Raw genomic sequence first — 143,370 nt, forward strand, 5'->3', positions numbered from 1 at the left:
GCATGCTGTTGTTAAATGAACCCTGAAGCAATCACTAGGGGTAAGATGAGAATCATTAATTGCTCAATTCCTACGCCCTGTGCCAGCTGCTGTTGAGCGCAGGACGTGGCACCAGGAGCAGCTCATGGCCTGCCCGCCTAGGCTCCACAGGCGCGGGAAGAGGTGCATACGGCAAGGCCGCGAACGGGACGGAAACGCGCGAGCAACTGGCCCCGCTCCGACCGCCGCGGTACATACGGTGCGCGGATAGCAGGGAGCGATCGGGCCAACGGGGGCCCCATAACGAGTCAGCCCACGGGGACGCTGCCCAGACCGGCCGCCCGGAGCTGCAGAACCGACTGGGAACCGACAGGGCACCGCGCAGAGTCCCCGGCTCCGCTAGGAACGGCTCTGCGCACGCGCACCGCCGTCCCGTAGCGGCCGTAAATCGGGGCGTGCGCGCCGCGCAGGGCCCGCGGTGATCGGTGTCGTCCGGCCGCGCGATGCATTGTGGGCGCGGCTGAGGAAGTAAAATGGCGGACCTGGCGAACGAAGGTAGGCGGGAGTTGCAGGCGTTGCTACTCTGGCCCACAGCGGCTTTGCGCCGCCGTGAGCCTAGTCTAGCCCGGCTCGGCCTGGCCCTGCGATCCGCGTTCAGGGGCCAGTCCGGGAGCGCTACCTCCCCGCGGCCGTCCCGGTCCTAGTGGGGCTAGCGGCCGGACAAAGGGAGCGCCTTGGTCGGGCCACCGCGCCGTCCGCGAGGCGCGGGCGGACGAAGCCAGGCTGGGGCCTTCGTCCTTAGGTGCCTTCCGCGGGTTGGTGGCTCCGGGTTCGCGATGCGGCGATTCCCGAGGCCGGTGGCCCGGGGCCGGTGCTCCCTGGACGCGGACAGCGGGCCCGGCGTTGGGCACGGCCCCTGGAGCGCGGTTGCGAGCGCTGTGTCTTGGCCCCGGCTCTAAGCCGCTTTGTGCCCCGCCTTGTCCAGTTGCTTTTTGAAGTTATTGTCCACTGCTTTCGTATTACTGTAAATCTTTCCTTTGCTTACGCTCATGTTAATACTTTGTTTAGTTCAAGGATTGATTGAAGGCCTATGTAAAACAAGGCAGGGTACCATAGTAGATGCATTGTATTTTTTGGATCAAGAGGTGGGCTAGTAAAGTGGCTTCCATTTTTTCTGAAGAGCTTTAGAAGACCCTGGGCTGCAATACTGCAGTATTTGGGTATTCTGCCCCAAGGTGTGTACAGTGGTGTTTTAAGTGGCAGTGGGTATCTATATTTTGCCTTTGGGAATGACATATGTCTCTCAGTGTTTTGGCAAAAGCCAATTTGCCCAGCTGTCTCTGTTGTGTCTCATCATTCCTCTCAGCTAGTGGAAGAGGAAAAGAAATGCCCAGCAGGAGGTGAATGAAAGTTTATGTGAGGCCCCTTCTTTCAGGACTGTTTCTTACTTTGGAACTCAGTGGCAATTATTGTTCTGATATTAGCGTTAAACAACAGGAAGCAAATAAATGTTGTAGGTGCAGCCTTTGAAGATGAAGCCTACAAACAGCTAAAAATAAAATTACACTTAAGTTAACAAATCCTGTGATGTGGTATGGCTTGGGCTGTTGGCTTCCAGACTCAAGGTGAGTTGTCAGCACCTGAGGAGGCATGATAAGTGGTCTCAAGAATAGTAGTAGCCAGATCTGTAATGACTTTTGTGAGAAACTTAGCATCAGTACTTAATTTGTATACTGCCGTTATAATGACCTTATAGTAAATTTTAATGGGTTCTTTTGTTCTCTTAAAATCAGAAGCTTGGCAGTAGCTATCTTAAGTCATGCAAGCCCCTCACTTTACCACCCCTTTCTGCTGGGGAGCATTAAGCTCAACAGTTTACCAATATTTATTACATCTTTTGATGATGACTTGTCGTGTGTTTCTGTCTCTACTTCTCTTTTTCTGCAGGGTCTTGTAGACTGTCTAGGATGGCAAGGGGGAGTATGATCTCATCCTTGTGCTCCTTTCCTGCCTCCAGAGACTTACCTTACCTGTAAACCTCTTTAGTTTATACTCGCCTGTCTTTCCAGAGTTGTTGCCTGTTGCTGTTCTATTTCTTCTTGCAATAAGAATGTGATACAATCTTTCCTTAGATGAAGTAAGATAAGCTTGCTTTGGAACGGTTGTCTCCTCATTCTAATATTATTGACTGTTGCTAGTTTTGTTCCTTTCAGTGTCATTTTTGAGGTGTATGTACTTGGTATAACAGTGGAAATACATGCACTTCCCGGAATTCGCATCTTTCTGCTGAAACTCGGAGAATTCTGTAGTCTTTCTACTTGGCTTATTTGCAGTCTCTGTCATGGCAAGGATCTTCTCAGGTGACTGTTTTATCCTCATTCTTCAACACATCAGTTAGTTTTATTTTTCCATTGTTTAGGTGAATGCTTTACTTCCTTGTGCTCAGGTATTTTAATCTAAATATGTGAAGTAACTATTTTGGTACTGATAATTCTTTGACCTTCTGCTTCATATTGGTCTTACACTGTTTATAGCATTTGATAGCTCAGTGTTCACGTTCACAAAAAAGTGTGATTACAGCAAAGTTCTTAACGTTCCTGAATCTTGATTGATCTGTACAACAGTGCTGGCTCAATCATACTTTGTTCTTAGGTGTGAAACTAATTTTTCTTTGACACATAGTCAACACAAGTACCTAGAATGAGGTTTCAGTCATTCTTGCAGGCTGTTTTTGTTTGGTGTGTTTAAATAGTCCAGTGGACAGACAGCTTTTACTGTCTGTTCATGCAGGTGAAACTCAAGATTTTTACCTGTTTGGTTACTACAACAAACCTTTCTCTGGCCTTGAAAAGTGCTGAGATTTGTGTGGCTTGTGTCCTCTCATCTTACTAATATAAAGCTCTTTTAACCTGTAACTTTTGCCATGACACCCATCTTTAAATTCATTGATTGATGTTTCTGATTCCAACAGTATATTAGGTACCTTTACCTTCTAGGTTCTGATATCTCTCTTAAACTATTGAATGTCTTAAATCACTGCTGAGCTGTCAGTACTGCCTCCAAGTAACCATTCTACCAATGTCCTTTGATACTTTGAACTATTTTAATGAATGATCTTTCTGAGGCATTTCTTCAAAGCTACAAGCATTCTCTCTAATAATTACTTCATTTTTTGTCATTCTTATTGTTCCTCAAATCGTTTCATCCACTTGTCTTTGCTTTGTTTCTAGTGAGTTTGTGAAACTGCTCCCCTGCCTCTTTATATTGGAGTGATGACCAACTGTATTTTGACAAGAGAAGGTTGTTGGTTTAAGGGGGTCCTCTACTGCACAGAAGGGGGCTAAAAGATGACCTAGTCCTAGTGACACTTTCTGAAGAAGTTTGTACTGTGAAGTTTCCTAGGAACAGATCCTGGTCTTGGCATTGCCTGTCATGGTGGGAGATGAGTTGATAAATGTGGAGCTAATGAAGAGGAGGAGAGAGTAGCTTCTCTCTAGCTGTGTGAAGTTTGATCGACTTTGCTGCAAAGATTTAGTGACATGATAATAAAAGTTTTGGGGACTGTCATTGTGAGGGTGATTATTGAAAAGCAGGAGTTTAGTCTGGTAAGCACAATTGTTATTGGTACTAATGTATTAAGTAGTTACTGAATGTTCTTAGAAACTTTCTTTGGAGTCTTTGGTACTTCACTGCCACATGTGTGAAGTGTCAGTTTTAAGACAATCCAGCTAGAATACCAAATAGAACTACCACCTTCCTGTTGGTCCTATATATTTATGGGAACTGGAATGCTTTTCTCATTAACTTGTGGCTAATACACAACTAGTAATTTGCTTGTCTATAACCTACTGCTGAAGCTGCATTTTTAAGACAACAGACTCCCCTTGTGTGGGGAATGAACTGCTTAATCTTCTCAATGGCTGAAAGGTGATACAAATTTTTCTCGGGGCTAAAATTTGATGGATGTGTTAACATTTTCCTTTCAGGAGGTGTCTGCAACTTACTTGGCTTTATGAAATTGCTGAGTATACAGTTCACAATCATAACACATTTACTGTATGTAACTGCCTTTAATTAATTAGAGGCTAGAGAGTGGTGGTGCAGGAAGGGGCCTGGGGGTTCTGGCTGATGGCAAGTTGGATCTGAGTCAGCAGTGCCCTGGAGCCTGGATGGCCAACCGTGTCCGTAGGGGCATCAGGCCAGCTGAGTGAGGGAGGGGATTGTGTCTCTCTGCCCTGCACTGGAGCAGCGTCACCTTGAGTTCTGGGGGCAGTTTTGGGCACCACAGTATAAAAAAAACATTAAGCTAGTAGAGGGGTGTCCAAAGAAGGGCCACAAGGATGGGGAATGGTCTAGAGGGGAAGGTGTATGAGGAGCTGCTGAGGGCACTTGGTTTGTTCAGCCTGGAGGAGACTGAGGGGAGACCTCAATGCAGTCTTCAGCCTCCTCATGAGAGGCAGGTACCAGCCTGTACACTCTCATGACCAATGAGAGAGCTTGAGAAAACAGCATGGAGCTGAGTCAGGGGAGGTTTAGCTTGGATACCAGGAAAAGGTTTTCCACCCAGAGGGAGGTTGAGCTTATAAGGCTTCTCAGGGCAGTGGTCACAGCAGCAAGCCTGAGTTCAAGAAGTGTTTGGACAATGCTCTGTCATATGGTGGCCTTTTTGGGGTGCCCTGTTGTCCCAGTTTAGGACAAATTTGGGAGAAAACGGCCAAAGGGGTTCCTCTCGAAAGCAGATTCAAGTGGCCCCTCCCCCAACTGGTTTATGTAAATATTTCCTTGGAGGAAAGTAGAAAAAACCCTGTTTATTTAACAGGCAAAGCATTCACCAGCACAAAAAACGAGCAATATTAAACAATAAAACCTCTTGCTGCTCTGAAGAGATGACAAACTCTGAAAGTCCCCTTTGTGGGCTGTAGCCTGGCTCACTCAGTCTCCTATCATCCCTCCAGTGATGGAAATGCTGCGGCCCAGGCCCGGCCTGGTGGGCCACAGGTGTGAGCTGCTGGTGCTCTTCTGGGTGTTCAGTCCAGAGCAGGTTTAAACAGTTCCAGGAAAAAGAAAAACCACAGTCCAGTGAATTTGTCTGCCTCAGCGAGCTAAAAACTAACTAAAAGCAAAGGAAAGCTCTGTCCATGCTGCAGACAACACAGTCCAGGAGAAGGATGTAGTGGAGCAAGTGCAATTTCTGATAACAAACTCTGTGTTTCTTCTCTCCCCTGCTTTGCTCTTGGAACCAGTCTTAATGGTGCAGAATTTATTTCTGGGCTAAACAGACTAATAGGGATACAAGCATCATAAAGTCACCTCAGGACATTTCACCCCTTATCCCTATATCGTCAGTTTACTACCAAAGCTAATACATATTCTAACTCAACACATACATTTATATACACAGTATACAGCTATATACAATGACAGTGACATTCAGCAGACAATGATATTTACACCTAGTTCTCACCCAACAGTCAGATCTCCCTGAGGTACGTGTCGTGTTGTTCCATCTCTCTACATCATCTACCACGTGTAACCTGGTCCCTGAGCAAAGAATCCCACAATGGGTTTCTCTGTACTCAAGGCAGAATTGATCCAAACTAATAAACCTCTGACATGTGCCACTGGGACTTTGTGTACTGTATGCAGGGGAAGAGATTCAGATTGGGCAGGGCCTGCTTGGTTAATCAAGCCTCTGGTGTTAACTCACCAGGTGGCTTTTGCTAGATGCTGCTCCCAGTTTTTGAAATATCCCACACCCAATGCTTTCAAGGTGGTTTTTAAAAGTCCATTGTACTTCTCCACTTTGCCTGCAGCTGGTGCATGGTAGGGAATATGGTACACCCACTCGATACCATATTCCCTAGCCCAGGTGTTGATAAGGCTGTTCTTGAAATGAGTCCCGTTGTCTGACTCATTCCTCTCAGGGGTACCATGCCCCCACAGGACTTGCCTTTCAAGGCCCAGGATGGTGTTCCGAGCAGTAGCATGAGACACAGGGTGGGTTTCCAACCAGCCTGTGGTGGCTTCTACCATTGTGAGCACGTAGTGCTTGCCTTGGGGCAGTGTGATGGAGTCAATCTGCCAGGCCTCCCCATACTTGTACTTGGACCACCGCCCACCATACCATAGGGGCTTCACTCCCTTGGCCTGCTTGATGGCAGCACACATCTGGCAGTCATGGATAACCTGAGAAATACTAACCAAGGGGTTAGATCCACCCCTTGTTCTCATGCCCACTTATAGGTGGCATCTCTGCCCTGATGACTTGAAGCATCGTGAGCCCATTGAGCTAGGAACAACTCCCCCTTGTGCTGCCAATCTAAGTCTGTCTTTAACACCTCTATCTTTGCAGCCCGGTCTATGTGCTGATTGTTTTGGTGCTCCTCATTAGCTCGACTCTTGGGGATAATGGGATATGACCGATTTTCACAGTTAGTTTCTCTGTCCTGGTAACGATGTCTTTCCACTTTTCACCCACCCAAATTGGTTTTTGCTTATGCTGCCAATTAGCCTTTTTCCACCTTTCCAGCCAACCCCACAGAGCAGTGGTTGCCATCCAGTGTAGAGGTAGAGCTTTGGCCACTTCTCAGCTTTCAGCAACGTCCAGGGCCAGTTGAACGGCTTTGAGTTCAGCAAGTTGACTTGATCCGCTTCTCCTTCAGTAGCTTCTGCAGCCTGTTGTGTTGGGCTCCATCCGCTGCTTTCCCCTTTTGTTTTATTCCCTACGATGCAACAAGAACCGTCAGTAAAAAGAATGTAACGTGTTCCTTCTGCTGGCAATTGGTTGTATGGTGGAGCTTCTTCAGCACGTGAAACTTGCTCTTGTTCTTTGTCAGTGACACCAAAGTTTTCACCTTCAGGCCAATTTGTAATTATCTCCAAAATCACAGGGCTATTCAGTTTTCCGTATGGGTGTGCTGTGTGATGAGAGCAATTCACTTGCTCTGTGTGGCATGGTGGGTCGAGGGAACCTTTGCTGTGAACATCCAACCCAACACCAGTAGTCAGGATGCCAGGAGGAGTTGTGCTTCAGTGCCAGTCATCTCTGAGGCAGCTTGGACTCCTTCATAGGCTGCTAAAATTTTTCTCTGTTGGCTTCAGACCCTCTGTAGCTTCCACTCCAAAATCCTAGTGGTTGACCTTGAGTCTCACCAGGCATCTTCTGCCAAAGGCTCCAGGACAGACCATGGCCCCTGGCTGCAGAGTAGAGCATGTTCTTCACCTCTGGTCCTGTCCTGACTGGGCCAAGGGCCACGGCATGAGCAATCTCCTGTTTAATCTGGGCAAAGGCTTGTTGCTGCTCAGGGCCCCACTGGAATCTGTTTTTCTTGTGGTTGACCAGGTAGAGAGGGTCACAATGTGGCTGTACTCAGGAATGTGCATTCTCCAAAAACCTATGGCACCTGGGAAAGCTTATGTTTCCTTCTTGCTGCTTGTTGGAGACATCGCAGTGATCTTGTTGATAATCTCAGTGGGAATCTGACACCGTCCATCTTGCCGCTTTACCCCCAGGAACTGGATCTCTTGAGCAGGTCCCTTGACTTTGCTCTTCTTGATGGTAAAACCAGCTTTCAGGAGGATCTGGATGATTTTCTCTCCTTTCTCAAGCATTTCTGCTGCTGTGTTCACTCACACAATGATGTCATTGATGTACTGCAGCAGTTCTGGAGCCTCACCCTTTTTCCAGTGTTCAGTCACCTCAGGACACCTGTGCAGGGCCAGGAGTTGGACTCAGTGTTCCTAATGGGTCCCTTGCAACTCAGCATATTTTATGATTTTATGAAAACACTGAAGGTGAGCAAACTGAAGTAGTTCCTTTTAGACTAATCAGTATAATTTCTTTACCAGACTTGTAGGATGCTGACATTGCTTCTGTGCTGTTTTGGTGGTGGGGGCGAGGGGTTGGGGGTTGCCCTGATTGTTTATGCTACTTTGTCTCATGGTAGCTTTTGGACAGAGGAAGATCTGCTGTTACTTTGAGAGAAAATGTGTCATTCACCACTGACTGTCTGCAGACTCTAGAAACAAGATTTTTTTCCCCTATGGTGACTTCAGATGGATTAGTGGGTGCTAAGTTAGGCTGAGTGACAATAATTCACCTCCAGACACCATAAAGAGCTATTTAATTGACAAGACAGGGCTATCTAAATGCTTTAATACTTCTTGTGAACACTTTTTTGAATTCTTTATATATATTTTATCTACATTACCAAATAGTTGCCCTCCCTTATGGCTTTTCCCTCTGATTTGAAAATAAGCTACTTTTTTTCTTTTCTGACATGTAACATTTGCAAAAGTATCTCTTTTCACCGTGTCAATTCTATTCATCATGACATCTCTTGTGAAGATTGGCCACAAATTATCCAGTTGTGTTTCTTGTTTCTGTCATGAGGTATGGCTGGATTTTGCTTGTGGAGGTCTTTCTGCAGATAAACTCTTAGTGGCATCTTGCTCTTTGCTTTGAGTCTGTTGTTGGCTATTGGAAGAGAATCTTGTGTTATCACCACCTTTTGAAGTTTTTTAACGCTGCGAGTCATCTATATCTCTTCATATGTTACATTTAGCATGATTATTCTGCTCTTTGTAATGTAAATGGTGAAAAAAAATCCCAAGAATATTTTTTTGTGGCCTGCAATGTTCCAATAAGCATAATTAAACCTAACTTTGAACTTTTATTTTCTTGACTTTTAGATAAGTGTTTCACAAGTGACAAATTACCACTATGAGTATTTTAAGTCAGGTAACAGTCTAATTGCTGTTCTTTTTAATGCTTGTTCGTGATTCACAGGTACACTTTTTCTCTCAGGTGATGTATTACAAAGAGTTACAGTTGGAGTAGCTGTTCCCAACTTGTATGCTTCTGGTGTCTAAGAGTGCTTCTTGAAATTGAAGCAAGGGCTTGCTTGCCAAGAATTTGCTCTGTAGATTTTTTTTCCCCTGCCTCATGTAGTTTTCCATGTCATCAGGCACTATTCCATTTCTAAATGTAATTTGGAGTAAATTTAAAAAGAAAAAGCGTTTGAAACATTGTAATTCTTAGCTTTAAAAATAAATTCTTTCTTAATAACATGGCTACAGCAGATCTGGTGAGGTCTGGAAAGTTGTTTTCATGCCATAGTTCCTTCTAAAATTTAAAGATATACCTGAATTGTCAAGACATTTGGTGATCTGAGTTGCATATCTTGTGAGGAGACTGAGTGTGTTCAGCCTAGAGGAAAGAAGTCTTCAGAGAGGCATATCTGGAGCTTATCCGGGTCTGTGAGGAAGTTGTTAAAGAGACAGACCCAGGCTCATCAGAGTGGTGTATGTTGAAAGGACAAAGACAAAAGGTGAGAGGTGGAATAAGATGTTCAGACTGGAAATAGGGGAAAGGTTGGGTTTTTGTGGTGGTGGTAGGTTTTTTTCACCATAGGTACAGTCAAGCAGTAGAGAAGAGATTACACTGGGAGGCTGCTCAGCCTCTGTCCTTGGATGTTAAGACCAGACTGAATAACCTGATTAACCTGGCCTGACATCATAATTGACCTAATTGAAGCAGGAGATTGGACTAGAGACCTCCAACCTTATTTATGCTGTATCCTTATGGTAGAGGCAAAATAGGCTCAGCAGTGAAGAAAGTGACTGCTTTTTTGGCCCTTGTCACTGCTGTGCCATGAGATATACTCTGTGAGCCTGAGAACTCTAGAGATACACACTCCTGCAGGTGTTTATTTCTATTTTCATAAGAATCCATAGTTTGGGTTGGAAGAGACCTTTGAAGCCATCTACCCCTTCCCCCCCATCCCTATTGTTCAGGGACACCTTTCACTACACCAGATTGCTCCAGACCTCATCCAGTCTGGCCTTGAATGTTGCCAGGGATGCCATCCACAGGTCCATGAAGCAACCTGTGCCAGGGCCTCACCACCATTGCAGGGAAAAATTTTTTCCTTATATCTCATCTAAATTTACCTTCTGTCAGTTTGAAGCCATTCCTCCTTATCCAAAGTCCCTCTACTGTGGAGCCGCTTTAGGTACTGGACCAGGCTCGAAGGTCTCTCTAGAACAGGCTAAACACCCCCAGCTCTCCCTGCCTGTCCCCAGAGCAGAGGGGCTCCAGCCCTTGGAGCATCTTTGTGGCCTCCTCTGGACTTGCTTCAGCAGCTCCACATCCTCCTGTTGTTGTTCCCCAGGGCTGGAAGCAGCTCTGCAGGTGGGATCTCACCTGAGTGGGGTAGAGGGCAGAATCCCCTCCTGCCCATGCTGGGCAATGAGCCCAGCACAGGGTGGGTTTCTGTGTGCCAATGCCTGTGGCTGGGGCATGTTGAGCTTCTTATCCACCTGCACCCACAAGTCCTTCTCCCCAGGCCTTTTCTCAATCCTTTCTCCCCTCAGCCTGTGTTTGTTCTTGGGATTGCCCTGACACGTGCAGGAGTTGCACTTGGCCTTGTAGAAGTTCATAAGTTCCACCTCTCCAGCCTGTCCAGATGGCATTCCTTCTTCCCTCCAGCATACGAGCTGCACCACACAACTTGGTGTCATTGGCAGACTTCCTGGGTGCCCTCAATCTCTGACTGTTCATGTCACCAAAATAGATATTAAGCAGTGCTGGTCCCAGACTTGGTTTCCACTTGGACATCGAGCTGTTGGACTGCAACCCTGAGTGCAGCCACCAGCAAATTCCTTTTCCAAGGAGAGGTCCACCTGTCCAATTTAGAGACAAGGGATCTCCTTCAGGACAGTGTCAAACGTTTTGCACAAGTCTAGGCAGACTGTCAGTTGTTCTTCCCTTGTCCACCAACACTGCAAGACAATCATAGAACCAAATTTGTCTGGTGTGGTTTGCTTTACGTGAAGCCATGTTGACTCTCTACAATCACTGCCTTATTTTCCATGTGTCTTAGCAGAGTTCCCAGGTGGAGGGTCATGGAGAGTCTGCTCCATGATCTTGGCCAGGTGCACAAGTTAGGCTTGCCAGCCTGTAGTGCCCCAAGCCTGCCTTTTCTTCCTTTTTGTAAATGGGGGTTATGTTTCCCCTTTTCCAGTCACTGGGAACTTCCTCAGATGGCCACAACTTCTCAATGAATGGAGAGTGGCTTAGCCACTTCCTCCGACAGTTCCCTTAGGACTCATGGATGCATTTCATCAGTTCCCATGGACTTGTGCACCTTCACCTTCCTTAGATGGTCTGAAGCCTGTTTTCCTATAGCACGTGGTCCCTTCATTCTGCCAGTCCCTGCTGCTTTCCCCTTTTATAACTTGGTTTGGAGCGCTTGTTGGTGAAGACAGAGTCAGAAACATCATTGAGTACCTCAGCTCTCCATATCCATGGAAACCAGGTCTCCTGTTTCTTGCTGGAGAGGGCCCACATTTTCCCCAGCCTTTCTCTTATCACCCATGTACCTACAGAAGCTTTTCTTGTTGCCCTGGACCCCTTGGATTTTTTTTTCAATGAGTCATTTCATGCTGCAATAAAGGTCTGACACTTTGTGGCTGCTAGAGGTGCATCATGTGAGTGAATGTTTTGTTTAGCTGTGGGAAATATGGTTGACAAGGGAGAGTTTGCTACAGCTACTAGTGATCATGTATCTAGGTTAAAAATCTCATAGTAAATAGTATATATGACTTGAAGATGATATCTCTGCATGAACTATGGAGTATTTTCTGTTTCTGCATTTTGATTTCCACAGCTTGTGAAGGAAGCTCAGCAGATTTAATAGTACATGTTTTTCTCACAGCACATAGGGCATTTATCAATAGTTAATGACTGGATGGTAACATATGTTAAAAGAAACTTAGCCTGTGAAATCCAGCTCTTGAGGTTTTTGTAGTTATTCATGCAGGTTGAAATATCTGCAGAGTGAATAAACTGCAGGAAGGAGTTCTGTGGATTCAGTTGGTTTTCAGTTGTGGATTCAATTTGATTTGACAGCCTAAAACCATTCATGGTTCCAGATCTTGAGATTGGAGAGGTACTATCTCTGATGCTAATTACCGAAGTTTTGCTTTCCTTCTTACATGCTTGGACTTCATCTGAATACCTTTATCAAGACTGGCTTGGTTAGAAAATTGACGTTTCTCCAGATCTTTGTTTTGCCATGTTTCTGTCTGCTTTTCTGAAGAAAAAAACCCCAAGTCTAATCCTCAGTTTTTAAGAACTGTGTGTTCTGGCTGCTCATCTCTTGGTGAAAGAGATCTCATGTTCTCTTACATGCATTCTACCTGAAGTTTAAAGGTAGAGGGTTTTTCCTTCATATATATTTCCTTCCTTTCCTTCATTTTCTTTTTAAGTTGCTGACAGTTTAGTGGACCTGGCAGATCTATTTTATCATAGGTCATCCTTCAGACACCCTGGTATAACAAAATCTTGAGAACATGACCGTCTGGCCCAAATGTTGGCTAGTACAAATAACAGTGGAATTCTTGTTTTGAATCAGTGCTTGACTGGATAAACCAAAGAACTACCTAACATCTGCATTTCCGATCTGCAAAAATAAAACCTGGTATGGGGGTTCTTCAGTTGATGGAAACATGGTATGTGTAAGTGCTTTTGTACGAAAAACATTAAATGCTAGAGAGCTGGAGCTGGGCATTTGAATGGGAAATTTGATACTAGAATTTTTTAACAGAAAAAAATTGATGCAGAAGTGGATGATTGAGGGCAGTATTTCTTTGCTTTTGATGCCTTCAATGAAAATGTTTACCCAAAATTTAAATAAGGCTTAACAAAATAGACTGTATTTAATGAAGGTGGTCAGATGAGGCAATCTAGTGATCCCTTCTTGCCTTAGGCTAGAATTAGGAAGGTGTTTTCAGCACTGTGGTATTGTTGCAGACTTCAGAAAGGACACAAATGGACAGGTGTTCCCTGTGTCTGTTCCTGAGTATGCACTGGTACAGTTGTTAGCTGTGAGTGCCTGTTGTCTCATCATCGCTCCTGACCCTGTCAATTGGTCTCGCAGTCAGCAAGAGCAGTAGTGAGATTCTTGGACCTTGAATACTGGATGACTGTGTTCCTTCAGTGGACAAAGACTATCAGATGTTGCACCAGTGTTCCCTTTGTCAGGTTGACTGACAGGCCTGGCCAAGGTTTGCTTTATTAGATCCTTTTGCCATTCTCATTTGTCATAGCTGGACACAATCTCGGACAGTTGGAGGTTTTTCACTCGCTTTTGTTCTTTGTTCTTTCATCAAGTTATTTTTTTCCTGTGAGCCTTCTGCTGTTTCTGACATCTGTCTTCTTTTTTCCTGAGTGCTTAGTTTTCAATCACTGGACTCCATTTTGTATTTTGTGTTACTTTGCATCAATTTCTCTGGCTGCTCATTCCATCTTTTGCCAGCTGTCCCAGAGTGCTTTTCTCTGCACTCTGCATTGTTGTTGAATCTGTTTATCTTTGCTCTCTCTCATTACTTGAGTCCTTTGTTATGCGCTAGAGAGACAAGTAGATTTTGTTCAGTTCTCCTTGGTATTTGTGGAATTTGGTGTAGGAGTCTCTTGTAAGGTGTGCATGACGATCAAGTCCCACAGTCTGGTAGATGTCCCTACTCATTGGTTTGGCAGAGGGCATGCTGCTGTAGCAGTAGCACTAATGAGCACTGAAGTATTGTCTTGGTCTGAAAAGACAGGTGTCTGCTAAGGAAGGCAGGAGCCTCCCCTGAAATGGAAACTGTAAACCCCCTCCCTCCACATTGTTATAATTTTGAAATTAAGGAACTCTCAGACAAAGATATGGGAGCAGGAATAACAGTTCTTTTTTTAGGAAAGAAAATTTAAAAAAATAAAAGAAAAGGAACAATGCAGTAATACAAAACAACACTGACAGAGTCAGGATACAACCTGAAACCCTGTGCGTCAGGGTGTTGGTCGCAGTCCCATTAAATGGTGGCTGCAGTCGTCCTGCAGTGACAGGTGTGATTCTGTTGGAGCTGTGATCCAGTGTTTTCCTCTGAAGATCCAGTGGTGGTGTAGATGGGCCTGGTCTTCCTCTGGGAATCTGGTGGAAAAGGCTGACTATGGTCTTCCAAATTTCTGATTATATCCAGATAGGAATGCTTGGCTCCTCCCTCTGGGTGGCACACCTCACAATGGGATGATGTAATTTTTATCAGTCATGCAGTGAGACTCAATGGCCCATTAACAGAAGATATCTCCCCGAGGGAGGATTAGTTGTGGAAAAGATAAAGAAAACTCCCCAATTAACAAAAGATAACTGCACCACTTCTAACAGATAGGAATAGAATACACACCCACATTTCCATCCTAAGACAAGTATACCACATGGTATTAAGAAATAACTGTCACTTCGAAGTCAGGGTTTAAAGGCTTGGCTATTGTCTCAGTGAAGCCCCCCCCCAGGCAGTTTATACTGAGAGGCAGGAAATGAAAATGGATCCCTGTCTTGTTTCAACACACTCTGAGTTTTGGGACAGGTATTACATATAAGGGTTTATATTGTTTTCACTTCTGAAATGGATTGTCTGCACATTGCTCTTATTAATAAACATTTTTAAGATTCAGCAGTATTTGCTGGATAGATGAACTTAAAAAATAAAGGGAAAAAGATATCAGGCAAAATGATGTCATAAGTAGCTTAGTTTCTTGATTAGTTTTACCTTTTGTAGAACAAATTATGCCAGTCTTGCTAGATCAGTCTTGCAGTGATCCATCTAAAATAGAGAAAGATCCATCCAAAAAATAGAGGCTCTTCTGCTCTCTCAATTAAATGCACAGTTCTGGTAATAATTTTCATAATTTTGTGTACGTCAACTAAAGTTTCACTTTTTCAGCCAAACTGATCTAATATAGTAGTTCCCAAATTGACAGTTTAATCCTTTTTTCCTTATATGGTGATCCAAGTACTTTAAGCAAGATTTTGTGATACTGTTCTTTTTTTTGGTGCGAGGTAGCTCGTTATAGCTTTATATTGCCTTTTTCTTTTATGCTAGCCTTTCAAGCTCTGAAAGTTTTAAAATTTTTAGTTTTCTTAGGTGTCTAGACTTGTTTATAAGACTGGATAATTGCAAAGGTGGAACTTATTTATTTAATTTCTTTGCAAATCTAGCTCTCTGTAAATTCCATTTCCAGGCTGAAAGACAGGCTGAAATATTGTACTCATCTTTATATACAAACATACAGGAGGGCTGCTGACTGCCTAGTGTGTGTGCAGCTTCTCTTAAAATATAACTCACAGATAAGATGCATCCTTTTGTTGAATGCTCAGGAATTCTCACCTCTGCTTTATCACACACACTCCCCCTTTTTACTTTTGAAGATCAAGTCCTTATAAACATCTGTTACCAGGAACTGGTAGAAACAATATGTGTAACGGCTTAGGGATTCATTGTTGCTAAAAGCATCATAGAACATAACATTTTCATAATAGTCAATATGAATGTGCTTGGAAAAAACTCCAATGATTTCTTTTTTTACAGAAAAACCTGCCATTGCCCCACCTGTCTTTGTATTTCAAAAGGATAAAGCACAGAAGGTAAGGAGATATTGGTACCTTTTTTTGGTTTTGTTCTTAGCCCTGACTCCTTCCTTCCGTGGTGATCAGCCCTTTGTATTGTTGTGAAGCTGAAGGTGGCTAATAGAGCATTAACATCATTAATGGGCATAGGGCAAGCAGGTACTGAAGGGCTAAAAGTGGGAAGATGTATGGTGGTTTCACAATTACGGGTAGCTCTTCAGACAGAAGATGGACCAATGTGGAAGAAAAAGTATGGTGAAGGTGTATCTTGAACATGAGTCAGAGGAGTGCTGATGCACTCAGCATGACAAAGCTACAGAATTTGTTTTTCTGATAATAGGGTTAAGATAAAGCAAAGAAAACTGGTCCAGATTATTGCTTTTCACCTCAGGGTACTTAAATGTCTCTCATAACTTTGGTTTGTATGCTGTGAAGTGTCTAGTTACCTTGGGAAATGGTAATTCTGTTCCCACATCTCAATATGGAATTTAATTCTGTCTGGTTAATAGTAAAAGCAAGTAAGATTTATGTGGGAAAAAAATCAAGGTTATCCATGTTTCTGTTGAAGATGATGGGAACCAAGAGAAGTATGTGATACACTTTCTGTCGGATCATGGGATTGGTTTGTTGTTTGTGGAGTCAGAAATGTTTGAATTGAAGTACTAAATCATTTTTCAGTTGATAGCTTTTCTTTAGTTTAGAACAAGTACCAGACTCAAGCTTTCTCACAGATTCAATAGGCATATTCCTCAGCAGAAGCTTGAAATAGTTTCTCAGCTTGGAAAGGATTTAAGTCTGCTGTCCTCCTAATATTAGCTAATCAAATTAAATCTGCTAGAGAGTAAGTACTTTCAAGACATTCTTTTAATCACATTTTTTACAGTGACTGTTTACATATACTGTGGAATGAAGGAGTGGTAGTGTTTGCACTATCAATTTTGATCATGTTTCCTTTTAGGAAACAGCTCCCAGTCACCCACTGTTGCCTTAGACTGTTCTGAAGTCCCTTATGAGTTGCATCATGGTGAGTGTTCTCTGCAGGTGTCCTTTACCATGGTGGTGATCATAGCAGTGTGCAATCCAGGCAGAGTGACATGGTCCTGTGTCCTTTTTTACCTGGCCTGGTCTTTATATGCAAAGATAGCAGTTCTGGTACTTTCAAGTTCCTTCATGATGCACCTTTGCTTCTGCACCCCTTCAGCAGCCTTCACACTGCATGCCTTCATCATTAAGCTGTGCAAACTCCTGCACTGGGCTGTGAGACAGTTCTGTTGTGCTCTGATGGGTGTCAATAAAATATTTGTAAAAATATATTAATTAAAGGGATAATGTGTTTTGGGGCTAGCAGAGATGATCCAGGGAGAGACATCTGTGATTTTAATCTGCCCAGCTACCTCTGAGGATGCTGAGGTGATGCTGAACAGGTATGCTGAACAGGTAGCTGTATTCAGGACCACCTCTGCCTCAGCACAGACAGAAAGTCTGGCTTTGTTTGGTAGAGAGTCTGTGGGTTTCTCAGCATCTTGCAGGCACAGGAGTTAGAGATAAGTTATACATTTATTTAAATGCCAGGTGGTGGTGGTGCTGTCATTGGGGCTAGCCACTGTTGCTTTGGGCATGGAGTAAGTCTGGCTTGGGTGGGGAATAGGGCCTGTTCCTTGAAACAGATCAGAGAGTCTAGTGGCAGCACCTGTAAATTGCCAATTTTCAGAGTAGTAACAGACATAAATGCTTATGCTAAACTGTGTGTTGTGTGGAGATGTAGGATTTTTAAAGGGGAAGGGGGAGTGGTTAATAATTTTAGTAGCTTTTATTGGGGTTTAGTTGACACTGCAGAGAAGGACTTGTAGAAGTATCAGTGCTGTGCTTCTTGCAGTTTGATTGGATTAAGAGCTTATTTCTTGTGCCAGTAGTTGTTTTTTGTAGTATAGATATAGTAGTAGTATAGTGTGAGCCCAAAGTAACAGCATATATACTATGCTGTATATATCAGAACCTAGCATTTAATCAACTTAATTAAGGAAAAGTGCATCAGGTTACATACTGGTTGAGATCTATCACTGTGTTTTCAGAAAGACTTAATAGCTAGGTGTTCCCAAGAAGGGTAAACTCCGTTACTGTTTCTGTAAAAGGTGCTTGGTTAAGTGCATTGCCTACCACTAAAGACTATCCTCCTTAAAGTTATCAGGGAAATCCTGTAAACAGAGGAGTTTTTCCTTGAACAATGTTTTGAAGAAAATGCAAAAGTAACTTCAAAATAGTTGTCAAACAACACACTACTTGAATATGTAATTTCTCAATGTAAACTATAATTTTAATTTAGCAAAATGTCTGTCTAGTCAAGTCACTTTTTTCTGTGAGCAAAAGTGTTAGTGGAGGCTTTTTAGTGCTGACACAGCAGTCTGACAATAAGCTGAGGGAAGAAAAAGCACTGCATTGTGTATTCGGTTAACTGTCTGTGATGGTTATATATGTTTGTCTACTATTTTTCCACGTGAACCTGGATGTCCTAAGCAGAATTATTTAATTGCAGCATCTACAGATCCTCTCAGTAGTACAGCTGGGTTGATATAATTCAGTGCTCTTACTGATTTTTCTGGAACTAACAGTAATGTCAACTATTAAGTTACACAATGTTCTTTTTCTAGAAATCCTGACATATGTTTGTGCTTGGTAGGTGTCTGACATTTGGGTCATACCAACACCATGGAACATTGAAGGCTTGGAGCAGAGTGGCTGGAAAGCTGCTTGGTAGAGAAGGACCTGGTGGTCCAGGTCAACAGGGGCTGAACGTGAGCCCGTGTGCCCAGGTGGCCAAGAGGGCCAGTGGCACCTGGCCTGTACCAGCCACAGTGTGGCCAGCAGGACTGGGCACTGCTGAGGCATTTCAAATCCTGGGTTCAGTTTTAGGCCCCTCATGACAAGAAAATCACTGAAGGGCTGGAGCATGTTCAGCGAAGGGAACAGAGCTGGGGAAAGGTCTGGAGCACAAGGCTGATAGGAGCAGCTGCAGGGGCTCAGCCAGGAGAAAGGGAGGCTCAGAGGAGACCTTCTCACTCTCTCCAACTCCTGGACAGGAGGATGGAGCCAGGTGGGGGTCAGGCTCTGCTAGCAGGGAACATGGGACAGGATGAGAGGAAATGACCTCAAGTTGCACTGGGGTGTTTTAGGTTGGATATTGGGAATTTCTTCACTGAAAGGGCTGTCCAGCCCTGTCACAGCTAGCCAGGACAGTGGTGGAGTCCCCATCCCTACAGGGAATTAAAAGCTCTGTGGATGTGGCACTTGGGGATGTGGGCTACTGGTAGACTTGGTAGTGATGAGGGAATGGCTCCACTCTGATCTTGGAGAAGTTTTCCAACCTGAACAATTCTATGGTTTTATGATCTTTTTCTCCACTAGAAATTGGAAAATATTCAGGATGTTCTAGGACAAAATTCATACCAGTCTGGAAACTAATTTTTTAACTGCATCTTCCAGCTAGGGATGTATACACTTGAATAAAACATCAGACCTTGCAGTTTGACATGTTTATTTAGAGGGGACAAAAAATGCATAGTGTTCATAATGCTGCCCCTTAATGTTACTTTACATAAGGAGATTTGAATTCTGTTTTGCAGTTAAAGACACTTGAGCACGTCCAGAGAAGGGCAGCAAGGCTGGTGAGGGGCTTGGAACACAAGTCCTGTGAGGAACAACTGAGGGAGCTGGGGTTGTTTAGCCTGGAGAAAAGGAGACTCAGAGGTGACCTTATCACTCTCTACAACTTCCTGAAAGGTGGTTATAGTCAGGTGGGGGTTGGTCTCTTTCACCAGGATGGAACCAGAGGACACAGTCTGAAGCTGCATCAAGGGAATTTTAGGTTGGATATTAGGAAAAAGCTCTTTACAGAAAGAGTGATAAAGTTCTGGAATGGTCTGCCCGGGAGGTGGTGGAGTGGCCATCCCTGGATGTGTTTATAAAAAGACTGGATGTGGCACTCAGTTCAATGGTTTAGTTGAGGTGTTGGGGCTGGGTTGGACTTGATGATCTTGAAGAGTCTCTTCCAACCTCATAATTCTGTGAATACTGTGAAAAGATAGGATTAGTCTGTCCTGGTTTTCAATTTAGATGTCAATTAATGGTGGATGTCAAGTTTGTAGTTACTAAATATGAGTGAGTCTGCATTTTAATGATTTTTATATCTCCTTAACTATTTGAGAACTATTTTTACAAAGTGTGAAATATACTCTTGCAAATATCTGAATAGTTGCACTGCTATCCGTGTTTCTGACAAGCAGAGTTCCTAAGGCTGACACGAGTTGGAAAATTGCATCAGCTTAAGGCTCAAACTACTGAGATCTGAAAGCATTACAAAGTCTGAACCTCACTATGTTAGGCATGGAGTATTTCTGTTACTCCAAATAACTTCTTTATGAGCTAAACTGTGTTTTTCATAGCACTTTTTGAATTAAATATTTAAATTGATGGATACAACTTATATCTGTGTTTAATATTAGACACTTTGGTGTTTCTGATCTGAAACTGATTTTGGCTTCTGCCATAAAACCATTTCATGACAATGGTTTTTCTGGCCATAGATTACTTTAAGTGATTTTCTGATGTTAGCTTTTAACATGCATTTCTGAGGTGAAAGTATTCTGTCATTTTTGGATTGACACATTTTCAAGCAAGTATATTAGCTCAAACAAATAAAATCAGTAATAGCGTAAAGAAATACTTTGTCCAAAAATGTTTTTAAAGAGTGTCATTTGTTCTGCTAGTATGAACTGTTGGTAAACTGGTCGTTACTCGTTGTCATCACATAGGATCATTATGACCTCCCTAGTCACAAGTATAGGAAAAGGTAGATTCTCCACTCAGATTTAAAAAAATTTTTGCACTTGAAAACACCATTGTTTATGACGTAGCTTGCACCTTGTCCTCCTCCCTCCACCAGCCTGTGTTGGGGTATTGGTAGAATATAGAAATGGTTTGTTGTATAACTAGTTTTGATCAGTATACTGCTTTCCATATGTGAGTTGATAATGGTGGCCTTTTAAGATTGACTCTGAAAGAAGGTAAGTTATGTGATACTTGGGTCATGTTCCATACCAAAGTGGTACAAAGATTTCAACAGGTAACAGGGGGTCCTAAATGCAAAGCTTCTGGAGTCAGTAAGGGCTTATGTTGTTAAATTGTTCAAGCTGTCATCATGGTCTTAACTATGGAGTTTTAAAACTAGGTATAGAGTTGTAAAAGTGATGGATGTGATTGGAAGATGGCATTTCCAGGTAGCCTGGAGAGCAAAATCATGAGGTTTTTTTTTTTTTTTTTTTAAGATATGTAAAGTAGGGGTTAGTGGAAGTCCTGCTTTGATGCAGTGTTATTTGGAAATGCTTGGGTTTTGGTGGTTTGGGGAGGCAAATGACTAGAAAAGATTCTTCGTGCTGTGGCCATGACTTACAGGTTTAGGATAGTGACAGAGAGAGAACTGTGAAGTAATTTGTGTACAGAGAGGCAGAGCATTCCCTTTCCCAGTCTGTTTCATCACTGTTAGCATGGATACCCAGTGGAACTGTATTATAAGTCCATAGTATACTTAAGGAGTTAAAATTTGCGCTTAAGAGGTCATAATTTTGAATATGTTGCTGTACTTAAAAGAGCAGTCATGAGAAGGTATTGGGAGAGACAGTTGCGTAGAAAAAGCTTGGAGGAATATAGAGAGGTTGATAAAGGCTGTTAGGCATATAGGCAAGAATTGTCCTTGGCTCTAAGCAGGTAAAAAATGTGAAAAGATATGCTGAGAGTAGTCTTTTTAGGCCATTGGATAGAGGTGCTAGAGTGACGAAAATGAGGAAAGGGTTGCAAATAACTCAACTCAGAACTGGGAGGAAAAGCTGGTCCAAGAGCGCCTGTTCCAGTCTTTATTGAAAAATAATATGATTTCCTTGCCTATATTTGGTGACTATGGTATCATGTGAGTCTTAGCTTTTAATTATTCCTTCATGTCTCTCCTTATTTTCTGCAATACAGAGGAAGCCAAATCTCCAAATAAATGTATTTAGTCTGGGTGTGTTATTTTTAGTTTTAAAAAAATAGAAGTTGTTTGATCTGGTTGAGCAAGGTGAATTTGTGTAGGTGGCTTCCTAATATTATTCAACTCTCCCTTTATCTTTGCCATAGTATTTGAGAGGCAGGAACAGGTTTCTGTCAAGTTCTCACTAGAACTGTATTTTATAAGGAATGCTTTCTCTAGAGAGAGGAGGCTCAAGGAGTGATACATTTCTCAGGCAAAATACTCCAGCAAAAATGAAGAGAGTGAGCTGTTCACCAGCTCCAAAGAACTTCCAGAAAGAGCTTAGATCAGAATTAATGAAGCTAAGAGAATAGGAAACACTTTCAATAGTATGCATGACCAAGGATTAAAATTAATTTTAAGAGTTCACAGTTTCCTTTGGATATGCTTTTTTGAGAGCAAAAAACAGGCTGTACAAATATCTGCCTGGAGCAGTTCTGGTTTGATAGATAAATCCTTTAGTCCTTTGTTGGTCTTGTCTTCCCTGACTTAAACCATTTACTATTCACAGAATTCTGAAACTTACAGTAGTTTTTGATTAATATACTTTTCCTAATATAATTTAATTTTAAAAAATATATTTATATATTGGCCATGAAATTCTTATATTGGATTCAGATTTTTCTTCATAGAAGTGGTGATTTGCAATAGTTATTTTTCTTTGTTTTGTGGGTCTTGAAGTAGATATTCCAGTCTTGCTTAGGATAGAAGTCAGATTTATACTTATTTCCACTTTTAAAAATGCTTGACAGCAAGTACTTCAAGTATTACAGGAGTTATTAAAATCTGTTGGATGTTTACTTAGCCTACTTTAGGATATTCTAAACTGTGGCAATATCAATTACTTGCAAAATATTTTGTCATTTCCAATTTTAAGTGCTTAGCACAAGTGTGCATTGCATGTTCTTGCCTCTTCTTCCTTGCGAGCAATTTTCTAAACTGTACCTAGAAGTCAGTCTAAATTTCTGGTAAGGCTCGTTTTTTACAAATATTTTAAGTGCTATGCCCAGTTCCTGGTAGCCATTCCTCCTGTTCTCCCCAGATGAAAAGGTAAGGATAGGTGGCTAGACTGCTAGATTTTATTAAATGTTTGGTGAAAAAATGTTTCTTTAACTCTTCTCATTCTGTGGAGTTTTAAGTTAGTGTTTGGGTCTGTTATTAACAACTAAATATCAAAATGTTAGTTAACTTTGACAGTACAAAAACCCAGCACCCTGAACTTTTACCTGATATCCATAGTAATATCCCCATAAATATATTTTTACTATTTTGAGCCTTAATTATAGTAATTTCTTGCATAATAAAATTTCATGTATCACTGGCTTTTGTTACCATGACAGGGCAAGTGTTACTTGAAGAACTTGGCTCTTAAGTGCTGCTGTTTATTTTTCAGGCTTTTGCTTACTTTCTTGCACAGACCTGGGCAATGATGAGCATTTTTAGTTTCTTCATTCTACCAAGTGTTTTCTGTGAGCAAACCAAGGTTGTGTCCTTTTGAGTGCCATCTTTTCCTTACTGCATAATTCTTCAGATACTTCACCATAAGATGCTGGGAAGCACAGGCCACAGATTGCAAGTGCACATCCTTGGCCTGCATGTTATCCATGGACTATAATTCAGTCCTTAATCACAATACAGTTGTTTGTGCTCAAAGCCTTTTTATGATTTGTTTGTTCTTCAAATGTGTACAGAATATGATAATGCTAACTTTTGTTGCACAGGCAGGGATGTGCAACATTAAATGATGTGAAGGAATGAAAAGTCTGTGGCAGAAGTTCAGCAAATACCAAATCCCATTAGGGTGCACTAGTTATCCAGTCACCTCCCTCCTTGAAATAGATTGAAACTTGCTAATTTATGAAAAAACCATTGGTTGCTTTTCAGATAATTCGCCGTCATGTAAATGTGAAAGGATCCTGTGTCTTGTGTGAATGTTAAAATAATTAATTTCTGTGAGAATTTTATAACCAACCTCACCTCCCTCAAAAGTGGGCTGAAGAGGCAGTGGAGGACACTTATTTAGAGTAATTGTCTAATTTTTATATCTGACTCTGAAGGTGAAAGCTATCAACTGTCCTTTAGTCCTTGAGAGAGGTGGGGGGTTAAACCCCAACAAGCCTGGTGCTGGCAAAATCCTCTTTGCTGGGGACATAGATGATTTTGGTAGCTTTCAAAAGAGTGCATTTGCTCCAACTAAGGCTTTTCTCAAGGATGGGAACTAATTCTGTCAGCACATTCTGTTACAGAGTTTCTATGTATGTTAATTGGTGTCTCAGGAACAAGCAGCTCCTTCTGCCCTACTGTGAAAACAGTGAAAATTAAACAAATGGATCCTCTCGCTAGGACGACCAATCTCATGTTGCAGCCTTGCATTGAAGGGACGTTGTCTTTTCTGCTCACAGTCCCCTGCAGAGCAAAAAGCTTTGTCGGATTCAGGCGAGGACCCCCAGGGAGAGGTTGAGCCCCCCTACCATGGTCTGGGTCACACAGAACCAGCTGGTGAGTGCGACTCTGAGCACCCTGCTCCTGCTGTGGCCTCAGTCAGTGCTACCCTGAGTCCTGCTTCTGAAGCCCAGCTTGCTCCTATTCAACAAGAACTGGCAGGGGTAAGTGTCAATCTACCAAGTACTTCTGCTGCTGAGGGGATTAGAGGAAAAAGTCCCTTCCGTTAGGTGGAATCCGTTACTGTTCAGTGTAGGTAGTGCAAATCACAGTCTGTCTGGTTCTTTGATTTCAAGTGTTAGTCTTCTCTAAACCCTTGTTCCACTTAGAAGTAATGAAATTTGTGAGTCTCCCTAGTAGCGTAACTGTAGAAGACACCTAAAGTATTTTAAAATTTAAAGTGTTAACTGTGTGTTTGCTAAGGGAAAGAGCACTTCTAAATAAATGAGAAAGTGGGTCTAAATTTGATGGATTTGCTTCAAGCAGTTAGAGGAGGACTCTTTGTTCCCTCTATGGGCCATAATACGCTGCAGCTTGACCGAGTGAGCAGGTAATACAGCTTCCACTGGATATGTCATGCCAACCCATAAGGTATTTAACAGACTAAAAGCACCAAGCATCATAGCAGAGTTTTGGATTCAGGTGTTTGGCTTTGGGACGAAATCAGTATCTTATGGAAAAGCTGTCAGTGCTCATAATTTGATTTTTCTTCTGGTGATGTGGCAAAATCTTTTCTGAAAGATTGGATGACTAAATGACTCACTCCTACCATACAGTCTTTCAGAGCAACTTTAAGTGTTCCTAATCTTTCTGGTTGGTGGACCATGTTTTCTCAGTACAGATGAGTGTCAGTGTTCATTCTGGCATCACACCCTAGGCTCGTGCTCTTTGCTCAAGCTTTGTTAAGGCTGCTTCACCCAATACCTGGACCTTTTTCTTGCACTGGTTGGTTTTGAGTTTTTTTGTCCAAGAATTGGCCATTTCAAATAAACCTAGTACTGAGTGGATTGTCATGATAAGGTGCCAATAGCTGTAGGTTAAGCACCTCTCAATGTTCAGACTGTTGCGTTTGATTAATTGCAGAACTCTTTCTTTTCTGAAGCTTGACGTTTTCAAGACTTAATATTTTAAAATATAGCTGGTAAGCATGTGCGGAAAATCATGCTCTGAAAAACCAATGTCCATAAAAGAGACAGAGGAGTCCTGCAACTTTATTTGAATAAAAAAGGAGAGAGTCCACTGGCCACACGTTCCCACCAGGTTTTCTTTCTTGAGGTTCTGGAGGGTGCAGCCTTCTCTTTTTATCCCAAACTCCCGGCCGCATGTTGCCCTTTTCCTTTCCCCATTGTCTGAAGTACTAGGAAGGTAGAGCCTTCCCAAGCTGCCTATTGCATATTCCCCCTTCAAAGTGTCATTTTACCCCAAAGTTCCTAAGTTCAGGCTTGTGCTGAGTCCCCCACTTGTCTGTTTCAGGAGTTGGGCTGTCTGGGCTCCATAACAAACCTGCTACTTGAACTTAGGGGAGACATTAAGACCAATTTCGAAGACGTTAATGCCCATACCCTCACCCGTGGAATTCTTTGTAAAGATGTTATCACACATCTTTCCTATCAAACATAATCACAGACTTTCATCTCAGTTTTCTGTCATTTGAAATTGCAGTGTTACTAGAACTATCCAAGAGAATGGTGTTAACCAGACTTTCAGGAACACAGTAGGAAGTGGTTATCTTCGTCTTGTTCTTAGAGAGCAGAAAATCTTACCCCAGTTAACTGTGTTCTGAAAGAAATTTAAAACCCACAAATGCTGTTGGGGATCATATGCAGAAATTAGTGGCTGTACAAAACATCTGTTTCAGCATTCTTCTTGATTCAATTCAGTTAAATGTACTGAATTGTATGGTGCTCAGTATGGGCATGTAACTGGCATGGACTAGCAAGGACTCTTCAAATTATTCCAGTGTCTTACAGCAAAATCATCCCTTACCTTGAAATCTGGAGGAGATTGATGCATCTTAAGAGTGCTTGTACTGGCTCATTGGAGCGTCAGTTTTCATGCAGTCTTCTCAGGGCCTGGGAAGATGGATGAGTTAAGACAGAAGAAGAGACACTGCATATTTCTTGTTTACTTGTATGTATACACACTCACAGATATTTCTAGAATGGCATGAATTTAGTGTGGCCGTAGGCACAACCCTTTGCAGAGCTGATGGTTATGTCCTAACTCTTTGCTATCTCACACCAACCTCCCACAGCACATGACCATCCCAGCAAGACTGGTGATTAAGAGGTTCTGGAACAGCTTTAAGCAAATCATGGCAATTCAATAATGCCTGTGTATGTGCAGAGTGTCTGGACTGAAGACTTGCATTACTGTGCTCTGAAGTCCATTTTATATGATTTTTGCATCTTAAAATGTATTTTCAAAGATAAGCACTAGAAATGTTTCAAAGATAAACACTAGAAGCTCCTAGAGCTTTCCCTGAATTGCATTGACCTTTTCTGCTTTAGCCAAATTCTCCCTTCCTCTCCCTGTTTCTCCTCACTAGTGTAAATAAGCAAAAACTGACAATTTAAAGTTTTGAAGTTCTTCTCTTAGCTTGATGTAACAATTGTGTGACGAATCAGTGTTTGTATTTAGTTAACTACTGTGACGTATGCTTTTAAGAAGCAGTTGGTAGCCTTTATGAAGCTAATTTCCTTAACTAGACACGTGTCTTAATTGTAGGAGCCTCTATAAATAGAGGCATATATGTAACTTTTCTCTAGCTGGATTTCTAAAAGCTGGGGACAGAGGGAATAAGTGAAAAGTGGCTTCTGCTCTTCAATGAGAAAATTCTAGGTTGGATTTTGCTGTTACCAGTTTGTGTTTCATCAGCATCTAATTCCAAAGAACTGGAGGTAAATTTAATTACCTTAGTGGTTTCTTACAGGATGAGCTGGTTCTTGCTTTTGTTTCCATTTTGTGGGGTACTTATTTAAAGCATTATTTTAAAGCATATTGTTGCTGTAAAGTACAGAATGAGTAGGTTGAGAAGAGAAGTGTAAAATGGAGAGGCTGGACTGCTGTTCATTGTCACTAAATGTAATTTGCTGCTTTTCCAGTCTGTCAGGTTTGTCATGTATATATATACCCCTGCTTTTTGTCTAGTGTTCCCAGCTTCCTCTGAAGCAGCACTGGTATGCAATTTTGGCTGCAGTGGTGACTTACTTCAGCTGTGGTTTCATAGAAAAGTGAAGCTTATGCTAATACAGTAGATCTGTGTACCCTCACAGAATCTACCTGGCATCTATTTGTCCACAGGTATGCAGCTTTAATCTCCCAGAACTCTTGGGCTAGGAAGCATGGAAATAACTTGGAGCAGATTCTCTGTTCTGCTTTGCCCTCAGTAGAGTACAGAGTTGGTTTTGGATATTGATGCCTGTTACCTGCTAAACACGGTGATGGTACATTAGTTGTGCTTGTCAGTTACAAAATTACAATGATAAGATGATTTGAGGCACAAGCCTCAAATCATATAGGTTTGACTTTTGAATGTGTTACTTGAGCATTGAGAATGAAGCGTATGTTAAGATTTTGACATTCAGGTGGAAATAATTTGTTTATTTTTAAGGATTTTTTGCATATAGAGATTGCAGTTCCACTCATGCAAATTTTTTATCACCAAGTGTTTTCTTTTTGCTTTCAGGTTTTTTGATAAAAGTGGAAACAAATTGCTTTTGTATGTGACAGCACTTTATGGGCAAAATGGAATAATTTTGAGTTCAGATGCTGGTTGTTGAAATAGATGGTATCATGGTTTTCCATTTTAGCCTCATCTTTTGGGAAAGTATTGTGTGTTGGCAAGGTCGGTGACTAATAAGACGACCTTCTGGTAGTACCATGGTCTACTTGACTAATTATGTGGATAGAACCATGGATCATCAAGTGCAGTATTAACATGGCTGGGCTGATAGTTCTGGAATGCAACTCCCTGCATTCACACGCACCTGTCAGTAGCTTCTTATTCCTGATGCTAAAGGTTTCAAAAGTACTCAACTTGGGTGCTAGTGAGGTAGCTATTTTTTTCTATGAACGTAAAACAAAACAGAAAAGCCCTTAAAGGCAATTAAATAGACACAGTGCAGTGTGTTTTTAATTAGTGTTTAATGGAGTACTGATAGTACAGTATTATCTCGGTTCTAAATGTATGCAATGCTAAATAGAAAGTTTTTTACTTTCTGATATTCTTACACCCAAGGTATGCCTCAAATATCAGTACTGTGCAGATTTGTGCAGTCTTTCTGTGTGTCTACCTGCTCTCAGTGTCCAAGTGGGCCAAATCATGGTGGAGAAGGAGTTTTGGGGCATCAGTGGGCTCTGCCCATGAGCTGCCATTCTTCCATTTATCAGCCAATCTCTGAAGTAAGACTGAGTGAAGGGGAGGTGTCTATCTGCATGTCCTGGGGCAGGAGTGGGATGAAACTGTAATGTTGGACAAGGAGATGGTCCAGCATGTCAGAGCTGTCTGAAAGGATGGTGTAGCCAAGGTGGGGGCTTGGTCTGTTCCTCCAGGTAACAAGTTACAGGACAAAAGGATATGGCCTCAAGTTGAACATTTAGATTGGATATTAGGAAAAGCATGTTCCACAAAAGGTTTGTGCAGCCATGGAACAGGCTGCCCATGGCAGTGGTGGAGCCATCTTCCCTGCAAGGATTTGTAAGATGTGTGGATGTGGCACTTGTGGACATGTTTTAGCATTGGGCATGGCAGTTCTGATGGATCACTTAGACTTGATTATCTTAAAGGTTCTTGCTTACCTAAGCAATTAGATTATTCTAAGATGTTTTGTAGTGAGATGAAGATGTGATGCGGCCATGATCACCTTCCATAGTGAAAGGAATCTGTCATGGGGTTATTTTTTGGAGGAGCAAAGGAGATTATATTAGTTGAGGAACTGGCAGAGAGATAGGAGGAAGGAGTCATAGAAATCCTCAGAAAATACATAAAATCTTTGTTCAAAGACTTTTTAAATATCTATGATAGTTGGTAGCCTGTGGTGCTTCTGTTTTTGTTCTGCTACTGTGGAACATGTTAGGGGGACTATCCATTGCTAATTCCAATAAAAATACTGTCATACTGGTTTATAGAGCATGCTTTGAAAGGTGTTCCTCTAATGCTATAATTTTGTTGAAAGAACTAATGTCACTTAGTAATTAGGTAAAGTGCTTTGGAATGAACTCACAAATAATGGGTATATTTATGTTGAGCTTGAAACTTCATATTTTAAAAATGAAACCAATTTTGAAAACTGTCATTTTCAAATTTTCAGTATATAGAAAATGTAACTGTAGTAATTGGTACACAGTCCCTAAAGATATTAGTGCTTGGGAATCTTCAGGAATCTTACTTGTAAATGAAATATTTTGAATTAATTGCATTTGATAGTATCTGTGTGAAACTCTTTGCCCACATATAAGTCACGGAAGGTTATTGCGTTGAGTGTGTATCATTGACATTAAAGAAAAATTCTCCTAACTGATGTTTAAAACATTTGGATCAAGCAGAAGAGACTGAAATGTTCAGTATTTGATCTTTCTTTGATCAGTGTAATCTGATTTCAGAGATCTGCAGATGGATCAAGTCCAGAAGATGGAGATGGTAAGAGATTTTATTGTAAAATTAAAAGCCGTGAGTGTGTGTCTTGCTGGGATGTTTTGCATTTTCTTTAATAAAGTTTTTTCTACAGAATCTGATCGAGAGGATGGAAGCTACTGTCCACCTGTAAAACGAGAGAGAACTTCATCTTTGAATCAGTTCCCTCCTTCTCAGTCAGGTAAATGTTGCTGCGCTATTATAAATGAAGGGATAGTTTTCCTACCTAGAAATTCTTTTTCCAGACATGTAAGCTGTCTTATTACTGTCTGTTGTGCTTTGGGTTAAGACCACAGCAGCCATGTACTCATGTTAGCAAATTTGGTGAAGCCCAAAGGAGCTTATAGATAGTTTTTTAAAATGTTTTCTGTCTGTAAGTTTGTGTATTTGTAGTTTTACCTTTTACTATTGTGCTGTTAAATTGCAGAATTAACCAGAAATCTTCTTGATTTGTTGTGACCAGGTCGCTTCTTTCCAAATTTATATAAGTGCTACCTTTTTCTTAGTTACTCTGCTGCCAGGGAAGTTTTTTGAGTCTCAACTCGTGTTTTAGTCCTCTTTTCTCTTCTCCCGTTACTTTTAAAATGGGGAGGATTCAGTGCACTTCTTAAACACCTGACATATGCAAGAGAGAATGACCACAGCCTGTGTGTGTGCACAGTCAGGGCCGTGAATTCACTGGGGTAAATTCATGCAGTTCACTTGCATGGGAATGGTCACGTTTGATATTTGTTCACTCATAGGAACAGTCTTGATTTCTGCCGTCTCTCCTCACAGATCATATGAAGGTTTTAGCTTTGGTCAACACTTATTTTAGTTAAGATATGTCAGTGTTTGAGGCAGATTTTGAGACTGCTACTTTATTTCTAATGTCTTAAGTTGAAACAAAGAAGATGAGAAACCTTGAGGGAAAGAAGTAAAAAAATGTTCCTCTCCTATGCACACAGTCTGGAGATGTGACTAAAAGGTGAAAGCCTAGTTGTTTTGATTTTAATTTGAAGGAAATAAATGGCTGTGAAATCCAAGATATAGTTGCTGATACTTTATGGGCATACCATTTTAAATTCATGCACCAATGCTAGTCAGGGGATGAAGCTCTTCTCTTTCAGATCCAAATTTTCTGTTGGGCAGCTCAGTGGGTCTCCAGATGTCATCCTGTGAATTGGATGATCAGTGTTGCTGCTATCTGTTTGCCAACCACTTTTAGTAAAGGAATGCACAAAAATAATGAATACAGGGTTTTGTAGATTTTATGTTAGAATCATAGTATGTGTATGACCAGATTCCCCATAGTCTCTTAGCACTTGCATTCCACTATGTCTTTGTCATATAAGATTAGAATCTCTATGCTTACGTCTGTTAATAAGTGGAGGAAAACAATTTACTCAACTCTTCCTTGGTTAAATACTGGATATTCCAGGAGTTCAGTATCCTTTCTCAAACCTCTGCTTAGCTAATGAATTTTGAGAGGATGTGGTGATTTATTGACACCTTTCCTCTCTTCTGATGTGTGCTGTTCTCAAGCAGTGACAACTTTGATTTGAATTGCAAGTTTCATGAAGACCTCTTTGAATATTGTTGACATTATTCAATGGCTTTGGTTTTCAGAAAATCTTTTACTTTCCTACCTTCTTTCTTTTCTTTTTTTTTTTTTTTTTTTTGTGGGGTTATGTTTCTCTCAAGAATAGGGAAATTTTGCTTACATGAAAACTGTGTCATGTTTAAGCTTAAGGCAGACAATAATATAAAGAGAGAAGGTGGAGTTGAAGGAAAGAAGAAAAAAATTTTCAGACTTAATTATAAACGGCGAATACCACATTTTTTAGTACAATGGTGTTCAGAGATGAGCTTCGTTTCTCTTTTCAACATACTTGAACTTTTTCTACAGCCTTATAAAAACTAAAAAAGCCAGTAAATACTGCAATGCTTTTTTTCATGCAAAATTATCTGTTAGAGAAATCTGCCTCCTTCTGATTGTCCTATTTTATAAACTGGATTGTGATTTTTGTATAATACCAAAAGTACTAGAACTGCTGGGCAGGGTGTCAACCAAACTCCCTATTGTTTGCTTCTTTAGGACCCAGAAAAGGGTGGAAAAGAGGTGCTGTCTTTTGCCTGTTTTTTCAAACATTTTTTCCCTTTGGTTGACTATTATGCTGCTGAGGTGACATCTGATAGTACTCTGGTGTGCTCTTCTCTGTTTCTGTAGGAGTTTTGTCTTTGCAGGGTAGTTCAAACCTAAGTTGCCTCTTGGTGAAAACAGTGCGGTCCATCAGAGCGCAGATGTTGCGCTACTTTCTAGCAGGCATTACACACCTTTCTGCTCTCTCTCCTCAAGGGCCTTTTGAAATGGTATTAGACACTTTGCAATGCTATTATATAAACTAGCACCACTTTTAATTCCTAATTCAGATACAATTCAGATTGGGAATCCTGTATTTATACAGGATTCAGAAAAAATGAAATTTTTTCTTTCTCTGTTTCAGGAGACACTGAGAGGATTTTAGGGGCAATGGCTTGTTTGCTACTTTGGCTGTAATGCTGTTTTAATTTAGAAGAAATAAAACCAAAATAAAACAAATTACTAGAAAAATTACTTCAGTTTGAATTCCGGGAACTGGTTTATAATAAAGAACAACATCCACAACTTCCCTTTTTTTTTTCTTTTTCCTTGACTGCAGTGACAAAGAACAATGTCTTTATGCCATCAAGCTTTTGTGAACCCTCTGCAGGCAATTCTGACTCAGAACCAGGTGAGCTTCCTCATTTTTCTGCATTTTTCTTGAAAAAATGTTGTTAATTTGTTGTGATCTAAAGTACTCTGATACTTCAGAAGTAAGACCCTATCTGTGAGAACAGAAGTGATGATGGTTCTGATTTTAGAGCTGTTCTCTTGCTCACTTCGTTGTTCAACATCACCATTGCTGGAGGTAATGAAAATAATATCAAAGTTGTTAAATGCTTTGGGAGTGATGGTAGAACACTGCAGTATGACCCTTTCCTGCTAGCCTCACAATAAAACCTTTGGAAAAGCTTCATATATCTACTTTGGAAAAATGTTCTTTTATATTGGAAAGCAAAACAAGCATAAGGCATGGTCATGATTGTGTTCAGCTATGATCTGTGAACCCTGTGTTGACAGAACTGCTAATTTTGTTAGTCTCCATCGTTCTGGTTCAGTTGTGTTGGTATCACTGTAATGCACATCAATATCATATGCTTATAACCAAGCACAGTGAGACTGTAAGATGCTGAGTTGTCTTATTCTGAGTACAGATATTAAGCCCCTAAAAGGAAAAAAGTATAATTATTCTTTGTAAGTTGTAAGGAACTCAATTTTTAAGAGCTGTAGATTTATATATTTTTTTTTGAGATTTGATATTTAATTTAAAAACCGTAACTGTAGTGAGTGTGAGCAAAGGAGTTTTTTTATGTTTATACTACAAAAGCATGAGTAAAAACTTCTTATTACAAGAAACTAACATTAAGCAATTAAGTTTAACTTAGTTTATGATCATTAGCCGTTAGATACTTGTTAGCAGCTGTCACGTTCAGTCATAGTTTTGATTGTTCTTTCTTTAGTTTGATTCTCACTTAAAACCTTTATTATCTTTATTAAGTCCTTCACAGAAGGAGCCCCATTTCTCTGGTGAACACAGTCTTTTTCCTGTTTCTTCTGAAAAAAATTTTGAGCTTCTTGCTTGTGATACCATGTGTTTCTCTGAGGTGTATATTTGCTGTGATGATCACTGGAAATTCAGGTTTCTTTCTTTCAGAAGAGAATTTGTTATTTGGAAAGGTCCTAATAACTTTGCATATTTATAGAACTTGTGGGTTGTTACAATGGGGAAAACCTGAGCAATTTTATGACTGAATGGCTATTTCTAATGTTACAGCTTTGTCCTTGTAATTTTGTATTTCACTTCCAGAGGAAAAGAGCAGTGGATTCCGGCTGAAGCCACCAATACTTATCCATGGTCAGGCACCTAGTGCAGGTGAGTTCACTGTTTACTGCGACAGTACAAAGAAACCAGCTCAAGCATTTTATTTAGTTAGTGATTTCATCAATCAGCTATAGAAGGTGGTAAATAGAAGGTGGCAATACCTGTGTGTCTGCAGAAAAAAAATCTCGTCTTCTCTGGGGTGGTTGTGCCCATATCCATTGTGTAATGCATATATGGATGCGCCCATGTTTTGCATTGGTTCAGCTGTGCATGTTTGAAGTGCATCTCCCAGCTGTTGCTGCTTAGCGAGATTCTGTTTGTGCTTGGAGTTATCCTACAGACAGTGAATTTGATTCCTTTGGTAGCAAACCATAAGAAAAAGGTGTTCACTGAGTGCCTTGAGCAAGTTCTGGCCATTACTGAGTGTTTAGTCTGCGACCAGGCCAGGGCAGCTGGAAGTGTCAAGAGAGTGCCCACTTCTGCTCTCCCTGGCTTTTGGTGGCAGTGTAAGTGGCAGGTCCCTGATCGTGCCTGTTCTGCACTACAAGTTGGCTATGACTGAGTTTCCCGTTTGCAGATGTAGACCCAGCCACTATCAGAAAGATGTTAGTATTACAGCTTCTTAGGAATTTGAGGGGGTAAAAAACAAACCCAAAACTATATAGGTAATGAAAGCTATTATTGCATCACTATATGGAAACTTCATTTCACTTGAAGGAAGAGTGGTAAATTTAAGAAAGGAACAAGCTGTTTTGAGCTTATGAGTGTTTGAACTTTGGATAGCTTTATAATCTGATGTCATGCCCTTTTAATGTGGGTGACCTGAAATGGAACTAATTGCTATGAGTGAGTTCTGTTGCAGTATTTTATTGGATCAAGGGTTCTTCTTCACCTATGGCAAGCCCAGAAAACTGAATTTTCTGGGCTTGCCATAACCTTCTAGAGTTGATGTTAAAATGTTTGGGGGTTTTTTAATTAGGTTGTTTAAGGTCAATTAGCTTTTTGAATCATAGCAGAATTAGAGTTGTAGTGCTGTGCATCTTACTGTAACAACCAAAGAGGCCAGGTTAATTCAAAAAGCCAAAAGGTTGTTAAATGACACAACACAACTATTATAGTACCAATATGTTTGATTGATTGCATGGATAAAAAAATATTTTACTACTATCTGGAAATTACTTTATTGGAAGGAGAAAAGAAGATTTGTAATGTGTAGTTGAATAAAATGGCAGTGCATAAATAGGATTACTGGAATTCTCTTACATTTTGGCTTTTATTTCTGGATTACTTTCTTTCTGTGCTTTCCTGGATAAGGTAGACAGTATATTTTAAAGTGTCTTTTTAGGCTAGGAAATAGTCTTCCCTATTTGGGACTAACTCTCTTTTGAGGCTGAGTAAGGAGTGATGGAAAAGAAGTGAGTAGAAGCTTTTCTAGTGTCTGTTTTTAATTGTGTGTTCTGTCGGAAGCAGTTAGAGAAGATTAGATGAAGCTGAATTTTCCAACTTTAAAACTTTATACTTCTTGAAAAAACTTTGCACTTGCAGGTCTCCCTAGCCAGAAACCAAAGGAACAGCAGCGAAGTGTGCTCCGTCCAGCAGTACTACAGGCACCGCAGCCAAAAGCTTTCTCACAGATGGGTAAATAATGCTTTTGCTTTCTAAATACAGTGGAGAGAGAACAAAAACATGGAATTTGTTTAGTGTGGTGGCTTGCTTTTACTCAACACCCACCTTGGTTTTTCTAGTTTTCTCCTTTCAGAAAAGAAACATCTTAAATAGTAAGTGTATCTGTATTACATGAAAGATAACACAGTGGAACCTTCAGATCTTGTGTAGGGTGACTGTCTGATGTTGCCAGGCCTCTAACTTTGGTGTAATCCATACTTATGTTTTGAAATAAAAAGACTTTTAACAGTGTGGTATAGCAGTCAGTCTCAAATGACAGCATTGACCATGGTGTAATAAGCTGTTACTGGTAATTGATCAACAATGAAGTACCTAAATCAGTGAGAGGTGCCTCTGGGCTTGAGGACCATTTTGCTGTTGGGGCTTTGAAGTACAAATTTAATTCTGAACATAGAATTTTAATTTTTAAGTTTGGTCATTCATATAATTTTTATTGTATTATGGAATTATGGAATTTGATGTAGCTGATGGAAATACACATGATAAAAGTGTGGAAGTTAATGCGAAAAGCTGTTTAAAGTCCCTGTATCCTAAACCCCATGTTTCCCCAGTCTGATGCCATTTGTTATGTGGAAGTTTAGTTGAACAGAAACAGGAGTAACTTCAGTTAATGCAGAATCTGGCACAGAACCTAATATTTCTAGCTTGATTTCATGACATGCCTCCTGACACAGATTGGACTCTACAGAGGACTTAGTATTGGGGTAAAATTTTCAGTGAGAGTTCAGTATGTGAGCAGGTAGATCAATCTGAAGACAAACCCTGCTGGCTGTGAACAGTATTAGACTGAAGAAGGATGGTTGCTTGAAGTTGTACATATTGAAGTCTTTACAACATTTGTATAGATTAATTTACTGACTTGGTTTTCTGCATTTGGAATTTTGATTCTGCTAAGAATTGCTGAATTGTGGTCCTCATGTCTCTTGCAAAATACTGTGGGAAATTTTTAGTTTACATTACGTTTAATGGACTTAAACAAGAAAACTACATGCTATTTGCATAAGAAAAAATTTATGGCAGTCTAAATATCTAGAGAGTTCACTTTTTTTTTTTTTGTTTCTGTGTTACAGTTCTCAGCAGTGGCACCAATGGTGTAAATATCCCTCCAGATTCTGCAGCCACATCAGAATCACCAAGTGATGCAACATTGAAAAGTTCAGACTCTGAAGACAAGGTAAGTTGGAGAAGGAGACTCAAGGTGACAGGCATAAATATTTTAGGAAATAAAGCTGGAAAGACAGACAAGGATAGGTTCTGCTATGCTAAAAGAAACTGTGTGAATGCAGAGGCTTTGTTTTGGGAAGGCACTGAATTGCTTTATAGATTAAGATCAGAGGGGAAGCCAACAAGAGAGAGATCAAAGTGAACCTTCACCAGGCTTCAGGTTGTTTATTGAGCTGGTTGGTAGGATTCTGAAGGACAGCAGAGCTCATGAGAACTCATTACCTGCATGGACAAACATCTTAGAGAATGAATAACTTATCCCAAAGCGCTTGAAACTCTGCAAGTTTGGGAGGAGGCCAGCATGTATGGGCTTGGGAGGTCCTTAAATCCAGAAAGAGAATGTGCATGTATCTCGTGAAAGCAGTCAAGACACCTGAGAAGTATACAGAAGGATTGCCTGGATGTGTGGGAGAACTGGGAAAGCCTAAATTTGGCTGGAGTTGGGAATTACAGGGAATGAAAAGCTGCAAACAAGGCTTCCACTGGTACTGGCAGCAAAGGTAAAATGAAGGAAAATCATAGGCCTTCTGCAAAATGTTAAAGGGAATCTAGTGGTGAAAAAAAAGAAAAAAAAATCTGAGGTACTCAATGCCTTTGTCTTGTTTTCTACTGAAGAGGTCTGCGGTCAGGTCTACCAAATCCTCTTTTTAGGGGAAGCTTGAGGGAGCAAATTGTTACACTAAATTTGATTAAGGACCGTTTTAGACAATTTGACATGCACAGGTCCATAGGATGAGACAGGATGTATCCATGGGTGCAGAGGGAGGAGTCATGGTTTAACCCCAGCTGGCAGCCAAGTACCACCACAAGTACCATGGAGCCACTTGTTCACTCCCTCTACTCAGTTGGGATGGTGAGAAGAATCAGGAAAAAAGTAAAGCTAGTGGATTGAGATAAGAACAGTTATTTAAGTGTTGAAACAGAGTTAAGTATAATAATAATAATTGTAATGAAAAGGGGAGAGAGACAGATTAAACACAAAGAAAAGAAGTGATGCCCAGTGTAGGTGCTCAGCACCTGCTGATCTGTGCCCAGCTTGTCTCCCAGCAGCCATCAGCCCCTCACCAGCAGCTCCTCCAGTTTACACACTAGGGAGGATGTTTTATGGTGTGGAATATCTCCCTGGCCAGTTCGGGTCAGCTGTCCTGGCTGTGTTCTGCCCTGCCCCAGCTTCTTGTGCAGCTCCTCGCTGGCAGAGCATGAGACACAGAGAAGTCCTTGACTTGGGGTGAGCACAACTGAGCCACAACCAAAATACCAGTGTGTGATCAAGATTATTCTCTTCCTGGATTCAAAATACAGTGTTGTGCCAGTCTTGTACTGGGAAGAAAATGAACTCAGGACAGGGAGCTGAGGGGTGCTTGTGTGAGAGCACTAGCTGTCCTCAGAGAGTTGTGGTACTGTGGTGGGTCCCAGTTACTTGAAAAGAAGAAAGCATGGCACACGTTTCCACAAATGGCAAGAAAGAGGTTCTAGGAAAGTAGAAATGGCTCAGCTCCTTCCTCTCTCTTTGTGGTGAAGGAGTCCTAGGATATGAGGCACCTTAAAGGGATTGAGAACAGCCAGCATAGATAAAACAGAGACCAACCTGATGAGTTTTTATCCTCTGAGATTATTTGCTTTGCAGAGAGTCCTACTTGTTGATTTTGACTTTAGGCAAAATCTTTGTATGGTCTGAAGTATCATTGTCATAGCCAAAATGGAGAGAGCTGTACTGGTTGGGTGGAATTTAAAAGTGGGTGATAAATTGGCTGAAGCCATGAGCTTTGAGGGTAGCAGCCAGTGATTGGAAGTCTGACAAGTGTCAATCACTAGAGGCATTCCTTAGGACTATTCAACGTATACGCAAACAACCTGGCAAGGTGGAATAAATCTTGTTATGTTCGTGGATACTAGTATACTGTGGGAAGGGGAAATGGTCAGTATGTTGGAAGGTAGGGGCTCTTCAGCAGGATCTCAGCAGGTTGGAAAAACAAGCTGACAAAAACTAGCTGATGGTTAGCAAATGCAAAGTTCTGTATCTGAGGTGAAAGAACCCATGTGTCACAAGGACTGAAGAGGGACTGTCCTGAAAGCAGCTGTGCAGACAAGTCTTGGAGATCCTGATACTGCATGAAAAATGTTGAGACAAGTTCTCACATACAGAATTTATTAGCAGATCTATAGCTGATAGTGACAGTTATTTTATTTTGGAAGAAGGGAGATCAAAAAGGGAAAGAAAAAGAAAAACTTCACATTCGCCAGCCATAAAGGCTAGTAATGAGTTCCCTAGACAGGCATCTTCCCCCTGAGTGTCCTCTCCAGTGGAGCAGGTGGTACTCCCTAATAACCAAGTTCCCATAGTAACTATATAGTTTTCTTCATAATGTGCTCAGACTTCCTGTGGTTTTGTTTTTTTTTCTACTTATGATGCTGTTGATGCTGATGGAAGTGTGCCTTGCTGAGGGGCAACTGCTGTGTGTGGGTCACTTCTGAGGCTTTGTGTGTGCATAGCATTGGGTCTTCCCATCAGTGTTAAAAGCTATGGAGTAGGAAGTTAGGACAGAAGCAGGAGGGAGTGATTCCCATGCAGGTTGCAATTGTTTTCCAACACTACTTTAGAGTTTTGTAAGTGCAAGGCTCTGAGTATAGTGGAACAAGAACTATGGTATGGGAATAATCAGGAAATGTGCCACCATGGCGTGTGCAGGGAGAAGTCACAAAGCCAGTTGTGGAAAGCAGGTGGCAGAGGTGCAGAATAGAAAGTCCTTAGGAGAACAAAAAGCTCAAGAACCTTCAGGTGCTGTGCAGCAGTGAAGAACAATAGATTGAACATGAATAAGTAGTGTATCCTTTTATTGATTAAGAGGACTTATGGGCTGCTTTACTAAAACTACACGCATTAGGCTTAGGAAGTGATCTTTCCCTTTTTGTGCCACTGGCGGATGGCATCAGGAATACCATATATAATTTGGGGCTTGACACTACATGAAAAACACTTAAAAATCACTAAGGTGACTAGTGGCTGGAGCACAAGAAGAGTGATGAGAGAATGAAAAAGCTGAGTATGTTCTGCTTGGACTAGGATAGGGGAATTGGAGAGAGCTCTCAGCTCTCAAGTGATAGGTGGTGGCAAGATGAGAATAAAATAAGGAAATGTCTATCAAACAGGTGAGAAGCTGCAGATGTAGTGTGAAGGGGATTCCAGATGGGTTTTAGGACATAACTGTCATACTTAGTGTAGTTGAACATTGAACTGAATTGTTAAAACCAAAAATCAATTTCCCAAAATAATATATATGCATAACCCCAGCACCTCCCATTCCTGCTTTGTATTAAAATGAGGTTATTAGTCCTTCAGTTCTTCTCTTGAATTGGGTTGGTGGTCTTGAACTGGGTCAGTGGTCCCAGGGATGAAGTCAAGAAGGTCTTTGTCAGGTCTCTGTGACTCTCTGGCACAATCCACGGCCCCCTGCTTCATGATGGATTGACATAGAGTTCAGGTGCTGGGCATTGTTCTACTGGTTTCAGTACGTTCCTATAATTGTTCACTTGCTCCACTTCCTTCTACAAGTGAGCTTATTTGTAATATAACAATTAGCTTTAGCTTAAGGATCTAATAATTATTAACCTATTGTTGGTGTATCTAACTGCAATATGAATTGGCTCTTACCCTTAGCTAAAATCTTAACCCTTTAAAATAATAATTCATTGCCCACTCCTTCAAAGTTAGTAAATTCTTTTACTGATATACAGAATCTTCTTCATCTAGCAAAGCTGCACAGTAGGGGTCTGTTAGAACTGTACCCTATGCTCTCGATATTGAAGTTAAAGGTGCTACTCATCACAACTATCTGCAATTCCAAACAAGTACTATAATAGACAAAATCAAACTTATACTAACCTAAGTAAAATAATAATTGGATGAACCAAGGTATTGAGCAAGCCAGTTGCTATTGGAGACCACCCAAAAAGCACATCCCACCAATGATGGGATGGACCTTCTTCCAATCTTTTAAATACTCTCCGTATAGTCTCTGTGTCATGGTGTATTGTAATCAAAGTTTTTCTTCCTTCATCTTTAATTTCTTTAAGAATTCTCTTTAATTCATGATGCTTCAACAATTGGGTAACCAAAGCTAAGTTCATCCCTATAGGCATGGGTGATATTTCTTGCACAGTAATCAAATTTGCCTTTTTATGTTGGTATGGTATGACAGGTGCCTGATAGGAAAAATCACATCCCTCAATTTTGACAAAGTTACAAATGGACAAGATAAATTGAATTTCATTCACAGTGATTTCATCCACCATTATAGTAGAGCATGCTATTCTGAGGCAGACACAACCTTGTCCTGTATACACAAGCAAGGTTGTCTGGTTGTCTGGGACGCATTTCAAAGTGACAAATGCTTTGCTCTCTATCTAAACAGGTATCTTTACCATCACTTACATTGCCTTCACATATGAACCCCAATTGTTCTCTCATTGAGCAGGGTTCTAAGTTAAGAGTTCGCTACATTCTTTCAACCTTTAGTGCCCACATTCTGTGTTCAAAAGGATATAGTATGGTCCCCTCATGTTTTAGCCCTGAAGGAACAATTGGATATATCAAGCTCACTGATGCATCGTATATGGTTAAAACAAAAGCTGTTACCATACTCATCATGGGATCATAAGTTTAATTACCTAAAACCCACCCGGGTTGAAGCTCTTTTTCTAAATCCGAGGCATTATCCCAAACAACTTTATAAATTCCAGCAGGGAATATGCTGTCTTCCCCGTCCCTAATGATTGAGGCTGCCACTGATTGCATCCTTATTTGTTCCTGTGTACACCCAAAAACCAAAGAAATGTTCCCACTAGCTGTGCCTAAAATATGAATTATCAATTGATGATCTCACTCTTCCATATTTTCCCATTCTGGTAATATTTTGGACAATTTCAGCTGTCTGGGACCTAATGCCAACAAGTAAGATTGTAACGGTTGTTGCAATTTAACCACGTCACCACCAAGTGCTGTCAGTTTGTTCATTAATACTTCTGAATCCATTGTATTTAGAACTCCATGTCCCATTCCTAATAATCCAGTAAGGTGTTTCTTCTGTCTGGACATATAAGGCATACAATTCTGCAGCCGGGTGGTCCAGTCCATAAAGGAGGTCTTTGAAAATGGAGCACAAATGGCAGAGGCATTCACTTGCATTGCCATCTCTACCTGTTTTAATGACCACTTTGAATTAATTAGCAATTTTTGAATTAATTAGCAATTTTTGAATTCTGGTCTTCTTAACAGCATACAGTCCCATTTTGGTCATTATGGGAACCATGTGTTCTAGGGCGATTTGAGTAGTCATGGTTTCTTTCAGTGTTGGTAGTGGTTGAGTTATTAACCCTGTCCATTCAGGAAGCAGTACAAAATTGAGTTATACTCTAATCAATCTTAGAATCCTTGATTGTACAACCTTCTATTTTGAGTCTAAACTCTGGACAATTGGTTAAGCATTGATCACAGCATTCAGGACCAATTTGAATAAGTTTCATGGGTTGTTGATGAAATTTATGAAACCCGTCCTGGACAAACGCATATTCACATCCCCAAATATCTTTCCTTTCCCACACCGTTGCATTTGTAACTTTTAGCGTCCGATACAGACTGAAAGGAGTCAGAGTCATAGGCTTTCCCTTGGCACTTATCTATACCAGTCACATTATATGCAAGCGGTACTGCATTAGCCATGGCTATAGTGATAATCACAAATGCCACAACTCTCCAGGCTACACCTACTTGATTATCCATTATAACTACAAACTTTTATTCGTAAACTATGCTTATCATTTCACCCACACCCTATTCATTTTCCTGAGAAAGTTTTAATTTCAGTTCGTTGTCACCTGGTATAACTTTCCAGAGTCCCTCGGAAGCCTTCCTCACTCAGGAATGATGGATCCAGGTGCTTTGTCCCTTAATCTTGATTCCAGTAAAGGTGGTGAGGAGCATTTGGAATGGTCCTTCCCACTGCAGTTCCAGAGTCTTCTCTAGAAAAGACTTAACATATACATAATCCCCAGGCTGTACATCATGTACTGGTCCATCTAATTCTCTGCTTTGAGCCTTAGCCGCATGTTTCTCAATTTCTCTTAGTTGTTTGTTTAGGCCCACCACGTATTTGTGTAGGCTTTCTTCCTCTACTTGAATGGTTGTTGTCCCTTCTTGAATTCCATATGGCCTTCCATACAGTATTTCAAAGGGACTCAATTTTTCCTTTGCTATTGGTTTGGTCCAGATTCATAATGATGCTAATGGAAGAGCCTGAGGCCAAGGTAACTTTGCCTCTTGTCCCAGTCTTACTATTTGCTGCTTAATCAAGTGATTAATTTTCTCCAGTGGACCGCTTGACTGAGGATGATATAGAGTATGAAGTTCCCAGTCTATGCCTAAATGGTGGCTAGTTTGCTGCACAATTTTTGAAATAAAATGTGGCCCTCCATCTGAAGACATCGTGGCTGGGACTCCAAAATGCAGTATTACTTCTTGTAACATTGCTTTGGTTACCTCCCACATTTTGGCAGTTCTCGTAGGGAAAGCTTCTGGCCACCCTGAAAAGATATCTGTTAACACCAGTCGGTATTAGTACCTCCCCCCTTTCCTGGGTAGTTCTGAAAAAGCAATTTGCCATTGCTGCCCAGGTCCATATCCTTTTCCAATTTGCCCAAGCTTTGGTTTAGGAATATTTTTGGGATTAGTTTGGAGGCAAAGGCTACATTGACAAGTCACCTGAATCGCTGTACTTAGCAAGTTTCTGGCTAGGATTCTGTCTTTCAAGTAATTATACAAGGCATCTATTCCCCAGTGTGTTTTCTCATGTTCATCTTTCGTGAACATAATGACCATAGCATGTAAGAGGAGATCACAAGCCTTCCTTTCCCTTCATCTGTAACAGCTCACCCCTCTTGATTATAACTTCCATTTTCTTTCTCAGTAAGCCTTTTTTGCTTTTTTACTGCTTTTTGGCTTACCTTCAACAGAAATTTGTCCATTTGGGATTAAGGCTGCCTCAACTGTCTTAACAATTACCTCACCTTTAGCTGCTTCTTTTGCCTCTCTGTCTGCCAGTTCATTTCCTTCCTCCAATTCAGAACTCGCTTTTTGGTGTCCTTTGATGTACGTGATGGCTACCTTTTCAGGTAACTGGACTGCCAGTTTCATTATCTGTTGTGCATGTTTAATGCTTTTTCCTTGTGACATCAGCAGTCCTTTTTCCTTCCAGATGGATCCATGTGCATGAACTACTCCAAATGCGTACCTCGAGTCTGTGTAAATACTGATTTTCTTTCCTTTTGCCAGCTCTAAAGCCTGGGTTAAGGCAATTATTTCAGCCTCCTGTGCTGAGGTGTTGGTTGGTAATGATCCAGACTCTTTTACCTCTCGGCTTGTGGTAACTACATACCCAGCATGCCTTTTTCCGCTGATGACGTAGCTGCTTCCATCAGTAAATCAGGTCTCAGTGTCCTTGAGAGGGGTGTCCTTCAGATCCAGGCAACTGGAGTAGGTAGCTTCAATATTCTCCAGGCAGTCATGGATCACCGGTTCTCCCATACTACCATGGAGGAAAGAAGCTGGGCTCACAATGTTAGTTACCACAATTTCTACATCATCTTGTTCCACCATTATGGCTTGGTATTCAGGAATCTCTATGGGGAGAGCCAATGTTCCCCCTTTACTTCCAGCACTACAGACACTGTGTGGGACACTAGCACAGTCATCTTCTGGTCCAGGGTGAACTCTCATGCTTCCTGGATGTTCACTGCCACTGCCGCAACTGCTCTGAGGCACCCTGGCCATCCTTCAGCTGCTGCATCCAGCTGCTTGGAGAGGTAGGTGACTGCCCTGCAGTACGAGCCCAGATCTTGTGCCGGTATTCCCAAAGCAATTCTCTGCTTTTCATGAGAAAACAAAAAGAATGGTTTACTCACACCTGGAAGTCCCAGGGCTGGAGCTGACGTAAGGGCCTTCTTCAGCTGGCTGAAGGTTTGTGTTGCTTCTTTTGTCCATTGGAGATCTCTGTTTCCTTCCATAATCAAAGCATATAGGGGTTTGACCAACAGTCCGTAATTATAAACCTGCAGCCTGGACCACCCAGTCCAAAAAGGTTCTCAGTTCTTTTACTGTCTGGGGCTTTGGGGTCTGGCATAATGCTTCCTTGAGATCCCATCCTAAAGTTCTTTGTCCAGCACTAACCTCGTGACCCAAATAAACAACTGTTTGCTTCACCATTTGGGCTTTCTTCTAGGATACTCGATATCCCTGTAGGCCCAAAAAGTTTAAGAGGCTTACTGTCCACTCCGCACGTGCCTCTTGAGTTTTGGTAGCTACCACCAGGTCATCTACATACTGTAACAGCTGTCCTTCTGATGGAGCTTCCTAAGATTCCAGATCTTTTGCTATTCTCCAAATATCATAGGGGAGTTCTTGAACCCTTGAGGCAGAACAGGCCATGTGAGCTGGGTTTTGCATCCCGTTTTGGGGTTTTCCCACTCAAATGCAAAAATTTTCTGGCTGGCTTCATGGAGAGGAAGGCAAAAGAAAGCATCCTTCAAATCCAAAACTGTAAACCATGTTAGTTCAGATGTTAAACGAGTTAGCAGAGTGTAGGGGGTTGGCAACTACTGGGTCTAAATCCTCAGTTATCTTACTAACAGCTCTTAAATCTTGTACTATTCAGTATGATCCATCAGGCTTTTTAACAGGTAAAATAGGAGTATTGAACTCAGACTGACACTCTTTTAATAGCTCTATCTGTAAAAAGTGTTCTATTACAGGGCTAATCTCTTCTCTGTCTTCCTTTCTCAAACAGTACTGCTTGACCCTAACTAGTTGTTTTCCTTCTTTAAGCCTAATTTGTACTGGGGGTGCATTCTTCGCTCTCCCTGGTATGTTAGAAGCTTACACCCCAGGAAATACTTGATCCAGTATTTTCCTGAATCTCATCTTCACTTTCAACTTAAGCCTCATTGGTTATTAACATCAGGCTTAACAATTCCATATATTGTTGGTCCTTAACCTCCAAAGTAATCTCTCCATTTTTGAATATTATTTTTGCTTCTAATTGTTCCAATAAATCTCTACCCAAAAGTGCTGATGGAGCATTGGACATATATAAGAACTTGTGAATTTCCCATTGTTTCCCAAATTTAAATTTCAATGGCCTACAAAAAATAAGCTCTTTCAAATTGGCCAGTTGCCCCCTTTACCATGACATAATCATCTGTTATCGGTATTAAAGCTTTATTTAACACCAAATATGTTGCCCTTGTATCTATCCGAAATTCCATTTCCTTTTCCTTGTTCCCTAGTTTCATTATAACCAGAGGGTCTCCTAGGGTAAGATCCTCCAGTCCACATCAGTCTTCTTTAACATGGGCAACCACCACCTCCCTTTTTGATCTCTTCTTTGTTCATCAGCTTTTCTTTGTTCCGGGCACTGGTTCTTCCAGCGTCCAAATCTCTTGCAGAATGCACATTGATCTCTCCTTAGCCGAGGTGGTCCCTGCCTTAGTGGCCCTTGTCCACATTTCCCTTTTTCTTCTTCCCTTACTACTGCTAATAATTTTTTCATCCCTTCTTTGCACTTTTCTTCCCAATTACTAAATATTCTCCATGCCTCTTTTAGCAAAGTCGCTAAATCTCACGCTGTCGGACCCTGTATCTTCTGAAGTTTGCGTCTAATAAACCCTCTAGATGTTGTATCCCTTCCTCAGACTCAGGATCAAAGGTTGTACAACGATGCATTGCATCCTGCAAATGTTCTAGAAATTCAGAAGGTGTTTTGGAGGGACCTTGCTTAATTGTATATAGGGCTGACCAGTTTATTGTTTTAGGAATTGCCCTTTGTACGAACTCCTGATAATCCTCTAGTCTTTCCATATCACTAACATCATTAGCATTCTGATGTGGATCCTGAAGAAGAAAGGCATCTCTCATATTACTCTGTGTTATTCTACAAGCATCTTCTGCTAAACCCTCAGCTACCTTTAAAACCAGTTGTTTTTCTGTTTCTGTTAGGGCATCCAACAACAGCTGGAGATCTGAGTAATCAGGTCGATGCTGTTTAATCACAAAACTTTAATTTCTTTGCAACACCTATCAGTTCACTCCTATAATGTTTAGCAATCTTTTTCCAAACCTCTAAATCCATTGTAGAAAAAGGGATTTTAACTAACATTGTCTTCCCTTCAGGACTTACTGCCTCCCTCAAGAATGCCTGTATAATTTTCTTAGTTTGTTTCTGAGTCCAAAATGCTATAGGATCCTCTGGAGTAGGCAGTGAACTCAGTGAACTCTTGTTCACTGTCGCTGCTGGGTAGTTGGAAAGATTAGGAATAGTCAAGGTGGGGAATAGAGTAGAAACTGGGGTTGAACTTGAAATAGAAGCTGGAATTGATTCAGCTGAGCTTAAAACTGGAGCTGGGGTTGAAATAGAAATAGCTTTCTTTAAAGCTGGAGCTGGGGTTGAAATAGTAGTGGCTTTAATTGGAGTGGGAGGTAGAATATGAGCTGGAATTTGGACAGAGGTGTTTAAGGGTGGAGCAAGAGCTGGAGTTGGAATTGAGGGTGAAGTCTTAGGGGGTGGAATAAGAGCTGGAGTTGAGATTATTCCCAAGTTTGCTGCCCCTCTCTGCCCCCCTTGCCTTCTAGGGGGGTGGTTCAAACAGATCCCCCAACTCTTGCTCCACTGAGTCAGCAGGGTGTACCTTGTCTGGGTGTGTGCAGTGTTGGTTTATGGAGCATGCACCTACAGCACCATTTCAGCCTCCCCCTACTAGCCTCATTATCTTTTCCAGGGCCAATACAAAGGGTTCAGAGGGAGCCCTGAGTCCACAATCCCTCTGCCACTCAGGGTGGTTCTGGAGGGAGAAAAACATGTCAGCATACGTCACCTCTTCCCATTTCTGTTCCCATCTCAAAAATAACATAAGCTGTAACAAAGTCTCATAATGTAGAGTTCCAGTTGGAAGCCACCTTACCCCCTCTTCAAACCTATAAAGTGGCCACCACTGTGTGGTAAATTTCACAAGGGTCTTTTTATTTTCTATCCCCCCATACCTTACTAAGTTCCTTCCAGTGTGCCAAAATACACCCTAAAGGACTACTTTTGGGGATCTCTTTACTCTGGTTGCTTCCCGTCACTCCCCTTCTCCTTAACAAAACCAGCACTCAACGCCAATCCTTATTACGTCCTCCTTTGCTTCTTGTCTCACTTCCACCCGAACCTGGCGCCACAGATTCGTACAGTCCTTTCCCAGTCTTCTTCTCACACAGCCTACCACTCGGGTACTAAATGTGACTTCCCACACAGCAGCTTTAAAATCTTTGATTCTAAATCAGCTCAATCAGGGAGCTGTGGACACTGGGCACGCTCTCTGTACCAGTTAGCAGAAGAACAGTACTAAGGTCCTGCACAAATCTGCACAAACACTGCAGTAACACCCACGCACAATGCCAACCTCTAGATGCACCAAAAGCTGCAGGAAAATTCCCACATATGCAAGTTACTCCATCTGCTCCTTCTCAACCCTAAATTCTCTACAGCCGATTGCTCCCGATCCAAAGCCACTAGTCCCCCAGCAGATGTCTGATATAAACCTTCTAAATATACTCTCTCATTTCCCCTGTCTATCCACCAGTTTACTGAACTCACAAACTCCCAGGAGTCGAGTCCAAACCACTGAAGAAAAGGAGTTCCTCCCATCTGTCTGGCCAGATTGGATTCTCAGACCAAAACTACCCCTATTGTGGTTCTAGCAATCAGCATCTACAAAGACAATCCCTGTACCTAAAACCACAAGTCAACTCTTATCAAAGGCTCTAAACAAACCAGTTTTACTACTTTGCACTCAACGTGTGACACTTACAACTTTTGACACAAGATGGCAGTGTTGCCTCAAAAAGCACCACAGCTCCAAACACAATTACAACATCACAATCTTACTATGCCCACAGGAAACACCTTGTGCAGTCTAACAATACACAAACACACTACACTAAAGCACTCAACATCTATATTTCAAATTCCATAAACATAGACACCTGAACAGCAAAGCACCGTCCCTATAATTTCTCAGAGTCTGAACCTTTTTAGTGTTAACACCAGGTGTTATAGTAAATTCTGTCCCCCATAACCTAAACACAGACACACACACAGTCACAGCAGAGAGAGGATTTTATTAAGGGTCATGCACCCCACTCGCCTTGTTTTTCCCCGGCTGTTTCAGTTGCCTGAAAATGGAACCATGGGTCCAAACTCTCACTTGTGTCGTGCGCTAACAGCACATCTCAAAAAACACTCTCACAATTGTTCTCGCAGTCAGGACACATTCACACAACAGCATAACAACTTTTGACCAGGATTTGCCCTTATGACTGCTAACCCCAATTGGTAGCAAACTGAGCCCTCTACAGCAAAACAAATGGCAAAAATCCCATTCTGTTAGCAACAAAAGCCTGAGCTCGGTAGGAAAGTTCAATGACTCTTTCTGCTGATAACCAGATTTCAACTGCAACTTCAGCTTGCAAGCACACTACAGAGGCACAAGTTGCGTGTGGGACTTCTCCCATGACTTACCAATGGCCTTTCTTGACCACGCATACACCAAACAGGTCACTACTTAAAACTGCTTCAATTTTTAAACATACCGTTTTGTCCAGAATTTTAGTAGTCAGGAGTCCTTGTCTGCTGCTGGATGAGCTAGTCCAGGCAGTGGAGCCCACTCTTCCAGGAATATACTGGGGGTGCCCTGAGGGGGTCCATGTCCCAAGGTGGTCTCACAGCTGAGCAGAGTCTCCTCCTGGATGGCTTGCCAATTAAGTTGTTAAAACCAAAAATCACAGACAAAGACTCTCTAACTAATTAAAGTTAGAAAGTAGTACGTTTATTATGCCGGCGGGTGGCACGGGGAGGGGGGGGGTCATCTCTGAAATGCGTGACCACATCACACGAGGATTTTTGCCTTCTATTTATTTCCCAAAATAATATATATGCATAACCCCAGCACCTCCCATTCCTGCTTTGTATTAAAATGAGGTTATTAGTCCTTCAGTTCTTCTCTTGAATTGGGTTGGTGGTCTTGAACTGGGTCAGTGGTCCCAGGGATGAAGTCAAGAAGGTCTTTGTCAGGTCTCTGTGACTCTCTGGCACAATCCACGGCCCCCTGCTTCATGATGGATTGACATAGAGTTCAGGTGCTGGGCATTGTTCTACTGGTTTCAGTACGTTCCTATAATTGTTCACTTGCTCCACTTCCTTCTACAAGTGAGCTTATTTGTAATATAACAATTAGCTTTAGCTTAAGGATCTAATAATTATTAACCTATTGTTGGTGTATCTAACTGCAATATGAATTGGCTCTTACCCTTAGCTAAAATCTTAACCCTTTAAAATAATAATTCAGAACCAGACTACCAAAATGTAAAACTGTCACGTGGATTGTTTTTGAAATTTGATAAGAGATCTTAGGCAGCTTAATAGAATTTTGAAGTTGGTGCTGCTTTGAACAGAGTTTGGACCAAGTGATTGTTAGAAATTCCTTTGAACCTTAACTATTCTGTGATTTGCTAAGAAAAACACTTAACAACAGAGACATTATTTAAATGCAAAACATCCCTTGTAGATCTGAAAATGTTATTGGCTTGTCATTGTAAATGAATGTGTGACTCACCTCATCATAAGGTGTTTTTATTTAAAGAAACTCAATTTCTTTGGCTACCTTTTTCCATTTCTTTAGGCAGCAGAATGTCAGAAAAAGGAGTCCAACAATACTTCAGATGATGACTGCTCTGAGAAGGCTGAACTAAATGCACAGCAAGCATTCATTTTTGGGCAAAATTTACGAGATAGAGTTAAGGTAAACACATGTTTGTTCTCTTGACTAAGAGTTTATGAATATATATAAAATTAAAAGCTATGAACAAAGAAGAGTTGTCTGTTTAATAAAACTAGTCTTCTGGACATTTAATAAATGAATTCTGTTAAGTAACATAAGAAGCTTTTTAAAAAAAAATGCATCTACTGCAGTCATGAGTAACAGCTAAAGCTCAGTAGAATGTGGTGTTTTCTCTTACTTTTTGAATTAGAATGAAGTTGAAATGTGGTCCTAAGCTGTTCCCATGCTACCAAGACTTCACAGAAAAGATGGAAAAATAGGCTGAGCCTGGGGTTAAACTTGTGCATAGAATAACTGAGTTGGATTGTTAGTACCTCCCCTTGAAGATGGGTTTGTTCAGGTTTCCTAGCATGATAAAACAAAGTGTAATATTGGGACGTATCTTGTTTTATTGTAGAAAGCATTTGTGGATGAAATTTTGTCTTTAGGTAGAGTGAGTTGAAAATTTCGTAATTAAAATTATTGATACATACTTGTTCTTTTTCTAGCTAGGAGATGAAAGCAACGAAACTGCTGATGTGCAGAATGCTGGCCTTCTGACATCAGATATACCTTCTGCAACAAACTATTTTCTACAGTACATCAGTTCCAGGTGAGACTACAGGGAGACAGTTCTCCTTACTCTTTATTTTCCTTATCGTAAATTCTGTATGATTCTGCTCTTTATTGGATGCAGGGCTTAGACTGGGTCAGTGGGAACCTAGACTTCTGAAGAATGAGATGGCAATCTTCAGATCTGGGGGAATCCTCAACCATCTCTTCAAGGGAGATGCGTTTGATATTATTTATTTGACCACATCCTCACCAACACCTCTTCAGAAAACCAGAAAGCATGACATGAGAGGCCTGAAACCAAAAAGCATGACATTCTTCTCATGAATGATCAGAAACAGAGATCTGCACCGTATTTGTGTTGTTCAGTAGGTTTCATGTAAGATACAGATAAAAGGAAGAACAGTTAAAATTTTTCCATGATAGTAACCTTTTCAGAGTGGTCGGTATGAATAAATAGGAGCCTTACTGTGGGAGGTTTTTGAGAGAACTTCTAAAGAATAACAATAACATCCGTAACATCAGAAGAAACATGATGTATAGGTAAAGTGAGGCAGCCAGGAGAAAACTGCTAATCCTGTCTTACGTAGTAATGACCTCTGAACTGACAGCCTTCACTTGTGGCTAAGGTAGTGATACATGAAATCTGTATCTCTGTGAAGATGCTAGCTTAGTAGTGGTCAAAAAATTTAAGTAGTGTAAAGAATAAGAAAACAGAAGATACAGAGCTGTGAATTAATGGAAAAATGTGAGGGGAAATCCCACCAAGAGTGATGAAGCAGAGCAACATCTCTGCTCCTGGCATAAGCTGAAATTCAAATTGAGGCAAGGAAATAATTGTAGGAAAAGCACCAATACCTGCTTTCTTTGTCTTTATATTTGGCATTTTTAAGATCCTGTTGCTCACCATGAAGGAGGCAGTAGGCAGTTTTGCAGTCAATGAACTTTTGATGCTGAACTTTTCAGATGTTGTACCAGAGAGGTAGAGAACACCTTTGCCCTCTTGATGCCAGATCAGTGTCTTTCCAATAGACACAGTCAGACTTATTCAATCAGATTTGGCAGATAATAACTACAATATGTGGCCTTCAAATACCAGAATATTTTTTCATATTTTTCAACTCATATGACACCTACTGTCATTTTATTTGAGTCTTTACTTTGGGAAGATTTATTCTTGGTGAGTCAATTGCAAGAAATCTAGGTTTGAACTTGTCTTAAAAACAATATTGTCTCTAAGGGGAGTTGGCTCTGGTTTTCTGATGAGATGGCAAAGCATTATGGTAATCAACTTGTAAAAGGAAACTCCTCCCTTTGCATAACACTGTAAATTCTTTAAAAACTGTAAATATGCTAGGTGGCATGGCAGATATTGGTAGGCCACATTGAGTTCCCAGTCAAGATTTGGAGCTCAGAGCTGTGGTATTTAATTCCCTTAGGAGGTAAAGTTATCTTCCACTGAGGATCTCCTTTGTTCTAGGAATCTCCTTAATCAGAAGTAGCAACTCCATAAGTACAATTTAAAGGTTTGTTTGGTTTCACGTAGATGTGAGTCCCCATTCTCCAAACTTGGTGAAATGCACGTAGGCTTGATTTGGAATGGTCTGCTTCTGTATGTTCACTCTGTGAGCAAACTGGTGTCTTAAAAAGGTATGCCTGATGGGAAGGGACAGGAACAATAACTTTTTAATTCTTTTGTCTTTTATTATTATTTTATTCTTTTAAAAGAATAAAACTCCTGTCCTTCCTAAATAGGATTTAAAATCTGTTAATAAAAATACTAATGGGAGGAAGATGTTTATTCTGTAAGGAAGAAGTAAAGGCTGATATTTGATTGTGAAACTTCTTGGATAGTCTGTGGTATTGCAGCTAGTCTGATAAAAGGCATTACTTATCCCTGCTACCTTTGCTTCAGTTATGATCTTGCAAGTGCTTTTGTTTCCATTCTTTCCGTTTCTGAGAGAATTGATCTAAAGATATGTAGTAGTTCAAGTCTGTACATGTAGGATACAGTTTTAAAAAAAAGTATGTTATATGATTAGACAATAAGCCCTCACTTAGCATTCAGCATTGCTTTATATGTTAATAGTTATCTGAAGGGGAAGATTTTGACAGAGAAAAAATAATTTGTTGTCATTCTGAGAGAATTCTCGTTCTGTAAAACTAGAATGTGCTCTCATGTTAAGTTGGATTAATTTTTACCTAGGTTTGTGTCAACCAGTGCTTACTTTCTTAAAGACAGTGACAATCACTCACTTTCTGAGAAATTTTATTAGTAGAAAATAAAAAAGGTATTATTTTCTATCTTGTAAAACCTGGCTTATTTCTTGGTTTTTTTTCAGTGTAGAGAACTCTACGAACAGTGCAGATGCATCTAGCAACAAGTTTGTTTTTGGACAGAACATGAGTGAGCGAGTCCTAGTGAGTATCCACTATTTATATGTTGTAATTTTGCCAGCAGTTTGTTATGGATTCTCACCCAGGAATTTTGAGAGCCTTTAATTATACTTCTCACTTGAGTATGGGGTTTTTTCAGTCGTTTCCTTTGAAGATAACTTACTTTGAGTGCAGCACAGGAAGTTCATTATAAGCTATTGTCTGCCCAGCAATACTTTCCAGGATTTCCCTTTCAAACTCTCAGTGTAAGGAGATTCAGTGCCCTCTCCGTAGTGCATGTGGTTCTTGTGCCCAAGCATTTTATGGCACAGCTCGTTGCTTTAAAATGGCTATTGGAGTATAAGTATTAGAGGGTATTTTATGTTTGTCCTCAAAATTCAGAGCAGTTCAGTAATGTGACTCCCCCCAGATGGGATTTCAAGCCCAGCAGTAAAGCAGCTGCCTCAGGACTGAGGTATGATTCTGGAAATGCTGTTCATGATGTACCAACCTAAGGAATAACTTCTAGTACCTCACTGTTTCCTGCTGTTGTTTGTATTCCTGTGCTGCAACAAAATGGAAATGTTTAATGATGAGTGTTCAGACCTGTCTAACTACAAAGCTGGAGTTCAGTCGATTATGACATGAGTAGCTGTAGCTGAAATTGACTTGCTATGTTGAACAAAGCAAGTCAAAAAGCTTCAAAATAAGGGTTGAAATTTGGTATCAGTTCCAGGGAAAATAACTCAAACTGGTTTTTAGGGCACACTCCATTCAGTTCCTTGGCTAAGATAGTAGGATAGTTTTGACTGTGAAAGCATGTTGTCCATGAGATTCTTTTTTTTGCCATATGGTTTATAAATACTGGAGCTACCCTCAGTACTTGATCACTAGTCCTGTTTAGCAGAATTAGTGTATATTTTCTCCCTTCTGTTTACCTCCTCTTATTTCTGTGATAGAGCCCACCAAAATCAAATGAAGGTAGTACAGAGAGTAATAAGGAGAATGCTGCTACAGAGTCTGGGTCTGAATCGTCTTCTCAGGAGGCCACACCAGAAAAAGGTGAAAACCAAAATATTATATTAGGAATGGTAGTTAATCCTTTTTTAAATTACTGTATTTTTCAATATCCTGTTACTTTTCAAAAACATAAGATTTTTATGTTGCTTTTACTCTGTCTCCTGTAACCAAAGGTACAGGCTGGGTGTGGAAGTTGCTGGATGCTGTAGATCCTCTAATAGTAAACATGTGCAGGCTGCGCTTTCTTTTTCATTGTCAGTCTGTGGTTGTGGGAATATCTTCAATGGAATAAAATTAGAGGGAATTACCAGAACTGGTAGTAGGACTTGGTAGAGAACCTAGGAGAAATGTGGCAAACTTTTTTTAACAATTCTATTTCATTTCAAGTGACTGAATTTCAGAGTCAAATGTATGTTGCATTGAGTGGGTGTCCCACATGTTGCTTGAACTCAGAACTGGTTGCTGGATTCTATGACTTCAAATTGTCAAGATATTACAGAAATTCTGGGAACCATGGGTTTTCTTAAGTAAACTGCTTGCAAGCCCAAATGGAAGTAGAAAATTAAATGCACTGTCCATGTGTAGGCACAGCTGTATGGCTAGCAAGAGTATCAGTACTGCTGGAGCATCTACACATAAGCAAGTGTCCATGCAAAGGTTTTGAACTATTGCATGTATGGATATAATTTCTTGAGAATGTATCTATTTTGTTCTTTATGCTTGTAAAACAAGTATTAAAAGACAAGCTTTAACTTCTGCTTTAAATTTCAGTAATTTTTAATGTGTTCCATTAAAGTCTGTTTTCTATACATTTCAAAGGGTCTCAGAATTCTGGTGTACTTGTGTGAGACTTTTATATATCTTACAAAATTTTATGATAATCATTCTCAGACGCTCAAAATGTTGTTCAGCTAATAATATTTCAGAATCACTGGCAGAGTCTGCAGCAGCCTATACTAAAGCAACAGCAAGGAAGTGTTTATTAGCGAAGGTAGAAGTGATTACTGGGGAGGAAGCTGAAAGTAACGTGTTACAGGTAAGAAACGGATAGAGGAGCTTTGAGTTTGTGGGGATTCATATGGATGTCTGTCACAGTAACAAGTCTACAGATCGGTTGGATTTAAATCTATACAGGGGATCCTCAGCCAACCCTGTCCTTAGCTTAGATGCAAGCACACCACTGGCCAGAGATCTGGGCAGAGAGAGATCCCAACCAATCAGCTGTTTAAAGCAGGAAGTTTCAAACCCCTTATATCAGCAGGCCTCCATAATAAACCATTGCTCTTGTTGCCTGGATCTCTGAGAGTTTGTGTCGTCCCTGTCTCTGACCCCACGTAACAGATGTCCAGTGCATGCACACCATCTGATTCCCTACAATTCAGCCTTCCTCTACATCTCTAATGTATTTTCTTGTGTTTAAATGCAAATTTAGATATTTATATCAGATCCTTATTTATTAACTTGTTATCCATTGTTTCTTAATTTCCTCTTTCTGAATAAATTTTAGCGTATAGGCCATCCAGATGATTCTTAAGCATACTTTCCTGAATCCATCGCATAGAAGCTTTTATGTTCTGTGAGACAATTATTTGAAGAAAATTTAAATTAATTAAATATTTTAAGTTCTTTAATTGTTGTACTACTGAAGATTTTCTAAGATTTGGAATGGACTATTTATGCCAGCAGTCTAGTTTTCTTGCAAAATAGAAACTGTAACACAAACACTCAGGAATTTGGTTTGAGATACTTAATTGAATTAGTGATGTTGTAGAAGGATATTTGGTCATGACTTAGACTGCTGATTTTAATAGAGATATATTTAACATTGTAGTTATTCATTAACTTAAATATACTTACTAACTCTAGTGTATCCTTAAGAAAAACATGCAGGGTTTTCATATAAAATGAAGTGGTATATGTATTTTTTCCCATCTCTCTTTATACTCCAATTATAGTTTAGTTTTTTTCCTTGAGATATTGTTTCTCAGCATTTGAATTGTGTTATTTTCAAGGATAACTTTTTTATTCTTACAGACACAATGCACTATTCTTCTGAGACCAAACAGTTGCACTATCAGTATCTAATGCCTATCAGTTACCTTACAAAATGGTACTCTATAATGTTTACCTTCTTGGACTTCTTTTTACCAGACATAAATGGTCTTTAAATGATTCTTCTGGTACACCTCTGTTTCTATTTAATTCAGAAATGTCTGGGTGTTTCACATAATTGAACAAGACACTGAAGAGATAAGAATCCTGTTTCACTTAGGAAAACTACAACTTTTGGCAGTTGTATACTTAATAGAGGACTGACTTGCCTGAATATGTTGTAATTTAACAGACCTCTTGCTTAACTTTAATTCTTTTTTTCTTGTGAAATGTAATGCATTAAAATTCCAAATGGGACTTGTACAGACAGAACTAGATGTTTTGGCATGAAGAAGATGAGAAATGGAGGGAATGGAAATGGAAGTATCTTTTCCACTTAGTGCATGCTCATCTGTGGGGAGCTTGAGGGGTGATGGTTTGAGGTATAAAGCCCCAGCAGTAACAGTGAAATTGGATTAGAGAGGGCGATATAGAGATGTTTGGCATGGAAGAAAATGGGAGCTTGTAGGTGAAGATCCTTCAGTATTCCTACTGTTGGAAAAAATACATACACCTTTTAAATTTTATAATGTCTGAACCCTCAGTTAATAACCTCAGTTATTAATGACCTTGTGTTGTTCAGGCTTTGATAATGAATCGATAATGAGCTAGCATGTTTGTTCATCCTTTGCTTCCTTACAGGAAGAATTTTGCTTTGCTTTCATTATATTTACTGGGTCTCCCCAGCAACAAATAACATATTCAGTGGTGCAGTGTGTACCTAAGGCTTTTAAAAGAATTGACTGATATAAGTCAGTCTCCTATGACATTAGGTTTCCTCTGTGAAAATTTATATATTACCTGAAAATTACTTGTTGTTTTGATCTTGAACTCTCTTATTCTTTCAGAATGTATAGCTTCTTTTAGTAAAACTTGATGAAAACAGACAGCATATTTTGAGAAATTTATTGCAAAAGAGAGGATGACTGTTTTGATTTCCACAGCTACAAACAATTAAAAATTCCAGTATGAAATCCGAATATTTTTTACTCAACTGTAGGTGACTAAGAAATATATTATTACTTCAATCAACCACTATGCCCTAGACATATTTTCTATTACAGATTCAGTGCAAGCTGTTTGTATTTGATAAAAGCTCTCAGTCTTGGGTGGAAAGAGGTCGAGGACTCCTGAGACTCAATGATATGGCCTCAACAGATGATGGAACATTGCAGTCTCGGCTGGGTAAGAGGAACCAGGGGAAATGAGATACTGGATGACAGTCATCCTGTTTTCATAAGGTTCTTCCTTGACACACAGCAACATTCAGTTAAGTTTCTAATAGCTCCAGCAACTCAGAAGCAGTTTGGACCTTTTCTTTTGCTTCAGTTACTGAATACTGCCTCCAAAGAGAGTATCTTCATACCCTTCTATTGCAGCAGATGTTCCAGTTACTTTTTCCCCAATAAAAGCAAGCCATATTTAGTAACTAGAATATTTGCCTAGAAATTTATGGTAACATCATTCAGATCTGGCTGTTTTGGATGGGTTGCTTGTGATGAGGGAAGTCTGCTTGAATAGTGTACAGTTGTTCAGGCTGGCAGGAATGTGCATTAGCCTGAGATCATCTGCTCAGATACCACTGCTGAACTTTAATGTATTAACATATAAGGCTTCAGACTAAATAGCTTTAGATATGACTCATAATCTTCAATAGCCTCGTTGCAGTTTAAACCCAGGCAGCAGCCAAGCCCCTTGCAGCCTCTTGCTCACTCTTTCCAGCAGGATCAGGGAGAGAACTGGAAGTGTATAAAAGTTAGAAAACTCCTGGGTTGAGATAAAAGCAATTCAATAAAGAAAGCAAAAGTGGTGCATGCAATTTGCAAACAAAGCAGAACAAATTAATTCACTGCTTCCTCTGGGCAAGCAGGTGTTCATCCATCTCCAGGGCAGCAGGACCCCATCATGTGTAATGGTGACTTGGGAGGAGAAACACCATCACTCCAAATGTCCTCCCTTCCTCCTCTTCCCCCTGCTTTATATCCTGAGCATGGTGTTTTGTGGTCTGGAATATCCCTTTCGTTCAGTTTGGGTCACCTGTCCCAGCTGTGCCTGCTCATAACCTCCCACATACTTGTCACAGCACAGCTGGTATGTAGCTGGACAGATAAATCTGCCCATAAGCTGAGATTCAATTCGGCTTGACTGGTTGGTTAGAGAAAAAAAGTCCCTAGGTGAGCAATGATAGGATAGATTTGAACTCAAACAGAAAATTCCAGCCAATTCCATTCAATCCTGAATGCAGACATATAATTGCACAGCTAGGCAGTGCAGAGATCCCGACCAATCAGTTGTCCAAGTGTGGGAAGCCCCTGTAAAAGGGGACACCGAGCAATAAACCGAGCTATTTGTCACATGATCATCGGTAATTTCTATTGTACCTGTTTCCAACCTATGACCATAATGTCTCATCCTCCTCATCAGTGTAGTAGTATGAAAAGCAGAAAAGACTTTATTTCTGTGCAAGCACTGCTCAGCAGTAACAAAAACACCTCTATAATATCAGCTGTATGTTCCACACAAACCCAAAATAAAGCTCCATACCAGTGACTGGAAAGAAAGTTAACTCTACCCCGGCCAAAACTCACACAAAGCCTACATTCTCCTCATTTACAGTTGTGACAAAAGCCTAAGAGGGCTTATTTGTAAAAAGACTGAAACCTTGTACAGTAACAAGTGTCTTGACTGTTTTGAGCTTCCTGATGTATCTTTTTCCACCTAACTGATCTTCTAACTTGGCTTTAGTGATGAGGACTCAGGGGAGTCTCAGGTTAATCTTAAATACCAAGCTCTGGGCTCAGATGCAGATCGATAAAGCCAGTGAAAAGAGTATCCGGATCACCGCCATGGATACAGAGGACCAAGGAGTTAAAGTTTTTCTTATATCAGTGAGTACTGTGTATGTCTTAACCATCATACTAAAGTTGGTGCTTACTTAAACTGTAGCTGAGGTAGCATTCCATTTTTATTTGCGCCCTACACTGTCTTAACATCACCCCTGCCCCAAAGACAAGACACTTGGCAGATTTGCTTGTCTAAAAAGTCTTGCTAGTTGTGAACAAATGCCACATCAAAGGCTGCCCTAGGAAGCCAGGTTGTTCAAAGCATTGCCCATGGAGTCATGGGGATCTGCTTCACACATACTGAGACTCTAACTATAGTGTTTCATGCAGATTCTTTTCTGATTTAAAAAAAAATTGGCATTATTTAATAGATTTTATGCAGTAGTTTAACTAAAATTAGATCTAGTGGAACTTTCAGCACAGGGAAACTGTCATTGTCTGCAGTGTGGGAAGATGAATAGGTGCCCACTGAAAAGGAAACACTAAGGAACATCATATTAGTACTTAAGGTTTACACATTTTAAATTTGATTTTCCTTTGATGCGGTGTATTAAAGCAGTAACAGGATAGTGAAAGTGGTTTCTGTGCTTACTAAATGGGGAACAGCAATCGCAATCAGAATTACTAAAACACTTGAGATCTGATCATACAGTCAGCAAGGGAGAAAGGTCATTCCCTAATGCCAGCTAAAGCACTAACATATTTGGAGAGGTCTGAGAACACTCTTTTGATTTAGACTGATTTTACACAAGATGCAAGAGAACAAGTGTCTTGCAAAAGAATTAGTGTTCCTAGGGATCAGAAATTGAGAGCATTTCAGCAAATGGTCAGCTTTCCCTGTGACATTAGGTTTGTAGGCCTGGGATCTGGAGTCCCAGAATTGAACTTAATGATATCAAATATGCATTGATGAAGAAAAATAAGTGAAATTATTGGATAAGTTTTTCTCCATGTTTTTCTAGTTTTGAATGTTTTGAGTTAATCTGTCATCAGGTTACTCACTCTTGATTTTAGTATTGATATAAAGTGTCTTGTTTGGAATTACTTTTTCATTTCAGTTTATTGCAGGGGAATTTTGCAGATACAGAGTTCACGCATCCAAGTGTCAGATGGGGTGGAAACTATTTTTTATTAAAGAATTTGGGGGAACTATTTCTTATGAAAGAATTTGACAGGTTGTCAAAAATGCTTCCCTCTGAAACAGAGACTGTTCAAAAATTTTTGAATAATTGCCTGTCTGTTCATTGAGTTTTCTCATTATATCTCATATCGAAATTTTATGCCAGTTCCTCATGAAACAGTTGGCTTGATTATGATTAACTAATGTGTGAAGTTGAATTATTGACTGGCCAGCAAAAATCTGCAAGATTTTAATTGAAGGTCTTCTTAATATGAGCTTTTGGGAGGTGTCAGGAAAGCTATGTGATTTCTGTGTGAAGAAGGCTATATGAGATCAGCAAATACTGGGTATGTTAGCCAAAGAAAGTTGTAACTAAGCAGAGGAATATACTCTCACCACCAGAGTTCTGTATATCTAATGTCCTGCTGCGTGTAGCACAGCCTGACTGATTTGAAAAACACTTTATGAGAAAACTAAAAAGTATATTGTGAAATTTGGCATGACTGCTGTGTATTATGTCAGCAGTGTTTTATTGTGTTATAATTCCATGCACCTTTTTTTTTATTTCTGAATATTAAAAAATGCAGGCAAGCTCTAAAGATACAGGGCAGTTGTATGCTGCATTGCACCATCGGATCTTGGCCTTGCGCAGTAGAGTGGAACAAGAGCAAGAAGTCAAGAATGTAGCCCCTGAGCCAGAGGTAACGCAGTCAAATGAGGAAGACAGTGATGATGATGATGTCATTGCACCTTCAGGATCAGTTGGAAGTGGTAAGTAAGAAAGACAATGGTGTTTCCTGTTTACCATGCATTCTTCTGTGTAATTTCTTAAGGCAGTCTGTGCTCTTTGTGTATGTCTATGGAGTAGGATTATTGCATGGCTTTCCTTTTTGAGCACAACTACTCCTTGCTTCTTCTCCAAACTGGTAAAAGGCCCCTGTGCTGCCTGTGAGTTACATCCCACAGTTTAGTAGAGGTTTTCTGTGCTTTTTATCATTTACAGGATTTCTAAGGGTAGTTCTGAGTTTCATTTTTACTTTCATCATGGCCAGGAGTTGCACATGAAACCTGAGTTGACTCAGAATCAGTAGACAGCATCCAGAATGACCTTTCGGTAGGGAGCTGTTTGGAAAGCAGAAGGTTTACAAAGGGGCATGGAAGGAGTATAATTTTTTTTATTGCGCATGAGGAGATCATAATTTAAGAAAAATACTAGTCTTCAGTTTGAGGAAGGCTTCCTTTTGTACTCTCAACTTGGAAGTCATCTGTATTTTGCTTTCTTGTGGCTGAGAACATAGAGCCTTTGACAGTCCTCCATCCTGATTCACAGAAGGGGAAAAAAAGAGGAATGAATATGAACAAAAGCAGTGGGAAGATTGAAGAGCTTGGAAACTGAGCTTTTAGGTTTTTGGATGCTGCTGGGATTCCTGAACTAGATTAGTCAAGAACATAAAATTCTACAGTAGACAGATCTTAGTCTGGAGAAGGCCATATGCAAGGTGGGAGAGGAGGAATTCTACGGTTTTCATCTCTCATTGAACACCTGAATCTGAGACTTACGTAAGCTACTTGGGATGGGTCTCTTACTGTAAGGCAAGAAACAAAAGATATTTCTTATGACCAAGAACTATTTTTATTGTTTCAGGTCCTAATGATGAAGGTGATGGGCAGAACGTTGGCAGCACATAGCAGATGTGAGCCGATCTGCTTGCAAGGCTGCTATGAACACCATCTTGCAGGCATCTCTGGATACCCCAGGCCAGCAATTCTTTCAGGCGGTTTTGAAAGCTCCAGGACTTAAGAACTGTGCATCTCTGTTCTGTTTGTTTGGGTTTTTGGTCTGGATCAGTAGATTCCACACAAAAAATAGCAGACTTGGAAACTACCTGAATGTGGTTTGGGACGTTGAAAGCTCATCATATTGATGAGCAAAAAAAAAAAAAAAAAATCCAACCCCAAAACAACATAAACACAAAATGCAACCACCCCCAACCATTTCCCCTCTTCCTTGTAATTAAAATGGCACATTACAGCTTGTCACGTCACAGCTTTTCATTGGGACCTTTTGGCTGTTTCTTCAATAGTTCATGTCTTGCAGGTCTCCAAGATAGAACTTTTCGATATGGTTCCAACTCGAATTCTGCTTTTATAACCCCTACTCCCCTTTACGCAGGGAAACACGGTCCTCACTAGCTCCTATGCTCACTGGCTGCCCTTTTGGGTTCCTTTTTTTTTTTTGGACTGTAGATGGGGCAGGTTATGTTTTTACCTTTTAATCCCAACATAGGTTGTGGATGTGGACACCATTGTTTGCTGTCTAGTGGGTTTGTAAACAGAAAGAAACAAAACATTGTGATTCACCAGAAAAGCTTTTTTAATGCGATAAGAGACTTTAAAGTCTGCAGGACGTTTTGCTAACTCCTTTTTTCTTCCCATTTCATTATTATTTTTGGGGATTTATATTGTGGTGAGACTTTTTTATTTTAGTTTTTCAATAAGATGCTCTTGTGTGTTAAAAAAGTGAAACTATTGTTTTGTACTGTTCTTTTCTGTTACTATTTAAGGGAGAGCTAAGCCACTATATATGATAGATGTTGCATACAATTTTTCTTAGAAAATTTTGTTGTGGCTACAGTAAAGTGAAGGAGGCATACAGGTTACACCTTCAGAAAAGTTAATGACAAAACAGCTGTTAGCCCTTGGAAGAATAAAATAGGCTCATGTAATGAGCTCTGCCAGCCATTAAAATAAATCTGTATAATAAAGCAGCTCTCATTTAATGGCTTGATTCAACAAGCCATTTAAGCACTTGCCTGACTTAACTGTATGTGAATAATCTTACTGAAGTCAATGCAACTCTTCATGCTTAAAGTTGAGGACCTTTTTTTAAATCTTGCTGAATTAATGGCCTTAAATAGAAAATTTAACTTCTAAACCCTTTTTGTCCCTGTTCCATTTCCTGAAGTCTTGCAGCATGAAGAAAAAGGTAATACTCCCAGCCTTGAGTAGTTTGGGCTGAAGGTTATTGTATTCTGTTCCACCACAAATAAAAGCAAAAACGTGGTTTTCTGTGTGCAATTCTGAAGTACTCCTACTGTAACAATAAAACAATAACTTTTTTTTTTTTTTTTTTTTTTTTTTTTTTTTTTTTTTTTTTTTTTTTGCTTTGGGTGTTTTTTAATCATTTGAGCCTTTTATGTGAAAGTTGAGTTTTATTTTCTTATTGAAACCTATGGTATGTTCTTGTCCAGCAAGGTTGGAATTTGGTAGTCACCAGGTCACTTTCACTTTAAATTCCCCAAATTGTTCTATTTCCTTTATAAATAGTTTGCTGATAGATAATTTCTGACTTGCATGCTTGCTCTTTTGTAGGTTAACAATCTAAAATGGCATCACCTAAAAGAAAATGAAAGGGGAAGAAGCATTTGATGTAGCATGAATTGAAAACAGAAACCCAGGTTATAGCACAAAATCAACTTTGAAATTTTGTATTCAAATAGTAAAGCAGTCCATATTGCTTCTATTTTAATGAAACACACTTTTCACTGGCAGTCAAGAACAAGTTTTCCCCTGTTTTCTGTTGTTAATCATCACTGAAGACTGATGCTGTTGGGGCAGAGGGTGCTTTCCCTTTTCCTGATAGCCAGTTGAAGGAACATTTGTGATTACTTTTGTGGAAATTGGAAAGGGCTAATTGAAAGGGCTGTGCCACTGCATCTTGAGCTCTCTGGATTGTCTGCTCATGCCTTCTTGCATTTTGGTTTTCTTTTTTCCTCCTTAGGGTTATGGGGGTTTTTACCAATGAACAGACCTGTTGCTGCACTCCCTACTCTTGGCATGCTTCAACAGGAACATGGCAGATTTCTTAGTACCCACCACACAATTGTTTCTGCATCACAAGGTCTGGGGACTTTAGAGTAAGTGATCTGCATTTTCGATCTGGGATCTTTTTACATTGTTGAGATACTCAGATTTAAACTACTCTTTTCAAAAACCCTTGCACCATAAAGCTGTTTCTTGTCAGCAGCTTGTTCATAAGGAAAATTAATAAGGTGTCTTGGCCCGCACGGCCTACTTTTGTGAAAACAGGTATTATTTCCTGGTCCCAGGCTCTATGGTGTCCATGCTGAGTCTCACTTTGAAGTGTTTTACCTAACATGCAATTGATGGTGCATGAAGATTCAGAAATATTGAATAAGCATGCTTGCTTTGGGGTTTGATGGTACACAATCACTTACAGCTTTCTAAAAATTTTGGCAACTATTTACTGATGTAGATTTTATTTTTAGCTAGAAGCTTTGCATAAATGTTTATAGTGAAGGCAGAAATGTTGCTGTGCATCCCGACAGAATTGTGTTGCTGTGCATCCCAACAGAATTGGCAGCGGGTTGAGTTCAGGCCCTGCCCAGCAAGATACAGTTAGCCAAAGCAAAACCCTGACTTAGCTCTCTGCTTTAAGCCTTGGTAAGCCAATGACAGGCAAAACTGGATAATGCCCATGTGTCTCAAAAGATCTATGTAAGACTGTCATATCAAAATGTACATGGGAATTACATTAAAACCTGTATCAGCAAGCAAGCAAACAAAACACCCTGAGCCCTGCGTTGTGTTTCCTGTACCAAGCAGCGGCTGTTCGAGGGGAGGGTAATGTTGATGAGCTCTGCTGCCTTACAGCAATCTTCCCCTTGATCGTGCTTGTGCTCCATCTTTCCCCTTAGGCCTCTTGTTAACTTTTGTGTGGTGTTGACAATTCCTTATAGCCTGTTGGCTGCTGACCCACACAGGTACAGCCTTTCAGGTTTCCAAGTGGAAAAAAAAATACTGAAGAGTGTAGTAAAGTTGAACATGCTTGCTGATGACTCAACAGTGTACTCTGGCAACCAGGATGGCCAACCATGTCCATGGGGGGGCATCAGGCCAATTGGGTGAGGGAGGGGATTGTGTCTCTCTGCTCTGCACTGGGGTAGCGTCACCTTGAGTTCTGGGGTGAGTTTTGGGCATCACAGTATAAAAAAGACATTAAGCTAGTAGAGGAGTGTCCAAAGAAGGGCCACAAGGATGGGGAAGGGTCTAGAGGGGAAGGTGTATGAGGAGCTGCTGAAGGCACTTGGTTTGTTCAGCTTGGAGAAGGGGAGACTAAGGGGAGATCTCAATGCAGTCTTCAACGTCATGAGGGGAGGTTAGGGGAAGGTACCAGTCTGTACACTGATGACCAATGATAGAGCTTGAGAAAACAGCATGAAGCTGAGTCAGGGGAGGTTTAGCTTGGATGTCAGGAAGCTTTTCACCCAGAGTGATTTTTGAACTGGAATGGGCTCCTCAGGGCAGTGGTCACAGCACCAACCTGAATTCAAGAAGGATTTGGACAGTGCTCGCACTCATAGGGTGGGGTGCCCTGTGCAGGGCCAGGAGCTGAATTTGATGATCCTAATGGGTCCCTTGCAACTCATCGTGCTCTGTGATTCCATGAAAATGTTGCTAGAATGGTGATGTCACTGAAACCAGAACTAAGCCTCTTAGCCATAAAATGGCAAAAAATGGGAAAAAAAAAAAAAAGACACCCACAGGAAACAAACATAAACATTAAGGTAAGAGAATGTTGTCATAGCAACATCTTTCTGTAGTCCAGTTCCCTGTTCACTGCTTTAGAAAAGACAGGGCAGGAAATGATCTCAATAAATGAGTCCTGAACCATCCTGCACTAGAACTAGGGTGGGAGGTGACCAGATTGTTAGAAGCCTGCAGGAATAAAAACCGTCCAACTTTGTAATGGCTCCTCTTTGTTCCCTGAAGTATCAATTGATGCCATTGCTCAGATATTACTGCCATTAAATGACTGCTCCTAACACATCCCATTATGCAGTTCAACTGGTCTCTTGCTCTCCCAGTGAGTGTATAAAATGGTTTATTTACTTTCTAGAAACATGTTACATATTTCAAAATTTACCATGTTTCCCATAATCTTCTCTAGTTTTAGGAATTCCAGTTATGATAATTGCTATAATTTGTCATACAAGATTTTATTAAACTGACTTTTCACTGTGTGCTTTTTTTCCCGGTGTTACTTGGTCTTTCTGTCCACTGACTGGCTTAAATTGAACTCTGGTCCATTCTGTGGGTAGCAGATTTTCAGACAGGATGTTACAAAGATGGTTTAATTTTTTTAAAGGGTTTCTTTTTTTTTTTCCCTCCTGTGAAATCATCACAGACCAACACAGGTGCAAGAGAGAATTGCTAAATCGGACAGTCAGCCTTGATTCTTTTTTGCTAGGTGAAAGTACAGGTATCTCATTAAGAAATGCTTACAGATAATTTCTGTAAATAAAAGTCTCATTTGAAGGTAGTATTCAGAGCTCCCTTTTGGCTACCTCCTTTCAAGGACTCCTTTCCAAAACTTGTCCTATTGTAAAGATACAAAAGCTGAATTTGTCACTGCGAACACTGGTAATTTTGTTGCATGGGTGTGCAGTGAATGCCTTTTTTCCAGGGTTATCTGTGAATTAAATGTGGGGTTATTTTAAATGAACCACTTGTGATCAAATTCTGGTAGCTTACCTTCAGCTTCTAATGGAACTGGAAAAGTCAAATGGTGATGTTATGTTTGATTTCCTCTGTTCCAGAGACCAGGAGGTGTCTTTGAGCCCCCACTGCAGGGTGGGGGGTCTGCTGCTGGTAACTGAGCATCCATGTGCTGACTGTACCCTGTCCTCTGAAAAGCAGCTTGCTGTCTGTAGCCCATTTAGCAGACAAGATAGATTCCTGTTCCAGAGAATTCAGAGCACAAATTCTGCTGCAGCCAGGAGATCTATTGGACAAGGCCCTACAGAAAGTTCCTGAGAGGGAGGGATGGGGTAATGTTTTGAATGCAATTTGCTGATGGATGGTTCTGCCATTTTTGAAAAGGTTTTTGAGATAATAGGAACCCCAATTGTGAGAAATGACACTCACTTAAAAAATTTAGAAGGTTTATTAAAGCCTTATCAAAAAGTACAACAGAAGACTGAATAGAGCAAATAATACAGTGCACCAGGAGCAAGGGATTCTATCACCATCTGCTCATCCACACAATGGATGTTCTGTCTTTTAACCCGTTAGCCACTCCCAAAGTTTTGTCAATCGACTCCTTCTTCACTGTTCAGTGGTGGAGATCATTTTCTTACATCTTGATTGGAGGTCAGGTGTTGCCATAGTAACACGTTAGTCCATCCTCCCAAGTGTCTGGACTACCCAGGCCATCCTGTGATAACAGTGCAAGGGGGGAAAAACATAACTATACGTCTACAAAATTTCTCTTAACATATGCTTAATATTTGCTCTTTAATTGTGAGAATCAACCATCACATTGCTCATCTATAACAAACCCCCCCTTTTCCTTTTCTATAAGTCATTTGGCTCAAACAATTAACTTAAAAATTTTTTTTCTCTTGAATGAGTCATACTAACATCTGTTGATGTGGGCAAGGACAGTGAGAACTGGAGAAAAAATCTCAGGTTTTTCCTAGACACACTTATTTGGAATGGACAAAAGGACATCACAGAGGTCCGGTATGGCTTTGAGTCCCATCTACCTTGCCTATTGGGTTCCTACCCAGAGTAGGTGAATCTTAGTGATGAGTACAGAGCCCAACTCGGTCTTGCCCTCTAATCCCTTTTGTATTAAAAGACAACTGAGGAATAATAAAGGTCCAGTATGGCCTTTTTTGCCCCTACCATACCATGCCTATGGGGTTGCTACCCACATCAGGGCTATGGAATCTTCTTGGTAGTGAACAAAGGGACCAACCTGGTCTTGCCCTCCATTCCTTGTCTTACTTTACTTATTGTTCTTAAGGAGGCTGTCCCATTACCTCTTGTGGTCCCTTGTGTACTTTCCCTCAACAGATGCTTGTAATTTCTTGCCCATTAAAACACAAAACCAGTTCTCAAGCTGTCTGGTGGAAACTTGACTCTACTCTTTGGGCATCTTGTTGTTTCTCTTGGTCTCTGCTTGAGAGTCAATCTCATTTCACCCGGTCTGGATGTTAAAGTCCATTCTTTGGGTTCTTCTACTGGGCCTTTAACTCTGTTAGCATGAGTCCATCCCCGCTCTGCAGTTTGCATGGCTGATACACTGAGGAGTTAGGGGCTGGTCTCTCCATGACTTGATCATTACCCAATCTCCAGCGTTAATATTAAGGATTCTGAAATCCAGGGTGGTAGTTTGAGGAATTGCCCCTTTATGTCTTAGCCTTTCTAAGGTTTGTGCTATAGACATATTTCTTGGCATTGGCTTCCCCTTCCTCACAGGCAACCTCCTGGGGCAAGGTCAAAAAGGGTAACCCAAACATCATTTCATCAGCTGAGACCCCCAGATCTGACCAGGGCTGGGTTCTAATTTGTAACAAGGCTAAAGGGAGACATTTTATCCATGACATCTGGGTTTCAATCAACAGCTTAACTAGAGTTCTTTTAAGAGTTTGATTGATCCTCTCAACACAACCAGAACTCTATGTATGCCATGGAGTGTGTAATTCCCATTTTACTCCCAGTGTTCAAACAACTTTCTGCAATATTTTAGATGTGAAATGAGTTCCTTGGTCTGAATCAATCCTGTTTAGCATCCCCTATCAGGGGATGATTGATTCTAGAAGTGTTTTACTCACAACATTGGTATTGGCTTTAACAGTTGGTACTGCCTCTACCCAGTGAGTCAAGTGACCTACTATCATTAGCAAAAGCTTCCACCAGGGTACCTGGGGAAGTTCGGTAAAGTCCACTTTTTATTCAACATTTGCCTCACATCTGCTAATCTCCACTTCCCGTTGTTGTCTTTCTTGGCTCCTGTTTTAAGGAGTTCTTCCTCTTCAGTCCCACTGAATACAGGGACTTCTTGCATTTCTCTCATGGGGGTAATATCATCATTAATTTTTCTGTCCCTGATTCAGCTGCATTTTTAGCTTCTAAATATGCTAAATTGTTCCCTTGTGCCTCTTGAGTCACCCCTTTTTGATGTCTTTTAACATATACTACTGCTACTTCCCCTGGTAATTGTAAGGTTTCTAATGCTTCTTAAATAAGTTTCTTGTGAATCAGTTCTTTTCCCTTTGAATTTAATAGCCCCCTTTCTTTCCAAATTTTTCCAAAGGTATGCACTACTCCAAAAGTGTATTTTGAGTCTGTATATGTTGTTCCTCTTTTCTGTCTTAATATTTCCAGAGCTCATTTTAGGGCATATAACTCACATGCTTGGGCTGACTAGTTGGAAGGTAACTTTCCCTTTTCTATGGCTCCAACCCCTCATCCACTATAGCGTACCCCGATACCTGGTGCCCCTGGATTACCCTTGAAGATCCTTCGATGTACAATCATTTCCCTCCTTGGAGTGGTTGATCTGTTAGTCCTCTCTTACTTTAGTTTGATTGTTTATAACCTCTAGGCAGTTATGTATTAGTTCCTCATCTAGTTCTCCATACAAAAACTGGGCAGGGTTGATTTGGTTACTCACGATTATTTCTAAATCATTAGCTATTAAGATGGCTTCATACTTTAACACTTGGGAATCAGTGAGCCATTTCTCAGCCTTTTGGCTCAGGATACTCCTAACTGAGTGTGGGATGTATATATTCAATTTTCCCCCAAAGGTTAATTTTTTGCTTTCTACAAGTAGGGCAGTCACTGCCACCATCTGAATGCCGGTCAGCCATCCCCAGCTGACAGGGTCTGGTAATTTTGATAAATAGTCACTGGTTTCCTGGATCCTTCCCAGTCTGGGGCTAGTGCTCCATGAGCTACCTTTTTTTCTATATCTACAGATAAAGGGGTTTGTCTAAGGCAGGAAGACTCAGTGCCAGTACACTGACTAAGTTTTGCTTTAAAGCTTCAAACTTTTGCTCATCTTCTTTTTCCCACCTAATCTCTTCTTCTACTAACTTTTTATACAAGAACTTGATGGCCTGCGGGTATCTTTTCAGTCCGTAGCCTACAATATCCCAACAAGCCTAGAAACCTTCTGACTTCTCTCTTAGTTTTAGGCCGTGGAAGTGAGACTATGCCTGTAATTCTCTCAGGGTTCAGTCACCAGCTCCCTTGACAAATTACATGTCCTAGGTATTTTACTTCTCGCTCTACAAATTGGAGTTTCCCTTTTGATACTTGAAGTCCTTGGTCCCCCAGAAAATTTAACGCCATGGTGGATTCCCAAACTTCTTTTTCTTCCTGTCCTGACAGAAACAAATCATCTACATATTGGATAAGTTTTAACTCAGGTTTGATGGAGAAAGTTGTAGTACTTCTCCTGGTGCTTGACCACTGAATAGGTTTGAGGATTTGGAAAACCCTTGGGGTAAGCTAGTCCACCAAAGCTATTGCTTCCTCCCTGAATCAGGGTCCTTCTATTCAAAGGCAAATGTATCTCTACTTTATCCTGCTAGTGGGCAAGCCCAAAAAGCGTATTTTAGGTCTATCACACTAAACCACTGGTGGGATGTCAGTAGTGTACAGGTATCGATTCACTGTTCTTTTTTTCACTTTTCTTAAGTCTTGGACAAGCCTGTAAGTCTCATTTGACTTCTTTACTGGTAATATGGGTGTATTATGGGGGGACATACATGGTTCTAGGTCCCCTCCTCAAGTAGGCCCTGGATCACCAGCCGTAGTCCTCGTCTCCCTTCCAGGGAGAGTGAATATTGTCATACCTGAACTAGATGGTTTTCATTAACTATTTTTATTACCATAGGTTTCATGTTTAATTTACCTCGATTTTTCAGTTTTGCCCATACCATTTTATGAATTTTTTTCTTATCTTCTTCCCTTAATTGAAGAAGTTTAACTACCATTTTTGTTTCCTCTGGGAGTACTCTAATGTCCAACTGCACCTGTAAATCCCATCCTAACAAACTGCACCCAGCTTCTGGAACTTATAGGACATTCCCAATCCCTATTTTATTTGTCCCTTCAAACTTTACTTGCTTTATAAATGAGACTTTGTACCCTTCCCCTTTTGCACCTACTACTTGCATGGTATCTTGACCCTTTTTGCACCTCTTTGTAATCTACAAACACAAGTTCTTTCAGCCCCTGTGTCTACAAGAATTCCAATTCTTCCTCCTGGGGACCCATTTTTGAAGTTATCAAGGGCTCCTGATGGTATTCTGTCCCCTGGAGGTAGAGCCCCTGACACCCCTAATCTTCTGCTTCTCCTTTTTGCTCAGTCTCATAGACTCTCAGGTCCTTTTCCCTTTTTGGGGGCAGTTCTTTCTGATATGCCCATTCTCTTTACAGTAAAAGCAAACTGGTCCTAGGTTCCCCCATCTCCCAAACTCTCTTTTTTGTGTCCAGTCCCAAGGAGCTGCATCCCCCCTCCATCTGTTTTCTCACATTTGGGGTCCCCCTCCCTTAGATGGGTTGTTCTTTACGTGCTGTTGTCCTTCCCTAATGGTGGTTATCATTACCTCGGCTTTCGCCTTGGCCTTCTCTTCATCCCTGTTTACATACACTTTCTGTGTCTCTCTTAAAAGATCTTCTAATCTCCTTTCTTGCCAACCATCTAACTTTTCTAACTTCCTACATACATCTGGCCATGCATGACTGACAAAATTTATCTTTAGTAAGATCGGTCTGGCCATTGTATCAGGGTCATATTGCTGGCCAGGGGTCTGTGTACAAATCATGAATGTGACAGAACTGCTGAGGAACGTGTCTCAAGTTGTTTATTTTCTAGCATCAGTCTCATTACATGGTTATGACAATGGGGAAATGCCAGCAGCTCACGTCCCCGGCAGCAGACAAAGAATGTTACTTCAATTACTCCAAAAGTTCTTTGTTACTTCAACTTACTTCAAAAGTTTTTTGACCAATCACCCAAAGCAAAAGCATATTGACAGTAGTTCTATCCAATCACTATAAGCACACATACCTCTTGTTAAAACAATGCCTGCTTCTTTCGAATACAATACCTGCTTGTAAGCCTTAAAACACAATGCACAGAGCTCCATTATTAAGCTTAGAACTTCTTAACATCTGGCTAGATATACTTTTCTCTAGCTTAGGGAGTTATTCTAGACAAGCGTTAATACACAGACCATTGTTCTATTTGTCCTTACTTTTCTACTTATATCATTTTTCTGCTGACAAATCTTATGGCTACTGCTTAGCTCTAATCGCAGTTCTGTTATCTCTGAGGCCTGTCTTTTGCAGCTCTCCCAAAACCCTCTGATTTTAAGGACTCCTACAGGTCAACCCCTGAATATTACCTCATATATTTCCTCAAACTTTCTAGCTATTCTGTTGAATTTTCTTCCCTCTTTTGCTGCTCATTGAAAGCTTTACAAGCATTTTGATTTCATGGAGCTACTTCTTTGATACCCCTTATAATTAATGTTCTGTACTCTTCCATGTCTTGTATTCCCCCAGGGCTGTTGTGGTCCCAACTGGGGCACACTACAGATATTTTCAGGTCCCCAGGAGGTCCTTGCATGTGCTCCCTTTCCCATATCCGTATCCCAGCTGCCTGGATTATCTGTCTTTCCTCTGGTGTGAATAACATGGTCATTATTGATTGCATCTCTTCCCATGTAGAAATATTGGGCCCCAGAAACTGGTCTAACTGTTCCACTAATCCAATAGGGAATTGTCATACCTGAACTAGATGGTTCTTTCTTTTAATTCTTTCTTGAACATTCTCACGTCAGAGGAATTGAGAGGTACGGTTACAAATCCAATTCCTCCCTGCACCCCACCCAGTGGTACTTTTCTCAGAGGATATAGTACTATTGCTTGGTTCCCATCCCCTGATCTGCTTTCCTCTCATTGTGCCATTCTGTTCCTAGTGTTTTGGCTAGACCCATCGGGGGCAAGGGAGGTGCAGTTGGGGCTACTGGAGGTGGAGAGGGCAAGTTTTCTAATGTCTTCCCATTCTTTATTTCCTGATACCTTAAACACACTCACCTTCGAGGCTGAAGTCTCCCCCTCCCAGCAGGCAGCGTAGTCACACTCATCCTGACTGAAAGGTTTCTTAGCTCTTACATAGAGCTAAGTCCGACATATCCTTCCTTCGTCTGATCCATATCCTGGCCAGTGTGCATGATCGCTCCTAATTTCCCTTTTAGTCCATTCTACCATGCAGTTCTGAATCATTTTGAGCTTGTCCTTATCTCTGGTATTGGGGTCATACCATTTCCATCGGGCTAGTTTCCTTCCCAGGGGGCTATCTGGGAGTGTCCCAATTGGTACTTCCTCACTTCTTCCTTCCTCCTTGGGGAATTCCCTGCTTGTTCCCAATCCCATCTCAACAGGTAACCACAGGCCCTCCCAGGAAGGCCCACCTTCCTAAGAAAGGAAAAGGTAAGGAGGAAACAAGGACAGGAGGAAAGAGAAGGAAAGGGAAGAGAGAGTAAAAAACTTAACCTCTCTTCCAAAAAGTAAAAAAAACCACCTAAGATCCAGGGACTTCTGTATCACCAGGTTGGTACTTGCTGTTCCTCTCCTCCTCAGTTCAATGATCTGGTCCCACAGTTGCACTCTGCTCCCTGCCCTGTCTGGCTCTGCTCAGCTGCAGCCCCATCCCAACACGAGCACAGTCTTCCCTGATGGGCAACCCCTGCTGCAAACCCTTCAGCGGCTGCCCCGCTCCCAAGCCTCCAAAATCCTTCAGTCTCACACGTCCCGCCAGCCACAGTGTCAGTCTCCATGGAGTCCTCCCCCATGTGTCCTGCTGTTTTTTCCTCCCCCCTAGTGTCCCACTGTTTTTTCATTTTGACTGTCCAATATCCTGAAGCTTCGACAGACCAGGACAGGTCCCATGTATTACTTGTTTGAAGCTGACTTTTATACATTGGCATTACGGAATTACAATCTGGGCAAATATAGTTATGAGGAAGACACTCACCTCCCCTTCCCCTTTTTCTTTATTCAGTCTCTTGGTTTCTTTTGTGTTCCAACCTGTGACCACCAGTAGTCCTGGGAAAGTCTGATAGAATCTGCCAAATTTGTGGCAGGGGTGTGTCTTTTTTGAAAAGTCCTAGGGCCACTGGGGCAAGGTGTATATCACGGACTAGTCCCCATTTGTGAGAAATGATACTCACTTTCAAAAAATTTAGGAAGTTTATTAAAACCTTATTAAAAAATACAACAGAAGACTGAATAGAGAAAATAATACAGCGCACCAGGAGCAAAGGATTCTATCACCATCTGCTCATCCACACAATGGATATTCCATCTTTCAACCCGTTAGCTACTCCCAGAGTTTTGTCAATCAACTCCTTCTTCGCTGTCCAGTGGTGGAGATCATTTTCTTACATCTTGATTGGAGGTCAGAAGTTACCATAGTGTGAAAAACGCCAATCACTTGTCTTAAAATTTTAAAAGTTTAATAGTAATAAAATGGTTATAAAAATAATAATAACAATTAGAGCAATAAGAATTTGGACAATCAGAGTTAGGACAATAAAGGACAATAAAAAAGCAAAGAGTTACAGACATCTGGATGCCTCCTGGGCATTAAGCCCTCAAAAAGCATAACCACTAACAAAGGATTAACCCTTAAAAGCAATAGCCTGTTGCATATTCATATATCTCATACATGATGCCAACATTCCTTTCAAGCTAGGGATTTTTCTGTTTATTGTCAACTTCCCCCCCTTCATCTTGTAAATCATTGTTTGGCCCCTCAGAGTCGGGAGGAGGTGGAAGGAGTCTGGTTTTTCCCAATAGGGAGGCAGTAATTCTTCTTTTGAAATTTTGGTGTCTTGTTGCTGCTATCTCTGTGAAGAATTTCTTGATTATCTTATCCATTCCTTGAGCTAGTTACAAAAAGTATCTTACATCACATAGTTTCTATTTTAATATTATGTTAGAGCCTAAAACTATATTTACACACTACTTAAGAAGGATTAATACAGTACTAGCAGTACTACAAAACTAATACAACATAACTTTCCAACATAACACATATAGCATTCCTTTTAATATTTGCAAAGAGCCAATCCTATAATATGCATTTTTCACACGTAGTAACAAGCTGACCCTCCCAAATGCCCCACTACCCAGGCCATTCTGTGGTAACAATGCAAGGGGGGAGAAACATAACTATACATCTACAAAACTTCTCTTAACATATACATCATATTTGCTCTTTAATTGTGAGAGTCAACCATCGCATTACTCATCTATAACACAGTTATCTGCATCTTGTAGTTCGATGGAAACCCCCTCTCCCTGTTTAAGGGAACAAATATTCTGTATCAGCAAGTTTATTTATCAGCAGTAAAATCATTCGGAACCAAGTTAGTGTTTTAGGAATAATGTTACATTAATTATGCATTGCTTTCCCTGGAACTTGCCTGTTTATAGTAAGGTAACTGTTCTCTCTTACTGTAGCTTTCTTAACAGCATTGACTGCCCAGGGAGGGTCTGCAGCACAAGGATATGTATCTGCTGAATGAACCACTACCAGCAGTGTGCAGCAGGTGAGCTGCAGTCTCTCCACGAGGCAAGTGGAAAGCTGTAGACAGCAGTGTGCTGAGTCTTGCAGCTACAGGCATTGTACCTGCTGCAAAGCAGGAGATATGTGAATTCTCTGACCCACCTCCCTTGTCAGTGGAAGACGCGTTAGGAATTTGCTGCATGGCATATGGTCTCAGAAGACCTTTTAACAGCTGCTTGGATCCTTGAAAACTATTTGTTACTTAATGGTGTAGAGTCTTGCCCTGTGCAAGATTCAGTGGCTTCTGTATGGTTTTTACTGGGGAAAGAACATTTGGAGCGTTTGCCACCTGCAGGCAAGTGTTTTCTCCATCCTGCTGTCTTGAAGGGTCACACAGCCCTTCATCTGGTGTGCTTAGTGTTATAAATTATCAAATCGGTAGCCAAATTTGTGAAAAATTTAACAAAGATTTATTGGATCGATAACAAAAAATAGAATTTCGAAAAAGAATCACCACAGCCAAGACAGCATCAGCCCCGGGTGCAGGCACTGGGTGAACTAGGGTCCAGTGACAAAGTGACAGCGTTTCCCCAGGAGTTCACCCCGAGTGCTTCCAGTGGCTAGCTTATATACAGTTTATTCTACCTGAGGCAGAGATGACCACACGTTTCTTTGTGTCTCTTCAGGCAGAAGCTGTATTCACATGTAGTAGAGTGATACCAGTTCCTGAGTACTGCAGATGTAATCATGCCCAGGTGCAGGTCTTGTGGGTTTCTTGAGACATTCCATTAATCATGGTCCAGGAAGGTCTAGATGCTACCTCCCAGGTGCAGATGCCAGAGGAAATCATCCATGATGGTCCGGGACTGTCCCATTCATACGGTAACAGACCTGATATTATCTTAACGCTGTCCGGGAACTGGTTACAATGAGAATAGAACTCTGCTCCCAGCCAGAGTGGTCAAAGGCATAACTTTGGACCTTCACAATATTTTATACACACATATATATATCTATATAGCATGAATTATCTCTACCATATATTACACTTAGGAAGAGCTTTGGAGAAGGGGTAAAGCTGTTCTAAAAAATGCATCCTTTATTAAAGCACCAGTGAGTGCTTGATGGTGGCATTGGTTCTGTGTGTAAGAACAGCTAGCTCTCCAGCATGCAGAGGAAGCAGTGCCCAAGCCGAGGGTCAGTGGAAGGCCCTGTGTTGTGAATGCACTCCACACCCACTCCTTCTGACCCTGAGACAGCTCTGGAATGGAGGGGGTATGCCTGCAGCGTTGTGAGCACACCCCAGCACATCTCTGGTGTGATACAGCACAGCTACCGAACCCCGGTCATGTCCCTTCTCCTTTTCCTGCTGCAGGGCTCGTGAAGCCCCAACTTTACTGCCAGCAGGATAGAGCACTACAAAAAATTCCTTTGGATAACGGAACAGTAGCACCCAACTCCAGCTGTTTTGAGCTCCTATCGAAGAGAGATACTGTGGGAGACTCAGCATACTGGAAAATGCAGAAATCAAGTCTTTAATATGCTTTTCACATACAGGGCAAAGAGGTAGGGAGGTGAGAAGGCTTGAGCTAAAAAAGATACAGTTGTAGACTTCTTCACTCAGATTTTGGCGTTATTTCAAGAGTCGGGAAAACAACTGGAACAGCTTTGCTTGAAGGGATGTCACTGATAGGGGAAATGCATGCTTACGTCTTTACAAACCCATTCAATGGGCGAGGGTATGGGTGCTAACGTCTTTGAAATGGCTCTTAAATTCTCTACTAACTTCAAGCAGGTTTGTTACCGAGCCCAGATAGCCCAACTTCTGAAACAGACAAGTGGAGGACAAACCTGAACTTTGGGGTAAAATGACAGCTTCAAGGGGGAATATGTGGTAAGGCGGTTCGGGAAGGCTTTACCTTCCTCGTACCTCAGCCAATGGGAAAAGGAAGAGGGCAACATGCGACCGGGAATTTGGGATAAAAGGAAGCTGCGTCCCCTGAAACCTTGAGAGAAAAAAACGCCATGGGCGTGTGTCCCAGTGGATCTTCTCCCTTTATTCAAATAAAATTGCAGGACTCCTCAGTCTCCTTTATGGACATTGGACTTTCATTATGTGATTTTTCATATATCACCAAGAAGCACAGTAGAGAGTCGTCTTTTCATCGGTGTACTATGAACTAGAAAAATCAATGTATACAGCATCTCTATAACCTGTGTCAAAGTATGTTTATTATCTCGGCAGGAAATAGGAACCATACAGTAGTATAGACATAGACAGCGAATTAAATCAGAATCTTTGAAAATTCATTAAAAATATTTCAAGTGCAAATAAGTAAGAGTTGTAGACCCTACCAAAAACGAACCACAAAGAACAACCCCGCCCCACAAAAACGCAAAACACCCACAACAAAACAAAACCACACTGATCTCCCCACCCTGCAAGCAGCCACCAAAGACAAAAGGGAGGGTCACAGCCCCGGGATTAGGCAAACAGCTGGGAGCCGCGGGTGGGGCACCTGGGAACACCAGGCAGAAATCCCTTAGGCCAGTGACGGCGCGGGTGTGCTCGGGCAGCGGCCGGCGCGGAGCGCACAGTCCCGGCCCGGCCCGGGGGTCCCGGCTGGCGCGGAGCATACAGGCCCGGCCCGGCCCGGGGGTCCCGGCTGGCGCGGAGCATACAGGCCCGGCCCAGCCAGGGGGTGCCGGGTCCCCGCGGGGCGGGGCGGAGCCGCTGCACTCGTCACGCGCGTGCCCGCGGGAAAATCCCTGGCCTCGCCCCCTTGCGGGGCGGGGCCCCGCTGTCCTCTCGCGATAGCTGGGTCGTGCCCTTGCCGCCATGGCGGGCTATTGGGACGGGCCCGAGGGGCAGCAGTGCCCGCAGCGCACCTGGCTTGCCACGCGCGTGGGCGCGGCCGCGGGTGGGCACCGGGGAAAGGGAGGCACACGGGGGGGCGGCCGAGCGGGGCCTGGGCTCGGGCCCGGCCAGTGACGCGCAGTGCTGTGTTGCAGGCCTGGTCGGGGCGGCGTATCGCATCATCCTGCTGCGGCCCGGCTCGGCTTTGGCCGCACTGCAGACGGCAGCGGCGGACAGTGTCACCATGGGTAAGGGCCGTGCCCCTCGGCAGTGTAACTATAGGATGGAACTCCGCAGGGACGCCAGCCTCGCCTGCGCCCGGTGTGGCTGCGCCCTCACTTTTGCCTTTGCCTCTGCCCCTGCATGGTTTCGGTGGTTCTCTCTTCCACTGGGCTTGGGTCGTTGTATAGCCAGGAGGCAGAACAGTGAAATGGAAAGATATATCCTTGATTTGCAGGTGAGGTAACATATTTTTTCTAGAGTAAAAGGTCCATTGTAGTTTTTTGTATTTCTAGAATACTCAGTTTGTGGGCAACAACATAGTATAAGCAAATTTAGGTTTTTGCTTAATATATTTAGGCATTGCATTTAATAAAGTGCATTTGCTAAAGAACAATGTAATATTTTTGGTGGCAAAAGGAAAATAAACGTGGGATTTTCCCCGTCATGTTCTACAGACAAGGAGAAACTATGCAGTTGTCTTGAAATGTCTTTGGAAGAGAAAGTGGATGCTGAAGAGAGGAGCAGGGAGCTGAAGGGGCTGCATGGTTGAAGCTCACTCTGTCCCTTGTCAAGTGCTGTTTTCCTCTTACCAGATTTTTGCTTTTCAGTCTAATTCAATGGTTTGTGCCAACTCTGCCTCTCCCCAAGTGCTGGTGCTCTGAGATGGGGCACAGTGAGTCCAGGTTTGCGTTTTTGAGTAGTTTTGACTCTAAACCAGGATCTGGCATCTCCTCTAATGAGCTGAGATCGTTATGAAGGCACTGGATCATGTAATCAACTGTGATTTCAATAAATCCCTTAATCCTTAACAGGCATATTGGATCCTCAGTTTCATACCTGAGGAAGGGTTTGTCCTGCCTGCTGTTCAGGAGCCACACCTCATGGCCTCAAGCTGTGCATTTTGCCTACAGATACCTTGGTCCAAAGCAGGGAGAACAGGAAAGTTGAAATGCAGTCCTAGGTCTGGGGGTTTTGTTTCTGCAGTGCTTTTTTCAGTTGATTTTGGCATCAGCATAATTAATTTTCTGCATAGGTTTGTAACAGGAGCTGCTGGTTTTATATAGGGATTGAAAAATTTTAACCTGGATATTTTTGTTGTTCCCAAGAAAGATGAATTGAAATCTGCAGATGCTGACTGGTAGACAGATTCATGTTTCATGATCAATGGTTTACATTAGATACAAACCCAGCTTTTCTTGACACAGCTCTTTGCCAAAGTTTGCAATTATATCAGTGTAGGGTCTGATGGGATGAAGTGTGTAATTCAGTGGACAGGGTGCTTTACTTTGTAGTTTCTTAGTTCAATTCAAAATTTTTCATTTCAAAGTCAGTTTACAAACAAGAATAATTTACAAACTCAATTCATTTTCCTGCTATCCAGTAATCATTGTGAGCCCCAGGAAGAGGAGGAAAGTGCCAGGACTAGCAATGTACAGGGAGAGCAGAGCCCTTGGGGTTGCTCTGCCTGGTGCTGTGAGGTGGCTTCAGAGGGACTTGAGGGCTGAGTTACAGTGCAGAGTCCAGGCAAAGCTGGGGAAGTGGCTGCACAGACACCACTGCTCCCCTCCATTACCCCCAGCTGTCAGGGTTGCCCCATGCCTTGTTGGGAAGGGCTGTTAGGGGATACCCTGTCAGCATGTGGTGCTCTTTGGTGGCAGTGGGTGTGGGGTGCTCCGAGGCTCCAGCTCAGAGCGGTGCAGGGAGAGAAACCCAGGGAAGCTGGGTAGGACTGAGTGAATGCTGAGTCTCACTGTAGCAGCTGGGATAGGATGTCCCTGGGAAATGGATCTTCATTTGCCATTGTAGTCACTGTGAATTTTGAAGTTGTGCTCAGTGTGAATTCTCTGGTCCTTGAGGATTTTGATTTTGTTTTTTTTACTTCTTCACAGCTACACTGGGAGCTGTGTTTGGCTTAAGTACCTGTCTCAGTGCCCAAGTCCGGGAAGAGCCAGAGGATCCTTTGAACTATTTCATAGGCGGCTGTGCATCAGGAGCTGTCTTGGGAGTGAGAGGTAACTGTGGACAATGCCTGCATTGAAATGTGCCCTGGCTGGCTTTAGAAACTTTTCAATCGGGGAAAAATGTTAGAGAATGTTGATGTCAGGCTTCTTTGGTAATGATTCATCTCAGCCTCTATTCATGCCAGTTTCATTGGTATTGTGTGGGCCTGCTAAAATAAATATGGCTGCAGGAGGGGAGGATACCAAATGGGACATGAACTGATATACAGAATGAAAGGAGAGCTCGCTCAGTACTGCCAGTTAGAGCTACCAGTTGTACCTTAAAATTGCAGGATAGGAAAAATATAGTTGTAGAAATCCATGTTTTCTTGGCAACAAGTGTGATTTATTTTAGACAGCAAGTACAATCTAGTATTTGCCTTGTGAATTCGTCACATAGTCTGAGGGACAAACTGTGTCCTGCTGCTGTTGCTCCTATAGCCCTTTGTAAGGCTTAAACAGCTCCTGCAGATACTGACACAACTCTATTTTCTTTAGACGTTCATCCTCGAACCTAAAGAAGTGAGGGATTTTTTTAAAGTTGTAATTGTGGTGAAATATTAATCTTTACTTACTTAATTAATTATTTTAATTAATCTTTACTTGTCCTGGTTGTGAGCTGATGAGATTTCAAAGCAGTGATTGCTATTTTTGTCACTCAAATGAGCCATTTAAGATTGCCACTTAAGGGGATGGGGCAGTGGATTACTGAAATTGATATTTCAAATTGCAAGCCATAAGCATGAGAAGTCAATTTTATAAAAAGGTCACGTCACTTTTCCAGTTCCTCTGGCCAAACAATGTTGCTGATGGTCAAAGGATTTATGAAAAATGGCAGTGTATCAAGATCTATTGCAAAGGACTTGTGCCTTAATGGATCTTTTCTGGTTTGATGTGTTTTCTTCAGCTCACAGTTACCTCACTGGCACCACAGCATGTCTGGGGCTCGGAATCACTGCAGCTCTCATGAAGATCGGCAACAAGGAGGGCTGGAGACTGACAGGACCTCCCAAGCTATAAAAGCCACCTTTCCCCCTGTGAGCTGGCTTCCAAATGCTGTATGTACTTAGGACGTCATGTAATAAAGATTTGGTCCAATCAGCAGTTGTCACAACATGGTGGTGTCATGCGGCTTTTTCCTGGCATCTGGGCTAAGGAGCAGAAAGCTGGAGCTGCTGAAGAGGAAGCAGCATGTTCTGGTCTGGGTGCGATTTCTGTGCACAAGTTACTTGGCCTCCATGTCTCAGTATTGGGTACTCAAGTGTGAGCACTATGCTGTAGCTTTGGTGAGGTTCTTGTAGTTAAGTGGGCCTTGTTGGGCTTCTTGACAAGGTGTGGAATTACACTGCACTGAGCCCATCAGTGAGGGTCTGGAGCCAAAGCTTCTGAAGAAGTGCTTGGCTCTGAGCTGAAGATAGGGAAGGTGGGGTAGGGAGGAGGTCGTGGGTTGCTCACAATGTGTTTGAGAGCCTGGAGAGCCTTTTTCTCCGAAAAGCATTTCAGAAGGTCTAGAGCTAAGTGCTTCAGGGTCTAAGTGAGGAATATCTGAGGCTGGAAGGGACCCCTGAATGCCAGCTGAGAACTGGAGCAGGTTGCTTATAGCTATATCTGGTTGACTTTTCTATGAACAAACAAGTGTGTCCTGCAAACCCACTACAGAGATGGAGAGCATGGAGGCACAGGATGCACAAAGAGAGGTGAGAACTGGATCATTTTGCCTGGAGAAAAGGTCAAGATTTGATGTGATAGCACTTTTTCACTACTTTGTGGCTACAGAAAGTGGAGGCTCAGGTGTGCTGTGAAGGATGAGAAATAACAAGATAGGGAAATTCTAACTAGATAGAAAAAAAATCGCAAGCAGGATAGGTAAGTGCTGAAAAATGGACTTGTAGAGGATGTGAGAACATTTTTGGGGACACAGAATTCAACTGGACATGTGGGAACAGTGTGGTACAGAGATGGGACTTTAGGGGATAGGTGCATGAGTTACAGAGACGGGGAATGTGGACATGGGAGACGCAGGTGCATGGGAGAGGGGAACATGGGATCCGAGGGGAGGGGACAAGATGAGATTGGAGCACTAGAGGACAGCAGAGGGAGGGACAGTGGTACTGGGACACAGTCGCAGCCATGGCAGGCTGTGTTCCTCTGGTATGTGCTCTGTGTGGGCTGCTGGGGTCCTGGGTGTTTGCGGGGTGCTCCTGGGGGCACTTGAGGCTGAGCCAAGGGGCTGGTATCCTCCTGGACGTGAGACCCCCAACTCTTTGGGAGTCAGTAACACAGCACAGCTCTCAGGAGCACAGCAGGTGGTGGTGGACCTATCTACCCTGTAATGGGAGTGGGGGAGTAGGCAATTGTCTGTTTCCTACCCGAAAGCTTGGGAGGGGGTTCTGCTTCACCCTGTGCTCTGGAGAAGATCAAGGTTTATAGAGGGGCCTGAGGGGCCAGGGGTCCCCACCAGTACCTGCCCAGGGTAGCACAGGGTTTACAGAGCTCCTGTCAGCTTCAGCTGGCCCTGCTGCCTGTCCTCAGAGAATTCAGTGACCACTGTCCCAGCCTGGGGACTCTGGGGCCTTGGACCTCCCTCTGTCTGAGCCTCTCCCAGCTCCTGGCTGCGGCCACGTGTTCTGTCCAGTCTATAATTACCCAGGCACATTCCTAAGGGGTCACAGAAGTTCTGCAGAGCAGCAGCAGGCGGTAAGGGGGACAAGTGCATGGCACAGCCTAACAGGCCACACAGTAATGCAGGGGCACGGAATACAGCAAGCGCTTCACGGGGCTGCAGTGCATGGCCTGAGCGAGGACAAGCAACACGGTGGGGGCAAGGGGTGGCAGTAATATCATGATAATCAGCACACCTCGACAGTATGCAGTGCAGGGGAGCATGACATGTGACATTGCAGACAACATTGCAGGATAACGCATCACAATGTGTGACAGACAGTGTGACACACGACAGGCAGTGCACAGCAGGCACTACCATGCACCGAGCAGGAGTGGCAGGCACTTCAGTGGGGGCCAGCAGCTTGGTTGCTTGTTGGACCATCAGTAATTTCAGCTATGGGGCAATGGCTGAGGAAGGGTGTGGTTGTGTGTGCTATAGGACTGAAGCTCTGAGTGGTGACAGTGGCCTGAGCTATGTGGGGCAGCAGCATTGTCTGTGGGTCAGTAGCTTCATGCTAATGGTTCAGAGATGAAGCAGGTGAGATCAAGCTCAGCTATGGGGCAGTGAAATGGGATGTTGTTCTCACCTATGGAGCTGCAGCTTTGCCAAGAAGCATCAAATTCAGTAATGGAGCAGTAGCAGAGCATGGTGGCCCTGGCTGTGGGGTAGAGGCTTTGGTGGTGGATCCGGTGGCTTTGCTATGTGGCAGTGCCAGTAGCAAGACCCCATGTCCCCAACCAGTACTCCTGCCATGGGCCAGAGGCTCCAGCTGTAAGACAGCTCCCTCACACCCTGTTCCATGTGTTTCCACAGGCGAGATGTGGGTTGCAGAGGGGCCGGCCCCAGACCAGTGGAACCTGCGGGATGGGGCTCATGCTGGACACTTCCTGGCTGTGGCTGACCATCTCCGCACCACAGGACAGCTGGTGGATGTGACCGTGGGCCCAGAGGGTGACATGGCCCATGCTGTGGTCCTGGCCTCTATCAGCTCCTTCTTCCACCGCTTCCTGGAGGGCAGGACCAGACAAGTCTGCCAAGATCCTCTCCCCCATGTTCCCCTGCCACCTGGGGCCACACTGTGGGGCTGGCGGGCTGTGCTCACCTTTGCCTATGGGGGAATTGTGCCCCATGGCCAGGTGAAAGAGGTGGAGGAGGCTGCCCGGGCCCTGGGTGCCCCCCGGCTGGTGGCTGCCTGTGCCCTGCGTCTGGAGATTGATCACCAGGAAGAAGGTCCTAAGCCCCTGGAGGAGCAGTGGGAAACACTAAGAGCCATGGAGCAGCTCCATGCCAATGGTGTGGGCTGTGACCTCCAGCTCCAGGCAGGGAATGAAGTCATCCCAGGTGGGCAGGAGGTGGGGGTCCCTATGAAGGGTTGAGGAGTGGGACAGGGTGCTCTGGGACAGCCAAGTCCTCTGGTGGGGATGATAGGACTGCAGCTCCAGGTGGGGATCAGGCTCTAGAGGTGCCTGCAGGGCACCTTTGGCAGAGCTGGGACTTTAATGGGCATGGGACCAGGACACCTGAGTTCCAGGGGCTGCACACTGCAGAGGGTTCCCTGCTACTTCCCACCATTATTCCTCCTTCCTCCTAGTTCAGCGACTGGCCCTGAGCTGCTCCTGTGACTTCTTCCGGGCCCTTTTCACCTGCCCCATGCGAGAAGCCACCCATGACCCTGCCAACCCGCTGGTCACGGGGCTGTCCCCAGCGGAGCTGCGTCTCCTCCTCTCCTTTGCCTACACAGGAGCTGTAGCAGGGCCATGGCCCATGGTCTTGGAGGCAGCTGAGACCTCCCTGCGCTACCAGGCCTGGGGGCTCCTCACTCTCTGCCTGGATGTTTTCACCCATGGCCTGACCCCAGAAACTGTCCCTGACGTGCTCGCCTTTGCTGTGGACTATGGGTTGGATGAGGTGGTCCATGTAGCAGAGAACTACATCTTGGCCACCTTTCCCTGTGTGGTGGTTACACCAGCCTTCCTGGATCTTCCTGCACATCTTCTCATCCGCCTCCTCCGCTCTGATGGTCTCAATGTCCTCCATGAACTGGAAGCCTTGGAAGCAGCATCTCGGTGGCTTATGGCCAATGGAGATGGCCAGGAGGATATAGCCAAAGAGATCCTGTCATCTGTTCGTTTTGCCCTCATGTCCAGCCTGGAGCTGAAGAAGGTCCCATCTGTGACTGCAGGGGTAGCTGACCCAAAGGTCCTTCGCGAGCTCATGGTAGCAAGTTTCACCCCCACGGCCCAGCTGCCATGCCGGGTACGTTCCTTGCAAGAGGTGTTGGTGGTTTGTGGTGGAGACAAAGTAAAGAACAACCTGACTGCCCGGAAGCCCAGCAGACACCTCTGGTTTGCAGACCGCTACCTCAGTGCTGTGGGGCTGGTGAAGCAGGTTGAGTGGAGGGCGCTGGGACACTTTCCTGATGGCCCACGCTTCCGTCATGCTGTAACTGTGGTGGGCAACAACCTCTACATCCTGGGTGGAAAGCACTACTACGGGGTCCATGACACCTTAGCCAGTGTCTACAGGTGAGAGCTACAGAGGACTTGGACTTGGCATGTGGCACCTGGACATTGTGGGATGTATTGCTAGAGCAAGAGTTAGAGCTGCCCCGTGGATCCAAGACATTGTGGCATTGCAGCTGGTCAAGTGGCTCCAAGACATTCTGGGAAGGGTTGGGTGTAGGACTCAGAGGTGTCCTCCTACTCTGGGGTATTACAGGCTTTTTGGGAGTAGGAGTGGGAGGCTTCTATCTGGAGATGCCCCAGGACATTACAGGTTTGATATTGTCCAGAAGGAGGGGATATTCCCATGCAAGGTGACCATGTGACCAAGTCCCAAGGCATTATGGGACTGGCAAGTTGTAGATGGGTTGTTGCCCTCAGCAGTGCCAACATCAGCTCATGGTGTTGTAGGTAACAGGTAGTCTCTTGCCCCTTTGCCTTTCAAACCCAGGTACCAGCCTATGGATGATTCCTGGGAGCGTCTGGCCAGTATGACATGTGGACGGAGCTACTTTGCTGCTGTGGCACTTGGTAATTTCATCTATGCCCTGGGGGGCAGCTCAGGAGAGCTCTACTGCACAGATACTGTGGAGTGCTACGACCTGGCCAATGACACCTGGAGGTGAGGCTGCTCCAGCTGACACCTAGTTTTCCTTTTTTCTCAGAGCCCCTTGTCTTGGCCATGGTGCCCACTGGGTGCTTTGTGTCACTAAGCCTCCGGTGGAGAATGGACCTGCAGTGGTATTTGAGAGAGGTCTACTGGGTGTTGAACAACCATGTCCCTTGGGGACTGGGTGTTGGCCAGTGTTACCTAGTGGGTGGCAAATGAGTTTTTTGCAATGAACACATGGGCAGTGTGTTCATTGCAGGTCTTGTTGGCCATCTGCCAATGAGATAAGTAGTTTGATTCCTCTCATCGGCATAATGTTCATGGGTTGATGGCCAATGTTGCCCTTTAATGGAGCCCACTGTGGTTGACCAATGGTGTGGCGACTACAAAGTGTTGAACAGTGATGGCCCCATCTGTGGGGCATCCATTCTGTGTCAGCTGATGTTGTCCACTGAGGCTCATTGGGTGTCGGCAAGTGTTGCCTGCTGAGTGGTCAATGAAGGGCTTACCAGGGAACCCCTAAGTAATCAGTCACTGCAGGACAGCCCTGCTTAACCTGTCCTTCACCTCTCCCTCTCTCCCTGCCCAGGAGGTGCCAGCCCCTGCCAATGGCTCTGTGTGGGCATGCGGCGTGTGCCCTGGATGGTGAGCTCTACGTGTCGGGTGGGTGTGATGAAGCATACCAGTGTCAGGCATCCTTGCTCCGCTATGTCCCAGGTGCACCTGTCACACTCCTGGCCCCCATGAATGGTCACCGAGCTGGCCATGTCATGGAGGAGGCAGGTGGGCAGCTCTATGTGGCTGGGGGCCTGTGTCAGCGGGCTGGGCAGACTGGCTACAAGGACCAGCTGACATTTGAGGTCTACAGCCCCAAGCAGAACATCTGGGTCCTCCTTAGCCCTCTCCCCCGTGCACACGTAGTTGGGGGTGCAGCTGTGCTGGGAGGGGAGCTGCTTGTACTGGGAGGGTACAGTCATGAGACCTACCAGGACACACACTTGATCCACGCCTACCAGCCGGGTACCCGGCGCTGGATCACCCGAGGCACATTGCCCCATGCCTATACTGACCTACAAGCCTGTGTTCTCACTGTACCCTCTGCCTTGCGTGCCCCCAGCTGCCTTAAGGACCCCTTGAGATCAACTGAAACTCCCAATAATGTTTAGGATATACTCTCTGCACCCCATGGGATATGCAGGTAGCATCCATGGGTACCTCTAAGGGACAAAAGTGTCCAGATCCCTCTCCCAGAGTGGGTACCTTCTGTGGTTTCCAGCAACCCTTCACCCTCAGGATACATGACCTAGACTGTTGTGAACCTGTGGAACATAAAGCTTCCCCACATGAAGCCCTCTGCTTCCAGGAATATTCAATCCCCTTGTCTGAGCCCTTCACTGGGAGCTAGGAATCCCTCAATTTCCCCCCACACTTGGGTTGAATAAAAGTGCTTCCTGATCTGTCTCTCTGGGTCTGGGTCTTGTTGTTTCTGGTGGAGAACCCAGACATCCAGGTGCTTCTCACAAGGAACGAGAGAGCAGGAGACCAGTGACCTGAGTGTCCTGGGTAGGTGATGCTGGGCACTGGGACTCTGTGTGCCTGCGTTCACTGGGCACGAGTGCGTTTATGTGTGTCTCAGAACTGAGAGGGGTCTTGAGGTGCATAGGGGATCCTGAGGGAATAAAGTCCTGGGGGTGCCAGGATTTGTGGGGGTTGATGGTGGGGTAGAATAGGGGTTTCTGGGGGCTTTGGGGTTCCTAGGTGGTTTTGAGAGGTCTTGGATTCCTGGAGTGACCTGGAGTGCTTGTTGTGTGAAGAGGTGGGAGAATTCCAGGGAGGAGTTGCAAGGAGAGACAAAGGTAATGGGATTCTGAGAAATACTGGGATACCAGTAATGCCTGTGGGGAGAGAACTGGGTGGCTTCAGATGTGTAGAAGACAAAAAATTGTAGTCTAAAAAGTTCTGAGGAGAAGGGGATAATCACTTCCCTTGGCCTGCTGGCCCTGTCTCTGTTAACCCAGTTCAAGTTTTGTTGCCCTCCCTTTGCTGCCCGGTGCACTGCTGGACCTTGTTCACCTTTCTGTCCACCAAGATACACAGATTTTTTTCCACAGCTCTGCTCCCCAGATGTCTGTGCCCCACTTTTGGGGCCTTCAAACTGTGCCAGCACTGGAGCTGCTTGCCTCATTGTTTTCTCAGGGAACAGGGATAGAGAGGATGGTGTGGTTAGAGGACAGGATTAACAGTCAGACAAGTGCCTCCTTACAAACGTAGTATGTATATGTCCACGGACACACTTGCACACCAGACCTTCACCAGCATACATACTCATGCTGGCCAAGCACAGGCACATGTTCCCACCTGTGGACACTCCAGCAGTTAATCTAGCAGAAGGCCACGCTGACTCACAGCAGTTTGACAATATGTTTGGGGCAATTAGAACTGGAACTGCATTTCAGGCTGGAAAAACGATTCATAGGATCCAGCTGCTGCATTTATGCATGAGTTCTGGAGTGAGCCATTCGACCCCCACCAATGGTGACTGTTGCCGTGTTCTCACACCTCCCAAAATGTTAGAATGACATCTAGACAGGTGGTCACAAAGTTTGGCCAGCTCTGGAGTGCTTTATCTAAGTATAATCCCTTGCAATCTGTTGCACTTCAAAGCCTCCCACCCTATTCCTCCATATCTGGCCATCCCATAAGGGGTCATGCAGAAGCACCAACACTTGCACTTTCCTTATTACCTGCCAGTGCAATGCTTTTTCCCGTGTGATTCAGTACCACAGGGTTTGGGGCCAAAGTCAGGAATAGGAGTGTAAGTGTGCAGTTTTGAATGCCAGAATACACAAAGCATCTAAAGCTGTTAAAGAGTATCCAAAGGAGGCCACAGAAATGGGGAAGGGTCTAGAGGGGAAGGGTATGAGTAGCAGTTGAGGGCACTTGACATATTCAGTCTGGAGGACATCAAGGGGAGACCTCATCATGGAGACCTCTCCTGAGGGGAGGCAGAGGGCAGCTTTGATCTCTGCTCTCTGGGACCTGGGGCAGGACCCTCATGTGCCCCCCTCATGGAGGCATCCCAATGAAACAATATTAGGAAAAAGTTCTTCCCCCAGAGGGTGGTCAGGCACTGAACAGGCTCCCCAGGGAATGGTCACAGCTCCAAGGCTGCCAGAGCTCCAGGAGCGTTTAGACAATGCTCTCAGGCACAGAGTGGGATTGTTGTGGTGTCTGTGCAGGGCCAGGAATTGGACTTGATCCTCAGGGGACCCTGCCAACTCAGGATATTCTAGGATTCTGACATTCCATGGACTTTTCTTCCCTGCCTTCACTATTCCAAATACCAGGACTTGTGGCAGGTCCAGTGAAATCAAACCAGCACCCCTTTTAAATTCAGGCACAGAGTATTTATTATGTGATTAAGAACCTGGCACTGAGTGGAAAGTGTATTGCATCTTTGTGTGCATAATTTGAGCAGAAGCAGTTGCGACAGAGCACAACATAAGTTCTGCTTGCCCTCAATCACCCCAAAACCAGGCAGTGGCAGCCCCGGACTATCAATGACCAGTTTAGGACATTATCTTCCTCTGCCAAATACCCAAGCTCTGGAAACTTCAGGTTGTTTGAGAATACTAGAGGAAGGAGCTAGATAGCTTCCTCCTAGGCAAGCAGAACTTTTCCTTGTAAAACAAAGCATATAAAACAGAGCCATGACTCTCAATCTCTTTCTCTGAGTGTACACATATGTGTAACACATTTACATGGTGTTACCTGCATATTTCACTCTGACATCACCGATAGTCTCAACACCCCTGTCTAGGCTGTAAGCAGATGGGGTCCTCAGGAAGCTAAGGTCTGTGACCATCAGCTTCCTGGAGAAAGGCTTGACTAATGCATGCAGCGGACTGGTGAACCCACAACTCCTTTGTTGTGCAGAAGGAGTAGCTTGCAGGACGACTGCGCTGTATCCCCAGATCTTTAATTGTGCAGTAGGTAACCTCAGGGCACAACTCCACTTCCTTGATTGTACAGAATTTAGGTTGCTGGAGGGGGATTTTGAAGCTGCTGAGATGCATCATAGGGTTTCCTGTTGACTCCCTCCATTCCAGCAATGGATACAGCACCTCTTGGGTCTGCAGGGACTGGTGCCAGGAGGGTTGCCCCACCAGACACATCCATGTCAGCCAACCTGCTAGAGCCAGCATGGTCAGGACCAGCAGAGCCAAGGAAGCCAGATAGAGCACCCAGTGCAACAGGCAGCAGTGCCTCAGCACCCACTGCCCCCACTGCAGAGCCTCCCCACCTGCCTGCAAACGCAGCACAGGTACAGCCTGTCCTGGGATCGAGCATGGGCAGAGGGGAGGAGGAGCAGGTAGGGGGGAACATGCAGGTTGGGTGAAGTGTGTGGTGTCCATGGGAGGTGGTAGTGTTGGGGCATGAGTGGAAAGCATGGTGTTGGCTGACATCAGAGTTGGACATGGAGATGTGACAATGGAAGAGGCCTCTAGCATGGCAGTGGAAGGCACTGCTGTGGAAGTGGTGGGAAATGTGCCAGTGGACCCCATGAGACTGCCATAGATACTGTTGCCAGCAAGGGTGGTTTGGGGATGGCCACTGGTGCTAGAAGGGCTGTTGCTCATAGCTGTTGGCAGTGAAGTGGCATTGTCAAAGGTGGCAGGTCTGTGCAGGGTGATGGTGGTAGCAGCCGTGAGAATGGTGGCAGTACTGGGGGTCTGTGTGGGTGTCATAGTGAGACTGGCTGGTACAGGAATGGTGGTGCTGGGAGCTCTGATGCTTGTCAGCACCACAAGCAAAGGGTTTGGGGAAAGGGTGGAGGTACAAGGGGTGCTGAGGGAAGGTCTGGTGAGGGGAGATCTTGTGGTAATAAGGGTAGGAAGGCAAGATGAGGTAATAGCACAGGGCATGGTAGTGTGCTCTTTGGGGATGAATGGATGTGGGGGGAAGGTGGTCATGGTAGCTTTCTCTCTTGTTTCTTCCTCATAATTATATTCATCCCCTCCTTCCTCATCTGCATCCTCCACAATGCTGCAGTTAAGCTTAAAGTGAATGATGGGCTTTTGACTATGCTCAGCAGGGCTGTGGCACAGTACCTTCTCAGGTGCGACCTCCACCTTTGTTTCCTCCAGACCCCGCTCTGGCTGATAAACAATGTCAGCATTCTTCTGGATCCAGGTCTGGAGGTAGTGCAGGTCACAGTTGCAATGCCAGGGATTCTCAGTGAGGAAAACATACATGAAGAAGTGCCCCTTTGGGAAAAAGTCAGTTGGCAGGGTCTGCAGCTGGTTCCCTGAGAGCCAGAGGGTCTCCAACTTCTTCAGGTCCTGCAGCAACTCCTTGGGTAGCTCCTTCAGGAGATTGTCCGAGAGGTCTAACTCCTTGAGTGCCTTCAGCCCTGCAAAGGCCTCCTGGGGCAGCTGCTGCATCTTGTTCCCTCGCAAGTCCAGGTTCTGCAGCTCTGGCACTGTGCGGAAAGCCCCTGGGGCCAACGTCTCCAGGCTGTTGTGAGCCACAGCCAGGTGGGTGAGTGCAGGCAGGCCCTCCAGGACAGGTAGGGCTGCCAGTGCATTGTGGGAGAGGGTCAGCTCCTTCAGGGACAGCAGCAGCGGCCCCGTGTGCAGAGCCACCAGCCCATTGTTGGCCAGGTCAATGTCCTGAAGCTGGGTGAGGGACAGAAAGGCAGTGGTGGAGAGGGACTCCAGGCGATTGTCACTGAGCAGCAGGATGCCTGTGTCTGCAGGCAGGTCTAGGGGCACTGCGCTGAGAGCCTGTCCCGTACAGTTCACCTCCAGGAGGTCCTTGACCTTGTTCATCTCTGAGGAGCAGGGCTGGGCTGGCGGCAGCAGAGCCAGAAGTGTAACCAGGGTCAGGGCAAGGACCTCCATCACCTGGAGGGGGAGAACCAAGGGGTGTGGGTACAAGCAGGCATGCATCTACACATTGCTTTTCTTCCCACACAAGCAGCATTTACAGCAAAACTGATATCCCCTACCAGACCCTCCAGCACCCTCTGAGCTCTGCAGCTCCTCCCTGGGATGGTGGAAGGGAGAAATGAATTCCACACCTACTGCCATCTTGTCCTTGGAGGCCAGCAGATGATATTTTGGCCCTTTTGCTCTCCTTGTTCTCTTCCATAGTGGGGAGAATCTGACTGATGTGCCTCTTCACAGCAATGCCTTCTCCACTGGGGCAGCATTGCTGCCCTCACCACTGTAAAAGCCATGCCTCTGCAGTGTTTGTGTCCCAGTATACCCACACTCAGCTCAACCCGGACAAATCATGTGCTGGAAGAATCTCCCTGAATATGCTCTTACCCAGCTAAGCCCTCTGTTAGATTTGGAGGGTAGGAGCATGAAACATGAGAAAGGAGCTTCCTGTGCACAGATGTGTCTTCCATGAGCAACCAGGCCCCTGTGAACACTCTGACTCACCTGCAGATCTTCCAGTGTTTGCTCTCCTGCTGCTCTGCCTCCTCCTGCCCACACACCAGGCAGTGCTCTGGGACAGTGCTAGTGGGGAGCTGCCCAGCCCTCTATCAGCACCTGCAGTTGTGGGAAGGGAGCTGTGGTTTCCTGAGCAGCCAAACCCATCTCCTGTCCTTTCACAAAGCCCTTGCTTTGGCTGCACTGCCACATCACCATCTCTCTTTGCAAAATGTCAAGGATCAGCAGGCATTGCCCCAGCAGCAAAAGGTCTTGCAGTCTGCACTGGATCCTGCTTGTTCTGCTGCTCAAGCCAGTTTTCCCCTTATGATTTGCAGGAGTGCTTGCAGAAAATAATTCCATTGTCTTCTGGAGAGGAAAGGGGCAGGAACATTGGCCACAGCTTCTGAGAAGGGGCTGAGGTGATAACAAAATGACTCCATGTCCATGATGCTGGAGAAGCCCTTGCATCTGGATGCAGGCAGGCCCATCTGGACCAGGATGCCATGAAGCTCAGGATGTCTCTTGCTGTCTGTGATAGGAGTGGGATGGACTGAAGCTCTTCTCTCTCAGCAGCTGTAGTTTAAAGCCCTCTTCTCTAGCTTGGCAAGTCAGTGAGTGAACATGATTTTGCCTTTTCTGACAGATGGACTGCATCTGCCCTCAGTAGACCAGGTCTGAGCAAGTAGAGCAAGTCTGATGCTGATGGTCTAAGCAGCCAAACCCCTGTAACCATTTGTTGATTCCCCAGATTAGACTGGCTCTTTCAAACCCCTTTGCTTTGACTGGGAAGGTTGATGAAAAAACTACCTGTGGTCCAGAGTCAGCAGCTACTGCTGCTCCTAGGGATCTGTAATCCTCCTTGATGCTTCTCACTGGCACCCACATGAAACAGCTGCAGCAGGTAATGGTGGACTGTGCGAGGCATGGTAGTGTCTCAGCGAAATCTATTAGGAGTCCATGGTAAACAGCATAATCTGGAGAATGCAACAGGCCAGTAAATAGTGCCTTCATGCTTCTCAGAAGGGAGTCTCTTCCTACTGTTACCCTCTTCTTAGTTGTGCTGATTGTTATATGGGGAACAGATTATGCTGCCTTACTGGTTGTTATATGGGGAGTAGATGAGGCTGCCTTACTCATCTTCAGTGCCTCTCCTGCTGAGTCTTTTCTACAGATCAGTGAAAGGTTCTGCAAGGGCACCTCTGTTTTCTGGAAAGGTTCTACAAGAGCACCTGTGGCTTCGGGGGAAGACTGTTCTCACTGCAGGTCCTTGCTGTTCCAAGTTTCCATTCTTCCACACCAGCCTTTCTCCTTTCTGTGTGTTCTCTTGGTCCTCTTCCCTTCTATGTGTGTCGCTGGGGGAGTCTCTTGCTGTTTGGCTTTGGGCTGTGGGTCTACTGCAAACTGTGCTTGGAACCAGCAGACTCTCTCCTTCCTGGGAAAGAACTCCTTCTCAGCCTTCCTGATACCATACAGCCCTCTCACTGCCTCTTACATTTCTTAACAACGGCTGGTCCTCCACCTGGGCACACCTTTTACAGGTAAGTTTGCTGCCTGTTCCTGCCCTAGAGAAAGATCTATTCACTTCCTGCAATGAGAGATCCGCACTGCAGCTTCTCCTTTTAGCAGCTCTGTCTGGATGGAGGAGCTGGCAGTAGCCAGGGTAGATGGTGCAGACCTCTGCGTTGGAGTTGCAGCCTTTGCTCTCAAAGGAGTGTCCACCATTCTGCCTTGGGAGTTAGGTAGGAGGAATATGTTCAACCTGTGCAGGTGGTCACACAACGTGCCTGGTTGCTGGAAGACAGAGCTTAGATGCACGTTATGAATGGTACGTGTGATGTTAACTGCATTGGGGTACTCATCTGCAGATGCATTTCCCTCAGCTATGGAATCTTAATCTATAATGGTATCTGCAGAAGAAATGGAGTCTGAAATGATACCTACATTTACAACAGTAATTGCAATGGCATCTGTGTCTGCCTACAACATATGAGTTACTTAAGCTCGGAATATAAGTTGTTCTTAATAATATTCTTGCCCTCTTTTAATTTTATTTTTCTTTTTAAAATTCTCTTATTTCTCTCTTTATTCTCCCTCATCCAAACAAAAAAAACATGGTCAGAGTCTTTGGGGATTGAGACAGGAGGTATCATTTTAACTAGAGCCTCTGATTCCCCAGGCTTTTTTCCTTCTTTTTACTTTTCATTTTTACAGTCAGATACACCTGTGTGCTTTGGCTGCTCCCTTTCCTAGACCCAAATGTTGGAAATTATATAAATTCTCTAATTTTTAAATTAATGGTTTTAATTATCTTATAATTATTTTTAAAAATTAATCATAACCAGTATGTAAGTTATAGTAGTAGGTAGGTAGTGTGTTAGTCTTAAATCACTTTTAGCCAGCATTTAGTAAAGTTGTCATATGCTCCTTTAATGGGAACACAGCTTTGGGAAATTACTGAAACTTTACATTTTGCTAAACTAACTCAGATAAGCTTCAATGAACAAAACTGGGGAGAGTGAGATATATTGTTGAAGCTGGACATCTAGAATGCAGAAATTATGGACTATAAGGACCTTTTCACAGAAACCAGAAGATAAAGGGCTAACAAAGACTCAGCATATGTGTTGGAAAGTCCCTACTGGAGGAAAAAGATACCAAAAAGACTAAAAATAAGGACTGATTAGCATAAGAAGCAAGAATTCAATGGCCAATAGAAGATAGAATAGTAATTATGAAAGAGAGTTATGTAATTTAGAATCAATTATCATTAATTTCTTTGTTTGCTAACAACATATAAATAAGTGAAAAAGTTTTGCATCGATGTCAGTATGGAGGCTGGAATTTTGTTGGCCATACACACACCTCTGGACCAAGGATAAAGTAATGCCTTACTTGTTAACACTGAAAAGACAGTATTAGAGGGTTTTATTTATCCTGATGATGTTGGGGCATTTAGTAACAGAAAGATAGCAGAAGCATGCTGATAAGTAAAACTGGCTTGCCCCTGTTTTTTTGGTTTTATATGTTGCCTGGCTTACATCTGTTTGCCCACTGCTGAAACAGTGGTGTCACTGCAAAAAGGAATTGCAGAGTGTGTTCTCCAGTGGGGTCTGGAGATACAAACACTGGCTCCACTGCAGTTGTTGGTGGCTCCTTATCCTCTTCTGCAAGAGAGTGAGGTAAAGCTGTAGTCAGGTGCATGTTGAAGCTGCTTGAGTGTCAGATGCAATGAATGGATTTCTCTGGGGAATGTTCAACAAATGCAGTATGGGCTGTGAGTGTCTTCTAGTGATCATTACAGGTGGAGCTGCTGCTAGGCCAGCAGTAGGCTGGAAGGGCATTGCTGGGTATGTCTTCTCCACTGTGATCCATGGCGTGTCCTCCTGCCGCTACCAGAAAAAAAGAGTCTGGCTGAAGTCCCCTGGTGGACTGTGTAGATCCCTGAAGCCTTCTGCCCAGGGTGAGGTGCTTTGTGCCCTTAGCATCTCCCTGGGCGGTGAGTGCTTGTGCACCGTTCTCCTGCAGCAGTGTCCCCTACTGGCTGATGTCCCTCCAGTACTAAAGAGGAGGGGAATATGTGGGTATGGAGGGGGCAAACACCATACATGGTGTGGTATTGTGTATATTTGGTCTGAGCAGTGCTGAGCCCTGGTGTGTTATGTGTGTATATCTGTAATAATGTTGTTCTCTCCACAGAATTGTGCAATGCTATCAACACAAGTGACAGGATCTGCAATGCTATCTGCATGTGGAATGATATATGTAGCACTTGTTATGTCCAACAACCGAGTGCAGATAACATTGCAGAAGCAGGTAGTACTGAAGGTTAAGTTGCCATATGTCATGGTTTGACACTGGTCAAATGCCAGGCACCCGCAAAAGTAATTCGCTTACCCTCTCCTGCTACAGTTGGGCAAAGGAGAGGTAAAAAGATGAACAACAGGCTCATGAGTTGAGATAAGGACTTGGAGGAAAAAAACACTAAGGGCAAAACAAGTTCAAATTTAAAGGTATAAATTTATCATTAGCAGAATCAGAGGAGGGTTATGAGATGTAAAATAAGCCTTTAAAACACCATTTTTTCCCCCAGCCCCTCCCTCCTTACCACCAACAGCAGAGGGAGACAGGATGTGGGGGTTTTGGTCAGTTTGTCACTGTCACGATCCCCTAGTATAAGCGGGGGTCAGGATGGTTTGTTTTACTGATCTCAGAGTGCAAAAGACGCACAGAAGGAGGACTTTCAGTATTAATAAAAACAAATGCACTTTTTATTGAGTGCCCACAGCAAATGTGATAGAAGGATTAGAAAGGAGATGAAAGACAGAGAGAGAGAGAAAAAAAGGGGGGGGGGGAAATAGCTACCAACGGAGAGACTAAATCCTTGTTGTTCAGCCAATAGATCTGTCTTGTCACACTGGGGAGTATCTTAAAGTCTTTGGTTAACTCAGAGGTCTTTTATAGTCTTCTGCCAGGGGTTGGGAACAGGGTGGTATGTTGAGGGAACAGCTACAGAACAGTAGAGAATAAGTCTGTTGGGAAAAAATACAGACAGTCCAGTTCCAAACAGGACAAACCAGTCCCAGCAGTGATCAGGACCTGTTATTTCAGGACTGGTTCCCATGGGAAACCAGTCTTGGTCCAGCGAACACACCTGCAGGCAACACTTGGCAGACATCCCACTTCAGCCAGGCCAGCACCCCTGTGTTAGAATTATAGGGATCTCAGTCTCAGTCCTTGGTGGGGGGCTTCAATCTCTGTCCTTGACGGCAGTCGTGAGGCAGATGAAGGATCTTCCATGGGGAATCACCAGTTACCTTCTCTAAAGCAAGTGGCATCTGGCCAAGAGGTGGGGAAATTCATGGGCTATTGTGATGAGCGGGGATCATGAAGCAGGTGTAAGCATACAGGGCAAGCCGCTCCTTGCCAGTCTCTGCTCAAAGCAGTCTACCGTGGTGACACAGCAAGCTCACCTGCAAATAATCACTTGGCAAGCATCCACCTCAACTGAGCCAGAACTCCAACTGGGGTCTTCAGGGTCTTAGTCTCTGCCCTTGCAACAGTCATGAGGCGAATGAGGGAAACTTAGGACTGTCTCTTACAGTCACTCAAGATCTTCTGTTTGTTCAGGGAGAGGAGTCTTTTTTCTGCTATGCCATGGGGTCCCTCCCACGGGCAAACAATCATCCCAAAACTGTTGTGGCTTGGGTCACTCATCCAAGGCATGCAGTCCTTGGATAGGCTGCTCTAGTTTGGAAGCAAGGGCTCTCTTTCTCTCTGTCTTTGGAAGCTGGGGTTCCTTTCCCTCTATTTGGGTCTCCCACTTGTTATAGATGGATAATGAGATGATTGGCTCTTGCAATTAAAAGATAACTATTGTGTGAATATTAAGAAAAGCTTTAGTGATGAATAGTTATGTTATTGTAGTTTAGATGTCCTCTGTTCTCCCCATAGTTCCCTTTCCCACCCCGTATTGTTGCCATCAGACAGCCTGGGTTGTCTAGGATAAGTAAAATGAAGGTGTGCACGTGTCCCTTGCATAGGGCAGCTGGGAATATTAAAGCTTGGCGCTTAGGAGGTGCACCATGGCAACACCTGACCTCCAATCAAGTTACAAAGCAGTCTCCACCAATACATGGCAAAGAAGAGCAGACTGACAGAATTTGGGAGGGACCAGGGCTGGCTGATGCAACCCCCAGGGGTATAAAAGACTGAGCATCCATCTTGATGATGAACTGGCCACTTGGTGTGCATGAGGGACAGTTCCCAGTGCTGCAGCTTTTTCCTTATGTAGTCCTTTGTTGGTTTTTTTTGTTAAGGTTTAATAAACCTTTTTAAATTTTCAAAGTGAGCGGTTGTTTTTCACACACTGGATCATGGCTTTCTCTGGCATCTACCCGCTCCAGTGTGAGCACTTTTCCCATGAGCTACAAGTGGCTCTCTTCACCCCGGTGGACTTCATGCATTACAAGTAGACAGTTTGTTTCACCACAGTCCTCACTACAGCTTGCAGAGGAATCTTGGCTCTGACACTTGGAGCACTTCTTCCCCCTCTTTCTTTACCACTGATCTTGGTGCCTCCATGTTGTTTTCCCTCATGAGTCCTCACTTCCTCTCTTCTCTGACTAGAAGAGCTACTGCTTGTAGGTACCACTGCCAACAAATCCCATGAATTCAAAGATTCCTGCAGGATCCTGCAGCGCTGAGAAGTTGATCTCGTCTAGGTTCCACGTTGGGAATCACTCGTCCTGCTTCTGCTGCCAGCCATGCGGCTCTGCTGCCATTGCACGGGCAGTGGCAGCTGCTGCGGCGCTGGCACCATTCAATGCCTCTCCACATGTACCGGGAAGGGGAAGCTGCTGCTGCCCCTGCCCTTCTGCCCATGACACAGCTGGCTAGGAGTGGCCAGGGAGGCAAGGCTCTCTGTTGGCCACACTGAGATGGCTGCAGCTGTGGCATATTGCTGTGCACTGCTCCAGGAATGGCCTCTGGTGGTGGCACCTTGCCACCCCTGGAAAAAAAATTGCATGAGCAGTGTTTCGATTTTCTTCTCAAATATGTCACCACAGAGGTGTTACCAACCTCTCTAATTGGGCCAGTAGCATGTCCATCTTCAGAGCCATCAGAGATTCGCTTTGTTGGACATGATGGAAGCTTCTAGCAGCTTGTCACAGAAGCTACCCCTGTTGTTCCCCTGCTATCAAAAACCAGGCTGTGCCAAACCAGCACACCATGGCAGACTCCATTGCAGATGAGGATACCCACTGTAGAGGTATCATTGCAGATGAAGATACCATTACAGACCCCACTGAAAATGCAGATGCTATGTCAGATGCCAGTGTAGATGCATAAAAGTACCTTTTTCCACTAGTGATTTGAATCATTAGAGAGAAGAGCTTAAAGGTTACAGGGAAGACCCCAGTACAGTGGCAAAATTATTTGATAGTCAAGAACCAGGACCCAGATTGAGGTGATATCAATTTAAAGCTGACAGAATTAACAGAAACTGAAAAACAGTTACTGATTAGAACAGCTAAAGCATGTGTGCAGGGATGAATTGCTAGTGGAGCCCTATAAAGTAATGTGAACATGCTAATCCCTACCACAAATCCTCTGTGGGATCCAAATGATCTAGGTGAATATGCCTCAATAACAGGATACTGGAAGTTAGTAAAATTTGGATTAGAGAATGGCGTTCTGAAAGCAGCAAATTGGGCATTAATGTATAATTTTAAACGGGGACCGCATGAGTGTCCTACCGACTTTGTAGAGAGTCTCTGAGTGACAATGTGAAAGTTTACAACCCTTGATCTTGCCTCAGAAATGGGGTAGCAGCAGTTAGTCTCCTTGATGCCAGGACAGTCCAGCCCAGACATCACAGAGATTAAAAGAGACAGATAACAGAAATTTAGAAGCAATCACAGAAGAAACATGGAGGGTATATAACAACTGAGACAAGCAAGAGAACTAAAAACTCACAGGAGCCAGTGACGGCTTTAGAGCAACATCAAAGAAGAGAATATGGTCAGGGACGAGGCAGAGGCAGAGGAAAAGGTAGAAATAATAGAGGCAGCTCAAATCAATCCCAAGGGAGGTTAGGACCAAATCAGTGTGTTTACTGTAAGAAAGCACTGGCACTGGAAATGCCAGTGCCTAGAGTTACTGAATACTCCACAGGAAGCTGTTGTTGCAGCAGTAGATAACAGTGAGTGACAGGGACCCACAGATCTTTCCTTAGTGGACCTGCTGGTTAAGATACAGGTAGGGAATTTTAAAGCAGTTGAATTCTTAAAAGATACAGGGGTCACATTTTTGGTTTTAAATGAAACTTTAATGCCTAAAAGTGAAAAACATATCCAGGTAGTGGATTCCACAGGCCAACCAGAGAATGCTTTTTTCTTCAGACTGTTAGAATAAGAAATTGGGAAAAGGATGGGAATACATCAATCTCTCTATCTACCAAATTCACCAAAATCCCTGTTAGGCAGAGATCACCTTGAAAATTTAGGCATGGAAATTGAGTTTAGAGAGGGAAAAATTAAATTTAAAGTACCCAAAGGCAAATTGATTTTAGCATTAGGGTTGGCAATTGATAGAGGACCAGTGAACAATAGCAATTATTTGCAGCAAATAATGAATCAGGTATACCCAGGAGTATGGAATACTGATGCTCCTGGGAAATCAAAATTGGCTAACCCTGTAAGACTGAACTGGGGACAGGAGCCAGGCCAGTGGTTAGGAGACAATATCCCTTGAGAACAGAGGACAGAAAAGGGATCAAACCAATTATTAACAAGTTTTTGACACGAGGATTGTTGAAAGAATGTGAATCCAAATTTAATACTTCTATATACCAGTGGAAAAACCTAATGGAAACTATGGATTAGTGCAATATTTGCGAGCAGTCAATGGGATTGCTAAAAGTATCCACCCAGTGCTTGCAAATCCCTACACTTTGCTAACTAAACTCTGCAATGGTTCTCGGTGATAAATCTCAAAGGCGCTTTCTTCTGTCTGCCACTTGCAGAAGAAAGTCAAAACATACTTGCTTTTGAATGGGAGAACCCTAGCACAGGCTGGAAAAACCAGCTTATCTGGACAGTGTTACCTCAGGGGCTCAAAAACAGTAAAACAGTCCCAAATTTTTGGGGATCAATTCGGCAAAGAACTGGAACAATGGCAGTCTCTTCCTGGGGAAGAAACACTCCTACAATATGTAGATGATCTACTAATTGCTATAAAAACTATCAAAGAGTGCCTTATATAGACAATAAGTCTGTTGAATTTTCTTGGTCTAAATGTTGGTCAAGTGTCTCAACAGAAAGCTCAACTGGTGCAACCACAGGTGACCTATCTTGGATATGAAGTCTGGAGAACAATGATCCCTGAGAACTGCATGGAAGGAGGAAATCTGCCAAATACCTAAGCAACAAATCATAAGAGAACTCTGAACTTGGAACGACAGATTGGTGCCGGTTGTGGATATACAACTATGAACTGGTGGTGAAACCTTTATATGAGCCAGTGAAAATTTCTAAAAATATTGTGGTGTGGACCCCTGAAACAAATCACAATTTTGAAGAGGTAAAGTGCAAGCTCATGAGGGCCCCAGCCTTGGGACTTCCTGGGGTAAGGAAACAGTTTTGGTTATCTCACATGAGAGACAAGGGTTAGGCTTAGGAGCTGGCACAACACTTGGGTCTTTACAAAAGGGCAGTAGCTGATTTTTCTAAACAGCTCAATACTGTGAGCAAGGGCTGGCCCACCTGCCTTAGGGCAATACCAGCAGTGATCATGAACATTGAAGAGGAATGGAAGTTTACACTAGGACAAAAGATGACTTAGTGTCACACATGGTATAAGCCGTTACAGAACAAAAGGGCTGTCACTGGCTGTCTCCTTCAAGGTTCCTAAAATACCAAGCAGTCCTGGCCAAATCCAATGATATTGAAATTAAAGTGACCAATATTGTTAACTATTGGGATATACAAGAGAGATGATGGACTTTGGACCTGGTTAGCATAAGAGATTTGATAACAGGATGCCTTGGCAAGAACAAATAGCTTTGAAGATTGCAAGAAGATTAAATCAGATGGGTGTTGGAATGCTGGGGGACACAAGACAGATAGACTTTGGACCTGGTTAACATAAGAGATTTGATACCAGGATGTCTTGGCAAAAGCAAACAGAACTTTGAAAATTAGACCTAGATTATAAGAAGATTCAATCAAATGGGTTTACTGGAAAAAGAAAATCCCATTAAACTCCACAAGCAAGAGATGTTATTTGCATAAGTGTGTGTATGTGATTTTAACCTAATCATTGTAGTACACATTAGTAGTCTCTCTGAAATAGTATATAAGTGTTTGTATCCCACAATAAAATCGAATTCCGATCACCGAGTCAGTCTCCCTGTCTCTCTCCATTGCCGACAGATGGGTTTACCGGAAAAAGAAAATTACATCAGATTTCTGCAAGCAAGAGATGTTAAAAATGTATAAATTTGTTTATGTGATGATTAACCCAATAACTGTAGTAAAACATTACTAGCCTTCCTAAAATACTATATAAGCAGTTGTACTTCACAGTAAATTTGGATTCTTTGACCGTCACACCAAGTCCCCGTCTCTCTCTCTCTTCATCACCGATAGTTAACCCTGCCTCTTTTCTGCAAGGAAAGTCTGAAGCTGAACTTGCAGTACATGACTGACTAGATACTGTCAAAGCTGTGTACTCCAGCCACCCAGACCTAAAGGAAGAGCAGCCGCCAGGTTCTGTAAACTGGTTTACTGTTATGGCAGCAGTTTCATGACACAGGGAGTGTGAATGGCATGATATGCTGTGACCACAGTCTTGGAGGTAATTGAGTCAAGCCCATTACCAGCAGGAACCTCAGCACAAAAGGCTGAGCTGACAGCCCTCACTTGAGCATTAGAACTGGCAAAAGGAAAGAAAGTTAATATTTGACTGATTCCAAATATGCTATGAAATTGTTCATGCCCATGAAGCCATATGGAGAGAAAGAGGACTCCTGACTGCACAACAGAAGATTGTCAAACATGCAACTGAAATCCTCAGACTCCTGCAGGCAGTGAAACTCCCATCGCAAGGGGCAATTTTACATTGCTGAGAGCCATCTAAAGGTAACACTCTTCCGGAAGCAGGTAATTTGCAGATTACAAAGCTATAATCACTGTTGAAAGAAATAAACCAATTGTGACAGCTGTAATACCTACTGTAGTATCAACTAAGCAGCCTGTAAAATACCAATACTCTGATTACAAATGGATTAATGCAAATAAAGGAAAACTTTTAGAGAATGGTGGGGGACAATTAGAAAGAGGTCAGCTATTAATACCAGGAAAGTTAATGAGACATTATGTGAAATCTGAGCATGATAAGACTCACTGGGGAGCAGAACCTTTACACCAATACCTACGGGAATGAATTGCAGGTCCACACTTGCAAGACATTGTTAAAGAAGTAACATCACTAGGTATGACTTGTTTGAACAATAATCTAAATACAACAGTCAGGCTAGAACAAGGAGTTATTAACAGGGGAGCTTTTCCTGAAGGCTTATGGCTGATAGACTTTTCTGAACTCCCAAGAAATGAAGGGTTTTTGATATTTGCTGGTACTTACTGATACCTTCTGTGAGAGTCTGTCCGAAATATCCTTCATTTTTGCCTCATGATTGTCATGAAGAGAGACCACTGAAAAATTAAAAACTGCTGTTTACTGAACCAGTGGGGGGGGCAAATCATGTGCCCGATTCCTAGCTCACTGTTTCCACAGGTGTTGTTTGTTATATGCCACACTGAACTCAAAGGAGCACCCTGCCCTTTTTGCACAATGGCCCAGGAATCCTCCCCACCTCCTGGCCTGGCTGGTTTGAGCTTTGGGGTGGTTCCTCCTCCAAGAGAAGACCCCTCTTGCTCGTCCTTAACCATCGTGACAGACAAGTAGAGATGTAGGCCTCTTCATCAAGGAACTGAGACATGAAATCCCTGTGTGAGAAGGCCCCCTCTCACCTTCTTCCAGAGACTGGGGCTGAACCCCCCGCCCCCAACTCAGGGGAGGTGTGCAGTGGGGGAAGGAAAGCTGCCCAAAGGAAGTACAGGTGCAAGCACTGGGCCATGAAAACAATGGCTCTTGCCTGCTGTCTAGCTCGACTTTGTGTACCCCTGACCAAATCCATTCTTTCCCCCTGAAGACCTTTGTTTCTGTTGCCAAATTCATTCCCCCTTCCCCCAATGAAAAACAGTATAACTGGGGTCCAGATGAACTGTGCCTCTGAGATCTCCCTGGACGTGGCCTGGTGAACTCTGTCGGCTGGATCTTGAAGGATAACGGAGCACCACGTTTGGTAGCTATAATCCACCCCTCTTCTTCCTCCCTCTTTTCCTTATTTTCTCCTTTTTTTTTCCCGGTTCCCCTCACCAACGCATTTCTGTTGTGGTTATTTCAATAAAATTGCACTTGTTGATTGTTACTGCAAATCCCCTGTGCCTTGTTGGTTCTTTGCACCCTGAGATCACCCCTACGAACCATCACATCATCCGTTCACTAGGACGGATCATGACACTTCTCTGGGTGGCCAGAAGCATTCCCTTGTAGGACATAAAAAGTTAGAAAAGTAATAACTACTGTTGAATGAGATCATACCTAGATTTGGAGCACATAGGGAAATATCCTCTGATAGAAGATAATATTTTTGTGCATAAATTGTATTAGCTGTTAGCAATGACTTGGGAATTGAGTGGCAACTCCATACTCCTTACCGGCCAAAAGATAGTGTTCAAGTAGAGAAAATGAACCACATGCCTAAACAACAAATAGCTAAGATCTGTCATGAGACAAAAAGTTGTACTGGTACCAAGCATTACCAATTGCCCTCATAAGAATCAGGGTAAAGCCAAGGCCAAAAAAAAAACAAACGATTAGCCCATTGGCATTTTGTGTGGTAGATCTTATGGGTTAAATGCCCCTCATGATGAAAGCCTGGCACAGATTGGTAATCAATATATTTATGAATACTTATAAACCATTAACACTCAGTTGCATCAGAAGTATAATGTTGTATTTGAAACCCAACCTCAGCAACCAAATCATAAATTGCACGTGATTGATCCTGGTGGGTGTACATTAATAATTTTTCAGGTGATCCTCTACAGGAGAAGCAGGACAGACCATTTCAAGTCCTCCTGACAACCTTCACTACAATTCATGTGCGAGTAAAACCTACCTGGATTCATTACACCCAAGTGAAGAAATTTCCTGTTGCACCTTGGACAGTAACAATCATTTATAATGACGGACTGAAGCTGAAACTCATCCATAAATCATGAATACTTTGCTTTGTTGCTTTTTCGCAGATTGTAGTAACTTTTGATGTAAATAAGTATGTAGCTTTGCCTGAAGCAGTAGCTAATCATACTGGAATAGGAGATCATTGGCTGTGTGGAGAGGTACAACAATTACACTTACCATTGTTAGGGGGATCCTCTAGTAATTGGATAGAATTAGGCTTGTGTACCTTGTATAATATTAGTACACCATGAAAACAAATAGGTTCACCTTTAGTAAAACCCCTTTTTCAGTTATCACTCATCAGTCAATATGTTATTTATGTGGAGTCAAACTTTACAGGACCAAACTTTGGCCAGTTTAATAATACTACCAATTGGACCAGAATTACTGCCATTCTACGAAACATAGCAGATTAAAATCCGGTGAGCTATGGGCTGAATTTACAAGTTCAACTTGCTCAATGGTATGACTATTTGTTTGCGAGTCATACTAACAATTCCAACATAAACATCACAACTAGCTGTGATTTGCCAGATTACTTTTGGTGGTTGTGTGGAAATGGAATAGCCCTTAAACAACTACATGGACAATTGGACAGGTCAGTGTAGTATGGGGTATCTCATCTCACCTATACAAGTTATAAATCATATTAGTTTAATTACAGGAATCTTTAGAGGAATTTGGAGAAACCAATTTAGTCAAAGTATACCTTCTAATCCTCTGACTAGATATAATACAGGCTTTCACATTTTTGTCAGAGCTTTATTCCCAACTTTAGGAACTTTACACTTAGAAAAAGCAATAGTGAATATCTCAGCAGAGATGGAAAAAAATGCAAACCATTTGCAAATATTTGCAAATAAATTATTATACGGTTTTGATATGGTATCAGATATAATCGCACAGCACAAATGGGTCGTCAGTCTTCTGGTGATCTTTTGATGAAGACTTCTGTAGTTTTCCTCGCATTTGAACTTTTTACCTCTGCTTTCAACACATGCTCTGTGCTTCTTGTTTTTCAGTCTAACTTGTTTTTAGCTAATTTAGCAGTTTGCAAGTTCCGTTAAAACTTGCTATCTTGCTTGCTTTTGCTTGCGCATGTTATCTCACTCACTCCACTATCTTGCTTGCTTTGCCTGCGCATCTTGTTACGATATTACTTGTGGTTAACCTTTTGTTACACACCACTTGGGTTTCAAATCCCCCCCTTTCTTTTTACTTTTGTGAATTCTTTTACAAATTATCGTGTTTTTATTCTCTGGAAATATGTTCCTCTTTTTACTCTATGTCTCAGTTTATATATCTTCCAATCATCATAATACAATGTGGTTCACTGACAGGACCACAAAAAGTACTTGCTATATATGCATGTACACAAAATTATTATTCCTAACAACACGATTCCCATGAATAATTTTTTCAACCAATTTAGATTAGGGAGCTAAGAGGTAAATGTCTCCCATAAGTCGGTTGACCAAGATTATCATCCTTTGTTACTTCATGGAGTATTTTTGCATGTTGCCAGATTGTATGTATATCTGTTGTTATTTGCCCTAATTAATCTATATAAGTAAAACAACTGATGACCACTACAGAAGGAACTGACACATGCATGAAAGCAACCAACTGTTATAAAACCACAACACAACTTTATGCAAATATGAGTATGCTAATGATACGTTGTAATCGTGACGTTGCACGGAAGGACTTTTAAAATGTAGCTGAAGGCTAAAGAAGACTGAGTGAGTTTTGTAGCTTGGGGACCCCCTTACTCCCAGCATGGAATAAACAAATACCTGCTCTGTAGCCGAGTTGACTCTATAGTTTTATTTTCTTGCCTAGTTTTGGGCACACCCTCACCCAGTGTCGGTGATCAGCTCCCTTCGGTGCTGACCAGAACCAGGTGATTGATTGGGTATCCAAGGTCATCCAGGAGACAGATGAGGAGTGGACTAGCGAGGTCCATGAAGAGTCCATAGGAAAGGATCAACTGGATGTGGATGCCCAGAGGGGGGCAGTAAGGGAAAGTCAAGGGAGGGTCTTGGCAAATCTCACTGGTGAGTACAACTTCGGGAAGTAAAACATGGCAGGATTCCCAGCGTGGACAACAAAGAAAAGTCAAAAAAGGGTCTTGACTATGGGGCTGATGATTCCAAAATATTGGAAGAATGTTGAAATGGTTCGTGCATTCTCCCAGAAGTAATTAAGGATATGGATGCCCACAGGGGACAATTAGAGACGCCAAGAAATGGTCTAGGCAACCCACACCCAGAGGGGGCAATACGATATTAATTTTGAAAAGGATTGGTTGAAGAGGAATGTGGAGAAATAGGATTAAGGCAAATAGCAGAGGGAGGCTATGTGATAAGGAAAGAACAGTGAGGACTGGGGTGTTCTCCACCTTCTCCTGTCTTTAAAATCTGCAGTGTAATACAGGGCCAGCTGCAAGTCTTTTTTATTCCCAGTTTCCAGGAGAAGGAAAACAGGCAGGTATTGTTCCTACATCCCCACTCCTCCCTGGATTATTATGAAGCCAGAGTGGAGGATTTGGGTTTGTCTCCTTGCTTCTCAGGACTTGAAATGGTTTCTCTATGGTGAAGAATGCTGAAGCCAAGTGCGGATATTCAGGATTGGCAGCATGGGCTGGGAACCTGTTGTGGGGGTGTGGGACTGAGCCAAGGCTGTGCCCAATACCGCCACCCCCGCAGGCAGGGGCCTCCCCACCCCCATGAGACTGGCAGGATGTTCCGTTCACCTGTCCATTCCTGTAGCACCATCAGCTGTACCCACCCACTGAGCTGTGCTGGCACCTGGTGCTTTACAGAGTTTGTGGTGCTTGGAGAACAGCCCAGATGTGCTGTGGGTGTGCGTTTAAACACTGCGTCTTGACAGGCACCAGCTTTGGTGTATGCTATAAGATACAGGGAGCAGCTTTGGTGTACAGTGTAAGGTATCACCAGGGAGGTGAGTGATTTTGCAGAGAGTTTAGCGGCTGTGGGAAGTGTTATAGATGAGTAATGTAATGGTCGGCTCTCACAATTAAGGGGTGAATATTATGTATATGTATAGTGATGTTATTGTAATATGTCCTCCCATAGTCCTCTTTCCCCTCCCCCTTGTAATAGTCTTTGTAGTCAGGACATTCGGAGAGGATCAACTTGTTACCAGGAGGCATGGCATAACAACATCTGACCTCCAATCAAGATGTAAGAAAGTAATCTCCACCAATGGATGGCAGAGAAAGATTTGACTTATAAAACTTTGGGAGGGGCTAAGGGTATAAAAGGCAGAGCATCCATTTTGTTGATGAGCACATGGCTGATAGCTACAGACACTCCCAGCTATGAAATTTTTCCTTATTCAGTCTTTTGTTGTATATTTTTGTTAAAGTTTAATAAACCTTTTAAATTTTTAAAAGTGAGAGTTTTTTCTTACAGAAGGTGAGAGCCCACAAACAGCAGGAGCAGGGGCTGGAGAGGTGGCTGAGTGTTGATCCCTGAAGGAATTGGGTAGAAAGGCACCTCAGGTATATAGAAGATGTGAAAGAAGGGACGAGGAAAACATTAGATATGGATTGTTAAGGGTTCAGGATCTGCTATTGTGCTGGGTGCTCACCACAATGGAACCCTTATTGAACGGAGAGGTCTGTTTCCTGGTAGACACAGGGGCTTCTCCAACTAATTTCAATTTTATGCCAACGGGGGAACAATTTGGTAATGTTCTTTTTATAAATAAGAAAGATGAGTGGGTGCAATTTGTGTAAAATAACACAGGGATGCCTGTGAGAGTTTGGTGAATGTAAGAGATGGGTTTGAAAAGCATGAGTTTCTGATTATTCCTAGTAGTGATTGTGGTTTGCTAGGAGGAGATTTGAAGACTGGAGTTGGGAATGCGAGTTAGTGTTGTGAGGGAGGATGGGGATACTAGTGCCCTTGTGATATACAAAACTGGGTCTGGAGCATCTCCACATTACTCTGAGGCAACCTGGATGACTGGTGTCTAAAAAGCAATACCCTCTTCCAAGGGAAGGAAGGAAAGGGTTACAGCCTATAGCTAAATCTTGGTTAAAGGCAGATCTTTTGGAGCTGTGTACGTCTCCTTATAACACCCCTATCCTATCAGTTATTGTGCAGGAACTGAGAATAGTAGGTGGGACTGTGAGGGGATGGATTATTCAAACTGTAGATATGAGGAAAAGCATCTGTGCTGAAGCAGGCAAATATTAAAATAGCTGTGATTCAATGAGAAGTGTGAACAGAGAGAGAGAAGAGTGATGAAGACCCTTTGCCCCCAGGGAAGAAGAAGTAGACCTCTGTTCTCAGACATTAATATGACCTCAGGGATAGATGAAGAGAACTTTTGCTTTTGAACAACTCATCCTTAAAACAGTACCCCATAAGTTGACAAGGTTCATAAAAGCAGCTGTGGGAAGGCTTCCAAAGATGGGAGGGGCTTCACAAATGCACATTCCTGGGGGGCTGTTGTTCATGGAAATTAAAACCATGAGAGAATTGTTTCTTGTGGAGAAGTCTCCATGGCATGTCAAAAGAGACTCCTCTCCCTAGGTGAACTGAAGAAAGACTATTCTAGAAGTGGTAAACTGACTGTAAATTTTAGGTTTTGTGTTTTTACATTGTCAATGGGAAGAAAAGAAGAGTGTTGGTGAGGGGAGAAGAAGTGTTCTGAAGATTTTATTCTGATTCTTATTTTTTTTTGTTTCTGTTAATCAAGTTTTCTTTATACACTTTTAAAGGTTTGAGCCTGCTTTGCCTTCCTCCTAATCGTATCTCACAGTGGGAAATGAGTAAGTATATTCTAGTGGGTGCACTGGCATTTGGCCAGCACTGAACCCACCACAGAAAGGAAGGAAGAAGTGATGGAGAGAAACATTGAATGTTTTAGGGCATATTTTGACTGAATGCTTGCAGTATGTTGTCCCAGAGAGGGTCCAGGGAACCTTGGAGGTTGCCCAGGACTGAAGGGGAGCTGTAGCAATTTTTAGAATTAACAGGGTATTGCAGGACCTGGATTAAGGACTTTTTTTTTCTGTGGCTTTTTAACTGAAGATAGTCCCAATGTTGTGTTTTATTATGGATAGTAATGTACATAAGCATTCAGACTCTTTCCTGCTAATTTTTGTTGTCATGGGGTAGATTTTAATGTAACTGTCCCAAAGTTAACCAGTAGGAAAATGCACAAATGCCAGAGGTTGATGTCCAAAAATGAGACAAAGGAGTCCTTCAACTTTGTGTGAAAATTGCATATTATATGATTGGCTCTTCACAAATATTAAAATGAATACTATATGTGTTATGTTGGAAAGTTATGCTGTATGAATCTTTTTAAGTAGTGTGGTAAATATAGTTTTAGGCTATAGCATAATATTAAAATAGAAACTATGTGATTAAGATACTTTTTGTAACTAACTCAAAGAACGGATAAGATAATCAAGAAATTCTTCACATAGAAATAACAGCAAACAGACACCAAGATTTCAAGAGAAGAATTATTGCCTCCTTACTGGGACAACTCAGACTTTAAGAGACCAAGGTGATTGATTTACAAGATGAGGGGGGGAAGTAGACATTAAGCAGAAACACCCTTAGTTTTGAAAAGAATGTTTGCATCATGTATGAAATGTATGAATATGCAACAGGCTATTGCTTTTAAGGGATAATCCTTTGTTAGCAAAACGTCCTTTGTGGCAGAGCAAAGCACCCAGATGTCCATAGTTCTTTGGTTTTTATTGTCTTTTATCGTCCTAACTTTGATTGTCCAAATTATTATTGTCCTAATTTTTATTACTACTTTATTACTATTAAACTTCTAAAATTTTAACACAAGTGATTGGTGTTTTTCACAACTAGAAGCTCCTCTGGCCGCTCTGCCAGCCAGCATACTACTACTAGAGGATATTTAAGTCCTCTCACCCAAGGCATCTCAGCAAAATACACCCAACATCTCTGGAAAGGACATATAGCTCAAGGTCATTTCCCTGCATTGCAATCTCCTTTGTAGTCTTCACTCTTAACGTTAGCTAGGCACCCCTCAGTAGCTTGTTTCGCTAAAACAAAAAGATCCAAAGCAGTTCATCTTGAAGAATGTCTCTACCAATCCTTGAAAGTCATCCCAATATTTGCAGGGTCAAGTCTCCTGGCATCTACTGTTTACTGTGTTTTGTAACTCAATTCTCTCCTCTTTCCTCTGCCCCACCAACTTTATTTATCTCCAAACTCCTCTGGTGGAAAAGACAGCACTACCACCACCACTTCCCCCCTCCCCCTGGCAGCAGCTGAGTCACAAGGAAGCAAAGGGTGGATCCCAGTGACCTCTGGCAGAAGTGCTGCTTTCTGAACATCTCCATTGGCCTGTTGATTACCTATTGTCTCTTCTGAGCTATCTGCCTGATGTCCCCTAACATGTTTTATTTCTACCTCTTTTGGTAAATTTACCACCTCAAACAGGCGCGTAATTGAGGTCTGATGAACAAATGTCTTTCCTTGAAGGTTAACAAACCTCTTTCCTCCCAGCTTTCCAAATGCATGTACCATCGCACATGCATATTTGGAATCTGTAAATATAGTCACCACCTTTTCTTGATACACTTTGCCAGCTTTTATTAAGGCATACAATTTTGCGCTTCGTGCTGCTTATGTGCATGGTACCTTCCCCCGCGTCTTGCAATTCCCTCCCCTTTACTATGGTATATCAGATAACTCGTTTTCCTCCTACTATCCTTGAAGATCCGTTCATAAAACACTTTTTCCCCATTTGCCAGAGGGGTCCTCTAAATGTTCCCTAGCTTGAGTCTGGAGATCTGTTACCTGGATACAGAGACAAGTTTCCTTTAAGGCTCCTTTCTCGGGACCAGTTTAACAGGAGGCTGGGTTCTCAAGTCTAAATCCTCCTGTTCCATTTCACACTGAAACAGCCTAGTGCCAGTCATCCACCCAGAACTTGGTGCCAGACTTTAACAATCCTGCACCTGCATTCAGTTATCATCAAAGCTGTGGCTGCCCAACTCTGCAGACAACAGAGCCTCAGTTACCATTAGAGCAAACAGTGGGGCCACCCCCTTGCTTTGCAAATATTTTTGCACTAGAATTCCTTTGGCACAGCCCTGTACCAGAGGACCACATTGCTTATTATTCTGGGTACCTTCAGCATAACCTAAACTGAGTAGAAATAGCCAATGCATTTTCTCTGCTCAGCAAATTTCTTCACCATCCCTAAGTCTGGGCATGAGACCTCCAGAAAAGCTGTATTTCCAAAGAGTATTTCCACATTCATTAATAATTCACACAGGAGAAATCAGTCTTTGCAACCAGTCCATATAAAATTCCAATTCCTTTTTGGGGCCTGGGAGAGCTAAAGCTGGGGCAATAATCAACCTCTCTTTTAATTTTCTTACAATACCCTGTAATCCTAAAAATTGTCACAGTTCCCCTTCAGTCCTGGGTGTTGTAGATGAGTAATGCGATGGCTGACTCTCAGAATTAAAGAGCGAATATTAAGTATATGTTAAGAGAAATTTTGTAGATGTATAGTAATGTTTCCCTTCCCCCTTGCATTGTTATCATGGGATAGCCTTAGTAGTCAGGTCATTTGGGAGGGATAGCTTCATGCTATGGTGGTACCTGACCTCAAATCAAGATTTAAGAAAGTCATCTCCCCCCACTGGACATTGAAGAAGGAGTTGATTGACAAGATTTTGGGAGGGGCTAGAGGTATAAAGGGTGGAACATCCATTGTGTAGACCAGCACATGGTGGCTGAATCTGTTGCTCCTGGCACTGTATTCTTTTCTTTTCTTTTTTCTTTTTCTTTTCTTTTCTTTTCTTTTCTTTTCTTTTCTTTTCTTTTCTTTTCTTTTCTTTTCTTTTCTTTTCTTTTCTTTTCTTTTCTTTTCTTTTCTTTTCTTTTCTTTTCTTTATTCAGTCTTCTGTTGTATTTTTGATAAAGTTTCAATAAACCTTTTAAATTTTTTTGAAAGTGAGTGTCATTTCTCACATGGGCAACTCTGGACCCCCTCTGAGCCAACGTGCCACAAGCATTAAGTCAAAATATGCCCTAAACATTCAACCTTTCTCTCCATGACCTGGGCCTTCCTTTTGGACATTCCAAGCCACCTCTGCAGCCAGAAAGCAGAAAAATTTTACAGTGGCTTTCTCTACCACAGGGCGTCCTGCAGCCTCATGGGTCCAGGGGTTCACTGCAGCCCCTGCCCACGGGGGTAGTGGCTTTGGGCACCTCCTGGAGCTGCGCCCCAGCTGTCCCACAGCCTCGGCTTGGTCCCATGCCTCCCCCAGAGGCCCCCAGCCCATGCTGCTGGTCATACTTAGCTTCAGACAGAAACACCCTCAAGTCCAGAATAGCAAGCAGACAAACCCAAATCCTCCACTCTGGCTCCATAATGACCCAGGAAGGGGTGGGTAGAAACAATACCTGCCTGCTTTCCCTCTCCTGGAAGCCGGGAATGGAAAAGACTTGCAGCTGGCCCTGTATTAGACCACAGATTTTGAAGACAAGGCAGACAACTTCCCAGTTCTCACTGTTCTTTGCCTATCACATATCCTCCCTCTGCTGTTTGCCTTAACCATATTTCTCCATATTCCCCTTCAACCAACCCTTTCCCAAACTAACATTGTATTGCTTCCTCTGGGCGTGGGTTGCCAAGACCCTTTCTTGGTGACTCTTATTGTCTCCTCTGGCCATCTGAGACAGAGTAGAAATTCTCCAGAGTAGAAATCCATTTTGATTTAGGTGAAATGTACATATTTGAGTTGAGTCTGTGGTTTGAAAACATAGCTATTTAGCCTGACTGCAAAAGCCTAAGCTCAGAGAAACTGCTTCAGTGAAGGACAGAGATAAGAGAGGAAAGGGGGGGGGGCGCGGGGAGAGACAGGGGGTGGTAAGTGAGACTGAGACTCCTGTGAAAGCAGGTCAACCTGACCTAGGAATTCTTTCTGATAAAGAAGAACTAGCGGCAAATGTCACACGAAATTTGTAAAAATGAATAGGTATGAACCTATTGTGGAATTGTATGCATATGTATCTGAGAGGGGGATAAAAAGGGACCTGAAGTTCCCAGAAGTATACATGTCATTTTAGGGGAATGATTCCCACATGTGTCCAGTGCTGTAATAAACATACCGGCTTTACAACTTTCCCAAAAGTTGTGGAGTTTTGTTTATCTCCGCAAAACGCATCCATGTTCCCCATATTGCCCCCTCTGGGCATACACCATATTACTCACTCTGGGCACCCATGTCCTTGTACCTACTTCTGGGAAAATGTGCAAACCATCTCAATATTCTCCTAAAGGACCCTTCAGAGGTATTTTGGGATTCTCAGCCCTATAGTCGAGACCCTTTTTTCGATAATGGACAATAGGGGACAAAATAATAAATCAAACATAACAGTGCTGGGTGTGTAGCTGTAGCCAGAGGCACACTGGCTAACCATAGCAACTCTTCTTATATACCCTTTCCATTGCATCAGTCCAATGCATATTCATAAATGACTATACATATTCAAACATTTCTTTGAACTAATTTACAGGTTCCAGGAATTTTTTAGCATGGTCCTTCCTCTGGTCCGCCTTTTTGGAGCATGTGCAGTATTCTGGGATGTGGTTTTGAAGGTCGTTTGTCACCTCCTCACAACGGCCCCCTGTTCCGTGGTTTCAGCAGGTGACAGCTATTGATAGTCAAAGTGTCAGCAGCAGGGGTCCTCATCATGCCCATTCGTCAAATGTTATCTGACCATGCAGACAGATTAGCTATTTCAGTCATCACAAGTTAACCACAAGTACTCTAAATCAACATCACAAATATAAATCAACTTCACAAATATGTCTGAGTTATTTTAATTATTGTCAGTTATTTAAGAAAGTAAAATAATTCGTTATTATTTCACAATTATAGCTACTTCTGCAACAGTTAACATTATATTATAATGCACAGCACATAGCATCCAGTTTATTGTTCGCAAAAGCCAAAACTATAATATGTGTTTATCACACCCCAAAGTACTACCTACTGGTGAGATTTGCCAAGACCCTTCTTGACTCTCCTTTATTGCCCCCTCCAGGGGGCAATAAATCCATGTCCTTTCCTATGGACTCTTCATGGACCTCCCTGGTTCACCGCTCCCTAAAGACCCCTTCATGGACCCTCTGGTATGCCTCTTGTCTATCTTGTGGACAATCTTGGATACCTAATCTATTGCCCGGTGCTAGCCAGCTGGTGCCAGCCAGCCAGTGCCGAAGGAAGCTGATTACCAAAACTGGGTGAGGCACGCCTCCAGCTCTTCTTGCCACGTGCTGGACCCAGAGAGTGGAAGGATCCTGAACCAAGCCTTCAGTTGTCAGGAGAATGCACAAAATGCCAGATGTTTATGTTCAAAAAGGAGATAGAGGGGTCCTTCAACTTTTTTTGAATAAAGGGAGAGAGTCCACTGGGGCACACACCTGCAGGGAGCGGAGGTTCAGGGAGATCACGCCAAAATCAATATGATCCAGTGAAGCCAAACTTATTATCCCTAAAAGGGCTATATTTATAATAAGTTTCTACTGTCCACGTGTCCCTAGCTAACACATGATTGGTTAATCCTAGCTGTTCATGCATCTAAAATAGAATGCTGATTGGATAATCCAATTTTTCATGCATCTTGCTGTGGTCACCTGGCCCACGCATGGCTTCTCTTTTTTCTCACTTTCTCAAGCTTGCTGACAAACTTGCTGAGTCTTGATGACTCTTCTTCTTGTATCTTTCTCAAGGATATACCGACCCCATTTCTGACTATGCCCGTTATCCATTGTTTGTGAACATGTCCATTGTCCATTATTACAAGCAGGCTGGGTTGTGCATTGGCTGAATTTGGCCATTGTCTTGCAAGAACTCCTCAGCCTGCAAAAAAGTCCTCAACACACACCCACTGACCTTTTCTCTCCTGAGGTTTCGGAAGACGCAGCCTCCCTTTTTTCCTAATCTCCCAGCCACATGTTGCCCTCTTCCTTTCCCTATTGGCTGAGGTACTAGGAAGGCACAGCCTTCCGGAACTGCCTACCACATATGTCCTCTTGAACCTGTCGTTTTACACCAAAGTTCAGAAGTTCAGACCCTTGTCTATTCAGGAGCCAAACTGTCAGGGCCCGGTAACAAACCTGCAGCCAAAGTCAGTAGAAACATTGGGGCCCATTTGAAGGACATTAACACTCATAACCTTCACCCACCAATCTATTTGTAAAGACATTAGCACACATCTTTCCTCTCAAAACTTACATTTTTATGTGGTTCAAACTTTAAAAATGGTGACTTTTAAGATGATTCTGAAAGTAATGAGTGTGTCTTTAGTAAGAGTCTGTGTAAGCCTGCTTGTCAGTAAAACCAGAGACTAATAGGTAAGAAAGGAATGTTACCATTTTACAAGGAAATGTTGCTCAACCAAGGCCATGTTAAGTTCCTGAATTTTAAGATGATGAACAAAAGAACAGGGGGTGGGGTGGGTGGTGTAATAGGTTAAGGGGGTCCTGTACTAAGCAATTCAAGAAATCCATACCCCTTGAGTACCACAGCCAATGTGGAAAGAGAGAGGGTGATATGGCCAGGAAAATAGGATTAAAAGGAGGTTTCATCCTCCAGTAATTTGAGAGACCCCAGGGAAATACCTCATGGCCTCTCCCTTTATTCAAATAAAATTACAGGAATCCTCTGTCCCCTTTTTGGACATAAACCTCTGGCATTGTGAATTTTTCTGCACAATTCTATTGGGTTTGGTCTTGAGGTTGATTTTTATAAGAGCCAAGTTGAGATTCTGTTTCCTTTATGTCTTGGTTTAAGACAATTTAAGAGGTGGATGACCCTCAAATGGCTTCTTGCCCTTATGGTTTTTATCAATCCCTTTCCACCAATAGGAGAAACGAATACAAGCAGGTACACTAAGTGAAAAAATAACAGTCTACTACCAGGTGAAACAGCAACTGGCAAAAATTAACAGTAATAGTCACTATTACAAAGTTGCTGAAGTCTCAGGGACTCCTAGGAACAAAGAAACTCAAAATGCCAGAGTGATCCCTTGCCCCAGATGGTGGTCTCCACAGCTGAACACGTGTGTAGAGACAAAGGGAAATTGTGGTAGCCATCCCTCTTATCTCTCCGGCAGTGGCAGCTCCATTGGCGAAGGTGGCCGGCACCTTCTGGCGTCCGATACTCAAGGGCTAGAACTCCTGGAGGGATTTCTCCTCTCGGCACAGCAAGGCAAGGCAAGGCAGCTGGGCTGGTGCTTCTCTATGTCTGCTCGTGTCATCTGGGCGCTGCTGGAGGCTGCGGTGGACTGAGAGGGGCCGCTCCACTCCTCTGAGCATGCGGCTGTGACTGCAGGGAGGTGTTGCAAAATTTACTTTGAAACACTTTTTGATTGGGAAACGGAGCTTCTTGATTTGCTACTGTTGTGACTACTGACAAGCAGCAAGAAAAAACCGAGCGGCAAAGCACGAGGTGAGAGACAGAGCTCCTCCTGTGCGCTCTGACTTCAAATAATCCAGGCACTGTCCAGCCCCAGCCCCTGTTCCAGCCCGCAGGCTCTTAAAGAGGCAGTAATGATTTTTTGGCACAGATCGATACAGACGGCAATAACATTTTGGGTTACCCAGGACACTCTACATGAAAGACATTGCTTGTTGTTTGTGTTTGCTTTTACTCCATTTTGGTAACTACAGGTACACAGTGTAGTAAATATTTATTATTAAAAATAAGGCTATAATTTGTTCCTATCTCAGAAGAGTTGGATTGTCAGTGTTCTAGCATTTCTTACATTTTGGGGAGGCAAGGGTCTGGAGTATATGGCATGTATTCTTAAACCCCATACCTGAGGCTTTTGCATACTAGCTGTAGAGGGTTGTCAACTGGCAAACTATGTGAACAAGATCCATCCTTAAGTGAGTCCTATTAGTTTCCTAAAGGGACCTAAGGGATTATGGGGAACAGTAGTACGATGTCTATGGTTTGAAAAGACAGGTGTCTGCTAAGGAAGTCAGGAGCCTCCCCTGAAATGGAAAATGTAAACCCCCTCCCTCTGAATAGTTGTAATTTTGAAATTAAAAGGCTCTCAGGCAAAGATATGGAAATAAGAATGACAGTCCTTTACTAGGAAAACAAAACAAAACAAAACAAAACAAATGCAAAAGTACAAACAAACAAACAAAAAACACCCCACTCTCAGAGTCAGAATACAACCTGACACCCTGTGGGTCAGGGTGCTTATAGCAGTCTTATTATATGGTGGCTACAGTCCTCCTGGAGTAGCAGATGTGGTTCTCTTGAAGAGTGATCCTATAGAAGGCTGTAATTTTCTTCTGAAGGTCTTGTGGTGGTTTAGATGGGCCTGGTCTTCCTCTGGGAACCCAGTAGAGAAGAAAGCTGCTCTTTTGGGAATCTAGTGGGAAAAGGCTATTTGTGGTCTTCTCTGATTATATCTAGGTAGGAATGGTTGGCTCCTCCCTCTGGGCAGAGCTTTTCACAATGGGATGACATAATTTTATCAGTCAAGCAGTGAGACTCAATGGACTAATAACAGAAGATATCTCCCCAGAGGGAGGATTGGTTGTAAAAGAGATAAAGAAAATTGCCCAATTAACAGAAAAATGTTATTTAATTAACAGAAATTATCAGAACACTGCCCCATCCCTTACCGATAGGAATAGAAAACACACTCTTATTTCTAACATAAGACATATTAGTGTGGCCTGTAATTAAGTTAAATTTCTTCATAATATCTTTTATGGGGCCTATGTTTTGGATTTGTGCCAAGAACAGTGTCTATAGCACAGGGATAACTTAGTTCCAGGCCCTTCATTATTAGGGTCAGAATCTTAATCTGAATCCCAAGGACAAACAAACAAACAAACAAAAAATTTAAAAAATTAGATCCCACACCACATTTTCAAGGTCCAAATGATTATTTTTCAGATTTAACCCTGAGTTTTTCAGGCACAAACACTATTTTTATGACTCAATCCACACAAAGAGGGAGAACCACTTACATTTTAAATCACCAGAACCTGTTTTTGGGAGAACAAATAGTCAATTTAAAGTCTAAATCCACAATTTTAGAATGTAAGATTGCTAAAATTTGCTAAATTTCTAAAAAGCAATTCATAACTGCCAAGGTTTATGCTTTTAGCGTTCAAAGACATATTTAGAGAGTCCCAAAGCATTATTTTTAAGGCTCAAGGTCCAAAGACTGATTTGTGAGTCCAAAGGCTCATTTTTGCCCCCAAATCTTCCTTTTTAGTTTTCCAAAGCCTCAACGTTGGGGATCAAAGCCCCTCTTTGAAATCTTAAAAGAAGGACTGGAGATGGCCAAATTGCAGACTAAATTCTAAAGACTGATTTCCTCATGCGCTTATGAGTAAATTAGGTCCCGAGTCACTATGGAGCAGGGAAGGGCAGGGAGGGGGTGAGAGTGCTCATCCTTCCTTCTCTGTGATGATGTGGGTGTTCCCTGAGTCACACTGATAGCATAGGGATAAAATGTTTCTAAAATCATGTGGTAATCAGGGGGGTTAGAAAGAAAGGTCGGGCCTCCTAGGCCCTGGGAAAATGTTAGGGTAGGCCCTGGGAAAATGTTAGACTTTAGTGGATCATGCGAAACTGCATTTAATGACTATGATAAATGAGATGATTGTTAAATGCGATGATTGTTTGGTAATTGGATATAATTATTGTTTAATTGTAACAAGAATAATGAGAAACAATGTTGGGGGGTTTGATGGAAATTACAAAAATCCATGCTTGGATGAAATCAATGTATACAATAGAACAATATAAGTTTAATAATTAATATGTAGTTATATAACTATAAGGGTATAAAAACGTGTTCATCCTGAACCCATGTCGGAGTCAGATTTGGGTCTGTACCCCTGACACCTGGAGCTCTTCAATAAAAGCACCTGCATATAATCATTCTGTGATTATGTGTTTCTGAACACTAACAACAGTGGGATGCATGTCAGCTACAACAGTCTGTCTGCGGGTGGCTCATCTTCTACAGGTTTTTTGGCAAGCTGAAAAATTTCTTCGTACCAGCTTTGACTCTTGAGACAGGGAGCTGCAGATTTTAGAGGTTGCCAGGGCTTTCTCCACTAAGGATCAACTCACTAGCATGAAGCAGACCAAGAAGGGCTTCTGGAAGAGGCTGGAGCTCACCTTCATGATGCCCAGCATCACCCCTTGAGGTACAGACATCTGCAGACACCACAGGACTGTGGCCGGGACCCATGCAGCATTGTGGTACACAGCAGTTCTCCTGTGGGTGTCTCTGTCCAAGGCTGCAGACAACAGTGGCACATCTGCCAATGCCCCACAGCCCACGGGTACTGGGAGAGTTGAGAGCCAGCAGATGCAGAGCACAGTCTGGCTTTCCTCTCCTTTCCAGAGTGAATGGCTGTCTGAGACACAGTGTCTAGCTACATCCAACAACAGCTCTTGCTGTACAAGGCAGGACAACACCCATATCCTTCTCGTCTGCACAGAGATGTGAGGAATCCCATAGCCCTGGAGCATAGCCTGCAGTTCCTTTTGCTGTCCTCTCTGAGGAGAGCAAGAGGAACTGCAGGCTGTGCTCTCCTCAGAGAGCAAGAGACCCACCTTAAAAGGCCCTGCTGTACTTTTAGGAGAGCACATCCAAAACTGAACATGTTCAGGGATTGCTTCCACACAAAAGGTAATAGGACAGAAAGCTATTTCTGGTATTTAGCTCCCCATGACAGCCTACAGCTTCACTTCTTGGTGGTGGAGAAGAATAAGAATAGGTTCTAAAGGGTCTTTGGTACCATCTTACCCATTAATTTTTTCATGCCTAAAGCCTCCATTTTAGGGCCACAACCATAATTTCTGAGCTTCCAACCTGTTTCATATTATCTTTTATTGCCTGTGGGACCTGATTTGGAAGGTCCAAATTTTCATTTGTAGGGTGAAGGCTCATCTGTGGAGTCCAAAGCCTTCTTTAGAAAGTCCAAAAGATATTTCTGCAGTCCAAATCCTCTTTTTAGCTTCCACAGATGTCCTCTCTGGGACTAAAACAAATGAGTCTCTGGACCCTGCAGATGAAGCTTTGGACCTTCCAAAAAGGACTTGGAGCCTTCAAAATGATGCTCTGAGCCCTTCAGATGAGTTGTAGGGTTTTTGCCTAAACAAGGTCAGTTTGGACTTGACCCAGGACCTTTTGGACCCTGAAAATGAAATTGTAGTTCCTAAAAACAGGACAAAAATATATGGATACTAAAGGAATAGCCTTAAAAATGGGGTTTTGCACCCTAGAAATAATTTGGTTTAGCTTCCAAATGAGACTTTGGGCATCAAGAACATAAGGCTTTGAGCCTTCAGTGAGCCTAAAATGAGGCTTTGGATTCTAACACATTCTCCTGAGAGGTGGATTCCAAAGAATTCTGTTGCTAAAAAGCCAGCAAGGATGAGCAGGCCAGGGTAATGGAGAAGCTGAGTGGGTGCTTAGCAGCCATCGAAGGTCCACCCAAGCAGTTTCTGAAGATGTTTATTTGGTATTTCTAATTCAGGGTCAGCTTGAGGCTGACCTTAAGGGTAGAGAAAATTCATTGGAAATGAACCCTAAGAGCCTAGGTGATTTGCTACACAGGTCACATGGACACATTGCAGTACCAGGGAAGAATGGAAAAGAAACTTCCAGCACTGCGAGTGTGCCAGCCAAAGCAGTGACCGGGCTCATAGCTCTCAGCAGCCTTTAATTCCTCCAGCTGCTGCAGCTCCAGGAAGAGACAGGAGCTTGGCTGGTGGGTGAACTCTTTGACAGGCAAAGTCCAGTGACTTCCATTTGTGAGAGGTGCCTGGGTTGTGGTAGCCATAGGGTTCTGTGGGCACAACAGGAAATGTCCTCATGCAGCCTCGTGTCACAAAGGGGAAGATATGTGGCACCTGTCCAGCCATTGTGACCTCACCTGCCCAATGCTTGGCATCCTGAGGAGCAGACCAGCAAAGGTTGAGCTGGTCTTCAGGATAACTCAGCTCCTTTCTTTGCTACTTGCATGTCTGCATTTTTTCAAGCATTGTCTGTCTTTGGCAGGGTCTACAAGCACCAACAAAATGATCCTGACAGTTAAAGCTGTTCTGTGGGTCACATTTTAGGTTTTTTAATTTTCAAGTTACACTTATTTTCTTTTTCAACAGGAGACCGGTTTAGTTCTGATCTGATCTTTCTGGAGGAGGATCTAGATCCTTTGTCAGCTACAACTTTTCCATCTGTTCCTGAGAGGAGCAACAGCTGCAACAGGAAATAATTTCTGTAACAGTTTTTCCAGCAGCCTTGAACTTTGTGAATGCCCACAGACAACATGGCTGGTGCTTCATTCATTCCTGAGTGTCAGTACACTAACAAACTAGAGTGAAACTAGTGTTTCCTGAAAGCAGCCAGACTGACCCAGGTGATTTTGGTTAGACACAGGAAAATGTATTTGGTCACTCTGTCACTAGTGCACAAGACTTTGAAAGAGGACATTGCTCATAGAAAGACCTGACATCCATAGGTACTTGCTTGTTCTTTTCACATTACAATGAGGAAAAAGGAACTGATAATCCAAGAGTCTAGAGGGGAAGAAAGGTAGCCTGAGGTCCAGAAATCAGAGTGGGAGTTTGTTGGACTTCTGGCAGACTAAGCAGGGGAACAGACTGCTTTCCAAAACTGTTTCCATTCCTGTAGATGTTAACGGCCTGTTAGGCTTTCCCTAGTGTTTCTGTGATGACAGTTAGAGTTGTTGTCCTTGGTGCTCCTGTAGACAACTCAACATTTGAATGTGCTTTCAAGCAACAATATTGTCATATCTCATCAAATATAATTTCCCTGCAGCGGCAGGCATTGCTGAGGGAATGGCTCTGCCACAAAGGATCCTCTTTCCCCCAGAGGAGATTTGCATGGACTGGCAGCAAAGACAGAGACCTGGAGCAGGACTCTGCAACCTGGGCAGTACTTGCTACATCAATGTCATCCTGCAGTGCCTGACATATACACCCCCTCTGGCCAACTACCTGCTGTCTCGTGACCACAGTCAGTTGTGTGAGTACTTTCAGGAATATTTCCTTGTAAATCTCTGGAGCACATCCTAAGGATTACAGAACCGGGAACTGTATTTAGGTGGACAAAAGCCCTTTGTCAGCCCCATGAGCTTGTGTTCAAAGAAGAAGCCATTGTTCCATTGTGTGTGTCCACAGATGACACAAGATGTGTGTCCCTCTTCAGGAAGACACCTTTTTCTTGCCTGGTATCTCTGTCCCTGCAAGTTAAACCTTCTTGGCTTATTGCACCAAAAACTTGTGACAAATCTGAAGAATGTTTTCCCTACACTAAAATGTCCTGGGCTTGTTAGAAACAGTTGGAATGGTTGGAAAGATGGGCAGAGTTCAATAAGATGAAATGTAATAAGTCCAAGTGCCATCTTGCATTTTGGCCAGAATAACTCTCAGCAACATTATAGGCTGGGGACAGAGGGGCTGGACACTGCTCAGGTGGAAAGAGACCTGGAGGTACTGGTCAACAGCTGACTGAACATGAGCCAGTAGTGTGCCCTGGTGGTCAAGAAGGCCAATGGCTCCTGGCCTGTATCAGGAATAGTGTGGCCAGCAGGAGCAGGGAGGTCATTCTTCCCCTGTACTCGGCACTGGTGAGGCCAAACCTTGAGTGCCGTGTCCAGTGATGGGCCCCTCAGTTTAGGAAGGATGTTGAGATGCTTGAGCACGTCCAGAGAAGGGCAAGAAGGCTGATGAGGGGCTTGGAACACAAGCCCTATGAGGAACAACTGAGGGAGCTGGGGTTTTTTAGCCTGGAGAAAAGGAGACTCAGAGGGGACCTTATCACGCTCTACAGCTGAAGGGTGGGTGTGAGTCAGATGGCCATTGATTTCCTTTCCCAGGCAACAGCTGACAGAACCAGAGGACACAGTCTCAAGCTGCACCAAGGGAAATATAGGTTGGATATTAAGAAAAAGTTTTTTACAGAAAGAGTAATAAAGTTCTGGAATGGCCTGCCTGGGGAGGTGGTGGAGTGACCATTCCTGGATGTGTTTAAAAAACAGACTGGATGTGGTACTCAGTGCTATGGTTAGTTGAGGTGATGTTAGGGCATGGGTTGGACTCAATGATCTCGAAGGGTCTCTTCCAACCTAGTGATTCTGTGATTCTATGATTCTGTGACATTATCAGGTTGGGAGAAGAGGAGTGAAGATTATTCTTAGAACTTCAAGATCTTCATTAGGTTTCCCAGTGCTAGGGATTATGTGCTAACCTGAGGAGCTTTCCTCCCTCCCTCCCTCCCTCCCTCCCTCCCTCTTCAGGTCATCGGCAAGGCTTCTGCATGATGTGCATCATGGAAGCACACGTTAGGAAAGTCCTGCGCTCTTCAGCCAATGTCATCTGGCCTAGGGCTGTTGTCAGGGACCTCAAATGTAAGTAATTTCAGATGCTTTGATAGGTTCTCTCCCTTTTTTGTAGGTGAGAACTACTAAATTCTTTCTTAGTCATAGGAGAAGAATTTGAGCCTGACATGGCTGGAGATGCCTATGAGTTCTTATGCTGTGCTCTTGAGGCCATGCAGAGAGCTTGTCTGAGTGGAAGCAGTGAGTAAGCATAAGTAAATTATCTTTTCCATGTTCCCAAGCCCACTGGACTCCTTGGATGTGTTCCCATCAAGGAAAACCTATGCCCAGGGCTTTCCAAGCTAAACTCTTGGAGGAGGGGATAACTGCCTTGCCATTTATTTCCAGTGTGGACATCTCTTCTCAAACAACTACTATCATCCATCAAATATTTGGGGGTTTTCTGAAATCCAGAGGTAATGTTTCCACATCTATTGATCTCCTTGGCATTGTTTTCACCTTTCTGTCTGTCTGTGAAAAATGGCTGGTCCTGTAACTGGCATAATTGGTACCATGAGCATAAGCTGTCACCATCATTTAACTTCTTCACTCAGCATTTTGATTTTCCTTCCAGTCAGATGCTTGAGGTGCCAAGCAGTTTCTGATTCCTACAAGGCCTTCCTGCATGTCCTTTTGGATATCAAAGTAAGATGGCTTGCAGTTGTGCTTCAAGACATCCCAAGGCCCCTGCAGTTTTTCAGATCCAAAGCATTTGTCTTAACAATGGATCCTGTGAGCACAAGGGAGCTTGGTGGTGGGTGGTAAGGAGAATGCACCTCCTTCTGCAGAGACCATGGCACTCATCTCCCCATTCTACAGAGGAAGCTCTTGATGGCCTCAGCAACTCCTGGGACAAAAAGGAAATGTTCAGCCTCCCTCCCTCCCTTTCTCCCCCCTACCCTCCATTCCCTCCCTCCTTTCTTCCTTCCACAACCTGCAGGGTCATGTTGGGTCTCCTCAGCATCATCGGCCTGCATCTTCTTGTTGACTCCTTGGAAGTGTTTAGGCATGGGCATTTCCCACAGCTCAGTGGCTCCTTTGTCACTTCTCCAGGCACCCTCATCCCTTACCAAAGCTCTGGAGAACTTTGTGACACCCAAGAATCTGGATGGAAAATACTGCCTCAAATGTAGCAAGTAAGATGATTTCTAACAACTTATTAACACTTGATTCTGTGTGGGAAAGCTGCATGTCATTGAGCGGAATCATCTTCTCGTGGAGGTTTAAAGGATGATAATGAGACATGGATTTTTCTTTGTGACATTATGGCATGGAATAGCCTTAATATACTGTAAGGATATGTGAGACACAAAAGTTTCTCTGGTCTTGTTGGGCAAAGATAGGGTGCATTTCAGCACTTGGCTCTGCTTGGTTTCAAGGTGTGAGAAGAAGAAGGTAACAGCCTCTAAGAGGGTTACAGTCCATCGTGTGCCCAAGGTCTTCACAGTGTGCCTGGAAAGGGCTGCTGATCACACAGGCAGGAAGATCAGCAAGGTGTGTATGCAACTGCAGTGCAACTTTACCTTTGAAGCAGGAGATTTCCCAAAGCAGTACACTTTCAGAAGCTGCTCATGTTGGGGCTTTTGTGTTCTGTTACTGGTAGAGGAGAATTCCTATGAGAAGACCTGGACTCTGCTCCAACAGAACTGCTTTGGCTGAGAACAGTTTCCTGCTCCCCAAACCATTATGTACTGAAGTATTCCATGTGGTAGTTCGGGATAATTTCTGAGCCCACTTGGTCTTTTTGTAGATTGTTGAGTATCCTGAGTACTTGGATCTTCGGCCATACATGTCTGACACAGCTGGAGAACCCCTCCTCTACTCCTTATATGCTCTTGTGGTGCACAGTGGTGACACCTGTCTTGATGGACACTTCTTCTGCTATACAAAGGTAAAGAGCAACTTCTATCTTGATAAAGTAACATGCTGAGAAAACAAACTTCCTTGTCAGTGTTACAGGTATTCGAGGCTTTTGGGAAAGAAGGTCTCTTTTAGGGCTGATTTGGATTTGTTTTGGTGTACTCTTTGTGTAGCCGCTCTCTCTCTCCGGTGTTGTGGAGAAAATCTGCAGTTCCTTTCCAGAAATGGATGACTTTCTTTGCAGGCCAGCAATGGACAATGGTACAAGATGGATGATGAGTCTGTGGATAATTGTGGCATCCATGCAGTTCTCAGGCAGCAAGCCTATTTGCTGTTCTATGCCAGGTAATAACCAGGGTCATGTGTACAGAATATGTTTCCTTTTCCTGGCTTTGGTCTTTTTCTTCTCATCCTTGTGGGTGTTTCTGTCATAGGAGACAATTCTTCCCTGCTTACTTCAGTGCTGTGAATTCTGAACTACATCATATAGTCCTTCTCTTGCTGGGCTTTAGGGTGCTGGCCTGTGTAAGCTGCTTCTTGTGTGCTCTCTGAAACTAGGTCATGTTGAGAGGACTTAAAGGGGACTCCAGAAAAGCTGGAGAGGGATTCTTTATCAGGGAATGCAGTGATAGGACAAGAGGTAACCATTTCAAAGTGAAAGAGAGATTTAGATTAGTTATTACAAAGAAATTCTTGCCTGTAAGGATGGTGAGGCACTGGCAGAAGTTGTCTACGAGCTTCTCTAAAGTGTGGCTGCCCCTTCCTGGAAGTGTTCAAGGCTTGATGGAGGCTGGAGCAACATGTAGATGTCCCTGCTCATGGTAGGGGGAGGTGGAACTAGATGGTAGTTTGGTTTGGTAGTCCAGCCCAAACCTTTCTAGGATTCTGTGAAATGGAGGCTGTAGGGAGAATAGAGATGTAGAGATGATGGGGATCTTCCCACTAGGTCTGCCCCTGTTAGAACAAGTCCTCAAGTTTTCCATTGGTGACCTTGGTGAAACCTTTTCTCTGCTGTAGAAACCACTCCTAGAAAATGACTGAATCCCAGAGGGGCCTGCAAGGAAGGTCTTAAACAGAGATCACTTTTTTTTTCCCTCCAGATGCTCTGATTTGAAAATGGGAGGAATCGTGGCTTCCTCTCTGATACCATCCTATGCCCATTCCTTCCTCAGTCAGTGGGGGGCCAGCAATGACCAGGCAGGTTCTGCAGGGACATACGGTCAACCTGGTAGGACTATGTCAATGGACTGCCAGAGGACAAGTGCTAGGGAGAGGATCCAGAGAAGATCCCTGCAGTGGGACAATGACCACTGCAGCTGGTTCATGAACAGCACTGACTTCAACAACTCAACAGGGAGGAAGAGAAAGAGAAGTACTCCTCCAGGTCGTGACCATGCTGTCAAGGATGGCACAGCTTCAGGGCCCTTCAACAGAAGCTGTCAGTGGTCTCCTGTGCCCAGTGATGCTTGGGTACAACACTTGCCAAGACAGAGAGAGCAAAGCGAGTCCTCACGGCAGGGCTATGATCTTTGCAGACAGTTTGTGGAGATCATAGACCACCACCAGTCAGTGAGGAGGAGGAGCTGGTGGAGAAGAAGCCCTCCACATTGTGACCAAGACCCAAAGGACGATACACCGGAAGTATCCTCAAATGCTAGCTCCAAGAGGGCTACTGCACCCAGTGTTGCTTGGGAGCAATCCCTGCCAAGGCAGAGAGAGCAGGGGAGATCACCACAGCGGGGTTATAATCTCCGCAGACGGTTTGTAGAGATCACAGACTACCACCAGTCAGCAAAGAGGAGGAGAAAGCACTCATTTGGAACAAACAGACAGAAAAGACAAAGCCAGAATTAACTCAAATTGTTAGCCTTGGATATATTATTTACAAAGTGTTTCCTTCTCTGTAGGTTTTGGGGCAATTAGTGGAAATACTCCCTGTGGGATGTTTGTATAATGAGATTTTGAAAGCTGCATGCTTGCGTGTGCCCAACTGGCAATCTCTTATTTTTTAAATATGGAGTTCAAGTCACTCAAAAGGACATGAAATGGACAAGCCAACAGTGATAGGGATTGAAAAAGGCTAGATGGCTGGGCCCCGAGGGTGCTGCTCAGTGCCATCAAGTCTATTGTGGTACCAGGAACAATCATTGTCTCCCAGGAATCAGCACTGGGATTGATCCTGGTTAACATCTTCTTCAACTAATGGTCTGTCTTCTGGGGCAGAGGACATACTCAGAAAATTGGCACATGACAGCAAACTGGAAGAGTGGCGCTTAGGCCAGGGGCTGTGCTGGTGTTCCTGAGTGACCTGGGCAGACTGGAGAAACAGGCTGGCAAGGACCCCTTGCAGTTCAGAAAGGGAAGTGTAAAGGGTGCTGAGCACCAGCAGAGACTACTGAGTGAGCCCATGGAGGCTCCATCCTTGGACATATTCCATAGCCCTCTGTGCATGATCATGGAGAAGTGGCTGCAGGTGCCCTCGCATGAGAAGGGGGTGGGAAAGCCCTGATTCACCCTTCAGATTACCTTCCTCCCAGGCTCAAGGTGTCACAGATGCCTAAAAGAGAATCCAGACAGCAGTGTTGTCTCCCTAAGGTGATCATTAACAGCTCCACCAGGAAGCTGCCGCCTATGGAGACCCTAAGCCAGGGTGGGATCCTGGCAGGTGCTGCACCCCCAGCAGAGCAGCCATGAGTCACTAGACCCTAAAAATCCATGTATTGGACCTAAAAGTAAGTGTTTGGTCCCTGAAAAAGAAACTTTCATCGAATCATCAAATCACAGAATCACAGAATCCTACAATGTTTTGGGTTGGAAGGAACCTTAAACATCATCTAGTTCAAACTCCCTTGTCATGGACAGGGACATGTTCTACTACAGCAGGTAGCTTCAAGCCCTGTCCAACCAGGCCTTGAACACTTACAGGGATGGAGCAGTCACAGCTACTCTCAGCAACCTGTGCCAGGGCCTCACCTCTTGTGGGAAATCGGTGGAAGAAATGCGGCACTCAATATGAGTGATCAGCAAGTCTCAAACTTTTTTGATAGTTCACACATATTTATATTGGTGTTAATGAAGCTCATACATATTGCAAAGCTGAGCTCATTATAGGTTAATTACTTATCAGCCAACTACGCCTACTTCTATATTCTTATCGCTATTCTGTTACTACTTCTACATTCTTGTGGTTATTCTGCTGAAACTATCCTCATATTTTGGCAAAAGATCTTCTCCTCTATCCTGTTGTTGCACCAAGGGCACAATGTCCTTGTCAGTGGTTGGACACTGACTGCTGAATCCTAGACTTGTCTCCTTCTAACTTAACCAACGGTATTATGTCGACGTGGCCTTTCTCAGCTAGCCAACTGTCCACAAAGCTCTCCACATTTTCCCCATTTTTCTGTTGAATAAGCATAGTCTGATTAAATGCAGCAGAGATCATCTTTTGCACCATGTTCTGTAGGCATATGCAAAAGCACGGCAAAATTAATACTACTAACAAAGCTATAATGCCCACTATAATGCTAACCTTAAAAATAGAGCGTAACCATGATCCCAGGCCTAAAGATTTGAGCCATTCATCAATACCGAAGCCCGATTCTACCTGTAAGTTTCCAGTTAACCTCCGCAACTCAGAGAGTTGGGAGTGAATGGATTGTGAATGATCAGAAAGATTCATACAACACATGCCCTCGCACAAGGCCATGGCTGTGATGAATTTAAGTAAAAGAAAATCAATTGCAGCTCTATTTTTGAAGCGTTGCATGGCGAATAGAATCAACATCAAGCAAAAGGCTAGAAAGTGCCAAAGAGGTGGCATTGGTTTGCTTAGCAAGCCAACATCCCAACTTATTTAAAATGTCATGAGCACCTGCTGCTGATACCCCTGGAGCCAAGAAAGATGCTGCAACTATGGCCTCTGGGGACCAGAATTTTACATCGTCCCTGCAGTCTGCAGCAAATGCATGAGCCATTTGTTTATTTTGATGATGGCAGCGGCTCATGTTTAGTATCATGGATGCGTTGGGTGTAAGTAGAGACAGCTGTCCAATTGTACATGGTCCCCCGTGCAGCATTGATGGGATACCGGGCCAAGCACGGTCCCCACACATTAGGAAGTATCCTGCTGGCAATTGAATAGGGTCATTTGATGAGATTGACACTTTCTTTGTGGTATAATTGCACCAGGCTGTTGCATTATGGTAGACAGCCATGCTGGAAGTTACAATATTGGAATGCTTCTTGGCTGGCAGCTGGCTTCTGTGGTTGAAATTAAGACATGCATCTGCCATCACTGAACCTAACAGCTCCAATTCTTGGGGTTCCTGCTGTGCTATGGGAAAATAAGAAACCCATTGGTCCCAATTACCTACACTTGCCCTAGCATTGTTGGTCCTACAGATTGGGTACATGTGAGGGCCATGGTCAGGGATCCTCTGGTAACCCAACCAAACAGGTTGTAAATGGATTACTGGGAGAAGATAATGACAGGCTCCCATAGGCTCCATTTGTTCATTTACAGCCCGCAAATCATGTAGTAAGCAATACTTCACTGAGTTCTTTTTAATAACAAAGATAGGGGTATTCCATGGACTTGTTGACAACTGTAAATGACCTTGCTTATATTGTTCGTGTACTAGTATATGAACTTGTTCCAGACTTTCCCTTTTTAACGGCCATTGCTTAACCCACACTGGAATGTCTGTGGTCCAAGTTAGCAGGATTGGGAAAGTCCACGCAATGGCCATTAGCCCAAAGGGTGCTCATTTGTCAGCTCTACCCCTATTTGAGCTAAAATGTCCCGACCAATAAGGCACTGTACAGTAGGGGGCAAAGGTACAATTGAGAAAACACTCTGCAAAGTTTTTCCATCAATAGATACCGATAACATGGGTGATTTTCTTGCAATTGTTAGGCCTCCAACCCCGGTAACTGTCACTGTGGTTGGCTGTAATGGCCAGTTGTGGGGCCAGAAATCCGGACTAATAATGCTGGAGTCCGCGCCAGTATCTGATAATCCTTCCAAGGTTTGCCTCCCACCCTGATACTCTATTATTACAGTGCGCTTTGGTCGATCATTCGGGTTCACTGTTAATAGAGTGAGTCCTCCAGTGGAACCAAATCCTCGCTCCCCTCTTGACTGTGATTGACGAGGGGGTAAAGTTTTAGTCATTTGTTCCAATGGAACCAATTGAGCTATCCTCTGTCCTTTCTCGATTCGTATAGGCGGAAAAGGAGCATGCACCGTAACACAAATTTCCCCTGTATAATCAGTGTCTATTACCCCAGGTAAAACAAATAATCCCATCATGGTGGCCGATGACTGTCCCAGAAGCAAAGCTCCCATAGGTAATCCATCAATGATGATTGGTCCCTTTATTCCAGTCGGAACCTTTTCCGGTTGGGTGGTCATCAAGGTTACTGCTACTGAGGCTGCCATATCCAATCCGAGGCTCCCAGCAGTGGCTGGTTGAAGGGAAGCTGGGCTGAGGTGCTGACAGCAGCTATTTGTGTCTGGGCCCAGCTGCTGGTGGACGCACTGGCTTTCCTGTTTCCCGAGCAGCGTCGGCAGGCTCCAGTGTTGTGGGTGTCCAAGCGACAATTTTGGCACCAGACGCTGGCTGCTTGACAAGCCCTTCGGGTATGTCCTATGCCTCCACACCGGTAACATTTGAATTGGCCAGCAGATGGAGCCCGTGGAGTATTTGTTGCAGCTGCTTGTAGGGGGGCAAGAGCAGCTAACACCTGACTCTGTGAGGCTGCTGCCTATTTTTGTAATCCTGCTCCCAACTCCTTAATAGCATCTACTAACATTGCTTGATTTCCTACGGGCACATTTGCCAATCATTCTAAAGCTTCTTCTATAGACCAATTAGCTCCTAGGGTATTTAATACAGTCCTCGTAGCCTGATTACAGTTCTGGAGTGCGCATTGTTTTAACAAAGTACCCTTCATGAAATCAGGGACTCCTGCCCACTCAATAGCATTGGCTGCCTTATCTATAAAAGATCCAAATGACTCATCTCTTCCTTGCTTTATTCCCATATAAGAAGGAATCCCCCACTACCTCTTTTATCCTATCTATAGCCAACCGCACCAGGCGCATAGCCTCCCGACAGTTATCAGGACCGAGTAAGGCTTGTGCTTCTGTCTGAAGAAAAGGCCCTTGACCCATTAACTCCTCTAGGGTTATCCCATGTAATGGGTGACCTGGCTGCCGTGCTACTGCTACACATTCCTGACAGAGTGACTGCCAGTGTGCATTAAACAAGAGCTGCTGATGCTGAGTGAAGACAAGCTTCACTATTCCTCTGCAATCAGCCGGCAGTAACACCTGAGTCCCCCAAATAGAATCAAGCATTTGTTTTGTGGGCTCACTGGTTACCCCAAACTGACTAACTATGGACCGTAATTGCAACAACAGCTTCCAGTCTAGAGCAGTTATTGTTGCTTGAAACCCATCCCCTGCCACAGGTGAATATATCACCGGACAAGCAACATCCATAGCTGCTTTTATAGTCTCCTCATCACCCATATCCATGATATCTTTTGCTACCGCTGCCCATGCCTCCCTTCGCCCCCATGCAATGGCCCCCGCTAGGTCACTCTCTGACCCAGGGATCGGCTCATTACCAGGAGGAGGAGATGGAGGGTTTGACACAGGCGGTGCGGTCGGTGCTGCTGTGGCACGCGTGGGGGGTGAGCTGCTGCTTGAAGCAGGAGCTGATGTTGGTGGCAAAATAACTGCGGATGTGGCAGAGGGTAATGGACAATTGAACCAGTCCCCATAACCCTTATTCTTATCATGAGCTATACTAGCTTGCTGAGCAGCCTTGTTTTCTGCCTGATATTGTAATAACTCACCATGCACAGCTTGCCATAGCTTTCCCAACTTTTTTGCAGTTTCATCTTCATCTATGACTGCCTCCCACAGCTTGTCCCCAAATTTAAGCCACTCCGTTAACTCATGTACTGTATGAGGATTTTGAAAAATTCCTTGTTCATACCCGTAAGCTAACAACCCAGGAAGCTCTTTCTGCAAATCTATGCCCTTAACCTGATGCTTTTGTAAAAAGCAAGTAAATAAATCATATGCTGCTTGCCTTTCTCTATCCGTTTTAAAAACGTCAGCGCTGTTGCAGCCCTACAAGGTCTCGGCAGCACGTATTGGCCAGGCTCTCCCTTGAGGTCACCCAGAGCGCGGCACTTTCCCTTTTCCAGTGGTGCTTATTCGCCGTCCTTGCTGCGACAGGACCCGAACTCCTACACCAATCCACCGTGGTTGCCATTAGAGGAATCATGTCACAGGGTCACCATTTGTGGGAAATCGGCAGAAGAAATGCGGCACTCAATATGAGTGATCAGCAAGTCTCAAACTTTTTTGATAGTTCACACATATTTATATTGGTGTTAATGAAGCTCATACATATTGCAAAGCTGAGCTCATTATAGGTTAATTACTTATCAGCCAACTACGCCTACTTCTATATTCTTATCGCTATTCTGTTACTACTTCTACATTCTTGTGGTTATTCTGCTGAAACTATCCTCATATTTTGGCAAAAGATCTTCTCCTCTATCCTGTTGTTGCACCAAGGGCACAATGTCCTTGTCAGTGGTTGGACACTGACTGCTGAATCCTAGACTTGTCTCCTTCTAACTTAACCAACGGTATTATGTCGACGTGGCCTTTCTCAGCTAGCCAACTGTCCACAAAGCTCTCCACAACCTCTGTCTCGGGGAAGAATTTCTTCCCAAAATCTAATCTAAACCTAATTTTTGTCTGTTTGACACCATTACCTCCTGTCCTGTCGCTCTATACCCCTTTGTGCAATGTCACTCTCTATATCTCTTGGAGACCCTTTAGGGAAAGTTATCCATTAACTCCTTCCATACGAATGCCAATGTGAATTCAACAGGCAGGTGAGTGGCAAGCCACTGTTCTCTAGCAGTCTGAATGCTGCACACACGAGGTGCTTTGCAGCTTTGTTCTTCGCCTCTTGGAAGCTGTCTCACTCTCAATCTACCAGAGGTGAAGAAGTGTCTACTTGCCACACAGATCTCTGTGGCAGCAGCGCTGCACTCCAGAGTGCTGCTTCCGCTGAAAGATGCCCTCTAGCGGCACTTACCTCTGGACAGCTCCGCATCTCCGTCTTCTGTGTCTCTTGTCACCTGCATCTTAGCGAAATGCTTTTTGACTATGTCTGGCAAGGAGAAACTGTGCCAGCACAGCACAAATCCCCTGATCTTGCCCCTGAACTTTGTATTTGCTGCACAATCAAGAAGCACTCCTCTTTCCCTAGTTATGCTGCAAATTGCTTTCAGATGGCCGTGATCACTGCCCCCTCCTCCCCAGCTCAAATAGCCACTGGCACATTACAGCCTCGCAATGGCAAAATATCCCAAGAGATGTCCCAGTGCATATATATATATCTGCTGAAAAGCTGCAAAGCTGAATACCCTCGCTCAGCTTCAGTCCTGTGTAGGTCACAGACGGCAAAGAATGAAGCAGCAGACCACTGGGCTTTTGTGCACAGTGAAGGGAATGACAGGAATCCAGCAGCTGCTGATTCACAAGCACAGTCAGCTGTGTATGCTCTTGCTTCTTGAAAATGTAACATGCAGCTATGGGAGCTTGTCTCTAAATCTGACTTAATAAGCACTTTCTTGAACGTTCATAGTGGCAGGTTTCTGTGGAACGCAGAGTGTTCTTTCTTCAAACAGCTTTGGAAGAATGCACAACACTCTGCTCCTTGGCACTCCCCTTCTCAGCTAGACCTGCGGTCCCATTTTTCACTCTCACAACTCTCCTGACATCTTTCAGCAGCTGCTCCCATAGCAATAAGCTGTAGAAGTAAAAGCCAGCCACGGGCTACACTTTTCCCCTTGTGCCATGTAAACCACATCAAACTCACCAGTGCCCTGCTTTTCTGCAGCTGCCATAGAGTTCTCTGGATCTCAGAGCCTAAAGGGAAGTATAAGAATTTCCACAGAGGGCTAGAGGCTGTGATGTACACAATGGTATTTTGAACTTAAAAGGACTGCTCAGAGAGTAGCACGATCTTACAGTGCTTTGCAGACTGTATAAGAAAAGGGACTCTGTGTTGAATATGGTGCAAATTTCTGCAGGTTCCAGAGGAAGGCTCTGTGCAAGGGTGTTGGCAAGGCACTTTTCCTCTGGGCAAGATGTAGGCAAAATGCTTTCCATCTAGATTTTGATGCCAAGAGAGGCAGATTGTGGGGATACCCAGCGCTGAGATTAGTGCATGGTCTAAGTGTCTTTCTGACAAAGCATTGTGCCAGAGAGCTTCACAGCTGACAGAGTGTTTTCCCACCATGTGCTCACCCACACAATCGGGACTTCACCTTTTAACCCTTTAACCCCTCCCAAAGTTCTGTCCATCAACCCCTTCTTTGCTGTCCAGTGGTGGAGATCTCTTTCTCAAATCCTGATTGGAGGTCAGATGTTGCCATAGTGACAAGCTGGCCCTCCCAGATGTCCCTTGATAACCACATGAGGGGATAAAACATAACTATAAATCTATAAAACTTTTCTTAGTTTTTCTTAGTTTTTCTTCTGTTAATTGTGAGAGTCAATCATTGCATTACTCATCTATCACAATGCCACTCACCGTCCTGCCAAATTCGTGTTAGCATTGGCATGGAGGAAGCTCATGAACAGCACTCTTCTGCTTTGACCTAGTCCTCTTCCAGCCGTATGTGGAAAACATTATGCTTGCCTTTAGGCTTCCAGATCCAGAGGATCCTATGATAGATGCAGCAGAGTAAAGTAGAAAGTTCATTTGATGTGGATTACCTGCAGAAGAGGGAATCAGCACTGGCTGATTCCAGCACTGGCTTTTACTTCTACAACCATTTTCTGTGGGAGCAGGTGTTGAAAGTCAGCAAGGGAGTTGTGAGAGTGAAAAATAGGATGGCATTTCTATTTGGGAAGGAGAGTGCAGTGTGTTGTGCACACTTAAAGCTGTTTGGAGAAGGGGCACTTCAAGAACACCTAATCTTTTCCCTTATAAAACCTGGAAAGCATGGTCAGATCGTGATGCTCTCTGCACAGTCCCTCCCAGTTGGAAGTACATCTGTGCATATTGCAGCTTCAGGAGGAGTAAAGATCCCCAAAGGGGTCACCGTGGATGCATGCAGCATCCATGTGGAAAAGCAGCAAAGCTCAATGCCGTTGCCTGGCTTCTACAATGTGCAGATGACAGAAGGCAAAAAACAAAGCAGCAGAGCAACAGGGCTTGTGTGCGCAGTGTACTGAACTGCAAACCTTCAGCAAAAGCTCGTCCACAAAAAGAGTCAGTAGAGAATAAGTTTGCTGTTCGGAACAGTAAGGTGCTGCCATTATGCCTCATCCCAAATCAGGGAGATAAGCACTTTCTACCAATGGATGGAAGAGGACTAGGTAGAAGTACAAAAATGTTGCCCATGAATTTCCTCCATAAGAATGCTAATGTGAATTTGGCAGGCAGACGAATGGCACGCTCCTCTAGCAATCTGAATGTTACTCACACAAACCCAGTGCTTTATGGCTTCGTTCTTTGCCTCTTGGAAGCTGTAGCGCTTTCATTCTCCTGTCTACAGACTTGCCTGGAGTTTGCCTCTGAATCTTTTATTTGCACCAAATTCAAGGGGCAGCCCTCTTTCCTATACAACCTGCATACTGCTGTCAGATTGCTGTGCTCTCTGCATGCTCCTTCCCAGCTCAAAGTACCAGCATGGACATTACAGTCTCATAATGTAATTATACATAAAAACCCGATAACTACATTATTGATTATTTATTATTATGAAAACTGAATCTATATCTAACCAAAACAAACCAAAATAACCCAAACCAGAGAAAATTAAGTTCAGCTTTGTATTTTGCTTGTATTTTTTATCTCAATGGTGAAACAAGTTGCTAGTAGTAGAGATATAAATATGAAATTTCTCATGAAGGATAGGGTTACATCCTAACAAACATAAAGTTTGTGTCAGTTGAAGCTATTATTTCAGAAGTTCAATTATATTCTTACTCCATGGACTAAATTGAAGGAGATCCAAAAAATCAATAGACTAGAATGGCAATACACATTCTGGTATTTGATACCTGCATGCAACTTTGCTGGAAAAGTTTGGGAGGAAATTTGGCTGTGCTATGTGATTACAATTCAGTTTTCTAATTCTGTGTGAACTTTATTTGCACAAGTTTATAACAGGCTTAGTAATACAGCACACCAGTAACCTCAGATAATTTATATATTATTGAAGTCCTACTGTAAAATATTAATTTAAGAAGCTCATCTCAGTGTATTTGTTTCAAATTATGAATTATTGATATCATTAATTATATTACCAACAATTCATGTTTCAAAAGTTGAAATAATTTTATCTCGTGTCATACTGTCATGGGATACTTTATTTGCATACCTAATACTTCACAGAGCTTACATTAAAATTATTTAATTTTTTAAACCATATGAGAGAGAAAAAATGCCTAGTAAATAATAAAATAGAAGCCTAAAGAAAAAAAGTCCCTCATTCTCAGACAGAATGGTAAAAATAAGGAAAAAATTGAATGTTCACTATAAAATGTAATCAGCAAACACAAATATAAGGAAATAATGGTGTCAGAGAAAAAAATGAGAACATTTTTCATCAGTGCTTAAGTATTGCACTGAAAAGGAGTAAGAAGAAAGTGGGGGGGTGGGGGGGGGAAGAGGGAGAAGAAAGAAAGAAACAACAAAAGGAAGAAAAAGGAAAAAAGAAATAAAACAGGTTGCGCATTGAGATCCTTGCATTGAGTAACATTACATGGGGAATTTCAAACAAGATGGGCAGTCACTGCACATTAGCTGCCCCAGCAGCCTCACCTGTGTTCTCCAGCAACACCTCCAGCCCTGCTCTGCTTGCCTAGATCAGATGCTATGCAACTGGCTCTGTCCATGACTGCCCACAGCCTCTGCCAGGGTCACCCAGGGCTCCAGCTCAGCTCAGAGAGCAGCCCTGCTCTTTGCTGCTCCCTGACCTATATGGCCATGTGATCAGGATGTGAAAAATCCAATCTTTTAATCACACGTGAAAGATCTCCTGCTTATCCTCGGTATGCACAAGAGATTGTCACATGTGACCATTTCTGTATCTGTGCCATAAGATAGTAACTGTTTACAGGGGTCATATTTACTCAAAGGATGGTCACTTCTGCACAGGAACCATTTGGAGTTTCTGAAAAGGTCAGGTTTTTCACCCAAGGCCTTAGTCAATACTTTGCACATACACACTGGTACAGACAACATATTTCACCTGGGAAAATCTTAGGGAGAGTTTGAAATTTTGACCTGGAGAGGTCCTACGCAAATTAGTCAATGGCTTTTTGGGTAAGATGACTAAGATTTCAGCAATAAACTTCTCTCCAGTCAGTCCATTATCTCAACTATGCAGATAGCTGCACAGGGAATTTCTGAACCACACCAAAAGCTCAGAACTCATACCCTGTTCTACAACAATTATAGTTGAAGAACAAATTTGAGTCTAACTTGCAAATTATATTGTCACAGGCATATTTTCTGAAAAATCCTTTTGCTAGGATCTTTTCCTCTGAGAAGCTGGGAAGCTTCAGCTTCTCCATATTTTGCTACTTAGGAATGTGATTTGGATAATTGTCTACCCAGCATGTGAATTGCTTTTACTTGATGTCTTGGTTTGGAAAGACAGGAGTCTGCTAAGGAAGGCAGGAGCCTCCCCTGAAACGGAGAATGTAAACCCTCCCCATCCCTCTGAATTGCTATAGATTTTATATTAAGGGGCTCTCAGGCAAAAATATGGGAGCAGGAAATAAAAGTTCTTTATTAGGGAAAAGAAAAAACATAAAGGATAAAATAAACAATGCAGTACACTAAAACAACACTGACAGAGTCAGAACCCAACCTGACACCCTGTAGGTCAGGGTGCTGGTGGCAGTCCAACTGGAAATGTGGCTGCAGTCCTCCTGAAGTAGCAGGTGTGGCTCTGTTGGAGCAAGGGGGATCTGTAGAGAAGGATGTATTCTTCCTCTGAAGATCCAGTAGAAGAAGAGGCAGCTGCTGTTTCTCTGGGGAATCCCGTGGAGAAAGCCATGCTGGTGTCTCAAAAATTTCTGGATTATATCTGGGTAGCAATGCTTGGCTCCTCCCTCTGGGCAGAGCATCTTACAACGGGATGCTGTAGTTCTTATCAGTCATGTACTGACATTCAATAGTCTGTTATCAGCAGATGTCCCCTCCCTAGGGAGGTGTGAATGTGGTCACTCAAAGAGAGAAATAAAGCAAACTGCCCACTTGACAAAGGTAATCTGCCATACAGATGGTAATGGAAAACAGCTTTCATTGCAATCTTCAACACTTGATGACCAATGACAGCCAGCTGTGAGTAGTCACAAGATTTTATTATTCATTCCTTTCCTTTCTAATTTTCTGATGTCTCATTTCTCTTTCTTTAGTATAATTTTATATATAATTTTCATTTAATATAATATATATAATAATATAATAAATCAGCCTTCTGAAACATGGAGTCAAGATTCTCATCTCTTCCCTTGTTGGGATTGCCTGCAAATTCCACATTATATTTCATACCTTTCACAAACAAGAGAGAAACTAAAAAATGAAGTCTTCTGGGGATGCTGTGGACATGAGAATAGCAGAGTGATAACAGCTTAAGTGCTGTCATCTGAATAGATAATTTGTGTAACTGAATATATCTCCTCACTATACCTGAAAACAAGATTGGATATACTGAAAAACAAGACAGGAGGAATACCTACCTGCCTTGAGGTTTGCAAGTCTGAAATAAAAAGGCCTGCTTTGACCAAAAGCAGATCTATTGAGAACAGTCCACTCCAATAAATCTCCTGGTTCCCTATTTCAAGGCATTCTCACCCATTCTACTATACATAAAACTTGACCAAAGAATACACAAATATAATGCGTAGATGCCTTTCTTTGCAGCATCCAAGTTGCTGGCAGCTTTAGCTCTGGAGAAATCCAGCAAACTTTACAAATTTCCAGCTTGGCACCACCTGGTCTGCCAGAGTGAGTGACTGCAAAAGGAGGCGATTTTCCGTGGGAAAAAGAAGTAATTTCCTGGAGTCTGGGTATCAGCACAGAGGTGGCATTTTGGGGTCTAAGGATTTGCAGGGTCCGACTTGCTGGAGAAATATAGCAAAGTTTACTAATTGCTTCATACTAAAAGCTTCATACACCACTGCCTGCCACTGCTAGAAGCTGCAAACGGAAGCAATTTTCCACGGGAAAAAGAAGTCATTTCCCCAGGGTCTGGGTATCAGATGAAAGGTGGCCTTTGGGCCTCAAACGACTTGCAGGGTCCTAGTTACGATCAACTTTGGGTTTGGAGAAATCCACCAAAATTTGCAAATTTCCAACATGGCACCGCCTTGTCGGCCAGGGGTAGTGGCTGCAAACAGAAGCCACTTTCCAGGGGAAAAAAACGTCTTTTCCCTAGGGTCTGGGTATCAGATGAAAGGTGGTGTTTGAGGCTCAAAGGGCTTGTAGGGTCCTCGTCACTGGCAGCTTTAGTTTTGGAGATATCCAGAAAAGTTTCCCAATTTCAAGCTTAGCACGTATCTGTCTGCCCATGTGCATGGCCGCAAACAGAGGGCATTTTCTGTGGCATAAAGAAGTCATTTCCCCAAGGTGTGGGGGTCAGATGAAAGGTGGCCTTTGGGGATCTAAGGACGTGCAGAGTCCTAGTTGCTGGCAGCTTTAGATTTGAAAAAATGCAGCAAAATTTTCCAATTTCCAGCCTGGCTCCCACCTGGGTGCAACAAGGGTTAGTGGCTGCAAACGAAGGTCATTTTTCCGAGGAAAAAGGACGCATTTACCGAGGGCCTGGGTATGAGATGAAAAGTGGACTTGGGGATCTAAGGACTTGCAAGGTCCTAGTTGATGACAGCTTTAGTTTCAGAGAAATCCAGCAAAGTTTGCAAATTTCAAGCAGGGTGCCGCCCAGTCGGTCAGGGTGAAATGCTGCAAGTGGAGGTCATTTTCCGTGAGACAGTCATTACCCCAGGGTCTGGGGATCAGATGCAAGGTGGCTTTTAGGGCTCTAAGGCCTTGCAGGGTCCTAGTTGCATGCAGTTTTGGTTTTGGGGAAATGCAGCAAAGCTTGCCAATTTCGAACCTGGCACCACACTGTGGGCCAGAGCAAGTGGCCTCAAACGGAGGCCTTTTTCCGCGTGGAGAAGAAGTCCTTAACTCAGGGTCTGGGTATCGGTTGAAAGGCGACTTGTAGTGCTCTAAAACCTTGCAGGAGTCCTAACTGCTGGCAGCTTTAGTTTTGGAGAAATCCAGCGAAGTTGGCCCCTTTGGAGCATGGCACAGCCCTGTCAGACAGGGCAAGATGCTGCAAATGGAGGCAATTTTCTGTGGGAAAAAGAAGTCATTGCTCAGGGTCTGGGTATCAGTTGCAAGGTGACTTGTAGTGCTCTAAAAACCTTGCAGGAGTCCTAGCTGCTGGCAGCTTTAGTTTTGACCAAATCCAGTAAAGTTTGCCAATTTTTAAACTGGCACCGCCCTGTCGTTCAGGGTGAGATGCTGCAAATAGAGGCCATTTTCCTTGGGAAAAAGAAGTCATTTCCCCAGGGTCTGCGTACGAGTTGAAATAAGACATTTTGGGCTCTAAGGACTTGCAGGGTCCTAGTTGCTGGCAGCTTTAGTATTGGAGAAATGCAGCAAAGCTTGCCAATTGCTAACCTGGCACCACCCTGTCAGTCAGGGCGAGATGCTGCAAACAGAGACCAATATCTGTGGGAAAAAGTAGTCCTTTCCCCAGGGTCTGGGGATCACATGAAAGGTGTCCTTTAGGGCTCTAAGACCTTGCAGGCTCCTAACTGTTGGCTGCTTTAGTTTGGGAGAAATGCAGCAAATCTTGCCAATTTCGAATGGCACCACACTGTGGGCCAGAGCAAGTGGCCTCAAACAGAGGCCATTTTCCGCATGAAGAAGAAGTCCTTTCCTCAGGGTCTGGGTATCAGTTGAAAGGCGACTTGTAATGCTCTAAAACCTTGCAGGAGTCCTAGCTGCTGGCAGCTTTAGTTTTGGAGAAATCCAGTGGTGTTTGCCTGTTTGGAGCATGGCACCAGCCTGTCGGTCAGAGCAAGATGC

At 43.2% G+C, this 143,370-nt stretch overlaps 4 protein-coding genes across 10 annotated transcripts; 3 read left to right on the plus strand and 1 right to left on the minus strand.

Annotated features, from left to right (window-relative positions):
• Nucleotides 1–410: 410 nt before the first annotated feature.
• Nucleotides 411–63,480, plus strand: RANBP3 (RAN binding protein 3). Of its 7 annotated transcripts, none has more exons than XM_054649959.2 (18): nt 411–534; nt 15,391–15,446; nt 23,889–24,092; nt 29,533–29,569; nt 29,646–29,744; nt 32,245–32,316; nt 33,493–33,558; nt 35,053–35,145; nt 36,264–36,367; nt 50,182–50,301; nt 50,829–50,932; nt 53,235–53,313; nt 54,228–54,330; nt 55,200–55,324; nt 57,504–57,624; nt 59,185–59,327; nt 60,990–61,173; nt 62,048–63,480. In XM_054649959.2, exons 1-18 carry the CDS (start codon nt 513–515, stop codon nt 62,089–62,091), a joined length of 1,776 nt encoding a protein of 591 aa, XP_054505934.1. In that variant the 5' UTR covers nt 411–512; the 3' UTR covers nt 62,092–63,480. The 7 variants fall into 7 exon arrangements, with proteins under 7 accessions (XP_054505934.1, XP_054505936.1, XP_054505938.1 ...); XM_054649961.2 differs by having other exon boundaries at nt 412–534; nt 29,658–29,744; XM_054649962.2 differs by lacking the exon at nt 411–534 and adding an exon at nt 16,387–16,452.
• Nucleotides 63,481–78,563: 15,083 nt separating this feature from the next.
• NDUFA11 (NADH:ubiquinone oxidoreductase subunit A11) lies at nt 78,564–81,982 on the plus strand. The gene is made up of 4 exons (XM_054650383.2): nt 78,564–78,723; nt 78,815–78,907; nt 80,771–80,893; nt 81,789–81,982. The coding sequence occupies exons 1-4, from the start codon at nt 78,642–78,644 to the stop codon at nt 81,899–81,901; spliced, it is 411 nt and encodes a 136-aa protein (XP_054506358.1). The 5' UTR covers nt 78,564–78,641; the 3' UTR covers nt 81,902–81,982.
• Nucleotides 81,942–88,118, plus strand: KLHL33 (kelch like family member 33). The gene is made up of 5 exons (XM_054650381.2): nt 81,942–82,086; nt 84,360–84,887; nt 85,138–86,071; nt 86,499–86,669; nt 87,247–88,118. Exons 1-5 carry the CDS (start codon nt 81,942–81,944, stop codon nt 87,821–87,823), a joined length of 2,355 nt encoding a protein of 784 aa, XP_054506356.2. The 3' UTR covers nt 87,824–88,118.
• A 1,924-nt stretch (nt 88,119–90,042) lies between these two features.
• LOC129131396 (uncharacterized) lies at nt 90,043–93,371 on the minus strand. Its single transcript, XM_054650382.2, is given in 3 exon segments — nt 90,043–90,565; nt 90,567–92,563; nt 93,107–93,371. Coding segments are annotated over 2 exon segments (2,145 nt in total). The 5' UTR covers nt 92,561–92,563; nt 93,107–93,371; the 3' UTR covers nt 90,043–90,414.
• Nucleotides 93,372–143,370: the final 49,999 nt, after the last annotated feature.

This window comes from Agelaius phoeniceus, chromosome 29, assembly GCF_051311805.1.
Source record: "Agelaius phoeniceus isolate bAgePho1 chromosome 29, bAgePho1.hap1, whole genome shotgun sequence".
Classification (NCBI taxonomy): Eukaryota; Metazoa; Chordata; class Aves; order Passeriformes; family Icteridae; genus Agelaius; species Agelaius phoeniceus.

What these genes read in the sequence shown, in the direction of transcription:
- KLHL33 (XM_054650381.2), top strand. Translation starts at nt 81,942, where the DNA reads ATGTACTTAGGACGTCATGTAATAAAGATTTGGTCCAATCAGCAGTTG. An exon ending in AGCAGCATGTTCTGGTCTGG is followed by an intron (nt 82,087 to 84,359) that starts GTGCGATTTCTG and finishes GTGTTTCCACAG; the next exon opens with GCGAGATGTGGGTTGCAGAG. An exon ending in AGGGAATGAAGTCATCCCAG is followed by an intron (nt 84,888 to 85,137) that starts GTGGGCAGGAGG and finishes CCTTCCTCCTAG; the next exon opens with TTCAGCGACTGGCCCTGAGC.
- NDUFA11 (XM_054650383.2), top strand. Translation starts at nt 78,642, where the DNA reads ATGGCGGGCTATTGGGACGGGCCCGAGGGGCAGCAGTGCCCGCAGCGC. An exon ending in GCGCGTGGGCGCGGCCGCGG is followed by an intron (nt 78,724 to 78,814) that starts GTGGGCACCGGG and finishes GCTGTGTTGCAG; the next exon opens with GCCTGGTCGGGGCGGCGTAT. An exon ending in GGCGGACAGTGTCACCATGG is followed by an intron (nt 78,908 to 80,770) that starts GTAAGGGCCGTG and finishes ACTTCTTCACAG; the next exon opens with CTACACTGGGAGCTGTGTTT.
- RANBP3 (XM_054649959.2), top strand. Translation starts at nt 513, where the DNA reads ATGGCGGACCTGGCGAACGAAG. An exon ending in GTTCCCTCCTTCTCAGTCAG is followed by an intron (nt 29,745 to 32,244) that starts GTAAATGTTGCT and finishes CCTTGACTGCAG; the next exon opens with TGACAAAGAACAATGTCTTT. An exon ending in TGGTCAGGCACCTAGTGCAG is followed by an intron (nt 33,559 to 35,052) that starts GTGAGTTCACTG and finishes TTGCACTTGCAG; the next exon opens with GTCTCCCTAGCCAGAAACCA.